Here is a 144,179-nt window from a genome sequence, read left to right on the forward strand (position 1 = left end):
GAACCCAATCCTGACGCCCCATAAATGCCGGAAGTTTCCGCCCGTTCGGGGTCGCTGGCATTTTCGTGAACTTCAGTTGGTAACACTGTTTGTAATTTGAGTTCTGGCAATCGCCACACGCCTACGGGTTAGTTTTAGTTTGTCTGTATTTAAGTTAAATTGTTTTCGGCCACCGCGCCATTGTTTATTTGTGTTTCTTTATTGTTTATTTGTTAATAAAACCCCTTCCCGACATGTCAGACCTCTGCGCTTCCTTCCCCCGTAAGTCCGTAGTCGTGACACTTATTCTTAACATTCTTAAGATAGCATTCAATGAATAAAATAAAATAAATTAAAAAACACACAAGTCACATCAACATGAAAGTTTTATATCGTTCTGCGGGCCACGAGTTTGAGACCCCTGATTTAGACCTGTCACTGCCCACAAATTATTGTCTCTGTGTCAAACAAAAGGAAACCGAAAAAAACATTACATATAAATACATTAAACACTCATATTTAATCCACCTAATTTAATCCATTCATGTCTTTGGACATTTAGAGGAAACTGGAGAACCCTTGATGGGAAAGCATGCAACCTTTGTACTTACAACCTATGTATGTTATACAAATTTGATTATTGTGTGTTTTGTAGTTATTATAACGACTTGGATTGTTTAATCTAGATTAATTAAATTCATGAGATAAAGGAATACTATTTGGGTCCATCGTTCTCAATCACAATGAAGTTATTTCATTTCTTTAATGATATTGTGAACATTCTGCTTCTGAATGACTCACATGCAGCTTCTTAGATGCTTTGATCATCCAGAGAACATTTTTGGAGATTGTGTAGTTTTCTGTTATCTTTTTTTTATATTCTGTTCTATTTGATGAGATGGAGAGATGGATGCTGAGCTGAATCAGATTGCAAAGAGCACCAACATCAGCCTTCATATCATATTTTGGGGGATTTACCTTTGCACATATCAAAGAAGCAGCTCTATGTTTCCAGACTGTCTATGGAGATTGATGAAGAGGTTGCTGCCTTTGGCCTCTCTTTCTCATAAAGCCTGTCTACATTCATTCTGAAACATCAAAAACTAATCACAAAAATATTGCTTATAATGAAAAAAAATTACATTATAATGCATGAAGCCACTATCATGGCCACTCTATGCTTGTTATGTGACATTTAAAGTGAATGAATGATAAGATATACAAGAGTTCAGAAAATGTGATATTTGCTCTTGTATTGTGTATAACAGGAACAGGACATCTATCTATCTATATTACATATACTTTGCATAAATACATCCATCCATTCACCCAATCTATGCTGTATTTTCTTTCCTTGGGATGAAAATGATGATAGGCGTATTTGCTTTGGAACAATTATTTCTTCCTTTGCCCCAAATACATCAAAATGCCACAACTGCCATTTAGTGGCAATTTAAATTTGCCCAAACTTAAATTAAGAATGATCAAGGCAATTATGATCAGTTGCACAGTCACGACTCAGCAAATCTAACTGAACGCCAAGCAGATGCTATACGTAAATCAACCATTTAAAAAGTATGAAAGAGAACAATGTGAGGAATGAAAAATGGCAATTTCTGACACTCCTGTGTTCCATTTTTCACAACTGATTTGTTTTAACTTTTAATTTCATGCATTGCAATGTACCCAAGCAACTTATATTTATGAATTAGCTTGACCAGCCTGATTAAAGATCTATACATTATGCAGCATTTTAGATTTTAGAAGAGTGCTCGTCCATCTTTTTTTTTTCACTGCCCAGATTAAGACTTATTTATTTATATATAATTCATCAATTATTACTCAGAACTGCAGGTCAAAAAATGGGAAGGGGACACTTCTCCCAAAATCCATTACTAAGTACGTGACCGCTAACTGTGAGGACTGCTTAGTGGATGTGTTACACAGGAGCAAGCCAGTTATATGCGATGATGTTCCACGGAAGAATGAATTTTACATCCTCATGAATTAACATCCCCACATTACTGTCACACAGACGGGCAGAATGCTGAACAGAGTCCTAGTTATATTGCGCCCTGTTAAACCCCGTTGGCTTAAAGAAAAAAAAAAAAGTTTCATCAGTTTCATCGGCAAGGCCATAAACATTCCACATCATGGAGGAGAAACGACCTCAGGCTCGGGGTGTGAGTCCCCTTCCCTGGCTCACCCACCTGTCCTGAGACAGTGATGGCCCTCATGATTCCTGTCACCTGATTTAACTGAGGACGCTGCAACGCTGGCAGGAACAGATTGGAGAAGACGCACAGATCAAAGGTCATCTGTAGACGAGACGGGCGTCTGTGTTAGTGGTGACAGGGGTTTGGCAGCTGCAACTGCTTTTAGAGAAAGAGGAGGAAAAAAAAAATAATAGCGAAAGTGAATTATGACGTGACAGAATATGAGGAACAGCCGTCACATGGCCATCTCTTTATCTGCCTTGTGACAAAGTCTGATTGCCTGACACATGATGACCTTGAACAACTAACTTCCCCATTTTGCTTAATCAACCCTAACATGAAAATTAGGGGTTCATTGAAGGAGATATTTCTTTTTTTCTTGTGTTTTTTTTAAATCCACCTAACCTCTGAAATCTGCAGCTCGATCCTTTTGATATGATTTGTTAAGATTATTCAAACTGTATTAGACACCTTTACATTTAGATATGAACATTTGCTGGAACCATGGGTGGGTGGGTGGTTGTGCAGTATGTTTCTGACAAACTGGGATGAAAATGACACAGACCAGCCTTTGTCCTACAAAAAACAAACAGTGAATCAGATGGTTATATCCCAATTATCTGAGACATTTTTTATGGTAGAGAGTTTCAGTGTTCATTAGTGTCAGTCAAGGGAATATGTATTTCAGGTTGAACTGCATAAACCCTGGTGTTTAAAACACACCCATCACAACATTCAGAGGACAGCTAAGCTCTGCATGATTTGAGCACAACCAGGGGAGGATCATGGGGAAAAAAACTCCTTTATTCATAATGTTTTATCATGTGTTATGTACTGTGCATAATAAAAATAATAATAATGCACATCAAAGCATTGTAATGCATTTCATTAAATTGCTGAAACTATCTTGTAACTACTGTAGGATAGATTTATAAAGAACTCATATAATGCCACAAAGCACACAGTTATTTTACCCCATATGCCAAGCATAATGAAAAGCACATAATGTATTAAATATACTGTAGCGAACGTGCTTCGCAATGGGGAGAGAAGAGACGTTGACACAGCGGAGTAGCTCAGAGAAGCCTTTTATTCTGCCAGCACAAGAGGTCAACAGCAGGGCAACAGGGGAGGCATTCACCCAAGATCATAACACGCCCCTGCCTGCTCCAGTTACTCCCCACTACCAGGCAACAGCCCACTAAATCCCCCAACACTCACCCTAACAGTGGGTAAACCTTGCCTCACTAACCCCAGAGGCAGCCCATATGTAAATTAGGTCAGCCCCATTGGCTGCCAAAGCTAACGTTGGTGTCGTATATTGTTGTTGTTTTATAATTTTGTGCTTGAGAGACACCATTGACCGGAAGCAAATGCTGATGCTGTTGAAAGGCAAAAGGCCGATATATGTTGTTTCGATTCATTTTATGTGTTCTGATGCTTTAGGGATTTAAGCATCAGGTATATAAACTGGGCCAGCTGAGGACACAAGCATAGAACAACCAGTTCCCCTGCAGTTTTGCAGAGGAAACTGCCACCAAAACCCCCAAATTATCAGGCTGCTATTATTCACTTCGAAACAAACTACATTTCAAAACTGCAATTATGCACCGAGGTGAAATGCTTTATATATATTTTGCACCCCCAGACTTTTTTTTTATATATATATATAAAAGCCTGTTAAGATTTGAACATTGCAATTTTATTTTTGAAAACCACAACATTGTGCAGAGGTCAGAGTGTACTGCTGATACTAATTGCATATTCACCCAGGAAGCACTACATTTAATCAGACCACACATTTAGTGCTTTTCTCCCTAACGGCCGGCATCTAATGGACTTGGTAATGCAATGAAACCCTTATCGTTCTTTTACTAGGGCCCACATGTATCAGGCTTAATGACTGGAAGGCAGTCCCGAGCACCCGGCTTTACCTAATGGCCTTTGTAGTGCTCTCCATTGGATTGTTAATAAGACCCCTCCATTTGGGGTCCGAAAAAGGGCAGGCTATTAGAGAAGACTTACACTTGCCTCGAGAGAATTTGCCAGGTTCATTGTCTGTCCCCTACCTGGATTCCTTCAACTCGTGACTGTAAAAGAATAAATGGGGAAGTCTTGCTGAGGCAAACTAATAGTCTAGAGTAATTGGAGCTGTCTGTTGGGCTAACGAATCTGACCCACAATCCTCGGGCTTAATCGACGAGGCTGAAAAGAGTGCATGGTCTGACCGGTTGTCTCCTCTATGCCCACACACACTGCCGAGCATCTTGCAGCCTGAGCGTCAGCAGCTCTGTCGAAAGCCACAAGCAGAGCTGCTTGCTTCAACAGTAGTCTGCTGAACGCCAGACCTGAAAACCATAGCAGTGAGCATGATTACATTGGGCGGCTCTCTCAACCCATGCCGAGGAAATGAACTTGTGCCATGTTTGTGCGAAAAACTGTATGGGCTTGCAGAATGTAAATCAAGGGGCAAATGAGGTTGTGGGAAGCGCTGTGAAAGTAAGATTCTCAGGGAGAGTGCATAGATGATGTGGCAACTTTATTAGATACACCTACTGTATTCATACAGGGCACAAAGTGGCACTGAGCCAAAAGATAAAATGAAGACACGTCATAATATCTTTATGTCCATAATAAAAAAATAAAATAAAACAGTGAATAGGGCCTAAAGCAAAAGTTTGGGCACCCTGCACTGTCGCTACCTAGTATCTCCCTTTTTGGCTAATTTAATTTCGCTTCTTAGTGGGGGGGGATTTTCACCTAGTCATTCTTGCAAGAGGCTTCCGGTCCTGCAAAATTCTTGCACGCGGCTCTTTTGAGATTTATCGACAATGATGTTTAGGTATTTAGGTATTCAGTTGTATATACTTGTATATACTTATTTTGTTGTAAGACCAATTCTCTATTGGTCTATCTTTGAACTCAAAAGTATTGAGGTGCATGGTGCTCCTGTCCTTCACTCACACACAGCCCATAACCACCTATTCCTACCAAGGGCACACTCACACATGCCACACACTAATGTTTGTGGCGTTGCCTGCTCTAGTAGTGTACATGCCTTTGGACAACCTGGAGGAGGCCCACATCATAATAAGGAGAGCGTGCAAATTCCATTTACACAAGGTCTGGGCCAGGAGTGAAATATTAGGTGCCTGCCACCATGCAGCCTGTTTTACAAATGTGCATGAAATGCTGAAAACTGCTTTAGCATACCACTGTTTATTAGCATGATTATAGATGATAATTCTGTAAAAAGAACAACTTTATAACAGCAACACATTTAGTACTTTTTTTGCTGAACACCCTGCTTATTGCTACAAAATGAAGCCTGTCTTTAACAAGAACCTAAGGGGACACAAGTTCAAAATCAATACAAGAATAAAAAAGAAAATAAATAAATGGCGCGAATCAACCAGAAGACAAATAACAGGTAGACAGCCAGAGGGGACAGTCCTTGGAGTGCCCCCCGCCAGAGGATTGCTGATAAAGGAGGCAATTTATTGCAGGGTAATTTGCCACAGATCTCTCACAGTTATCACTTGGGATAACGGCACGTCAGCGTCTCCCGCATGGAAAAAGACACGATGACCTCCTGTGGCCAGAACAACAGTAATATTCTGCCTGGCAAAGCATATTGATGTGCAAAGCATACACACAGCACTGAAAATCAATATGTAATTATTTGTTACTTTTGGAGGGCTCTCTGTAGTAAACCCTGAGATCCCAAAATGTATATCAAGTTTTTATGACTAACACCGACGTTCTGCAGGAACTTTGGAGGGCGAAAAACTGTTTCAATAAGTAGGATCACTGTAGCCTGATAGCTCACAAACTAATAAAATGGCAAAATGTAGTTAGTATTAGAAGCAAATAAAAAAACTTATATATATATATATATATAAGTTTTTTTTAGAGAATGGCTTATTGAATGTGTCTTAAAAGTGGCCACTAGATGGCAGGACATACACATATCTTTCAAAACGATCACTTAGTGAAATTAGCTAACTAATGATCATAACGAGATTCATAAGGTGATCAACCCTCAAATATGTTATAAAACTATTTTCTGAAAACTAAAATAAAGAAATAAGGTTCAGTGTTGCTTACACTTATTCTGGGCCATATAAAGGAAAATGATGGAGCGAACACAACCGGGAGAAGAGGGTTAAGACCTCTTTCTGCCATATGTTGAGAAAATTAGCACTCTCGGTCATCTCATTAACCATGTTCATCTTCCAACACAAACAGCTCCAACTCGCCTTGGGCACACAACTAATTAAATATTCATCGCTGGTCCACTTTGCATTCCCCCAGTTTCACAGATGTTATTTTTTTTTTTTTTTTTTTGCATACTAGTCTCAGTATCATTTGGGACTGTGGCCAATTCTTCCACTGCGACTCCTGATTGAGGCCCAGATTTATCCTTTAGGGACCCTGACACATGTTCATGCTGCTGACAGGCCCTCATTGAAGGCAGATTCCCTTCTTCCCACAGAAAGAAAACAAAACAGAGAAATCAAGCCTAAATACCATTTTGCACTCAAAGTTTCACTAACTTTAAACCCTATTTAATCTTTTTCATCATTTAGAGATGCAGTTAATTGATAGTAACTTACAAAGCGATTGTTTGGAGGGCCCTAGAAAAGAATTTAGTTTGAGTATTTTAATGACATCAATTAAGAAAAGGGCCACTAGAATCCACACCCACGTGAAGAATTTATACCTGATGATCAATGTGATTATATTTAACAATTTTAATCTATCAACATGTGTGTGTATGAAAGTAAGAGCAAATTAGATTTATCTTATAACTGCCGCAACAATTAATGAAAACAAAAGTGAACAAATAAGAAAAATGGCAATAATACTATCAACACTATAGAAATTTGAAGAACACTATATTGTAAGGGTTTACCTGTAAAAACAGGCAGACGAGTGTGATATTTATTCCTCTTTGTGTATATGCACCGTGTATATGGATGGAGGTTAGGTTACAGACGCGCGTGCATGCCGTCGGGAGGCGGGGCTGCAGCCTTGACGACGCTGACATGATTGCCTGGAAACCAATAACGTAAAGCGTCGGAGGCGGTCGTAAATACTAATCGCGCAGTGTTGGAAAAAGTCGAGAGTACAATCCGTTGTGCTGGGCTGGCGAGCGGCGAGCAGCCCGCCGCGGAGACCCCCGTGAAAGGAAAACGGGCGTCGCGTCCTCGCAGGGGGACGGCCGAGCGGCTCGGCATAGATAACGGAATACCGACGCGGGAGCCGCCGCACAAAGGCGGGCAGCGCCGCGTACGAGCGGAGAGAGCCGGGCGCCCAGACCCGACGCCTTATTCCACCGGCTAGGCGGCTACGGCTAGTTACCGTGCGAGTTTCCCCACAGAAGGACGCACCATGCGCGGGGCGCCTGGAAGTCGCCTCGCCCCGCTCCTCCTCGCCGCGCCGCGGGCCGCCGACAGCCGCGAACTCCGGAGCGTGAGACGAAGTGGCCGCGGTGAGGGGAGTACTTCTTAAAGACGCCGAGGGAAGGAAAGTCTCGTCGCAGGTCGGTGCGCCTCTTGCTCCTGCTGCGGCTGCTTCACGGCGTCGCCGCTTCTCCTGTTATTTCTGCCCTCAGGCGTTTTTGTCGTCAACAACGATAATTATAATTATTAATATTATTACTTCGTTAAGGTCACCTGACCAACGTCGATATGTGATTTTTTTTCGCGCCGATTCGCCGAGTGAAGTTTGCAAAGCTTTTTCTAATTTACTATTTGTATTGTCTTGTGAGTTTGATAGTGAAACTCTAGTTTCTAGACGAGCGGAAAACGCGCGGGGGGGTTCGTGTTTCTGCGCCGACCTCCGGAACAGGGAGTCCGCTGATGTTCGCCTCGACTTCGGGATCAGTTGCAGCGGCCGGACATCGATCCGCGTCGTGTAGGAAAAAAAACAAAAACGTTTTATAAACTCGCATAGCTGGTTTGGCCGCGGATTTACACTCGGGAGGATAATTCGGAGACGGAGGTCCGTCAACAAGTGCCGACCGGGAAGTGCAGCGTCCAGGAGCAGAAGCCCAGCTGCTTCAGATCGCCCCGGTTTGACTTTCATCGGTAAACGGAACGTGGCCAAGATCTTGGATCCCATTTCGGACCCCTGACTATGGTGGGGGGGGGCAACAATTAATACAATTTCTTATTAATACAATTAAAAAAGACAGGGAGCGCCCCCCCCCCCCCCCCCCCCCCCCCCCCACACACACACACCCCAGTCTAAAACTAGTCTTATTCCTAGTTGAGAATATTAGCGCTTGCATGTACATAATTTGCATTTGCATCTTGCGACCTTTCCATCCATGAAGTAATCAGTTCTGGTCCACCAGGACCCCAACTATGAACGCAGTCGTTTTTAATTCACCCCGTTGTAGTTTTCCTTGCGCTGCGTCGTAGAATTTCTGGTGGCACCGTTTCAGAAAAGTCATCCAGGTTTCTTCCGCGGCGCAGAAAAAAGGGCGACCGTTGTGGCCAGTTTATTTGATGACTTTGTGCTCTGCAGACTACACAGAACCTCCATTTTTGGTCGGGAAGCCGTACGGCTCTGTAACTGGAGCAAACGCTGCCGTGTCATAATAACAGAACGCTGCTTTTGGTAAAAGGGGGAAAACAAAGACAAAAATTCTTGGGACAAAGAATTTCAATTATGGGCTTCGGTTGGGTGGCGTCTTTAAGGGTTCGTATCTAATTTGAGATGGAGATTCCAGTTCCAGTAAGCCTGTAATGTGCTCCCCTGTCATCTATTCATTTTCCTCCTTATTTGAATTCCGAGGCTGGTTGACAGTGGGTTTTATGGTCTGGATTCATATCGGCTCCTGCAGTCGATGGCTTTCAAAACACTTGTGTTCCGGCTCTTGCCACTTGCCTCTTTGCGACTGATGTGGCAGAGTGCTAGAAATAAACCGGCTGAGCTGGTGATTTACGCCGGGTTTCATTTTTAACTCCCTTCCTCCCATCTGCACAAGTTCCTTGTCATAATTTCATACTTTTTTTTTTTTTTTTTCTTTCTCCTCATAATGTAGGTTTTTGCTTCCTAAAGTAATTATGGGGAAAGTAAAACCGTGCCAGAAAGCGATGCTAATGCGTCCCAGTGGTGGCACATCCTGACTCACTCTCTGTATTTTATTTTTTTAAAAATTCTTTCCACACTGCCTTGTTCTTTGGTGTATTGTACACTTAAGACCGTGGCCGCGTGGATATCTGCTGGTTTTTCTGGCCCGGCGTGCCCTGGCTCTGTACGTTCCGGGCTCGTACGGTTTGGGGATCGAATCCACTGGGAGAAGCTCTGTGGGCGATTCAAACTACAAGGCTTATCACCGGATGAGGTTATTTTGAGAGGAAAGACGTGGTTTAGGGTAATAAAAATATAACCCGCCTTGTTCCTGTTTGGTCTGCCTGCCCCTTTATGTCGGCATTGACAGTTTTAGGATGTTGGTCAGACGTGGGGCATGAACGAGTCCGTTCCCATGGTGATTGTTGTGCCTGTTGAAGACCTGGCAAATCGTCCTTGTCCAGTCGCTGTGTGAAAGCTGATCTACTCCCTAATGCTCGTTCCTCAGGGTGTGTTGGCCGTTGATTATCTCTTTAAAGGTCAAAGTGAAGAGATCAATTGGATTATTTTAAGATGTGAGCGCAGTTTGTGTTTTTACTCCTTTCGGACTCTCAGCTGGCCATCTGGATCATTAGACTCTTTCATGTATGTCGACATTTTGGGTATTTCTGCCAAAAAAAAAAAAAAAAAAGATTGTTACAGGTTTTGCTCAGGACTATTTTCTGAGAAGATAGCTGGACTGTAGCTTTTGACCTGATTTAGCCGGTTTTATTTACTATTAAGTTCAGTGTATGCATCAGTAACTCCAGGATTTCGCAATAAACCTTTGTGAATGTTGTGATCTAAAATGCCTGAAGTTGTGGCAAATTTAGTGAAAAGTTGCAACAAGTTTTGTCAGGGTGATTTGCATCGGCTGGTCGCTCATGTCTGCAAGTCTCCGTGGGTGCTTATTTTTTCAATCGACTTTAACATTTATCTCTTATATAGCCCATAATTACATTTTCAGTACGTCTCAATGGGCTTTGACAGCAGGAAGTGTTGTTGAAGTCAGCCAATTGGCATATAGTGGCCACCTAGTATTTTTTTATGTGTGTGTGTGTGTGAGTGTGAGTGTGTGAGACTAGTCCTGACATCAAACTTGAGTTCAGATGTTGGAGCTGGACCGTCCCATGTTCCCAAGTTGTACTGCATTCCTGTTGATGCCGACACAGCGTCGGTACGACCCGCTGATTGGCTGAATTTATAGCAAAATAATGCAGCTTACACACACATCCGAGTGCAATTGTCACGATGTGCAGATTATTATTGTGAAATGTGTCTAGTGAATATTGTGATTTGCCGTGGAGAAGCCCATGTGACCTGCTGCCTCATCTGTCTCATTGACCGGACTTGTCTGTACAAGGCTTCCACCTGTTGTTTTTTCGGTGCCAAATGAGAACATCTGTAATGACTGAGAGAGTGAGCACTTCTTTTTTTTTTTTTTTTTTTTTTTTTCTTCCTTCCCTCCCCTCTTCACTTCTCTTCCTGGTTCCATATCTCTGAAATCAGCGATCCTGCCCTCCTCATTCCGGATCCTCGCACCCTGATAGACCGTGTCATCTTGTAACTGGCTGTGCAACAGAGATCCTATCGCTTTGGGGGGGACGTTGAATTGTTCTCGCAGCAATATTCTCCAACAGGCTAATGGAAAAGGTGCTCGCGTTGGGGCTTATCGTGCTCTGCCGCCATCGCCGACCTTTCCTGTGCTGGACGCTGGAGACGGCCGCTCCACGCGGCGAGTTAGGCCACCGCGTAGTGGACTCGCTGCTCCCGCGCCTTTATTTATCAGAGGTCTGGCTGTGGGAGTTTAACAGTCGGTGGCTGAGACACCTAATTTGTTTTCTGAGTTTTCAAGATGGTGCAACAAGATGTGCTCGTGAACTTTAAAACAGGGTAAAAATGACATTTCTATAAATACCATACACACGAGCCATGAGCCTAAGCTGTAAGAAGTTACACCTGAAGTCCCTGTCTCAATTTCTCGCTCAACTTCTCACTCTCTATTTTTGACCTAGCTTTTCCGAGCGCTGCCATGCGTGTGTGTGATCGGCCTGAAGGTCTGTTAAAATGTGCAGGGGGCGGGAGAGGGGAAAGGGAAAAAAAAAAACATTTACCCACATTCAGGTTGCCCGAGCTCGCCTCTTAATGAAGGGAGTGCTTGACCGCCGGCACTTGTAATTGGCACGGTCTAATGATCTTTAATTGAAAACGGCCCATTTGCATGGTAAGGGCCGCTGTGTGGGTCCCGACTCTGTGCGTAAAGATGTGAGGCTCAGATGTTGTGTACATGAAGGGTGTTTGTTCCGGATCAGGCTGTTATCCTTTGTCTGGGCAGAACAGTTCTTGAGACAATGGGAACTGCTGAAGAATAGCCGCTGCTCTTAAAGGTGCAGTGGGTAACATTTTAGTGCTTGCAGATTATTATTCGCTGCACACCCCTCCCTCACTGGTCCCTTTATGAGTGTGCATGCATCCTGACCTTTTGGGGTGGGGCAGTTGTGTTGCAGTACTCTCACAATGCATTGTCTGAAATGCGTTGCATCACGTTGCAGTGTGATTGTCTGTCTTTTCCAAAAGCAGTCTTAACTGAAGGAGAAAATCCTTGGAATATTTAAATAGCTGAAATTAATCTTACACAAATCTTTCGTAGTTAAAGGTGACTTGTGCACTAATGATAAAATACTGTACTAATAAGAATGTTATTTCTGGGATCCTTATTTCACATGATTAATTGCAAAAGTATCGCTAATTTGCGCTCCCACTGCTGCTACGTGTTTATGAAGGTGGTAGTAGCCTAGTGGGTAACGCAATCCGAAGACACGGGTTCAAATCCTTAACCCTAAATTGTCCTTTCTAGCGACGGATTGTATGTCGCTCTGGATGAAGCCCGTCCGATAAATGCCGTAAATGTACTAGATATGCCAGTGATAATTAACACTTTGTTTGCGGCCTCCCTTGCTGCACCGCTGATTCCAGTGCTGGGTTCAGGCACGTGCGCTTTCACACGCTGCTCTATCAGCAATCCATTTCCCCCTCTCCGCTCCGACTCCATCTGCGACACCAGGATTTTTCAAAGAGGCAACTTCAAAGGCAGATTACAACTTAGTAGGCCAAGTCTGATCAAAGGTTAAACTACGCACAGTGCGAAGCTGCTCACAAAGCACCCTGGCGTTTTTCCAGTTAGAGGCCAAATTTTTATTTATTTATTTATTTATTTTTTATATGATTGCATTGGCCATGGGCGCACAGCGCAGCATTAAAGTGTTGGTGCTTTCCGTCTCGCTGCCATTTTCGTGTGATTTGACATGACTGAGGTCTTTTAAGAAACCAGCGCTGTTCAATGCTTTTATTTATTATTATATTTTATCTCGGGCCCTAAGAACTTATTTCCCAGGGAGAGTCTGAATGGGCGAGCCCATGCCAAGGCTTTCCGCGCTTTATTGTCTTGGCTGAGATCCATCTTGTTCCAGTCTGAAAAAGTAATGACTTCTCTCAAATGACCTGAGCAAGTCCAATTTGTGAGACAATTTGAAATGCCACAAAAAGTAGCTTTTGTTTTATGGAGTTGTGTGTGTTGGCGCATGAGTTTCAGAGTTCATTCCAGCAGGGTGGAAAGTGATCTCTTTCACAGTGGACAAAATTGCTGTGTCCTAGCTATAGTAATTTTTTCTCTCTCTCTCTCCCCCTTGTTCTTCTTTCAATAGGTTTTCAGGGTTCACTTGTGGTCCTGAGTTGGAGTGGAGAGCATGAGCAGCGGGGCTCTTCTGGCAGCTGGACAGGGGAATCCCTCCTGCCGGGGCCACCGACTGCAGCTTTAAACGATGAGCGGACTCATATTGACGGCGCGCCAGTGAAATCTGGCCCCCTAAAGTTGCTCATTTTCCCTTCCCTAGCCCCCACAGGCCCCAACATCTCACCCCGAACATGCTGCGCTTCCTCCCCCTCAAGCTGGGCCGTCTGTACCGCTGTCTGAAGCTTCTGTTCGTGGTGGGCCTCTTCATCGTCCTGCTGATGAACACCCACAACCTGTTCACTTCCTTCCAGAAGAACGAGCTCACAGACCGTCGCTTCATCCAGCTCAACAAGTGCCCGGCCTGCTTCGGAACCAGCTGGTGCCGCAAGTTCATGAATGGCCAGGTGACGTTCGAGTCCTGGGGCCGTTTGCGATTCTTAGACGTCTTTAACGTCAAGAACGTTTACTTTGCCCAGTATGGCGAGCCCAGGGAGGGGACGCGCAGAATTGTGCTCAAGCGCCTGGGCTCGAGTCAAGAACTGGCCGACATTGACCAGAAGATCTGCAAGAGGGCCACAGGTCGCCCTCGCTGTGACCTGATCCAGGCTATGTACAAGACAGAGTTCGCGCGGCTGAACGGCGACGTTCGGCTACTTACTCCTGAGGTGGTGGAGGGCTGGTCAGACCTGGTGCACTGCCCTTCCCAAAGGCTGCTGGACAGGATTGTCAGGAGGTATGCCGAGACAAAGGACTCTGGAAGTTTCCTCCTGAAAAACCTTAAAGACACTGAGAGGATGCAGCTCCTGATGACCCTGGCTTTCAACCCAGAGCCCCTGGTCCTTCAGGTAAGGTTCCTGCCATTTCCCCAATTTTGCTCTGCTGACACAAGACCTACTGTGCGTGATCTATTGCCTGTGGTAGGACTGGCTGATCATAAGGTTTGTGCTTGAAATGCCCTTGATTATTCAGCCAGCAAAATAGAACCTGTCAGTTTGGTTGGGGTGCAGAGTGGGAAGGAAAAATACTCCTCTAAATTACAGGGTGTGTATATATTTTTCTCTCCCTTGTCCTTCTGCTTAGTACTTAACAAAACCTGTGAGTGAGGCAGTCGTTTCTTTTGGCTGAACTGTTAAAAAAATTTAACAGTTGAATACCATATCTCGGGTATCATTACATATTTAAAATGTATTTATACTGATATTAATTATTTAACTTTTTTTTTTTTTCTTTGGGGTCTTGGGTGGGGCTTTATATTGACCAGATATTAACAAATAATTAAACTATTCTGAAACTCCTCTCCTTGAGGAAACAACTGCTTTTTTTTTTTTTTTTTTTTTTTTTTAAAAAGAGGCTATTAAAGCAATTATGACCACAGTTGAATGTACTTGTTTATTAATTTTCTATATCTGTGTTGAAATATTGATCATAATAGTGTTCAATAATTGAGTACGTGCTGTCCCAATCGCAGCTCAGGATATGCTCTAAGCGATTGTAGAATGGCATACTTGGTCGCAAAGGAAAATGAAAAGGAACACACTTATCGAGTTTTTGGACAGGCTCGCCCATTTCCTGTCATTTTTCGAGGAAACAATTTAAGCTAATTGTGATTCATTTCTGCCTCACATAGCTGAAATTCATTATTGGGTACATTTACATTTACAGCATTTATCAGACGCCCTTTTCCAGAGCGACTTACAATCAGTAGTTACAGGGACAGTCCCCCTGGAGACACTTAGGGTTAAGTGTCTTGCTCAGGGACACAATGGTAGTAAGTGGGATTTGAACCTGGGTCTTCAGATTCCTAGGCGAGTGTGTTACCCACTAGGCTACTACCTTGTTTTTTTAAAAAAAAAAAAAAAGAATTTATTGTAAGGTACATGTGAGTTCATTTTGCCTCCATAGGGCAATTTTTAAGGTGACGTTGTGTAATAGTATTTTTATACTTTCTAGGCTGTACACTTTCACGTTGTCTAACATGCTTTAAGCTGCCGTTTAAGGCTGTCCTTCATGCTGAAATGGACATAGTGGATGTTAATGCCTATTATTTGCCTCCCATTTCCGAGACTGATTTACAACTGACCAATCAATTCCAATTTCATTTGGCATTGACTGTTCCTCCTAAAGGCCCAGAACAACAAAAGGACAGCCCTGTGAAGACGTTCAACATCAGAGCTGACCTCAAATCTTTCAAAGGAGAGCCCTGACACCCTGGGGATTTTGACAGACAAAAGCAAGCCCTGGCCTTTGGTGATCCAAATCAATAAAATATCTGATTAGTTCTCTTTCCTCACTCCCTTTTTCTGGCAGCTTGTTTGGACACTCATAACAAGGCAATCTACGCAAGGCATAAGATATTCCTTTTTATTGTGTTTCTGTAGACTGCAGCTATGTTCTACCAGTGTTACTTGAGAATTCCACAAGAGGGCCGACCGAAGAAAATTCACTATTAAGTCCACTATTAAAACGCCATAGTGTTTACTTTGATCGTGCTTTTGTTAAGACAACAGGAATTTAAAATTTTCGACTTTAATGAAACCTCTACTGGAATCTTTACGTAATGTCTCTCTGCTTCCCCTACTGTTCAAGTGTGTATTGCATCATGTATGCATAATATTAATTTGCACAGCTAGGGCTTGGTGCAAAGTTGATGGATGAAAATGAAACATAGCAACTCAATGTTGTGTGTGTATATATACATATTAAATAACATTGCGTTGCTACATTTACAAAAGGCCGGGATGTAGAAAGAAATGAGTTTTCCGGACTGGTTTGCAAAAATGATCAGAGCTCTGGTGCTTTTGGGAGAGCTAGTAGTAGCACCTTTGGGGCATCTGAGTGCCTTTGGCTGTTCCAGTAAAGCCAGGGAATGGGTTGGGAGGAGGGTGGGGTGGTAGGGCTCGCACCAGGCCATAAAGAATTCATCAACCCTGTAGAGACAAAGATGGTGATGTGCCGCAGCGCTCTGTTTCATAACTGTCTAACACATTCCATCTTGCAGGCTAGGCCGTGAGGAATCCTTACAGTAGCTGTAAGGACCACATTCCCCACCGACGGATCTCAAAGCCAAAAGAACAGACGGCCCGTTCAAAGCTTGTGGCGTCAGGTTGGCACAATGGCCTATTTTTGCATATGTTTTAGGAAGGAAGTAGGCAGAGCCTTTTTTCCCCAAACGTTAGCAGCCAGAGCCTTTGTGTCTCTTCAGCCGCTGCACAATTTGTGGAAGTTGTCTATTTCCTAAAATTTTCAGAAGAAAGCCAGAGCACCCCCTTGGTATTTGGGCTTTGAAGCCTGTGGCTGTATTGTCCTCGCCCCTCTGTTTGTCAGCATGAGAAGAGCTGACAGTCTATTGTCAGGAGGGAGACTATCATTGGTGTTGTGCAGTGGTTGACCAGCAACAGGGTATCTGTAGCACTTGGAGGAAGTCTTCTCTCTTCCCCCACCCTGCTGTGCAGTTCGATTTGTCTTAAAGGCACATCCTTGTGAAATGGGAATATACTGGGCCAGTATAGTAGGGGTGTTGGAACTTAATCTCATAATCAATGCAGACGTGGACTATTCTGCACCGATGTAGTGCAGAAACATAATCAGCCATAATGATGTTGCTTGGTGAATTTCTGGCCGCGACATTAAAAAGTCTAGTCAAAAAGTGCCGTTAGTGACGCTGCTGTGCTCCAGGTAGGAGTTTGGCCTTGTCCACACAAAAAGAACTCCTTTTGAACACCACTTGTTTGGTGTTTCACTGGCCTTCGCTTGAATCGCTGTTAAACGTTCATCTGGATTTTAGCAGTAATTGATGCCAAGAAAAACGCTGCATGAAATGTTATTTGAATGCCCGTGTGGACCCTTTGATTTGCTCCAATAAGCAGAAAACGGCCTGTGTTCAGTCTGGCTCCACAAATGCCTGAAAAAAGCCTTGTTCAGCCCTCTGGGTGAATGTCCTCAACTCTCATCTCACTGACTTATCTGAAAACATATTGTGAATTAATGTAGCAAAAATGTATGTAATGCATTGTGATTCATCGATAACCGGTGCATTGATAATCGTAATTTAATTGAATCGTGGGGCCAGTGAAGGTTAGCCAACTGATTAAGAGCATCACATAGAATAAATGGCAGAACCTGGTGACAATCACATATAAGTCATTCTCATAAACCAATGCCTTAGCTATGGCCTCTTAAATACATCACTACAATGTTGTTGTCATGTTTTTTGTTGGAATTTTGGAAACTTTGAACCGCCCCCTAGTGGACTTCTGGCTTAACAGCAATGCAAGCGTAAATGGGGTACAGAAGTATGATGTCAGTGTGCATTAAGACGCCATATTTTTGTGCGTAATGGGAGCTGCTAGCATGAGACTGTGGCAGCCCTGGAGAGCTTTGGCTTGTCTCCTTGCTCGGGCTGGCAGTAGGATGTGGGGCTTGTGGGTTAAGCCAGTCAATGGCACATCATATCTGTTCTCACCAAGATGTCCCCAACCCCCACCCTGCACTAAATTTAGTGTCAGAAAATGACTGTGTGTTTAGCTCTGCAAATACAAGCTATTCCTGGTCCAGGAAGCTTGTGAATGCTGTCTTTCTTCTCGCTCTCACTCTCTCTCTCTCTGTCCATTTATTTATCCATCTTTTTAAAGGAAGTGTTTTACCACTATGTTGAGGAAAATGTCACAGTAAGTAGACCTCGTCTGTACCCTTAAAACGAACACTGCGGCTTAAGCTGTTGACTTAATGCTGTTGACTTAATGTGTTTCACGGTGTAATCAGATTTGGTCTTTCATGCTGAAGAGAGAATGGCCATGTGTTTCCCCTCCTGAAGATGATTTTTATTCAGGAACCGCTGGCTCTTCTGTTTCAAATGGGCCTAACGGGAGCTCTGAAGGTCAGCGTTCCACCAGGAGCCGGCAGTTACAGTATCAGAAAGTACCATGTTGACCAGAGAGGCTTTAGCTGCCCCTTTGGTGCCCTATTCTGCCCTTGGGCTGGGCATTTAATTTTCATGCTGAGCCAGAGGTGCATGGTACGTGGTGTTCTTGCCGCTCATTGTGCCGAACACGGCTGTAACACAAAATATTCTTGGTCGGCAGCAGTTAGTAGTTTTGTTTGGGGTGGTACTTTACCCAGCTTAGCCCTGCGTGCCCCTTCTATTATTATGGGGGGCTGGTTGTTTACAGACTGAATCCGGTTTGTTTAAACCATGGCCGTGATCTGACTGGCCGTCTTTGGCTGCATGGTTGAGCTTGTGGAAAGAGTAGGCAGACAGACACACATGCAGAGAGAGAGAGAGAGAGAGAGAGAGAAAGAGAGAGAGCAGCTGTGTTTGGTTAAGTAAATGCCCACGGCCGATCTTGCATTCGTTCACCCTCTCAGCTATTCCTGATGTTAGTTTCCTGTGCCTGACTCTCATGGCTGCGCCACACACACACACACACACATACAGGGACCTGCTCCTGCACAACACTTTCAGAAGTAACTCACTGAACATGCAGTTTCAATCACTGTCTGGCACTGGAACTGTTCACAGCAACATCCCATGTGCAAGGTCCCACCCCTAATGAATTAGTCAGGTTGGTGTGAAGGAGGCGGTCATCTTTAAGGCTGACACTTTAAAGAAAGCCCTGAAGTAACTGCAGCAAATGAATTTCAGCAGGACCGACTGGCAGAGAAAATGGCCCAGTTGAAATAAATAAAACATTTCATACCAGTTTTCATCAAACCATGGACTCACCGCTGCTAGAACAAACCAAGTATATTACAACAAATTTTTCTTGCAGTTTAAAGACTCGCCTGTCGTAAATAACTTTGCAAGAATGTGGAACATGCGTGTTAAAAGGTAGATCGTTCCTTATTCAAATGCAGCTGGCTTGTAAGGTGTAAACTGGGCTATAAGGTGTAATGAACTTTACTGGAGAGTGGAACTGGATTCAGGAGTTGCTACGTTTCAGCCAGCTCCATCCGTTTTCTTTCTTCTCTCGGTTTTCCTTCATCTGCTTTCCCTGGATAGATTCACACATGAGGTTTGGATTAGTTTGGACAGAACCTGGACAAGGGTGGGATTTTGAGGATAGTTGGGGAGGGGGGCGTCTACTAGGGAGAAGCTATCTTAAGAAGACATTCTTAAAGTGACACACAGCGAAATGTGACCTCTGCATTTAACCCATCACCTTAATGAGCATGAAAGGTGCCTGGGGAATAGTGTGTGGGGATGGTGCTTTGCTCAGTGCCACCTCAGTGGCACCAGCAACCTTCCCATCCTATTACGGACCTTTTTCCTTACCCGCTAGGCCACCATTGCCCTCTGGGCTGTGGATTATGCTGGATAGGGCTCAATTTAAAACTCCTACAATGTGGTTTCCTGGATTTGTATGTATTTATGTATTTATTATATATTCTGGCTTACAGTTGAAGTGTACCTATAATGAAAATGACCTCTCATCTTTTTAAGTTGGACAACTTGCACAATCGGTGGCTGCCAAATGTTTTTCTGCCTCACTGTGTGTGTGTGTGTGTGTGTGTGTGTGTGTGTGTATTTTATATGTACCACTCACATTAAGTTAGAGATATTGTTATTTACATGAGTGCTTTTCCTATTTGTATTTGAATTTTAATGAAATAAGTAAAAGTTGCCATTGATATTACTAAAGTATAGTATGATAATGTATGAGACGAGACGAAACACCATTTTCATTAGTTTAATATTTATTACCCCAAAAATGTAGACAATAGCAGGGATAGCCCCAAATAACAAAAAAAAAAACTGACAACGCCAGTAGCGGGTGTTTCCACCATTTGCCGCAATGACAGCTTGACAGCGACGTCTCATGCTCCTCACTACCCTCATGATGATGTTCTGAGGCAATGCGCTCCACTCTTCCACGAGTGCTACATGCAGTTCTGCCAGGTCACGTGGGGGTAGGGTACAATCATTCAGTCTCTGCTTCAACTGGTCCCAGACGTGCTCTATGGGGTTCAGGTCAGGGGACATTGATGGCGAGACCATGTGAGGCACTCCAACTTCCTGAAGTCGAGCTGTGACACTTCTGCCATGATGTGGTGGAGCATTATTATCCATGAACAGAAAGTTGGGGGTGTGCTGGTGGAATTGGGGGATGATGATGGGTTCTATTATGTCTCTGAGGTTAGAATCTGCAGTGACTGAGCCATGTACAATCACCAAATCTGTTTTGCACTGATGCTGCTGTCTTGGTGTCACCTTGGAGCCACCTGCAATGGTCATCTGGCATTCAAGTCAAAGCAGAGTCGGTTGTGAAAGGTTTGCTGGAAACCCTAGTACGCCCATCCTCCCCTCCCCTCCCCTCAATGCCATGCCTCCTCATACCAGGTCCTCTGGCCCTCTGACTCTGGATATATGTTACGGTACATTTAGCCGTCTTGGCGGCCGTGGGTAGGAAATGCCGAGAATTTCACCGCTAATGGGGGAGGTGAGGTGGCCATATTTCCTCGCTAGCTGCTAATTTGTGTTGTGTTCAGTGAGTTTCAGCTAGTTGTGGTTTCCCTGTGAGAGTCTGACCCACTTTCATCTTTCTTGAGCAGCAAAGCATCAATAAGCACATGTTTTTTTTTTTATAAACAGTGGACAGGCTGTGCCCGGGGATCACATCATGCTGATTTGGCCCTGGAACGACTCTCATCAGCCTGGTTGCAGTGTGGCCATCTCTCTTGTTCACTTTCATACGCGCACACACACACACACACACACACGCGCGCGCATGCACTCCCGTGGGCGTCTTCTCTTTTGGAAGGACATGCTTTGGCGAGCAGATGTCAGGTCGCAGGTGCATGTTCCTGTGGATTTTGCTGCACTTGTTTCATCTTCCTCCCTCCCGCCCCCCACTCCAACCCCATTCCTCAGTTTGGAAACAGGCCATTTATCTGTGTAGTGGGTGGATGTGTGTGTGTGTGTGTGTGTGTGTGGCGGGGGGGGTAAGGCATCTCAGGAGATTTGGATTAACGCTTCTCTTTGTCAGACGCTGCAGTCTGCTGCCTTTTAATACCCCCCCCCCCCCCCCGCCCCCAATTTATACCAAATAAATGTGTTTTGTCTGGAGAGCCCTCTGATATTCTGTCACTCTTCTTTCATGTGTAGGTTTGTTTTTCAAATGTGCTGCTTTTTTATTGTTTTGCTGCAGAATTGTGACATACTCAGTCGACACAAGCTTCATTTGTTAAAGTAAGCTTTGCCCCGAGGTGAAAGATTGCTGTTTGTTTCAATGAACGTTGGACAAGGATGGAAATGTTGCAGTTTTCTACTTTTTTATTTATTTATTTTTTTAATAAAATTTTCTGCAAACCATGTCTTTCTTTTTTTTTTCCCACCAAGAACTTTTCCCCCTCTCCCTCTTCAGCACTTTCAGTTAAATAAAGTGCACTAGACGGTATACGAGACTCAGGCTTCCAATTTATTTAACCACTTCAATGGCTCATTGACAGCATTAATGACTTCGGCCAAGTTCCTGTTTGAAATACGCCATGGGGAAGGTGATTGGCTGTGTGTTTGACCATTTATTCGTTCTCCGTCGGCAACGGATGGGGCACTTTGTTTCACACTCTTCTCTCATTTATTGGCCCCATCATGAAATGATCCTGCACAATTAACGTGCCCCCTTTACACACGATGAATCTTTAAGTACTCTGAATTAGCATAACGTGGAGTTGCGGGCAGTGCTCGTGGTCGAGTTAGCACCCCTATCAACTCAAGACCCTTTAACACTTGACTGACCTGTACAGAGGACACAAAGGTGTCTTCAGAGGCCCGGGTCCTTTATTAAATCTGGTTTTACTTCATATAGGGGGTTTCACTTCAGTGGACTTCATTTAAATGGGAATGACTATTTGTTTTGATTAGATTTACTAAGCCTATTCCTTTTGTAGCCTGTAATATTTTAAACATCATAATTGTTTAACCAAATTTCTTGTTTGTCATGATATGCCAGTCACTTTTCCTTTCAGGGAACGCAATTGAACAAACAGTGAGTGAATCTAAATGCAGGACTAACTCAATCTTCCTGACTCCACATGCCACAACACTTCCATCTGAATGGTCACCGTTGTCCACTGCAATCTGTTACTGTTACGCTAGTCATTGCACAATGCACTTAACCAGAATCCATAGACCTTACACAATCCTGTCTGTGTCTTATGTTCTCATCTTTGCTTGCTTCCCTTTTTTTTCCCCACTACTTTTTCTTCTTATTCTTTTTACTACTTTTTCTTTTAATCTATTTAACTTCCCCCTTTATTTTATTTTACTTATTTCTATAACTATAACAGTCAGGATGCATTTCACTGCGTGTTGTACTGTTATAACGAAGCATGTGCCAAATAAAAATCTCACTACGTATGATCTGTGGTCAAAAGGGCAAAGAGCACAGAACCACTGGTCTTATTGGTTCTGATTGATGTTGAGATTTTTTTCGGCATTATGCGGTGATGTACGTTATAAAGGGGTATAGGTGTGCTCACCTGTGGTTTGGTTTAAGAGTTCCCAAACACCCGCCTGACTCTGGATCAAACCAGCCGGAAGCCTGCGGGAAGTAAGGAGGGCCAGGGGAACGGTGGGCTCCAGCTTTGGTTGATCAGATGCTCTCAGATAGCATTGGTCCTCTCACCTGCAAATTATTTATTATTCCCTTTGCATTTTGCTTCTGGAATGTAATAAAAATATTTTAAAGGCTTTCGTCATATATAGTGACTGTGTTTGTACATGCCCATTTAGCTCTGGTATCATTACAACATAACTTGGTATTTTTTTACTGTTTCACCCATATCACATGGCTGTTTGTGCTTCCTGGGGTTGATTGAGACTAATAAAGCCGGTATGTGAAACATCAGGTCACCCAGTTCATAATCTGGCAAGGTGCTGTGAGGTAATGCTGACCATCACACGAAGGGTGCTGGTGCTTCCTCCCCTCATGGTGTAGGTTTTAAATGATCAGCCGGAGTTTAATATTCATATGCATTTACATTCATTTTTAATCACCTCCTCTAATCCTGATCATGGAGGGGAGGTATATAACACATATATAAATAACACTGTGAGGTGAAAATGTTACTCCGGTGGCAGGGGTGTGCCAGTGACGTCACTGAGGTTCATTGCTGCAGCATGCGAAGGTTGTTCACTAGTGCTAACAGTCAGCACTGTGTGGGCATGTGCACCAGGTCTGTTCACACTTTATTCAAGGTTCAACTTTCATGCTGTACACACACACACACATACACACACACTCTGCCATTTCATGGGGAAATAGTCTCTACACATAATCAGAGGTGACAACACTGATGCAGAAGTTGTCCTCTGATTAATTGTTTCAGGCTGGTGGTCAGAAAAGGCTGCTTTTGACATTGTCTGAAGACTACAGATCACATTTAAAGCACTTTTTAAAAATATGTGGCTTCTGGAAGTGTGTTGTGTACAGTAATTTTGGTTTACGATAAATTGAGCATAACACATATTTTTCAAATCATTTCATGAAACCATATATCATAGACTACTGCATGTTTGTAACACACAGGTATATGGCTGTAAAATTCATCATCATGCCACAAGATGTCCAAAACGATCCTCGCGATCAAAAGCAGGCGATCTGCACACTACGTCAGGAACACCATTGTAACACATCCACTGTTCCTCACACTTTTCCTGCAGATATGGACCGTTAGGGAATGAAGCAATGAATTCTTTGTGTAGCACTGTGTAATTCCACTCATTACTTTAATGTGGCTGAATGTCGGGGCAATTAAATAAATGAGCAGATTTGTGCCATTAGGATCAGAAGTTTAACCTGTACAGGTCTGGGCCTTCTGGAATTCACCCCAGGCATACTGAAATCAGGCTGTCTACTCACAAGGACCGCTTCAATAGCCTACTTCCTTGCTATTCCATAGGGATAGTCCTGCATATAATTTTAAACAAGCTGTTGTTTTCTCTAAAACGATGTCAGACATGACAAACACTAGATATGGACAGGTCCCGTCACAATTATGAGCAGATTTAGAAAAAAATACATTGTCTAATTATTCCCTAGCTCTGAAAATAATATTGTAAAAATGTTGCCTACAAGTGCCATTGAAATGTGCCACGGGGAAGGTGATTGGCTGTAAATTTGACGCACGGGACGTTTGGTTTCATGCTCTCGTTGCCAATGAGCGGCTTCTCTGTCTGCTTCGCTGCATAGTTCAGCGCAGGCCGAGCTCATAAGCTGTTGGCTGAACCGATGCACAGCTTTTATGTTCCAGACAATGTCTGTCCAGATTGCGTTTCCACTGCACCCCACTGTATGAATATATGACCCCCCTCTCACCTTAAAAACACAATGCTGTTTGTTTATTTAGAGAGGGGGGAAAAAAAAGTGACACTTGAGAACGATGTAACGGCGAGAGCGTGCCGTCTGTATCAGCCCTGATCTCTCATTCACCCCCCCCCTGCCCGTGTTTCGTCTCTCTCCCCACAGAGCTTTCCTTCAGATGAGGGCTGGCCGTTCGCCAAGTACCTGGGTGCGTGCGGGCGCATGGTAGCGGTCAACTACGTGGGCGAGGAACTGTGGAGCTTCTTCAACGCACCATGGGAGAAACGTGTAGACCTGGCCAAGCAGCTGATGGACATCGCGGAGCAGCTCACCAACAATGACTTTGACTTCGCCCTCTACCTCCTGGACGTCAGCTTTGACAACTTTGCTGTGGGCCCGCGGGACGGGAAGGTCATCGTGGTAGACGCGGAGAATGTGGTGGTGGCCGATAAAAGGCAGATAAAACAGAGTGAGTTCTCCTCCTCCTCCTCGTCTCTCTTCTCTTTTCTTACATGCCTTGTCTGTCATCATAGCTCTACTTTCTCCTCCTCATCTGATTAAAACCAGGACAATTTGTAAGTGTTTCTTGTTGCTGAATGTGTTCTCAGAGCGGGTATCACACTCGCCTATGAACCAGGAGACCCAGGTTCAAATCCCACTTACTACCATTGTGTCCCTGAGCAAGACTTTTAACCCTAAAGAGTCCAGGGGGGGACTGTCCCTGTAACTACTGATTGTAAGTCGCTCTGGTTAAGGGCATCTGGCCATAAAAGTAAATCAGTCTTTGTGTCAGAATTTGTGGCCATGTTTTTCTCAAAGCAGCCTTCCTGAGCTACGTTTGTCCTTCAAACCTTGCTTGCTGCAGCCACAGTCATTGTTCATTGAGTGAGACTTCTCAGTGAGAGCCATGGAACTTATATATATATATATATATATATATATATGGGGCAATGGTCAGTTGCTACACAGTTACTCACCCTTTTCTGAAACGGCCATTCCATCAAAGTGGAAACCCATGTAGAGCCAATCAGGGGGGTCTGAGAATTCTCATTCCTCTGCAGGGAAAGGGACATCTGATGCCGTTTTTGTCAGGTAAAGCAGTGTTTGTGGTCCAAGACAAGTCTGGTTGGAATATTTCCTATACTTTCTGCATGCACGTATGACCGGAGTTCAGGAGAACTGAGGGACTTCCGAACTAGGTCTGTCCTGAATGGGGAACTTGTCAGAGAGCCAAAGCCAAACAGCGCTGCTCTGTCAAACTAGCTGGATTTCTGAGATGGAGAGCATGCCCTCCCAAGGTCAAGCCTCTCCCTTTACTGAGACTCACTTCTCTGCCAGCACACATCAGACCACACTGCCAGATCACGTTGCCTCTGCCGGGCGGGGAAATTGCATGCCGTCTGAGGGACGGGAGAAGCGGTTATGATTAATATAAGGTTATTTCTGTGTCCTTGTGACAAACATGGACTCGAGTTATCTCCCGGAGTGTTTTGAGATCGTGTTTTGGGGGAAGGGGGTGTTGTGGCGCAGTAAGCTCCTACAGCATCCCATTACGAAAATGTGACCGAACCGACGGCATGCTCGGCAAGCCAAAATCAAACTCTCATAACAGGCATCTCGCGCCTTCCCTCTTATCTTCCACACTTATTCTGAGCGTGCAAGCGGATATTTAATTTGCTGGGAACAAACACGAATCCGGGGTTGCCATTACCAATGTGCAACAGCTTGGGGGCGGCCAGGCGATTTAAATTTTTTTTTTCCTTTGACAAAGTTCAAAGCAAATTCTTATGACGCGTTGGTCAGGAATCCGAAGGACATGAATTCCGCGCTTACCATAAGGTGGCTTGGAGGCTTTAAACGGGAATGTTTGCCTAGCCAAGCGATGCATGGAGCGGCTCTGGCCTTAAATGAATTTAGCGCTTAAGCAAGGTTCTGCTCTGCTGGTTCTAAGCAACAGAACTGTGTCCAAAGCCTAGATGGCAAATATCAACAAGACCTTAGGCCATTTGGCCATCTTGAGGGTGGTCTGTGTGTGTTTTGTGTGTGTGCGCGCGCACACCTTGTTCAGCATCTTGAGCGAGTCGGCCCCAATATTGGGATAATCTGCTTCTTCAAACGTTCTGTTGTCACAGAGACCGCTTTGCATTGCAAAGGCCGAGATTTGTTTAGGACATTTTTATTCTTCTGCCCGACAGGAGAGTCTGCGGAGAGGGGTGAAAGGAGGCAGGTCTCGCTTTTGTCTATCGCTCTGGAATAAATTTCGGAATGGCGTCCTCACTCTGCGGTGCGGCAGACCTTAATGAAATGGTCCACTCCGTGAAGCCTCCACCCCCTCCGCCCAGATTCTATGTGATGTGTGCGGGGTTTTCAGCCTTAGAGTAATTGGCTTCCGCGCATCCTGCCGTTTCCCAAGAGCTGGCAGATCTGTCTTTTGTTTTTTTTGGAACGGAGAGAGGATCCATCGATTGGGCTGGAGGCTTGGTCCTTCGATTCGCGAGAGAGAGAGTGCTGAAAGTTTGCAGGAGTCAGAGATGCGAAGTGCCACTTTTCTGCTGAGCCACTGGTTTTGCTTTGTATTTTTTATTTTTTTTTATTAAACTCTCTATTGCTTTGCCTGCTAATTTAGCCTCAAGATGTTTATCATTGCTGTTATTTTATTCCGCCTGATTGCAGAGGGTGCATGCAATGAACAGCGCTAGTGGTGGGGCTGGAAGTTTTGGGGGAAACCACTTGGCCATTCAGAAAGCTGCTTTGTGTAAGATTTTTTGTGTGAATTTTAAGCTTAAAGCCAAGCAGAAGAAATAAAAAAACAAAACAAAACTATTTTTGACATAATTTCATACATCCATGTCTGGGTTTCAGCAATATTTACTGAACAGCTAAGACAGTCTACCCCATGAGACGATAGTGAGACATGGCATAAGGTCCACTCTCAATCCTACCTAGGGATGAGCGGTTAATTAACAGCAAAAGAAAATTGGCTTCCAGTGATTACCAAAATGACATAATCAATAAACAAATGCATTAATTTTCTGTTGTGAAGTTGCATTTTAAGAAAATCCTTGCAGTTGACTGTGTTAAAATTGTTCAATAAAGGCTCCTAAAGGGTTAAGAAGTCATTGATGAATAATTTTGGCCTTTCCGCCTTAGTCTGTGACCTCTTGTTTCTGTTGCTCTTCTCCCGCTGGTAAGGTTTGTGCTTAAATTAATTTTGCATTTGCAGTCCAGGTGAATTCCCTTGTTTCTCATGATAGGGACCGTTTGCTTTCTGTGGGAATAACTTGCATCAATGCAAATGATGCATTTTATTGACTTCTTTTTTTCCCCTCATTTAAACAGATAAACCAGAAAACTATGATGTGTGGTACGAGAGCAAGTTTGAGGAATGTGAGAAGGAGGCCTGCCTCTCCTTCTCCAAGGACATCCTGTGCTCCCGGGTCACAGTGGACCACAACTACTACGCCATCTGCCAGAACCTGCTGTCCCGCTACGCCACGTGGCGTGGGAGCACTGGAGGCCTCCTCCACGACCCTCCGCCACACATTGCCAAAGACGGACAGCTGGATTCCTTGCTGGACGAGTGCGCCAACCCCAAAAAACGTTACGGCCGCTTCCAGGCAGGGAAGGAGCTGCGAGAGTACTTAACTCAGCTGGTTGGCCCAGCCAGGTAATGAACGCTAGCGCTTGTTAGCGCAAAAAAAACAAAAAAACAAAAGCCCATTAGCAGCAGTGATGGCCCACCCCAGACTGACTTTTGAACGCCATAGACTCCATCCACAACACAATTTCCTCTTTCTTCACACGGCAGCATTATTATTTCTATTTTCTTTGAAGTGCTGGGGAATAAAATGTAAGAATAGAGCCCAACTCAGTCCTGTTTACATTGCGCGCACTCATCGTCATGGCTTCTCATCACATTCCCGTTACTGGAGCGCGTTTCCTTGCAGGACTTTATGCTGGCCCCTCTGGCCCCTGGCCTCTCAGGGAGGTTGGGCGGGAACCAGGACTCCCTGCTGAGGAGTGATTGGGTGAAGGAGCCGTCCACAGGCTGCCACTGGAGGCCTCGATGACCCACCCAACCACCCGCACCACCTCAGGCCAAACATCTTCCAGAGAAACGTACTGGACTCTACTTGCTTTGTCATTGGAATTTTTTTTTTTTTTTTTTTTCAAAAAACTCATCTGAGCAAAACGGCAAAACTTTTATGTTGGGTTGTTTTGAATTAGCAGAACTTCAGATATGAACCCACTCTGCAAGGCAGCTTAGGAGCTCCATTCCAGACAGAAAGAGGAAACCATTTTCTTCATAGGAAAAAAAAAAAAACCATCTGTAATTAAATTAGTGCCCTGGGATTTGGCAATCAAAAATAAATACAATAACTGAGGCAGATTTTCTGAAGTGTACATAAGAAAAAGAAGAGAAAAATAAGATTTTTTTTTTTTTTTTTTTTTTTGCAGATGTTTTGCATTTTACCAAAGAGACAGGATATACAATACAGAACTCCTCTCGAAACTTATGAGGGTCTCCAGAGAGTCAGGGGTCTCCATCCCACTTTTAAACAATCAGTGTAACAATCTGTAATAGGGAGTTGAAGTTGGAAGTCTCCAGTCTCTTATTTGGCTGCATAATGGTAATTAATAATAATAATTAACAGGTGTTCTACCCTTTGCTGCACTAACACCTAGACGTTCTTGAATAAGGAAACATTAAAAAGGCAGACAGGGACAATGGGGAGCATAAAAGGAAGGATCCTCCACCCCTTAAACTTTTGCTATGATTTTTTTTTTTTTTTAATTCGACAGCTCTCAATGCGATTTAATCAAAAATTCATCAAATGTCCCTAACACTCAGCTTGAGCTCGGTTTTGAAGCTTGGAGGCACCGTGCTTTCATGCTGCCAGACCTGAACTTCGAACTGATTTTTTTTTTTTTTTTTTGGCACTCAATGAACCACTGAATTAAATAAATAAAACAAAAAGAATCTAAAGTCTGTGTGCATTTGATAATGAACTATTAGGGATTTCTTACTGAGGACAGACATCTGATATCACAGATCGTTAGAGCGTGGTGCCGTGCAGAGGTCCCTGACGGCAATCCCATAATGCCACGCGCTGCACTGCAGAACCTCCAGATAATGATAATCATTGGAGCTCAGTCCCCACCCCTCGCTCCCACACAGAGAAAACATTTCTCTTGGAAGCAAATGAAGAAATCATTGTTGCCTTTTATACCTTTATTGGGTCCAGGGCAATCAACATCTATTTGGGTTGGAAAAGCAATAAATGTAAAGAAGAAGAAGAAAAAAAAAAAGTCTCAATCTTTCCACAGGTTGTCTAACATAATGACAGTCACAGCGGTGGGGACCCACGTCCCCTTCTGGATGCAGTACGCGGAGGGGTTTGGTCTGCGCAAACAGCTGTCTGCTTTTTGTACTGTACTTTATCATTTTATCAGCAATGTCTGATTTTACTGTGCCTTTCATTCAGAAGTTGTATTTACAACTTTTAGTGGGTTTAAATATTAAAATAAATGACTATATATATAAATATACTTACCCAGTGTGTCTTGGCTCAGTTTTTTTTTTTTTTTTTTTTTTTTTTTAAGAGCAGAATGTCTCATGACTGTCTCATTTTTCCTCATGATTTTTTGGGGAAGTGGGTAATAAAGCCCAGAATATCAGTGCACTAATGTGCACTTTAATATTGCTGAAAATACTGCTGCCTTGAGCCATATAAATTTTCCAGAGACCTGTGTCCAATTTGTCATTCTTTTTTTGGGGGGTACTATTTTCAAACTGGCTCTGAGTGCAACACCAAGCATGGGCTTGTTCGCAAGTGTACGGTTTAAGTAGATGACCCAGGAAAATCGCTTGGTACTTTTCTGTATCTTGAAGAAGGAAAATACTATCCATTTTGTTTGGAAATCAGTATTTACAGTCATTAAGAACATTATCTTTAATGACTTTTTGTATAAACAGTTTAAAATTGCATTATGAGCACATGCTGCTTCCTTGTTCTAGATTATGTAATCACATGCCCATCAATACTTATCAAAAGCGATTTTTTTTTTTTTTAGTTTTCGCTATCCTGAGGAAGCTTTCGGCCTTGTAGTAGAGGGGAAAAAAAACCAGACTGATCCCCCGCATTATGCAAAGAGCACTGCTCCAGTAATTAGCATCAGTAGCTGGGTCGGCAGTTGCTTTGATAACGGTCACCTACTTTTGAAGTAGCATTAGCTAGTCGTAGTTTCATGTGCCCCTGTGTGTGCATATCATTGTGAAAGAGGTGCTTTTATCCCTCATACCTACCCAGCTCATCCTTCTTTCAGATTTCAGAAGAACCTTTTTTTGGTCTATTCCGCAGTAAAATTAGAGGTCTCCACTACACCATGTGTGTGTCTGTGTTTATTCTTTTTAAATACCCCCTCTTCTCTGTAATTGCGTTCCTTCCTGTGCACACACCCAGTGGTTTACATTGTGCATTGTCACCCAACACCCAGACTCCAGGCCTGTGTTTGTCTGAGTTGATTGATGCCCATGGCGTGTGCTGAGACGCTGAAAAATAATACAGAAAAAGAATCTGACTTCTGAGGTGTCTGCTGTTTCAATTCATTTACATAAACATTGCACCAGGCCAGGCACTGGTGCAATGCAGCCAGACAGACAGAGGCAGGCCATTCAATCTCTTGAGCACCAAGATTTTGTTGATTAGCCGTACAGAGACCTATAACTGTGTTTCTCATTCAGCTGCTGTAATATTTAACAGTGGATTAAGCATTTTGCTCAAAATAATTTAATACGCAGTGTTTCCAGCAACATTCTTAGATGTGCACTGGTCAGCATTAACATGAAAATAAACTTCTTAGGCATCTCAAGTAGGCAATTTCACACCTATGTTTAGTGCTGAGCCACATGTGGCTCAGGGACACGCAGTTAACCCCTGAATTGCATGGTGTCTTTTATAATAAACAGTCATTTTGTTGGAAGGGCCATTTATTGGATCAGTGAAATAGGGTCTGTCTGTTGACCAAAGAGAACCTATTCCAACCTTTAACCAATGTTTAATTAGGGTTACCACCGCTTCTGGATCAATCTCGCACATGAAATCCCATACCTAATCTATTCCCATATTTATCTATTCTGTTCAGTGGCATATGTAGACATGTTCACAAACTAGAGCAAAAAATATTTCTAAAGATCAGGAAACATGCAACAGCTGTAGACATGCGCTTAGGTACTTCACAATGTCATCAGTGACCTTCATGTCCATTCTGTCAGTTGAGAGTTCAGAGCCCTGTTGCACTGCAGCACCTGCACTATTTCAAGTGGATTGAAACGAACATCAGAAAAATGCAATTCTACTATTGACCATAGTCCATTATGAGCCAAATTACCCACAGCAAAAGGTTAAAGATAAGATGATTTTGGTCCCACAAATGTGAAATTTGCTCACTTTAGACAAGTCAATATTTTTAATACAAAAAGAACCAAAAAAATTAAAAATACTATGAGGTTATGAGAAGTTATGTAAAAATAAGTGTCCTGAGGATTTAAGGTGTCTGTAAGAAAACGTATGTCCTAATGAAAACGTTTTCAAAGGGTGGGGGGTTAGTTGCCAGTTAATGATTCACACAGTCATAAAAAAATCCACCAAGAGCACAGCTTACCACCGCTGTGTTCTTGCAAGAGACGATTAACCCTGATGTGCATGTACGTGAAGAGTAACCAGCCAGCCTCCAGCATTACACTGTCCTGCACTGGGATTACCAAACCGCTGCAATGATTGTCTTTGTCTGTGACAGTGTTGCGCCTGGCGTTTTTTTTTTTTTTTATCCTCCACCTGTGAAATCCTTCCCTGTTCCCTCATATATCTCTCCAGGAAGGCTGAAACAGAGAAGTGCGTGTGGGCCGCCCTACAGCAGCCCGCCGGTTCGTAATCTCAGCACGAACACAAGAGCAGGCTCGCCTGTGGACGGCGAAAACAGGGATATCTTATTCAGACTTCCCTCTGCTTCGATCACAGACGGAGGGGGGAGGCGGAAAGAAAAATGAGCATCCACCCCAACCCCACCCCCTACACACACACACACACACACACACATGCCCTGGTTCTTTTCTAACTTGATAAAAAAAAAAAAGTCTATTTCATGGTCTGTCAGGGTGTGCAAGAGTATGCTCCGTTTTTAGAACTGGAATAACTCATCTTTTCACACGGAAATAAATCTGGCCAGCGTTGCATGTGGTCAATAAATAGCCAGCTGTGGGTCTTCTGGCTCGGGTGGCTTTGCCTTGGGGTTCTCTCCGGAGCAGGGAGCATGATGAGGGGAATGAGATGGAGAATGGGGGTGGGCTATAGGAAGGCCTGAGCCTGCCAGACAATTTCGGATGGTTGATGGGGGTGACATTCCCACTGACCTGGGTGTACGTGGAAGGTAAAAAAAAAAAAAAAAAAAAAAAACTCAATTGCAGCCCTGCGAAAACAATTCCTAAACCGGGACAACCAAGGGCAAAGAAAAGGCGAGCTGCACGCTCCTAACAGCTGTGTTCAAAGGAGCGGGTGCAGCCTACTGCCAAAAAGTGACCGAGGGCCTCTCCCGTTCACGCCCTGCTAGCCTGTCGCTGAGATCTAATGAATAATGCACACGTTCTGGCCATTGCAACGCTGTGCAGTGCTGTGTGTGTGTGTGTGTATGTGCAGCCTTTGTCTGCTGTAATCCTTGCTTTCCCAGTCCGGACAACCCCCTCACATACAACAACCAAACATCCCCCTTTCCTCACAACACACAGAGGTCAAACGCGGCATCCAGCGAGCTTACCCGGCGGGCGGTGCTGCACACAATCCCATTACCCGCCCGCACCGCACTTTAAGATCGTATTATCATCCGCCTTGGGGGATGTTCTGGTGGAGCGGCAGGTGCCCTAGATGGACAGCCGATTAGGCCTCCCCTCCTCTCCCCAAGCACTCCGAGCAGGTGCCGTAAGCGCCGCTTATACACTTCCTTAATTCGCCGCATAGATAAACACAGACACGGTATACGGCACGGAGATGTCACTGCCGTGACCAAGTGGTCGGAGCAGGACTGTTCGGAGCACGAATGATCCTGGTTTAATTATTTACTCGCCCCTGCTCTACTGTCTGCTGCGTCTGCTCAGCAATATTGACCGGAGCAGCCTGCTGTGGCCGGTTGAAACAATGGAGAGCGGAACCAGCTGCACTGGTGACAGTTAGGCCGTGAATGGGGACAATGAAACCAAATTTGTTTTCTGTTGGGGAAAGCTGAAATGTCTATGTGCTAAAATATTTCCAGCTACCTATTGACCCTTTTCTCCTTCCGCCCAGTGCACCTCCATTTTTTTAACCATCAGTAAGACAGTTTTTTTTTTAAAGCATTAGTGTGTCACACTAGTTAAATGAGACAGGGGCTGTGCTGTTGGTTTAGCCCATGTTGGGTAAGTGTGGGTCTCGTGCTGAGAATAAAGTGCTGACAGCGTGTGGCGACCTCAGCACGCATCAGGGGGGCTGCGACTCGCCATTCAAATGGCTCTTTGCATTTTGAAACCACGACACACCGCCTTTTTTTCCACCTTCAGATGTTCAGTCACACTGAACAACACTCAACAGCAGTACATTTGCGGTGGCACTGCTGAAATGTTTCAAACTGTCAGCTGCCCCGGGAATGCAGCAGTCCTCTGGTAAGGGTCTTGAATGACCGCTGTGACGTGTCACGTGTCAACGGGCTGAATAACAGCCCTGGTATAAGTGTCTGCCTCTATAAGAAGTCTGATAAAAGCTTTAAAGCCAGCGCAGATGGCAGGCAACCAGGGGGGTGACTGACACATGGTGACTTGTGATTTACAACAGGGGTGGCCAAGTTCAGTCCTGAAGGTCCACCTACCAGGTGGTGTCATTGACTAACATGGCCTAAGTGTCATGTACATTTTTTTTTTGCTAACATTATGTAATTAAACCAAGCTTGGAAATGGGTGAGGATTTTAATATTTGCTCATAAGAAGTAGTGGTGAAAATGACAATATTTTGAGGATAAAGTGAAAAAACGTTGCTAAATATTAGTACAAACAATAAAGGAAATGAAAAAGATTTATTGCAAATTTTACCATTATTTACTGTTATAGGTCAGACCCCACACAGGAAGTAAACACATTTGCATTAAATGCACTAAATATTTATAAATTAATTGCAGTGATTAACACATTAATTTTGACAGCCCTAATAATACAATAAGATCTTTACAACTTTGAAACACAGCATTTATATACAGGTTGCCTTTCCTGTATTTCCTGTCATGGTGCCTTAAAAAACAGACTTTCAGTACATGGATATTGAAAACTAGTGGATTAATTATGCATCACAAGAAGAGGTATTGTGGTATATGTGGTATATAATTATTGTAATGTTCAGTTGGTGCCTTTGCTTGGAATCTGCCATGGTGGCCAATGAGGATTACACCATTACATTTACATTTACATTTACGGCATTTGGCAGACGCCCTTATCCAGAGCGACTTACAACGTGCTTTCAAGTTACCATCGATGAAGAGATCAATTCCGGTTCACTAGGACCCCCCCAACTATGAATACAATCTTTTTATTCACTCTGTTGTAGGTTCTGTACACAAGTTCGACAATAAGAAAGTTAATCTAAATATTCTCTACATGGCATTAAAATGTAAAAAAAGGTTGTTTTGTTTACCATCAGATCATTGTTTACACGACGTTGTCAATGAAGCACTTCAGTACATTCATAAACTATTTACAACGCAAAGTGGTATTGTCGCAAGTGTGGGTTACCAATCACCTCCTGGGCGTGTTACATGCCTGCTGTGTCCGCATTGGTTGTTTGTCTCATTTGTTTATCATTTTTCGTGCAGTGGGCATGATGGGAGGGTGGTTTGAGGAACTATAACATCTGGAGGCATGATTGTGGGAGCTCTTGAATAGACATCGTGCCTGGAGCATATTTGCTAATGTAAAATTGCATAGGGCTTCAAGATTTACAGAAATAAATGGACTGACTGATTATTTATATTCTGGAGAGGAGGAAGGTGAGATTTCCTCATCTCTGATCTTTAAATTCTGCTAGTTATTTCTAACAAGGCTGGATACAACAACAACAACATTTCTTTCTTATATAACACCAAGATCACACACAGTATGTCTCAATGGCCTTTATCAGACGCTGCAGTTCACACCCCCCACACTTGACCCTTTTGTACACAAGTTAAAACTATACTAAAAAACTCTAGGAGAGAGAGAAAATAGAAAGGAATAAACATTGGTAAGGAGTTATATGGAGAGGGACGCCTTCCCAGGGTAGAGTGAATCTACAATTGGTGTCAGTGCAGGGTAAGTAATCCAGGAAAGAAAAATGGCCATTAAAAATTGTCCATTAAAAATTGTCCAGATAGGGACCCCCTTCCAGGGTACAGTGAGCCTGCAGTTGGTGTCAGTGCACCAGTGGTAATGATTTATCCAGGAAAGAAAAATGGCCATTCCTTATGAAGATCCCTGGAACTGTAGCTGATATGGTCTTGGTGACCCTCTGGTACATTTCATGCTGGGTCATCTGGTCAGAAGCTCATTAACAGGAACCAGAATCTAGAGTAACTCAGACAGAGACACATTAGACTTGGATGGAAGGGAACGAGTGGTTATGCTAGATGCCTGTGTAAATGTTGAGTGCAACATTGGCCCCGGTGGACTATCTAGTACAGCCTAGGTGAGATGAGCATCATAGTATTTGTGAGTTTTAACTATTATGGAAACATGCGTATGCTTATTCTTCCTACTTTGCACACATTATTTTGAGTTCTGTACGTTCGGTCCTGCTTCCAATGTTCATCCAACTCATCCAACCTTTTTGTTGATGTGAATACAAATACAAATCACGTTTAAAAATTGAACCATTTTTAAAGTGGCCCTCGGCACAGGGCTCCACGCTAAACATGGGGCTTGTTCGCTAGTGTAAGGTCAAGGGCGTCCTTTGGATTCATATAAATATGCAGATAAAACATAAAGAACAGCTTGGTGTTGAGCAAGCCCCATGCTTAGTGCATAGACCTAAAACAGTGCCCAAAGTTAGAAATGGGAAGTAGAGTGAAAGTGATTGTTTTTGTCATTGTGAAACACTGGTGCACAGCGCACAGTCCTTTGCATTTAACCCTTTAGTGAGTAGGAAGCAGACGTGAAAGGTGCCGGGGGAGCAGTGTGTGAGCATGGTACCTTGATCATCGGGACCTCAGTTGATCCTTGATGTTTTGGGATTCTAACCTGCAACCATCCAGTTACAAGTCTGCTTCCTTACCTGTTTTGGATGATCTAAACCCCCCCTGTAAACGACACATGCACAAGTATATCACGTTATTTCCTTCAGGGGCTGTCACTGGACATCATACATACGATTTCTGCTGGTGATGTCCCAGGGCCACGTCCTACTACCAAACCAAACATGCAAACGGATGAAATTAAGAAATTCAGATAGGCAAACAACTGAATCTGACATTCTCAAACACTCCCCTGACTCCCCCCGACATTTGAGAACCCCCCCTCCCCAAGGGTTGAACAAAGTGGCACGACACGCTGTCGGTTTTGTTCTCGGCTTTGTTCTTAAAGCGGTCCCGGTGTGTTTGTGGGGTAAGGTTGAAATCCCGCGGGCCACAACCACCTGTGACAACACGTGCGTAGCACTGATGCGGCCTGAAGGCAATCTCGGCTTTTCCGTGCCCAACGTGGCTTCGGGTGTTTAATAGAGACAACCCCCCCAACCTTGTCCTTTTCCTCTTGGTTGTTTACATGGCAGGAGAAACATTTCGAAGAGACGGGATGGCATCCGCGGCTGTTATTAGCCAAGCGAACTTCATGTCATATTGTCCAACGTACCGTTGCGAGACAGAACTAGAGCAGTCACACTTAACATTTTGCCACGCGGAGTGTTTGCATGCTGAGTGGCTGCCAACTGGAGAGGAAGACAACGTCGTCTCTGTTTCCACAGCTGGCTGCCACCCCTGTGCAGCACATCAGATGAAGAGCGAGCGAGCCGCGATGTAAATGAAGTGCTAAATAGGGATGTATTCTGAATGCTGATGACACAAAAGAGCACGCGGTGGCCGGATGTAAATTTGGTCAGATGTGGTTGGTGTGTGTGAGGCTGCCGCACGTTTCACCGCTTCGCGTCTCTGTGGGCCCTCATCTTTCCGCCTTGGTGCGTCTCAGCTTCAGTCCCTGTCTTTCTCTCTCTCTTTCTCTGTTCAGGAAGCTTATTTTTAACTTCTCAGCTCAGTGTGTGCGCCTGCGGTCTTAAGCCTTCGTGGATAATCTTATCAATGCTGAGGTTGAATCCGCGTCACATTTCCTTCATATTAAATCGTAATGATTTAACATGGACGTCACTGATATTCATGCAAAATCGTCAATTAAAATATTACATTCTTTGAGTGCCTTGACATTATTATTTATTGATCGTGAGACTTTAAACTGATGAAGGACCAGACCATGTGTAACATACAAAAGGGCAGATGACTCCCATTTGGTGGCAATATGGTGTGTGTGCCCGATCTAGTACTCACATTCATTTAAAAGTGTTTACATCAGGAAACATAATAAAAAGACTAGTAATAATTTGTGAAGGCCAGAAAGCTTTTTACATTTTTTTTTACTTTTGACCTTGCAGGCTCAGGGAGGGGTTAATGGTATGTGACTTGGTTTATATTTTAAAATAAATTACAAAATGATCTTTTTCAACACAACTTCTATTTTGTGAGTTGCAATAGTACTATATTTGGTCTATACTGTATATAAAATGTGACCACAGCAGATTAGATGTGATGAGGTGCTAAGGGATCACAGAAACAAAAGGATTATATGGGGACTGGGATGTGGGTCACCCCCCACCCCCCACCAGATAGTGAAACCAGCCGGCCGAGGGGCTTCTGCCTAAATCCTCCTCCTCTTTTGGAGGTCAGGGTGCAGATGCGCGTGCTGGAGGTCTAATTGGGGGAGATGGAAGGGCTACGCCATGCCATCCCGCCTTGCTGACACCATCTGTCTGCAAGAGCCTGAACGGCCATCAATGTTGTTTTTTGTTTGGAGGAGGGGTTCGGTGAGAAAAAGACGCTCGGCAGAGGAAAGGCCCCAGAGGTGTGACTTTCTCCGGGCTTCTCACGGCAGATCGAGTTTTCCCTCGGCTGAACCCCTGAGATCCAAAGGTCATGGCTCCAACCACAATTTAAACAAACAGAGAATGATGGAAAAAAAAGTTTTTTCTGTTTGTTTTAATGCATGAAAATCTGAAATCAGGAACCAGAGGAGTGTTTTTTTTTTTTTTTATGCAAGCTGTCCGAATGCTCTAAAATCGCTGTGTAATCTCCTTAGCTATATTTACACGCCGCTGCTACACAGAAAGGCAATTCAGCGTACGTGCGCCCAGGCTCTGCCACCGCAGGGTCTCGCCCCTCGCTCTCAGGACCGCCGCGTTCCTGCCAGACCACTGGGGCGGGCATGGGAGTTGTGTTACAGCTATGATATAACCGCATTCACTGGTTAAGGGCCAGGGCAGGAAATATGCGAGCCGCCACTTAGCCTGATGGGATCAGTTCTTGACCGGCGCAACCTTCAGAGAACGCCACTCGGCGAGCCATGGATACCGCAGCCCTGGATTCTAGGCCGAATGAAACCAGCCGGTGCTTGGTGTTCCTTGCAAATCGCTGTCTCGAGCGTCTCGCAACTGTTTTTGTTGCACGTGGCCTTTAAATAAGGAACACAGAGTGCAGCACGTTCAGAGATAATTGCGATCGTTCTGTTATCAGCGCGGCATCGCCGTGTTCAATCGTGTGCTCCAAGCTGCGGGGGTCAGAGTTTACCAAAGCGGATTAGCAGTAATGCCAGGCCGGATTAAATGCCATGCACACCACTGTTTTTAAAACCCCAGCTCCGGCGAACACAGAGGACACATACGTACACTCGGAGGCTGTTCCAAGCCGACAAGAGCGAGGCGCGCGGGGCCCTGGAGCAGGGAGGAGATATAGAGTTTCAGACGAAGCCCCCCACCGCCCCCCCCAGTCCCTTTCCCGAAGCGGCTCAAGCACCGTCGTGTCCTTTAATCCGTCCTCCTAAGTAGAAGTTCCAGGCTACGAAGGGAGGGCCGGCCAGCTTAACGACATCTGATTTGTTAACTTCCGCCTCGGGCCCTTGGCTCGGCGCGTGTTCGTGGAGGCCCGAACAGCTGCTGAAGCAATAGAAATTCCTGGCCACCGTTTCCTCAAGGGGCCTGGCAGCCCGAGGAGTGCGGCAGCGGAGCAATCATGGATGCAAAGCAGCCGCCACTGGGCCCTAATCACCACCAAATTGTGCGTCCGAGGGCGGCTAAAAATGGCACGCGCCGCCGAGTTTATTTATTGCGCTGCGACGGCAACAATTTCAGCTGTGGAAATAGCCGCGTGCACGGCTAAGTGGCATTTCAAGCGCAATGTGGCGAGAGGGCTGAGCTGCTTTTTTTTTTACCTACGTATGTAAATAATTCATGATAATTTAAATATTACTTTAATGCACCTACCTGGTATGGCATTGAGGATAAAAATGCACAATTGCCACTAGACCAATGGCAAAATTTTTCACATTTTAACATTTATTCTGTAGTGTATATTTGTTATTTGACAGGGGTCGTATTTTATTTGTGCAAGATGAAGTTGAAAGGTCTTTTGAGAATTTAAAACCAAGAACCTAGGGTGTTGTGTGAGATTTTGGCACTATATAGAACCAGAAGACCACAAAGTCACAGGTTCAAACCCCACTTACTGCCATTGTGTCCCTGAGCAAGACACTTAACCCTGAGTGTCTCGGGGCGGGGACTGTCCCTGTAACTACTGATTGTAAGTCGCTCTGCATAAGAGCGTCTGATGAATGCTGTAAATGTATTTGTAATATAGAGTGTGAGGGGGCTGATAACCTAAAAATGGCAAGAGGATGGATCGTTTTAAACAGCAAATTAGTAGGTTACAACGGTGAGTGGGTAGATGAGAGGATGTGAGGTTTAGCACCTGCCTGCCTGATATAGTCAAGCTGCTTGGTAATAACAGCTTCGCGACACTGTCACACACGACAACTAAATCAGTTTAATTGGACTAAATCAGAACTTTGCTTCATTTCTTGAACCGTTTTGCTTGTTTTGCCAGACGTCGTGGGAAAAATGCTAGTTGGAGCCGTGAAATCAGCAAAGCTGTAGCTTTCATGGTTGAGCCAGAAATGCAGATTCTCCCCCCCATGTGTCTGCGTCTGCAGCAGGAAACTGTTTATTATTAAAGTGTCTGAACTCTACAAGCATATTTTGTGACGAAGAAGATCACAGCGTCCCTTGAGGCTCAAAAGAAATAAATACGCATGTCAACACACGGCCTGTATTTGAAAGCTGTTTTCTGTAATGGGAACATTTGTGTATCTCATATAAATTTCACCTACACCATCTGTATTTCAGCCAGTTTCAGCTATTTTTCTAAATAAAACATAAAACTCTTCATACTGGTATGATAATGGTTAATTTTCACACCAGTGTGACCCTTATATTTACAGAGCAGGAACCCCTCATACCGCTCAAGTAGCATTAGACATGCATCATGCACAGTTGCTTCCCAAGGAAGCTCATGTGTTGGAATGCTTCACCATCACAACAACACCGTCATGGGAGCGACGCAGAGATGCACCATGGGACTGCAGCTAGAATCTCACAGAACAGCGAGCCACAAAGACGGCATCGATCCGCCGCTCCTTATCTGCTTCCGACCAGCTTTGGGGGTGGTCTGCCGGTGTTTCCAAGGTGATTTCCGAGCCCAGACGCCGCTCATGAGCGACGCTCCCGGAAGGGCTTGGGATTCTCTCGCTCGAGACGCGCACTGTTATCAGCATGCACAGGGACAAAGCTGATGGCTGCAGCAACGCAGGCCCCCAGTGGACTGGTGTGTGTAGTTCTGATGCAGGGACCACCGGTGAAGAGTCGTGCTTCAGCCAGCGTTCTTTAGTCAAAGAGGCCTTAATGAGAAGAGAAAAGAACACCTTCCAGAAATCACAGGCAAAACCCTTTGATTGTATTCTGTAGCAATGATTTTGCACAATATATATACACACACAGACACACACACACACACACACACACACACAGTTGTGTACTTTTTGTTGGAATAAGTTTTTCTTTGTCAACTAAAAAACTGCTGTTTACTAACAACAAAGTTCTAAATTTCTAGAGGCACTGATGTGGAGAATTAATATTGGAAAAGAGAACAATAACTGTGCTTTGGGAAAGCTGAAATGGTAAAAATCAATGCATGAGCTTGAAAACCGCAGGCAACTGTGTGTGTTTCTGTGCATAGTTAATGCAAGTACGTATTTATGTGTATGAATACTCACTGAATCACTTACTCACTGAATCCTATGCAGGGTTGTGACCTCCGGAAACCAGGGCAGGACTATGCCATACTGCAGAGCACACACAATTTGCACACCACGCTACACACACTCACTCCAATTCAACTAGTCTAAACGCCTTTGGACGACAGGAGGAAACCAGAGAACAGAGGAAATTCGCACCAACATGCCAGGGTCTATATTCAAACTCCATGCACCTTTATTAACTGGATTAAATTGTTACTACATAGATATTAATAGCTGCAATTTTGCATTTGTCATTCTGCTACATTGTGTTCAAGGATAACCAGGGGCTGCTTAACCAAGGATATGTAAGATTGAAGAGGCTCTCGAGTTAAAAACAGGTTAAGATTCAGACAGCAGTTTGTTCAAATAAATCTTGAATGACTTCTCTCATGTGGTATTGGGCCTGAAAATCAGGAGGGGGGGAGCAATTTCAAAGCTCCACAAAATTGAATAGCCCTAGGTGCTGGCTCCACAAGCCGCTCTAATTCTCTCAGTAGTACATATTCTCTTACTGATATGCGAGGATGTAATTGGAAGCGGTACAAGCGCATGCCATTTTCGCTTGCGATTTCGCACTTGTTCTAGGTGATGATTTGTGACTTGTTCTTGAGAGGGGAATTATATCAGTATTATAGTGGAAGCCCACATGCAGCAGTCATTAAACACCAGCGTAGCGGCTGCCACCGTGGGAGTCGGCGACTTCAGTCAGCGAGCTCCCTTAGACAAAATCTGTAGTGTGCATGCATTAAACCGACTCAGAACGCCTACAGATACCTTGCCGCTTTCATCATTAAAGTGATGGAAATGCAACGGCTTTTCTGCCTGTGTACTTCGTAGGCAAAATTTTCCAAGCCAAAAGGCGAGAAAAAATATTCAATTAGACTTTGTAATCGAACGTTTCCTTGTGTGCGTTGTTCAGAGTTTAATTAACTGCTGCTCATAGAATAAGGCACAATTTGCACTTCCTGTGGCATGTGACCCTGGGTTGTAAATTTGTTTTGTGTAGAGATAGCGGATCATGTTAATTTCAACTTGTGGAGTTAATAACCATGCACACTTCCAGGAAGCCACTAAGGTATGGGGTTGAAAAAATAAAGCTTTGGGAAAGACCTGAAATAATAAAACTTTATGCCCTTGTACAAGCTTGGAAACTAATAGTGACAGTGTGTGTGCATATATGGAAACAAAAACTAGCCTGCTGTATATTTAGTAGATGAATGCTAACAGGTATGTCGAATAATTATGTTAAAACCTTAGGGGGAATTTAAAAGTTAACTATTGAGTAGACCAAAGCCATTTGCACTATATCTTGCATTCATTTTATTATGAATAAAAAGAGACCAGGCAGTCTCATAGTTTTTCATATCTGAGCCTCTTTCTCATACATGTTTCTGTTATAGATACATGCAATATTTCAAACATCAGCCTTGATGAATTGTGATTTCTTTGATGCAAAATCTTCAATTATTTAGTTAATAATTTTTAATCCATTGGTAGTCCTAGTATAAATACTTATAGCTACCATATAAAAACATTGTGAAAAAGCGGATACTCATTATAGTTACATAGATAATTTGGATGCCTTTCAGATAAGACATGAAAAAATAGGAAGTGAGTTGAGCGTGGGAGGATTCTTCCTCTTCATCCCACTGGTGTTTTCCAATCCAGGTTAGACATAATGGAAATGAATCAATTCTTATATCAACTCAAAATTGGATTCCTGTGAGTTAATTATAACTCCCCTGGCTCCGGTGTTGGGACGAGACGACGGGGCTCCGCCTTTCGTTTGCCTCTTTGATGGATCGACTAATGAGCGATCGATGGTGGGGACTGGCGTCTCAAAAGACGTTAATTTGCTGCTCTGTTCCAATCAGTAATGACAGAGACACGGGTTTAATGACTCAGATTATGTTGTCCCCTTCATACTGTAAAACCACAGTATGATAAACAACCCTTCGCTTTTCTTTAAAGCAGCCTTTCAATTGTCTTTTAGAATAACACAGATCTGGTGTCCTGATAATATTAAAATATTCCAGAAAATGCTGTATTCAAAATGTCTTTGGTCAAATTTTACAGATTTACTGAATATAATTATTTTTATCATTATTTGTTTGGTTTTGTTTTCCTGGATGGTGTGGTTAGGTATGTCTGAACAATGAACCAGATTTCAGAATTTAGGTCTCAGGATTTACTCATTTTTATTATTATTTATTTGGTTGGTTTTGTTTTCCTGGTTGGTGGGTATGTCTGAACAAGCAGGTGAGAGGCTGGCCAGCAGGAGCCATTTCTGCTCTTCAAGACTGTTTTGAGTGCACAGACTGGCAAATGTTCTAGGAAGCTGCAACCAATGGCAACAACACCATCAACTTGGAGGAGAACACGACATCAGTAAACAGCTACATCAGTAAATGCACTGAGGACATTACAGTCTCCAAGTCCATCACAACAAGATCAAATCAGAAGATGTGGATGACTGTAGAGGTACTCGAATGGCTCAAAACTGAAGACTCCACATTCAGAAAGGGTGACAAGGTGGCATGAACAGTGAGGACAAAACCTTCTCGAGCCATTGGAGTAAAGCATACGCACGGGCAGAAAATTCTCAGCCACTTCTAGGACAGCGGAGACACACGGCGCATGTGGCAAACTACAGAACTACAACCTCTGCCTGTGACAGTGACCCCTCTCTACCGGATGCACGTAGAATGACTTCTACGCACGATTTGACAAACAGAACAACGTGACTGCGAGGAAATCCAACCCTCCTTCCAGTGATCAGGTGCTGTGTTTAACCACGTTGGACTTGAGGAAAACTCTTCGCAGGGTTAACTCACGAAAGGCTGCTGGACCAGACAACATCCCTGGAAGATGCTCAGAGAATGTGCAGACCAGCTGGCAGATGTTCTCACCAACATCTTTAACATCTCACTGAGCATCGCGTTGTTCCAACATGTCTCATTTACAGCATTTACCAGAGGCCTTATCCAGAGCGACTTACAATCAGTAGTTACAGGGACAGTCCCTCTGGAGCAACTTAGGGTTAAGTGTCTTGCTCAGGGACACAATGGTAGTAAGTGGGGTTTGAACCTGGGTCTTCTGGTTCATAGGCGAGTGTGTTACCCACTAGGCCACTACCACCCCCTACCATCACGCCCGTGGTGAAGAAATCTTCAGTGTCGTGTCTTAATGACTACCGTCCCGTTGCACTTACAATCATCATGATGAAGTGGAGACCACCACACTGAGCAGTGGAGTTCCTCAGGCCTGTGTGCTCAGTCTAATTCACCCTCGTGGTTGAATCGCTGTTCACCCTCGTTGATGAATCTTTAATGGAGATCATCAAGAACACAAAGTTTCTTGGTGTTAGAACCTCTCTTGGGCACTCAACACTAGCTCAACAGCCAATAAAGTGCCCCCTGTTTGCACATTATGTAGCCCAGTTTGTCGGTGTCATATATGTGCACTTTATGTCACTACGTAACTTTGTTTAGTTGTCTAAATGTTACGCGTAGCACCAGGTTCTGGAGAAACATTGTTTCGTTTCACCATGTAATGTCTAACATATATAAAGCTGAAATGACAATAAAGTCAACTTCAAACTGGAAACACAACAATGACCCAGATTTGTTTGACACTGCCGGCGGAGGCATGGGTTAAGTGTCGATGGCAGCTCTGTGCACAAGCAGCCGTCCAGCCAAAAGCCCTGAAGCAGGCGACGGGAGCGAGGTGGTGGGCGCACAGCCCACCATGGCTGCCTGCAACGAGTGGCTGCAGGCCGGGCACTGCCAGCCGGTGAAGGGCTGCTGACAGGTCCAGAAAGGGTGGCAGATGGATGGCACTGTAAGTCATTATAAACTTCCCTCTCTAATCACTGGAGCAGAAGGGGAAATGGGGCAGGGGGGGTAAGAAGCTTAGGTGGGTGGGCTGCCTGAAAGACTTCTGAAAGAGGGGCAAAGCAAGAATGGAGCAGAGAAAAGTAAGAAAAGAAAAATGTGGCAGTGTGATGCCAGATTTTACTGTTTTAAAGGTTAAAGGTATCAATAATGTACCCCGACCCTATTTATCTTGAGTTCTGTCTTTAAATAAATAAAATATCGTGTTGCTATGCATTATATTGGTATGAATATAAAAAAAAAAATCTAAAAAAGTAGTGTTGTCTTACATTCATGGTCTAGAGAGAAACATTTTAATTAGTCTTAATTAGATTCAACAAAATCTTATTTGACATCTTATATTCTACAACATGGTACTAACATAACCCAGGTAAGAACTAACATCAATACATACTAACAAATAATGAAGACCCACTACAGTAAAGTGCACCATCCATATCAGATGAGTAGACCCAAACTTTCATATCCTACAGAGTAGGAGTAGTAGATGAGCAACCACTTTTACGATGTGAACATTGTATACATTGGGCACCCAGCAACAGAATTCTAAAATCAGAACAGAGAACTCACAGGTCTTTGTCTCTGTTTCAGAACATTCACAAAAATTCACATAATTACATTAGAATTTAACTTAACAAAATACAGTGGATTCGCAAATAGTTAATTGTGCATTACTTTTTCCAGATTTTGTCATGTTGCAACCTTATTCCAAAATGTTTTTTTCTCAGAATTCTACACACAACACTTTCACAACGTGAAAAAAGGGTTTCGACAAAATTATTAAGAATAAAAAAACTGAGAAAGCATATGTACATAAGTATTCACAGCCTTTGCCATGAAGATTGAGCTCAGGTCCATCATGTTTCCCCTGATCATCCTTGAGATGTATCTGCAGCTTAATTGAACCTTCCAGAAGGACAACCATCACTGCAGCAATCCACCATTCAGGCCTGTATGGTAGAATGGCCAGACGAAAGCCACTCCTTAGTAAAAGGCACATGGCAGCCAACCATGAGAAACAAAATTCTCTGGTCTGAAGAGACAAAGATTGAACTATTTGGTGTGAATGCCAGACGTCATGTTTGGAGGAAACAATACAATCCCTACAGTGAAGCATGGTGTTGGCAGCATAGGCCAAACTGACAAAAAATAGGTGTGCCAAGCATTCAAAAAGACTTGAGGCTGTAATTGTTTCCAAAGGTACATCGACAAATTGAGAATATTAAATAATTTTTTATTTTTAACACATTTGCAAAAACCTCAAATAAACGTTTTGTTAAATAAATTGTTTTTATGGAGTGTTGTATGTAGAATTGAAAAAAATGCATTTAATCTTTTTTGGAATAAGGCTGTCACATAACAAGATGTGGAAGAAGGGATGTACTGTGAATACTTTCCAGATGCGCTGTACAAGGCCTTTTAAATCACACTTTGTTGTTATTATGCCATGTAGGGCAGACATTTTCAAAGGTTAGGACTGTTACCAGATTTTATGTGTCTAGTGTTGATATGTTGTTGGTATGTGATGGTAAATTATATATATTTTGGTAGATTAAATATAGTATTTATTTATTGTGATTGCAGTGTTAAATGTTGCACTGTTGGTAAAGCGTCATTTGCTGATTATCTTGGCCTTAGAGATTAATTCAAGTCAGAATTTTAATGTACCTTGTACATGATGTGCTTGGGTTGGGCAGACGCATTCATCATTCCAGAGAGCTTCTGATGGTTTAAAATCTGTGTTTTTCAGTCATTATGAACATTGCATTCTGTTATATCCAGACTGCAAGGATCAATCCAAATGATCTTCATTCCATTTCTCTCACTCTCAATGTTCTGTTTTGCACAGTAGTCACATACCGCAATCAATAGTGCTACTAAATTCAGAACACACAAAATGAAGGAACAGTAGCAATAACTGGCCTATCAGAGTTTTGCAGTAAACGCACATGCTCTGAAATATTCAGCACCCAAATAATTCAGAGGTGTGAGCGTAACAGATCATCCTGAGCTACTTTCTGGCCCTTAGGCAATGGCTCACCACAATAAATTCAGCAGCAGTAGCTGCAGCACATCTTCCCAGAATAAATTCTTCGTTTGCTGTGTAAGTGGCAGAAATTTCAGATTGTCAAAACACATGTGACACCCCCACTGCTATTCGCTCTTCCTCTGCATCTCCCTGAATCTGCACAAACTGTCAGAAGCGCACCAAGAGAATAATCAACTTCGCCCGGTGCGTACAGTACCACACCGCCAAGACTGACAAAGAGCTGCAGGATTTTCTGGGTCCGCTGGCCCACCGTACCGGTGTTTAAGGTTTAGGATTTCTGAGTCAAGCGTTCGGTGCTCAGCGTGGGCGCTAATGAAACCTGCTGAGGCGAGACAGGATGTGAGCATGTTGAGATGGATAGCATTTTTTTTCCCCCACTGCCGCTGCTGCTTGGTGCCAAACACACAAAGCACTTTCGTCATAACAGAGCAGGGTACGTTGTGTAGTAATAAAACCTAGCAGACACGTATAGATTAAGAAATAACCCTTACCTTGCATCCTTCAAATTGCCACCTGCCTGCTGCAAGGTGGATTTTTTTTTTTTTTTCATTTTGGCTGCTTAAAATAGGCTGGAAATACACTGAATCAAAACTTAAGAGATCAGCAGATGTGCCAAGTGTATAATTCCCAGACATCTGCTACTAAAAAACTGTCAGAGAAGTGATAAAGACACAAATAAGGCTAATTTGCATTTGAATGCATATGGAGTTACTAAAATGAAATTAATAAAATAAAATTAGTGCCATAGTACAGTTCAGTGTAGTGTAATGTAGTGTAGTTTGATACACTATGGGCCAATTTTGTACTGTACTGTGTTTTTGTGTGTTTTTTTTAGTTTAGTTTTAGTTTAGTTTCTGAAAGGGGCAGTGGTGGCCTAGCGGTTAAGGATGTAATCAGAAGGTTGCAGGTTTGAATCCCAAGCCGCCAAGGTGCCACCTAGGTGCCACTGAGTAAAAGCACCGTCCCCACACACTGCAATGTTACAAGGCAGTATTAAGAACACAATTTAAAATACAAATAAATACAACTGAATGAAAATAAAATATAATACACCCAATGGGGTTGGGTGTACAGTCCCTGACAAAAGTCTTGTAGCTTGTGTACAAACTGACCCCAAGTGCCACTGAAAAAGATTTTTTTTTTATTCACAACAGCTTTTGTAATAATGTTTCAGTGCAAAACTAAACTGTCAAGAAGTATTCTAATGTTCAAAGCTTGGTAAAGCCCACTGAGTCCATTTGTGCGAAGACATAAGTGTTGTTGTCTTGTCATTTGAGCTTCATCTGTGACTAATAATGGATCAATTAGGTCTCGGGTGTGTATAAAAAGAAGCCCAGTACACTAGACCTTCACATCAACTGCAACTAGACCTCTGCAAACTTGATTCTGCACACAAGATTCACCCTGAGACTAAAGTGTTGATTATCAAGAGGCTGAAGACCAGATCCACTGCTGATGTGGTAGACACCTTCAATGTGTCTCAGCGTCGAGTACAGAGCATAAAAAAACATTTGAAGAGACTGGAGACGTTTTTGACAAGCCCAGGTCAGGCAGACCCCACAAGACAACTGCTTGAGAGGACCATTTGTTGGCTCGAACATCCAAGGCCAGCCCATTTTCCACAGCAGCAGAGCTCCACGAGACCTGGTCACCTGAAGTCCCTGTGTCAACCAGAACAGTTTGTTGGATTCTGTCTCAAAATGGCCTCCATGGTGGAATCAGTGCCCAGAAGCCAGCACTACACAAAAGACAATTATTAAATTACACCATAGTCGCCGCAAATATTTCAGGAGACCTACTGGAGCCCACATGGATCCGAGATTCACACAGAAAACCATGAAGTTTGGTGGCGGAAAAATCATGGTGTGGGGTTACATCCAGTATGGGGGTGCAAGAGATCTGCAGGGTGGAAGGCAACATCAGGCAAAATCTTAGCTACCTTTTATATTCCCAACCATAAAAGAGGCCAAATTCTGCAGCAGGATGGTGCTCCATCCCATACTTCCATCTCCACATCAAAGTTCCTCAAGGTGAAGAAGATCAAGATGCTTCAGGATTGGCCAACCCAGTCACCAGACATGAACATCATTGAGCATGTGTGGGGTAGGTTGAAAGAGGAAGCATGGAAGATGAAACCAGAGAATATAGATGATTATTGAATATTGATGGGAGGCATGCAAGACTGCCATTGCTCTTCCTGATGACTTCATCAATAAATTGTATGAATCTTTGCCAAACCGCAGTCCTTCAAGCTCATGGGAGTCATACAAGATATTACATTTGGATCTCATAGCACCACTACTTGTTTGCTGACATGTATTTGTTCAATTTCTGTATAGGCGACAAAAGTTTTGTCTTGCCAAAATTTTACCTTTCTGTCTTGATTAAATGATAAATCTTTTTTCAGTGAAACAAATTAATTTCAATGCATTAAACATAATTTGGTAGGGTTTTAGCTTTTCATATGAGCTTTTTCTAACTCCAATTGATTAATTAAAAGTCAGTTTAATAGCAGGTGTTTCTACAAAATAGATAAACGACAAGACTTTTGTCAGAGACTGTAGGTGACAAATAAGTAACCTTATTCATGTTGATGAGGTGATTACACTAACCAAGTGTAGTGTATTAGCCCCGTATTTTGGGTTAATAGTCCCACACACATTGTCGTCATTGTGTCTAACTGGTCATAAAACCCACATGCATGAAGGTGAACACCTACAAGGGTGCATTTATGCTTTGTGTTGAAACGATATATGATTGACAGTAAAAATTATATTTAAACAATTAAATATTCAGCGGTGCTGTTTTTTAATCTAAATGCATTGAAAATGCATGACTTCTTGTATGCGGTTACTAAATACATTACAACAATGTATGCAGAATTCAATATTTTGCCCAACCCTGGGTTCTGTGCTGTAATATGTTATAATATTCAATACACAGGAAAAGACTGAACAAAAAGAGAGTCAAGAAAATCACATGGTGCACTTGTGTGGCAGGGGGAGCACATAACTATTCTTGGCTTGTAAAAAGATGAAGTGCGTGGCTCATTCACACATAGCCTGGAGAACTGTCTGTTTATTCCTGATAAATCTACCAACTACCTTCTAGCAACATTTCATATTAATAACCAAAGGGATGGGGGTGGGGGGTGAGGAATTCACAAATTAAGTTGCTGAATATTTTATTTCATTCTCTGGGTCTATACGGAGTAATCCAATTTATTACGATTAAGCATGAGCCCGCTGAACATTTTCTTCTGCCACTAAACTGAAATACCTCCCCCCCCATTACCAAGTGCTCAATTATGGTGTTATGGTGAAGGTGCACTCTGTCTGATCCCATCTATATTTTGAAATGCTATGATCAAAAAAAAAAAAAAGATTTGTTAAGAAACTTGACTGATGTAACAATTACTTTTCATGTGAAAAGCCAGGTGATTGAAACATACATGGGAGAGAGAGGTTTCTTGTGAAGGAAAGAAAGGGCGGAATGAAAGTGGGAGGAGGAGGAAAAGAGACAGGCGGCCTCCATCTTTATTGACCAGGCAGTGGCAGCGATTGAACCGAAAAGTGAGACGTCAGTGTTGACCCAGCTGGTCCTTGGAAGGTTACCGGCTTACTTATTCATCCGTGGAGACACTCCACCCTGCATTCGCACCTCTCCCCCTCTTCCTGTCTCTCTTTGTATCCCTTAAGCACGATGAAATGTGAAATAAATGTTAGCCGAACTACACCTCTCGCACCTCCAGTACAACCTGGTGCATGTCTTTATTTATTGATTTCTGAAGGCCTCACTCCTTACTCATTCACTGCGGTAGATGGAAACGAGCAGCCACATTCCTCTAGGATCTTATTAGGAGACAAATGCATGTGCTCATTTCTGTGTGCATGAATAATGTCAAAATAGGAGTGGTACCTTGCACAAAGAGTTTCGGATGCGGTCTTTGCTCACTGTCAGTCATCAGGCTCAGACAACATGGCTTTCAGAGTTTTTTGGATCTGAGTACAGTTCATGCTACACAACATTCTTGTGTGCGGTGTCATAAGGGTAATGACCTGGGGGGTCACTGTTCTGTCACAAAAACATTGGAAGGTACACAGTAAATGAAACAGGAGCTATACTAAGGTAATCCACACAAATAAGCACTAACAACTATGAGTTTTTTGTGCAATGATTAGAAGAACAAATCACTATGGGCCAAGAAATTGATTGGTTTGCTATGAAGGACACACCCCTCCTATGGTCTCATTATATTGAGATTTGTACAGTGAGCTGTGTCCATTTTAAGACATAAAAAGTGTACAGATGGGTAAAAAAACAAGAAAAAAAAGACATGCAAAGAGCTGACTTTAGGTGTAAGAGTTAATGCAAATTAGTACAAGATGATTGTGAGTGATCACCTTTACCTTATGAAGAAAGATCCTCCATCCTGATGCCATCGCTGTCTATCAGGATATCAGAGGCCTATAGGACAAAACCAGTACATGAAGAATCTTATTTATAAAAGACAACATATATATATATATATATATATATATATATATATATATATATATGTCTGCATATCAACTAATGTAATCCACCAAACTCTAGACACTGTAAAGTACAGTATATATCTTTGATTGTGCCTTCACCTCCAGTAAGTGAGGGAATGTCTATAAGTGAGGGTAGAATGGTGTCAATCTTCCAACAGGGGAACAGTCACTGCAGTGTCTGTGACAAGGAGTCTCTCCTGTTAGCTCCAGACAATTTTGTCACCCATCTAAGTGTGATGTGGCAGTGAACATTACTTAGGGCAATGGTTTTGACAAAGTGGTGATCCAAAAGTAGCTACAGAAAGTAGCTACTTTCTCAGGCTGAGATTTTTTAATATTCTTGTGGGTCGCATGAGGTGACGCTCTTCAGTTTCACAAGGTCATCATTAATTTGCCAATTTACTGGATTTTTTTTCAAATGTGCACCCAAGTATTTCATTCAACTAATTAATATCATTCTTAAGTACCAAACTCAAACTTTTCTTCCCAAACCCTTTTGATTGACCTTTTCCCCAGGCTTCATTATCTTTTCTTAACCTTTTCTACCCTTATCTTTAATTTATGCTATATTAATTTACTCTGTCTTTGGTCCTTCAGCGCCAGCGGAGATTGGCTCAGGCTTCAGTTCCTTGGTGTCACAGAACGTCTGGGGCTGCCTAATATTTTCCCATCAAAGGAGAGCATGTTTGTCACCGTAAACACGACCTTAGCGATGCAATTACCACAGCCTTCTCATCTTCTCATCAGCTAATGCTTCAAACGCGTAATTTATCATTCCCACTGATGCTCCGGGAGGGAGAAGACTGCTGACATTCATCTCCAAATCAACAGTTTCACTCATGTAGGGACTTTTTTCCAGCCTTTTTTTCTGCAATCCATTAAAACTGTAACTCATTATGATGGGAAAAAAGGAGTGAAATGTTTAAAATTGTCATGACACAAAAGGAAAGAAGCACAATAGGCCTGTCATTCATCATCGCATGCAGATGCAGAAGTGTGGAAGACTCATTAATAATTTGGAGAATAATGCTCATCGGAGGGTTTATTACTGATTAATTTCACCATCTGTCTGCCTCCTGAGCCTGAGCAGGAAGCAAAAAAAAAAAAAAAAAAGAACAGGTGACATGAATTATGAGAATGACGCAGTGGAAGTGAGAGTGCTTGACAAACATGGATTCACACACACACACACACACACATACACACAGCAGCTCAATCAACTGCCTATTTTACCACCAGGCACCTGGCACCATCCTCAGTGGCTGCTGACGATAGCCAGGACATGTCCTGTTCTCTGTCAGAACCCCTTTCCCATTACCACCTTACCCACAAGCCTCCAGAAAGGTCCAGTCTAGCTGGATCCGGGGCCCCCTGTCATCTCGGACCACTGCAATCGCTCCCAGGCCTTTAAAGAAGGAGGGCAGTGAGTGAGTGAGTGAGTTATATCGGCACCCATAATTAGCCCGTACGGAGCTTCCAGTGGTAGTGTCTGCACGGTGGCAGCAAGGGGAGGGCTGACGCCGCTACCCTTCATGTCTCCAGGTGCTGATGAGAGACGACAGGGCAGAAAGCAGGAAGTCTCTGCCATTCTCTTTGTACTGCTACGCCCTCACTGCACTGCACTGAGCGACAACACATCCCCTCTGAAATGCTAATGCGACCGCCATTAAAAGCATCAACCTGCTGCAGATCTGCACTTTTATTAATGGTAACATATACATATGGAAATATTGCTTAAGGAGGGGGAGCAGGAAATGAAGAGAAGAAGGAACCAGGAGAGAGCCAAAAAAAATGTTGTAATGAAAAATGAATGTTTTTAGTACAAGTTATGTGCATATAAAGAAAAGTTTAGAGAATGCACTCGAGAAGCTGATAGGGTGGAGAAAAAAACTCAGCTGGGAGACAATTACCTCCACCATTTGCCTACTCACCCAAACAAAAGAGATTAGCATACTTCAATTTTCTCGCTTGTCGAGGACAACCCTGCATTACGGCGAGGAGCGAGAGGCGATCATTACTGCTAATACATTGCGATATTATAATGAGGCGAACGCATATGTACAGATTTATTCATCCCACCCCTATAGGATCAGACTGCTGGTGTCTAAAGAGCTGGGCATATAAATGGACTTTCAATCACTTAACAATTAAATCTAATGAGCCTTTGGTACACAAGTGGTTCATTAAATGAGGTCTGGAAATGAGGGCCTCTTTGCTAATCTGCTGGGGTGAGGAGACAATGGCCCCTATGCCCTCCGCGGAGAGCGTAGGTAATGATATACCGCAATCAAATCCCATCCCAGACGGGGGGCCCTGCCTCCCCTATCCCCTTTAATGGTGCAAGGGAGACGGTGAAGAGCCCTTTTGATCCATGCCGGTGAATACTGAACACATCCCAAATTAAAAAGTAGGCCTGGGACACCTGCTCGGAGGATTGCCACCAACAGTGTGGAGTGTCTCTTTCATTCTTCCATATTAAGTGTGTGGCAATCGCTCACATCTGTCACACCAAATTGAGTTTGTGTGTCTAGCGTGAGATCAGGGAATTAAATAGTGTCTGACTGTTTTTAAAAATTTAATTTCAAAGCGTCTGCAGGGGAAGAGACCTGCCGGGCAACTGTCGGGCTGGTGGGACCAGACAAGGTACATATGTGACGTACTGTGTATTTAGTCATTGCAGTCATACATATATCAAAGATCATTGAAAATTTCCTGTTCAGGATGCCATTATTCTGAAATAAATAAATAATTAAATATATAAACACACACACACACACACACACACACACACACACACACACACACACACACACACATATACATAGAACTTATTGAAAAAAGTAACATGCTGTGATTAATCTTAAAATATTGTTTTATTCTAAATTTTCTGAAATAAAGGCCTTGAACAAAACCAAAGGACCCATTAATATACATTTTCAATTAAAGGAAGTGGATTTACCAATTAATTTAGATATTCCATGCATACATCACCATAATCCTTAATGAGATATAACAATACAGGATTTATTTTCCTTGTGTATAATGCTTTCCCAAAAAATTTCATATTGCTTGTTTTGTATTCTGACCTGTTAACCCGTTTGTTACTTCCTTTAATTGAAATGTGAGGGACCTCATATTTACCAATGAAGGCTTTCATTTTTACAGTATGCAGTGGTTTTGTTACCGCTTTGACCTTTGCTGCCTGCCTGTGTTTGCTTTCTCACGGTTGATTAAACTGGAATAAAATAAAAAAACTCAACTTTCGCACCCCTCCCTTTCAATAAGCCACCAAGGTCACCACACTCTGGTAATCAATCATTCAACCTGCATGTCGGTGAGCCTACTCAGCCTCTCCATAGCTTTCAGTAGCTCATTTCACTCCGCTCTACTTTTTATGCAGTGTCAGTGTCAGCAAATGTCAGTCAGAGACATTTGCATTTACCAGAGAAAGGCATGAATTTACACAGCATGTAAGCCACCCAGCTGACAAGACTACTGCATTCAGTCTATGCAACCATTAAACCAAGTCAGTCAGTCAGTCAATCAATCAAATAAAGTCCCATCATATATAGTACATAACAGTATATATTTACACACACACTGCGCAAACGTTACTCAAAGCTACAAGCAATTTTGGTAATATAACACAAAAACATAACACAAAACCCCTGTGTTAAACATTGATCAAATCAAACCCTTTTTATACAGAATTATACAGAAAGAGACAGATTGTCTCAAATCTAATACAATTATTGCCACTTGCTGTATAATTACTGTTGGGAAGATGAACCTTTAAACAGCTAAAATGCTTCTTGAACACCAGTAAAACACAGCAGCCACAATTTCCAGTTGAAGTGTGTCCACTGAGTCGTCGCATGGGTAGCTGCTGCCACTGTGCAGAGCCATTACTTGCTCTTTTGAATGTGAGAACGTTTTATGAAAACAGGCGTAGCATTACAAAGCATGGCAAAATCCAAGAAAGCAAGAAATAAAAAAGTACACTCAAGCTGTAACCTTATCCAAAAAATAAAAAATATATAATATATTTTCATATATAGACAGGTGCCATAGCTAGATTTAGTTTAGTTTTAATGAGAAAAACAATAATTATTTGGCATGTTTAATTGATTAAGGTTTTGAGCAAACTATGACTTGATATTTTTAATATGAATTATCATATGGTAAATTTTTAGAAGAAGTAACTTCTCAAATTAATAAAATGAATCATTTGATCGCACGACTAATGTCTGCTATAATGCGTATTTCAAACTTTAACAGAGACAAGTGTGGGAACAAGAGTTGATGAAGTCTATTCTAAAATAAAATAAATGTGCCTTCAGAAGATCATCTAGGCCCTAAAACTCCTTCAGGGTCCGTTTCCATCCTTATGTAGGGTTTGTCTCTTGCATTTATGTCATAGGTCAGATCATACACAGGAAGCTAACAAAACAGACATCCGTGAAAGTGATTGTTCTTGTCATTGCGATAAATAGCACAGCACATGGTGCACGCAATTAAATCTGTCCTCTTCATTTAACTCATCACCCTTCATAAGCAGTAGGCAGCCATGAAAGTCACTCGGGGAGCCGTGTGGTGACGGTACCTTGCTCAGTGGTACCCCTGTGGTTTGGGATTTGTCCACTTTCCACAAATCCACTTTCTTACCTGCTAGGCCACCATTGCCCCATAGATTATTAGTGATAGATCCATGCTTTTGGCCCTATTTATTGTGTCTACTGTTGAGTCCTCTCCATGCTTTATAGACTACCTTGAACTTTTTATTGGATATTATAGTGTGTGTCTGTAGGGAGTATTACTTTTACCCCTTCGACAGGCAGGCAGATATGGATGCCAGAACAGGCAGCAGTCATGTGATTTGGCATCACCGTGTCAGTCAGGGCTCCTGCTAAGCGCCAGGCATCACCAGAACCCTTTTTTCCAATGAAAGTGAGCTGACAGCCTGCTCCTCACCTGTGTGTAATGCAGCCCAGTCACAGCACCGCAATAATGACACTGTTATTTTTATTACCAGCTAGACCTCTCAATTCTGAGTCTTTCTTTTTTTTTCATCTGCCATCCACTGAAACTGAGGCATGTTTTATGAGACAGACATCTTGATACAGTGTTAACTATAAAAGGGAGGGTTACCATGACTACGGCGGAGCTCTAACAGGATTAAGTGGAGCCGTTTGCCGTGAGGTTATTATCATTTTGCATTGTTTGCTTCTTTTGCCTCTGGTCTCCCTCTCACTGCAAGTACGCAGACTTTAATCTCGACCATAGCAGATTATCCTCATTAAGGGCAACCATAAATATAAAAAATAACTAGATCAGAAGACCATAATATTATTTTTCTTTTAACTTTCTGCAGTTGACTGTTCAGGATCCTGGATAAAATTGATGGCTAGCAGATAATTTAATTTGCAGTGTGTGCAGCATTCCTCAGCCATGGTTTCGGCGGCCCCCAATGCCTTTCCAATCTGCTTTGTTTAGCACAGAAGAGAACAATGTTTTCCATTTGTAAGATCAGCCACAAAACAGCTCGCCCAGCGAATCGGCCAAGCGCAGTATTAATTATTGTCAATGTCAAGATTTAAGTGAGTTTTAGAAATAGAGCAGCGAGGAAAAGGGAATTAGTTTCTTTTTCCCATTTTCTGACAGCTAATTACAAATAGAAATGTTAATGCTGAAAGGCCTCGCACTCAGGATGGCTGCTTAACTTTCAGTAATTTGACATTTCTTATCATAATTCTGAAATGTAACTTAAATAGAACTTTGCGGGGTAGAGCCTGCACCATTGCTTGTGAAGAAACAGTGCTCCAGCTCACCAGGTGCCACAACTACACTGCTTGGTGGTCCTTAAGACCCACAAGTGTACAACAGGTGTATTCTGTTAGGTTTGTTAACCTTCCTTCGGCTGCCCCCATTAGGTGTCACAAAAGCGAATCATCTGGTCTGGTTGTCCACGCAATCGACATGGCAAACGTTTTACAGTTGTTGCTTGTCAGAATTGTTACACTCTTCTTTTTCCATATATATTATAAATAACTACAGTAACAACAACTACAGTCAAGTTCTCTTTTTATTTAATTTGAATAGGTAATCCTTTAAGCCTTCATTGAGTAGGCCCCCATTTTGCTGCCAAAAGATTCCTGGCCCATTAAGGCTGGAACTCCATTAGACCTCTGAATGTATTCTTTACTCTCTGTTCCAAGCTGTCAGTAGCAGATCCTTTTAATAAGTTTTGATGTGGTGCCTCCTTTGACGATAATTGTTTTTTTCATTGGTTTGAGATCTGGAGAGGAAATGCCAAAACCTTGAACTCGTTGCTGTGTTCTTTAAACCATTTTTAAACCACTTGTTGCAGTGTAGCAGGAGTTCTCATTTGTTCTCTAGGTAGATGATGCGGCCATCCACATGATTCCTCAGCCCTGGACACTTCCACTGCTCTGTGGTCTTGTTCTGATGCTGGCTGCATCTACTGCCTGATGCCATTGTAACAGGACAATCTCTGTTGTTCACTTCACCTGTAATCATATCACTTATAATAATTGTATCGATATGAAGTTTGCCATTTTTGACAATTTACAAAAAAAATCTTAATATTTCTAACCACTTTGTCTCAAAATTGCCAACTCTCACGTCAACTACAGCATAGTAGTTAAAGCAGCAGGTTTTAAGTTGTCTGGATGTGTTAAAGCAGTGTTTTATACTAAGAAAGGCTTTAGGTCTCTTGTGAGAGTCAAACGTAAAAAGATATGAGCACAAAAATATTATTCAGGGTATACAACCTTGTATAACAGGGCCCTTGTAAGGTCGTCCAATTTTTCCAAGCAAATTGATCTCGGAATGCGGCCACCCACTTCCAACTGTTGTGTCACGGCTGCTGGTGCAGCGGCGGATGAGTGCCAGCCCGTATGGTGAGTGGCGGCAGCACCTCTGTGCATCTGTCCCTCTGTTTTCTGCTCACTTCCCAGCCTGGCACTGCACTCCTGCGCTCTGTCCCCACAGGCTCTACCCCAGTGGCCATCAAATGCCCGTCAAGTGTCCGCTGCTGCTGCCCGTCAAGTGTCCGCAGCTGTGCAACGGAGCCGGGGCCCAGCTGCAGAACGTCTCTGAGCTCGGTTCTGGCACCAACAAATGATGGAGCAGATCTGCAGCACTCGCCTATGTCAACCCGACGAAAGGATCAGAGCCGAGTGTCACCTCAGTGATGGCAGCATGTGATGAGAAACCATCTGGGTTGGTGACAGGCCGAGTCAGCGGCTTGACAGCCGGCTTGATAATGTGTTTAATTATTCATAAAAGTATAATTTTGTAAATGACGCATCACTAGCTTTTCTGCTGTGATTAGTGTAGACTCTGCATGCTGTGGATGGTTTTGGCCAAAGCCACCTTCGCATTGTGTGACAAGCACAATCCAACAAAGTCCCCTGCCAGTGTAACTCTGTACATAAAGACTTTTTTTGCGCTGGCGTGGTGACGGTTGCAGGCGCAAGGCAAAGGCCAAGAGCCAGATGAACACAGTTTCTGCATGACATAAGTGAGGTTATTGTTGCTAAGCAACAGCATTCAGTCAGGTTGGTTGCAGGTGCTCATCACTTTATGTTATGGCCAAACATATGGACATATGATATGCCCACTCGTAGGCCATAACTTACTCTAATAAACATAGATACAGAATGGCAGGCATTTGTTTTATTTAGTTATTTATTGGTTGCACAATTACATTTACATATCATACTTGCCTTACACCAAAAAAGAACATTTTGGGAATGCAAGTGGAAAAACAAGCCCTAGGTTCCATGCAGTGATTCCCACAAAGCTTGACTATTCCCTTTTTTGTACCACGATTCCTAGATCATGCAAACATTTTTCCGAATACCCTTGGACTGAACTAATATAATAAAAGTTGGCCTAGTTTCAGACTGCAGATATGAATTTCAGACAATTGCTGATTGTGCCAAAACCCTACAGTCTATATAGAGTCTGTAGCCATCACACCTCAATAGGCAAAGCAAGCAGCTGCCTAGGGTCTTTTACAGCAAGAATGGATTATTGTGCACTTACACAACCAGTGAATTAGAGTTTTCGTGCTTTTTAATAAAATGAGAAAATTCCAGGTCCACTCCATTTTACGCTTTATCGTTAACCCAGACCGTGTATCTTTATCAAGCTGTGGCCTGATAAAGAGGTGTCAACAGGGTGCCAAAAGGCCAGCAAATGGCCTGAGGTGCCATGACGAAAAAGGACAAGCCAGAAACATCAAAATAAAATCTGATTGGTCTGTGGACCTGATTGGTCCTTTTTTGGGAGTTAAATGCAGAGTATAAAAGAGGCTGCACTCTCTTCTTTTCCTTCTCCATTGGGGGCCTTCCCCCTGGTAGGTTTCTTCCCTGTCTTTCTCCTTCTGTCACGCCTGAGGCCGGAGAAACGATGGACAACGAAGATGAAGCTGAGTTTATTTTACAATAAAGGAACAGGGAACGCAAACAAAGGAGGAAACAATCCACAACGCCTCGCGCTGAAACTGGGGGGGTAGGGTTCGTCTAGCTGCAACCATTGATCGGTCCAAAGCGACTTACAATGGTGTCTTCCCATTGTAAGTCGCTTTGGATAAAAGCGTCTGCCAAATAAAGTAAAGTAAAGTAAAGTAAAGTAAAGTGATCGTGGTTGCAAGGTCCAACCCATCCTGAGCTGGGTTGTTAGGGCATCCAACGTTACACATACACACATGAACGTCATTCTTTCTAGTACGAAGGGGACAACAGGTTTCGTGTTGGAGATTCGCTCTGCAGACTCCGGATCACACGGGACTTAAATGGGGAAGTGGATTAGAGTGGAAAATGAGCCACACCTGACGCCCGTTACACCAGTGAGGATAACTATCCGTGCCAAGGGACCCTGGGGAGGGACCGTGATGAGGAACCCACAATCCGGAAATGTGAGCGCGGACACGAAAAGTGCACACAATTGGATTGGGACTTAGCAGGGCACCTACGACTGCATACACGACACCCTAGTACTCCCTACAGCCATGAAGGTGGGCGTATCAGGGTGGGTGGAGAGTTCCTCCAGGTCCAGGCTTACATTTACATTTACATTTACGGCATTTATCAGACGCCCTTATCCAGAGCGACTTACAATCAGTAGTTACAGGGGACAGTCCCCTTGGAGCAATTTAGGGTTAAGTGTCTTACTCAGGGACACAATGGTAGTAAGCGGGATTTGAACCTGGGTCTTCTGGTTCATAGGCGAGTGTGTTATCCACTAGGTTACTAACACCCCACCAGGCTTCCTCCAGAGCTCCCTGCTTTGCTCTCTCTTTTACTATATCTATCACTTTTCCTTTTATTCAGGTTTTTCTGGAATATTTATACAATTTTCTAATAATCAATTAATAAATAATAATAATTAAACTATGAAGCAGTGAGAGACTTGCATTAGAGAAAACAGCATTTCACCAGAACTCAACACTAATTGTTGCTAATAATTTGTCTTTACATAAAGTGAAGTGATTGTTACATGTCATTTACAGGACAATAAAAATGATTATGTATAATACAATAATTAATGTAAAAAAATATTCATTCATTGTAACAGAAAAAAGATGTTGGTGGAAGCACACCCACCATCAGAATATGTGTCTTGGTTAGCGCTACCAAATAAGAGACCATCTACAGACTTCTGCAAACTTATCCAATTAAGGATACTCATACAGCAAAATAAAACTCATAAAAGCAAATATTGATGCACTTTTTGTTAAAATTATGCTACCAAATAATTAAAATACATCTTTTTAACCGTGACATGTTGGTGTCGAGCCACAGATGTCCATATAAATCATTTAACTTCTTAGGCAGTAGAAATGTGCATAAAACTTTGTGGTGGTGGCTTCAAATGAACTAAAATATACAGGAATATTATAAAACAATATAAAATATCTTAAAAAGCAAGCCCTGGTTTGGTTCGATGAAATGCCTTCTAGCTCCCTTTTGCCTAGGACCCTTAAAGTTCCTTGAAATGACCCCGTAATTACCTGCTATCTTAAATTTCAGACCAATTTGTTGGAATTGATGTTGATACTTTTCCTTTATTGAACATGCTTTCTTTTCAGTTCTTCAAAAATGACTCTGCAAAATGCACAGAATTATATAGCACAGTTACAGTGCAGACTCTGCCCTTCTTCTGCCAAAATGAAAAAGCTCATATCTCCGGGAACATGGAGGCCTCTATTCTGAGGCTGTAATCCATCCTATTATTGTCCTCTTCCATGGATCACCAGCAGCACCTGTACCTGAAGATATGATATCGGGAAGGAATAATTTCCACGATGACGGCAGTTTGCCAGCGATCTGCTTCCAGAAGCCAATTACAGACACAATAACAGCTGGTCAATGGTCTTATGATACTGTTGTAAAATTTGCTAAATTTGCAAAAAAGTGCAAAATGTGCTACTTTTTAAAGATTCTGTGAAGAAAAGTTTTTTTGGTAATGGAAGAAACAAGTTTTAATTTAATAATATACATTATTAATCATGATGGTCAGAGAGGGAGTCATTCATTTTTGCGGACATGAGAAAACTAATTGGGTTAAAAGCTTTTTACACAAGCTCAGGGCTGATGCATGGGATAGATAGATGGATTCGAAATGTACGCACAAAAGAAAGGAGGGAACAGTAGAAGATAAAGAGAGAGAATCAAAGATACAGCAGCACTGACTAACCTAATCACCAAATGCATCCATCCCACTGCAAGAGTTTCAGCAGTTTTCACTTAATCAAATCCACCGAGGTGCTTATTATTTGCATGCATCATCGATCATTTCCTCTATTGAGAGTAATAATGTGGTGAGAACATGTACAATGGATTAATCATTTCCCCTATCATTTTCTTTTCATTTAGTGTTTTTTTTTTTCTTTTGTATTTTTCCCAGGCATGATATGAAGTTGTATATTGTGCACACCTCCATGTGCCTAATGATCTACATAATGGCTCTTAAGCAAGCTTGTCCGCCAGTTAAACTCCAGCCTCCTTATGAATCAGCCCGGGTTATTGCTGAGAATTTACATTATTGATCACTGGGGTGCTGAGCGAAGACAACAGTAATGAGGCAGTAAAAAAGATAAACATCAGGACAGCGGCTCCAATCAATCACTTCCACCTTCTCCGCCGTCATTTTCTCACGGACGCTGGAGATGCTAATGAAGGAATATGGGCATTAACCTCTTACGGAGCAGCCCCGAGATAACAGGAAAGCTGAAGAAAGAGATGAAGTATAAGAGATGAACTTCCTGCTCACCGCTGGTGTAGGACGTGTAGGACGTGTCGGACGTGATCGATAGCAAGTGATGGAGGTTTGGATGGTGAAGGCGGAGCTGGGGGGTTGGCTAGGCTAACCTGTAAGCCGGGTAAATGTTTAGGGATGAAGCCGTGCTGCGTTTGCCCAGCAGGGCCCCAGAGCTCACATCCAGGGCCCCACGCAGGGAGCCAAGGATGGGCCGGCAATTGGCTGGAGGGCTGCTGCTGCTTTTCATCTGCCCAATTTGTTGTTCCTGCTCGAGGAAGAAAAAGGGAGAGACCAAGATAGAGAGACGGATAAACCGGGGTGGGTGATTCACCTTCCGCTTACCTCCCCACAAAAGACACACATTTCCTGCAGCTTTACATGCACTTTCCTCCTCCCCTCATCAATTTCTCAGAAAAAGGTGGGTAGTGGTGAAGGGGGGGAGGCAGGGAGCAGTCAGACCCCTCGCTGAGATGACAGATCTGGCTCTTCCACGTGGCTTAGGATGCACTTAAGCCATTACTCCGCTGTTGATCCCCAAAAAGGTTCGCTATCAGCCACAGTCAGAGGGCATCAGAAGTGCAGATCTTCTTATTGCACTCTTCACCCCTACAGAGGAAGTCAAGTAGGGGGGAAAGTTACTAAATAAAGACAAGGACACCATGTTTTGCACCTTCTAACCACACCATTAAAAATAGCGATGTGGCTGCACATCAGTTTATTCAAGCTATAATATAACAAATGGAGGCTAGTTCCAGATCAAGGCCTGATGAGGCAATTGAGGTTCATTTGCCTAGTGTTTAGTCAGACTAACCTGTACATGCATTTTTACTCAGGCAGAGGTGGCTTTGTGGGTAAGGAAGCTATGCTCAAAATAGGAAGGTTGTCGGTTCAAATCCCAAAAGCGCCAAGGTGCCGCTGAACACTGCAAAACAGGCGCCTGTCGTGGCTGCCCACTGTTCAACAAGGTGATTGGTTAAAAGAGGACACATTTTGTTGTGTGCGTTTCACTTCACTTCAATTTTTTGTAACATTGCATAAACATGTCCAGAAGAGGACATGTCCATGTAAGGCCAAGGGGTCCTGTAGTCTATTCTGATGGAACATTTTCAAAAGTGTTTTAATTAATGACTGACAAGATGCAAACTGTGATGCTACACTATAACCTCAACACACAGCTCATAGGTTTTAATGGATATTTGATAACAACCACTTTCAGAGGTCTCAAGGCCATGCTTCCATGCGTTCCTGTGTTGTCTCGAGTTTAAAAGGAGCGCCCAACTTCAGGTGGCAGGAATGAAAAATGAAGATCCGTGACCACACGAAGGAGCCAATTAATCCAGACCCACATCTGAGTGGGCCATTGAGGCGGGTCAGGTCCACTGGGCTCCTAATTAAAAAGCTGCAAAGCTTGTCTCTGCCTCTGACATGCAAACACACACACACGCACACATCCCATTTTTGTACCTCATTAAAATAGCATTTCTTTGCACTGGGATCATCAACATGTGTGTGAATTTTCTGCATATGCGAGGTGTCAGGCCAAAATGAATGGCATCAGGGACAAACAACACCAGAGGCTTAACTCACACACCCACTTTCACATTCATTACACACCATTTACATGTGTCATGCAGCACTGGTGCGATAATAGTCACTCTGCATGTTTTAATGGCTTTCTAACATTTTTTCATGCTGTTGCTGAAAGATTTTACGTCGTTCCGTATACAGTACAAGCCAAAAGTTTGGACGCACCTTCTCATTCAATGTGTTTTCTTTAATTTTGACCATTTACATTGGCAGATTCTCACAAAATCTTATACTTAACAAAAAAAAGGTGAAATAACGGAAAACAGGTTTTATATTCTAGTTTCTTTGCTCTGGTTACTGCTTTGCACACTCTTGGCATTCTCTCGATGAGCTTCAAGAGGTCATCACATGAAATGGTTTTCCAACCGTCTTGAAGGAGTTTCCAGAGGTGTTTAGCACTTGTTGGCCCCTTTGCCTTCACTCCAGTTCACCCTAAACCATCTCGATTGGGTTCAGGTCCAGTGACTGTGGAGTCCAGGTCTCCACTTTTTGTTAAGAACATAACACCACATGTGTTCATTCATAGTTTTGATGCCTTCAGTGAGAATCTACCAATAAAAATGGTCATGAAAATAGAAGGTGTGTCCAAACTTTTGGCCTGTACAGATTTTAACTCTTAAGCTAGAATGTTTCACATCACCTGAGCTGAAGGAGAAATACAGAGGGAGATGCCAAAGCTGCTGACAACATTTGTTTTGCTTCTTCATTTAAAACATTAAGCATTTTTACTTTAATTCTTAACCCGGATATAAGATGTTTAAGACTCACGGATGATCCAGGTGATGAACATGTGTGCCTTCCACCTTCAGGGCTGCTAGTTTCAGAATCAGAATCCCAAAACTGTATTAATCCTGAAGGAAATTGCTTATGCTACAATGCACAGAGAGAAAGACATACAATGTACAGACAATGTATGTACAAGACATACAACAAGTACACAGAGAGACTGAGAGACTGACATACATTTATGAGAATAAATAAAAATAAAATAAAAATAAGCACTAAAAATAAGCATGTAGTAATGGCTAAAGCAGCATTGCACATTATGTAGTTTCTGTGCTGCTGAATAATGAAGGTACTACTGGTTATGGAGGGTGAGTCAGGACTGCATTTGGAGGTGATCTAAGTGGACTTTAAACATTAAAGTTGATGGATTTTCTTTACAACCTCGGCTTCTTTCTGTGGTTCAGCACCAACTGCACCGCATCTTCTCCTCAGTATCGAGGGCCATGGAGGCTTCTGGAAGAATTTACCCACCACTGCGCTGGATCTGCATGACCCTGTGTTTATGTGTCGCCTGCTTGGTTGGCCAGCCAAGTGATGTGCCCCCAATCTTACACATGTAGACGAGCAACGAATTCAAATGAACAGACAGCATATGTCGCTTTCACATACGAGTGGCTTGGCTCAGTTCAGGCCATTAACCAAGTGCACACAAATGTGCTTTTCCATATAACCTCAGATAGCTTCTTGTACATCAGGAAATGCAATTTTTTTTTTGTTTCATCAGAATCAAAGATGCAATTCTCCTCGGACCAGATTCTAACAGCCCACATTTTGCAGGGTTAAACCAAACGTAGCACTTGGGCCATGTTCACTAATGTCACATAAAATGCATCTTTGGGATTTACAGAAATAAACAGACAAAAACAAGAAAGGACTGTTTGCTAGTTACAGTGCATATACCTTGGAGAGGATGAACTAAATACTGTTGGTGTGTAATTATTTCACCCCAAGAATTTAGATAATGGGATTTTATGGCTGTCAAATTCCCTTTAAATACATTTGCAAGTGTAGTGCATGGACCTATCAAATTCTGGCCCTGGCGGCCTTCATCAATTAGGTGGCTGCAACAACATACAAGACTGAGGACAGCCTTAATTTCTTTGTGTAAGTGATTGTTTGTAACCTGTCTCACCTGAGTCCTGTTCTCATCCATTTTTATATCGCCTGCGGCATCTCATCCTGTGTATATGACTTCTGTAGTGGGCACAGACATTTAATTTCATTTGATTTTAATTTACGGCATTTATCTGATGCACTTATCCATGGTGACTGACAATCAACATTTACAGAGACAGTCCCCCTGGAGACTTGTGTCTTGATCAGGGACACAAATGGTAGTAAGTGGGGGTCTGAACCTGGGTGTTCTGGTTTATAGGTAAGTGTCTTACCCACTAGACATCACAAATGCACTCTTTCCAATCCAAGATGATCTGTCCATTTATCCATCTATCCATCTATTACTCAGGAATAGTGTCTCTCCCAGCAGACCATGGACAGTCTGGCGCCAGTCTCCAGCAGACCGCATGCTAGAGTGCACAAGCACATTTTCTGGGGCGCTGCAAGAGAGGAAAGGTGATCATTCCCTCCTGAGAGGCTGGTTACTGTGGAGTGCCTCTCTCTCCTCTCACCTACTCTCTCTCCCTCCCTTGCAACAAATTCACTTCTCTGTCATCCCATCCTTTGTGAGCAACACTCCTCAGTCGGATCTAATCTGAGCCTCAGGTTATCTACTTGATGGCATGTAAACTAGCTCATGGGCCTGATCTATATAGCTTGAAGATCAAGCATGGCTTTGAGGTGCATTTAATGCTTAATTATATCGTTGCTCTTCCCATGCTTTTGAAAACACAACCCTGATTATTCTACTCAACTAATTGCCACCCATTCTTGATCAACTTGTCAAAACAGGAAGTAAACGATTACCAGGGGAACCATAGGAGAGAGTGACAGCCACTATAAACAGTTCAATCGAACAAATTAACCATCAAGAAAACAAGAACTATGGAAGGCGAGATATTAAAAGAAAAATCTAATATTAAATAGGATAAACTCAACATGATAAAACAATATAATAAAAAAATATATATATATTATTTATTAAATAGAAAATATATTAAAAAAATAAAATGTTATTAAGATGACAGAATGCACTCTCAGTTACCTGCATGGGGCGTATTAGCAGCTGGCAGAACTTGTGGACGGCAGGCCTGGAAGTTATCGGGGTTGGATACAATGTCAGATGCTGGGCTGGAATCGTGGTCGTGGACGGAAGAATGGATCGGCAACATTGAAGGCAAACACGAGACAAGAGGGCAATCCAAAAAGGCGAGGTCAGGACAAAATGAACAAATGAGTTTGTGGCAACCTGCTCTCGTTCTCACCCTTTTAAATCCCCCACACCTAACTTTCCCCAGTATGCAGGTTTGCCTGCATCAGTGCTCTTGGTTCTCGTGTTGAACCACAAACTGTGCAAACACAGAGACGTCTGTTATGCTCCTCAGTGTGGGTTTCATTTCTTGTCTTGATCAGAGTCAGTGTGACTCTGAGTCCTTAACCATATCATGTCTTGTGTCTTCAGGTCTAGTTCCTGAATGTAGGAGAGCGGTGTGTCCGATCCTTCCTTTTCCCCATTTCCCAATCTTTATCCTATATATTTGTTTGTCCATTGTGAAAAATAGACAAAGTGACACTTATCTGCACTTGGGTCCTTCCCTTATTACAGTATTTTAATATTTCACGTTAGTGAAAGGCTTGTTACATAAACCTTCAGTCGTCTTTAATGCCTCCCCTCATGCTAATAGCAATATATATGGGACTGAGACAGCGGCTGAATACCACTGGCAATATTCATCACGTTTAAAAAAAATCACATATCAGCATCTGTTCTCCGAGTGTGAACACAGGGGGACCCAACCTAATGACACTTCTAATGAGCATAATCAATTAATAACCCCTATCACCCCATACTTTGGTAATGTGTTCAAGGTCCTAATGCATGCATACTGATTAAGTGAGCACCGAGGGTGAGAGGTGAATCTGATATATTGTGTGGGTTGAATGTTCAATTGCAGTAAGGAGCTTGGCGATAGAATGAGATTCAGTTTAAGAATTATAAGGTTTCTCATAGAACTGTTTAAATTGTAGTTTAAATGGGTAGTTTTGTTCTCAAATCAGATTGGCTGAGCCTTCAAATATGGCTGCGAATCACTTGTTATCAGCATGTCACCAGTCATAGACTTAATTGTTACATTTCATTATTTTTATCAATTTAATTATTGTATGTAAGTGTATTTTTAATTATGTTGTTAATGAAGTCTATTAGCTATTTAAAGACGTGAGCTTCAGTAATGCCACAGGATGAGGCACAGGCCCTATGACATAATGAAAATGTGAGGGCTCTAACAAATGAAAATAAACACTTAACATAAGTTTCATGAGCCAAACATTACCCAACACTCCAGGCCAGGTTTTCCTGGTGTTTGTCTGCCTAATTTCCTTGTTCCTTATAACCTGTAATATGTTATAATAATAATAATATAATAATATAATATGTTCCTGTGTGTTTCTGGACCATGTGCGTGCATTATTTCTATCACCCGTTTCTGTTCTTTTGCCATGTGCAATGTGTTATTAAATCCCTGAGTTGAGTCCTCTCTGCCCTGTGCGGTGCGGTTGCAATAAGGTTGGTGGTAATAAGAAATTCTAAAACAACCTCACATTATTCTTGGTTGCCTAAGTGACAAACTGTGTCAAACTCTGTTAAAATACATTTTATCCTTAGTGCAGATAGCAGGCGCATTAGGCTTAATTTTGTAGAAACAATGCATTGTCCCAGATTTTACAGTCAAGGTATGTTTTAAAACAACTTAACGTACAAGTAGCTGCATTTCTCAGTGTTGTCTCAGAAACAAGATTTAAATTAGTGCTATTAATGCAGTATTAATCAGTATGTAAAGAATATTTAATGCTCTTTGGATTATTATTTTCTTGACATTATAATAGTGCTCTCCAGAGTGTGTATGAAAAGAATTCAGCCCACAGAACGAAACACCCGACCGCTGCTTACTTATTTAAACCATTAAGTGGTACATGCATGAAAACCTACATGAAACATTAACAACTGCATGTGTACGTTACAGGACATTGCAAGCTAGCATTAATATGAATGTGTGCTGATTCCATATTTGGAAACATACCATCATGAAGAATTAATTTGTCTTTCTTCCTGCTAATAACTTATATACTGAACTCCACTGTCACAAACCTAATAAATTACACTGTCGTGTGTTTCAACACTGGCAGAATGACGAGCAGTGGCTTTCAGTGGGGAGGTGAATGGAATTCCAAATGGAAATTTCCAGCATACTCAGCTCCTCCAGGTATCGGGGAACAAATAGTTGGTGGATTAGATTCTGTGTGAAGAAGTTGTCATTTGAACAGTCCAGGCCCATGCCATCCCAATTCTCATCATGCCTCAGAAACAAAGGAGCCAGACCACCATGTTTGGAACCATTGTGAACCACTGCTCTATATTTGTCGGGTTGATGAGGTTTTAACTCTTTGTGTATTTGCCAGTGACTCAATATGTATGTATCCCTGCATCGTCTGGAGTGCTGTCTTGCTGGACCAGCACGCGGTCCACTTGTTCTGCAGAAAATACTGGCGGTGAACCGAGCAAAGATAAGCTGTGCCTCATGGGAGGTCAAGTTCACATAGCTGTGCTGAATGGCTATGATTATTGGGCAGTGATACACATCCTCTGGGAGAATAAATGTATCTCTGCGACAGATGGAAAAGGTGTAGCGCTACTGCAAGACTGTAATACTGTATGTAGCACACTGGCAAGAACAGGTGACCTTGAACACACACACACACACACACACACACACACACACTCAGCCTGGTTGCCTCATGCCAAACGATCCATTCTGGTATATGGGGCTCCTCTTTTATTCCTCCAAGTTGCCCTGTTCTCTGATGGATGGTCTACACCCCAAGATGGATTACGCTTCGTCTATCAGCCCTTTCATGATGGCTCAACTCCGGCCTGCAAGGCATTCGTTGTTTTCACAGGCAATCTGTCTTAGTCTAATAGACACTGTTTACATATGGATATTCAAAGAACCCAGACATAAACTCCTGCACAAACCTTCAGAATAGTATGTGCAAACAATTTTCAGTACCTCAGCAAGAACCCCAGCAAGACCTCCTAATTCAATTTCAGTTGACTACAGTAGGGTTGTTTTCACGATATATCTTCATATATTAACATTTATGAGATTACTGAAATGTGAATGCTGGTCATGTGATCATAACTCTAACATGCAATGTTGACAAATAAAAACGACACTAAATGTGGTTCACAAAATAAAAACTACTCTAAAACGTCTCTTAATTTTTGTTGATGAAATCAAGAAGATATATTATTTCCTCACGTTTGATATTTTGCAGTATTTCTGTTTCTTGTGGCTCCAATCCAGTCACACAGTAATTTTATTACATCGGCCATTCAGCGGGGCCGGCCAGGGACTGACTGGAGCGGGGATCCGGACCGGAGTTTCATGTTTGTCCTGTGTAATGTTTCCTGACCGTATTCACCTGTGTCTGATTGTATAAAGATGCCCGGTACGAGGCGATGCGACTCCTATTGCTCAGATTGCTCAGTCATTATTTGCTGTTTTCCTGCAAAAGACTCGACCGATCCTCGTCCTACCAGCCAAAGTAAGACCGATCCTTTTAGTTCTTCTCCTGCCTGTTTTTTTCTGTTCAGTCCTGTTTTTTTCTTGTCTTGTCTTGTTATTTTTGTCAACATCCGTGGATGTTGCTGCTCACGTCATTTCCACGTTCGTAGATCAAAGCAGTGTAAATTCGCTGACCTCCTTGCGCCTCTCTGCACTGGGGTTATCGTTTCTTCCTACACACGCTCATTTCCCTGTTCCGCCTTATTGTCGTGACAATGAAAAAAAAAATGCCAACACTGCAAATATTGACTCTTTGCATTAACTTGATGTAATTGTCAATAAAAGCCTTTGGAACTTATAAAATACACCATAGAAACAAAAAGATTTAAAAACACTGAATCAGCAATCTTTGTTAAAACCAGTATTTGTGTCATCCTCAAAACTTTAGGCCACGACTGTAGACTAAAATAGTCATGGATGAATCTGACTAAAAGACGACTAAATGTTCAGACTTGTAGTCGACTGAAACGTGACTAGACTAAAATGAGTCTGGATGTGCCTAATTCTAGTAAAAATTAAAATGACAGTGTGAGGCAAAGACTAGACAAAAACTAAAATTAAGACAGGACACCAGAATTGGTCTTTCAAATTAGCAAGCATCTGCAATTACTGTTAACCCTTTCATTTTAACAAATTATCTATTAATTAAATATCAATTAGCAGGCACTTCATCCATTCTTAAGTATCTATGATCACTATTATATTAGCTAATGATAAGCCAAAATATTACATGTTAGTGCATTTAGTGAAAGTGAAGTGATTGTCATACACAGCACAGCACATGGTGACACCACGAAATGTGGTGTTTTAACCATCACCCTTTGTGAGCATTGGGCAGCCATGACAGGCGCCCGGGGGAGCAGTGTGTGGGGACGGTGGCGCCTTGGCGGATTGGGAATCGAAACGGCAACCTTCTGATTACCTTAACCGCTAGGCCACCACTGCCCCAAAAAAAGGGCAAGAAACTGGCATCTATGGTGTAAAATATCACAGTTTCTCATTAAATCTGACACAAAATTTACACAGTGCCTTTCTCCATCCTGAAGTAATGTGACAGCAGAAATGTTTATGGCATATTCTGCATCTTTCTGCTCTGCTGAGGATTCTGTGGCCTGATAAGACCCTGTATTTCCTTTTTGGCCTGAATGGGAGACCTGACTCCACACAGCATCATGCGAACATGATCCCTGCTGCAAAACATCATGTAGGCAGCATAATGTTATTGGCATGCTTTCAAGCTTCAGTGAGCTGTAATATATCGATACATACATGTATTTACTTACTTCAAGAGGGAAAGGAAAGGATAAACTGGAGTATACATGATATTTTGACATCTTCTATAAGGACAATGACTGAAAATATGCAGCCTTAGTTCTTTTGAAGGGCGAGTTAACTTCAGATTTCACCCCATTAAGAAGGTTGGTCTACAATTTATCATACTATAAAGAAATGTGTTACTAAATATTCAGCCAAACTTAAATGGTTAAACACTTTGGACCTAATCTAATAGGAATTGTATTCTAAGGCATTAATTACAGCTACATAGCAGCTTTATTAAACCATTTTACCTTTTTAAACTTTCAGATTCAGAAGTGGATTTGGGACAAGGAGACAATTATCCACTTTTTCTTGGCCCGTCTGATGGTATACAAATGACTGAAAAATAGTTTGAAACATTTCAAATCATGATATACAATACATACCTGGTACAACCATATTTATTGCCTCCAACATATTTATTGCCTCAGCTGGAAAAAACATCTCCGGTAGGAGGAACAATCCTTGACTGGACTTTATGACACACTGTCATGTGTCAGAGCTCCTCTGCAGCCTCCACCACAAAATCTGGAAAAGCAAACAAACAAACACGGGTGTTCAAAGTGGCGAAGCACATTTGCCCTAAAGTTGCACCCATTTCTGCCCTTGAGTTGTGGAAATAAGATTGTAATCCCCATTTTCTTTCCTTTGAGTAAAAAGTGGGAGATACTGCACAGATTTATGAAACTGCGGGATGCATGTTGGTTCCTTGCCGTATGAGCAGGTGGCAGAGGGGGAGCTCTGTTACCTATTAGAGAAATCGAGAGACTTGAGAGGGCGCGGCCCCGCAGGAGTATATGAAACACCCAGCAGGGGTTGATGAAAAACGTGTAGCGGTGTTTACCGAACGCCTCCCCAGATTTTCTCATTTTACGGGTCGGTCGGGTCAGTTTGACTTGGTAAATCCACCCATTTTCCTTCCGGGCAAATTATTGGATTTTGCAGCACAAAAACAACAAAAAAAAAAAAGAATCACAGGGCAGAATTGCTTAAGGGTGGCTCTCTTCTTAAGCCTCTGTAAGCATGCTGGGTCGGATTTCTTCTTGAGCGTGGAACCGAACCCTCCACGCACTTTACTTTTTCTTATTGAGGAAAAGAAGTTCTGTCTTCACCATCCATTTCAATCCCCTCTCTTGACCAGGGAGCACCAATCACAGGCAGACAGCATTAATCAATGGCTGCGGAGGTTGGCCAGGCGTCCCAATCCCAGTGGCTCGGAGGACAGACCTTGAAATCGGGCCGTCGGCGATCAATCACACACACGTCCTGGTGTGTGCCACAGGTGATAAGCAACTTCGGGAAGAGAAGAAAGCACCAGGCTCGTCGTGGGAAACTCATTTACATGTTTAATGAATGATATCAGCTTGTGGCATGTACTCACACAGACACGCAAACACACACACACACGCACACACGCAGCAGAATTCACCAAGCCTGTCCTCTTTACACAGCAGCATGACAGCCTAATTAAACTTCTCACCGAATTCGTGACAATGAGATGTAAATTATACACTGACATGTCTCACCACTGAAATACATGGCCAACCACGCATTTGTTTTTGGGGTGGGCCGAACTCATCTCAATAATACATTATCTAACATTTCAGAATTGATTCGGAACTGTCTGAGGAAAAGATGATAACTGCATTTCCCCCCCTGCTTTAAAATGTAGCTGACATTACATTTAATTGACATCCAACCAGCCTTTTTTTTTTTTCAGCCCGCCAAAAAGATGACCTGACATCTTAAATCGAACCACTGAACGAGCCATTAATTGAAAAGCGAGGGGATTATGAGCACAATTCCGACGTTGCCGCGCCGCACTGCCTCGTCTTCTCTCTTTTTTTCCCTTCTCTCCCCCCGCTTTCATTCTGTCCCTTCAGAATCGCCTCTCTTTGCCAGATTCCTGCCTTTAATCCTTGACCCTGTGGCCCTGCAGTATCAGCAGGCTGGTCACACTCCTGCCAGAGAGCACACACACACCCACACACACACACTGAGACTGAGAAGCTAAAGTAGCCAAGGACACGTGGGCAAACTTGGATCCATCTCTCTGTCTGTCTGTTTATGTGTGTGTGTGGATTTATGATTGGTCGCGTGATGCCAAAGTGGGAAAAATATATTGCGACTGATGAGCTGATTGCTTCTGTGGTGGTGATAACAAAGAAGATAAGAGAGATAACATAAATACACCTCCACACACACACACACACACACACACACACACACAGCACTAGGGGGAACGTCACTCTTCCGCACGGCCATTGATCAAAAGCAGCCGGTGATGAATTTCCCAGCTTGTGGGGAGGCCGGTGTGTTTACATCAGCAGTAATGTCGCCGCGGAAACATAAAACGCCTGTGGTCAGTTGTTCCTCCCCGGGTGTCAAGTGACAAACATCTCCTCCCACCTCCAGACCTGGCTGTGGCCTCTCAGCCCCCCCCGAGCCCCGGCTCCTTGGGCGACTCCAAATGGTGAAAAATCGCTATTGATTCATGGCCCTGTCAAGTCTCGGGCCTCCAGAGATGGAGAAAAGAGAATCTTCCTCTCTTTTTTATATTATTCTCTCTTTTTGTTACTGTTCCTGAGATGTTTTTAGTTGCAGGAATTTGTTCTGTATCTCTTTCTCCTTCTCGCTCTGAAAGAAAGTTGTAAGTGCTGAAGAACAAATATCACTGTGATTTCCTCTCCTCCATTTGGGGCTCTGCGGGGAGCAGGGTTTCCAGCTCCAGCCTCAGTTGTCTCATATCACAGCGAGCTGTCACAGTTTAAAAGGCATCAAAATCCTGCTGCTGCCATGACTGACAGGTGCATGTTTTCAATCTGTGTCTGTGGAGAAAAGGAATAAGAAGTTGGAGTTGGGGGTGGAAGGAGAGGTAAAAAGAGACAAAAAAGTAAAGACCAAAAAAAAAAAACAAGAAACAAAAGGGATTTGGCGAGAGTGAGAGGAAAATGCAGATCCTGGAAGTATAAGATGGAACAGGGTTGGGGGGGTGAGGACGTGAGGAGAGCGAAGGAGGACTTCTCTGTGTTTTCATCGTTAATCATGGTGCTCTACCTCACACACTTTCTGGCAGAAGAGGGCGGGTGTCTAATGCAGATGTTACTTCATATTTAAACATGCCCCCCTCCATTCTCCATCTCTCCATTCTCCATTCCCTTTGGCCCCCATCGGCTGACATAAGATGGAAGGCTTGGGAAGCAGAGAAGGAGAGAAGGGAAGAGAAGACCAGATCAAGAAATGAGATGCAGATGAGAATTTGAAAATGTGTCAAACGTTCCAAAACAAAACTCAGCAATTAGGCAGATTAGGTGAACTGCCGCATTTCTGAAACGCAGCAGACATGCTGCAGCTTGTCAAGTTCAACTTACACCAATTCAACATGTTTTGACACATTCAACGAGTTAAGAAAACGAAACAATGTTTTTAACTGTTATTCTGAAAAAATCCGTTTATTTACGAACATACTTCTTGGTTCGTTCTGCTGTCAAGTAAGTCAAGAATTTGTAAGTCAATAAGCAAATAAGTCCTTGTGAGAGAAGAGAAAATTAGAAAAACAAGAAAAGCACCTTTAAAAGAGACTCCAAGGCATTCCTCTTTATGTTAGCATTATTGTATTTCCAGGAATACTTCATTTTAAAATGTATTACATTAAAGTTAATATACATATAATTCTACAAAATAGTAAATAAGTGGCAAATACAATATCACTATATTTTTTTCTTATCATTTACATTTACAGCATTTATCAGACGCCCTTATCCGGAGCGACTTACAACCAGTAGTTACAGGGGACAGTCCCCCTGGAGCAACTTAGGGTTAAGTGTCTTGCTCAGGGACACAATGGTAGTAAGTGGGATTTGAACCTGGGTCTTCTGGTTCATAGGCATGTTATCCACTACTACCACCCTATCAACATATAATTTTGTATATTTTGAGTCCCTGAACAATAAAACTAATTAGCATTATTTATTTTCACAGCATTACATAACTTTATAAGACAATTGATTTTTGTCTTATTCACTTGCCTTCCAAAACTGCTTATTTATATTGACCCAGATCAGGGCTATGGCCCACCATATAATAATTGGAGCAGTTGGAATATACTTATACATACTGTATATCTTTATTTTATGTATTTGTTCATTAATCAGATAGATTATGTGAATAATTTTTTTTATTTGCGGTTCACTGTTTTCGATCAGTTATTTTTGCAAAATGGGATGCAAAGCAAACATGCAACTAAAGCATATTGCATTGAGATAGAGGGGGGGGGGGGTCAAAACAGAGCCATGAAGAGTAAAGGTTAAATAAAGAAAAGGTTGAGAAAGAAGAGAGTGAGACACACAGAGATGGAGAGAGAGAGAGAGAGAGAGAGAGAGAGAGGTTCGATTTTCCTCAGCTTTGCTCCATAAAATCCACACAGAAGGCAACTGCTGCGGCCAGCACTGCTCTGGGTTGTGTGATAGGCCCTCACTGAGCGCACACTTCCACTGATTGCCAAGTGTGTGGACTCCATATGGGGCCGGGGAGCGAAAGTCTGCAGAGCCGAAGGTAAAAATAACTCCCTTTCCCTCACAAATGCTCTAATTCCCGCCGCGCATCTTCCAGCTGCTGTGTGACGGCAGGCCATTTTGTGTTTCAAAAAATCCCTGGATGCCTTCCATTTATAATTCCACCAGAGACAATAACAATTTAGCCAAGTCCGTTGGAAAAGATGAGCTTCGCAGTGATGAGAGCTGAACAGAGGCAGCAATAGAACAGCGAGAGAGAGGCAAGGAAAGAGGACACATGGAGCCAAAGTGTGCCTCTTGAAGGCAGGTTGGCTATTATTAATTTAACTCACACAATTTGTCCACACTTTCTTGTCCAGTTCAGATTAGCTGTGTCCTTGGCTGGCATTTGGAGAGATGTGGCATATAAATGATGCAACCTCTCCCCCGCTGGTGCAGGCTTTTCATGCATTCATGAGGATGGAGGGATGAATGAATGATAGAAGACTCTCCAGCCCACTTTTCATTCCAACACCTCCATGCGACTGATTCTCATATCAAGGGAAGGGTGCACAAGCCATTTCTTTGAGAGTTCTGTGACAGCATGAAATTGGGGCAGTGACTTTGTTTCCATCTTAATTCTGTTAGGAGCAGCCATATGCTGAGTTGCTGTTGCAGAAAGGGGATCAGTCGATATATATATTGTGAAACTGTTCCAGCGATTACTGTGCTGTGCAAATCAAAAGGAATAAGATGTTCCTTTCTGCAGAAGCCCCTCTCCACTACACTTTCACCCAAGAAAATGTCAGATGCATAAAATGCTGTTACTGTTGTAGGTCTTTTTTTTCTCTTCTTCACACATATCTTTAAAACTAATTGCTTCTCGACGCAGTGTGCACGGCAGCACAAAGGTTGGCTTCGTCTGAACCCGGCAGCTATTACTTTCAGATCCAGACCTTGGACGTTGTTAACTTTTTAAACAAAGAGCCACATTAGGAGTTTCTCAGAAAAAATCCTGAAATGGAGGGTTCCTTCACCTGGGGTTACGGCACATTTCTGGTGCTTCAAGTTGACAAGTGGGCTAGATTGTAATTCAAGGGCTTATTACCTTCATTACAAAAAAAAAAAAAAAAAGCTGCATTTTCATCACTGCAGTGAAAGCCTTAATCCTCGAACGTGCCCGCATGCTAGTGATGTATTGTTAGGAAAATGAAAGGTATGACAAAGATGTTCCATCTGGATTAATTTCACGTCTGTTCTGCAGTTAATCACTGTGAAATATCCATGTTACCCTTTTAACTTTGTTGTTGGCAAATTCTGCATGAGTGCTCATTTGCTGGAAGAGAGGAGAAGAAGAGGTGGTTTCTTCTCATCACAGGTCTGTCCTGAAATGTTAACTTGGTAACCATGTTGCAAATTTGTTGTTCCACAATATGCCACATCATGAATGCATTTCAAGTAGAAAATGAAAAAAAAATGGAGAAATAAATTAATATGTACCTAGCAGATTGCACAGCTGGCCCCCTGGCCACCACTACCCTGCCCGCTTCCACTTGTCCCGCCCTGTCCGCATCCCTGTTATGGGGCACCAAGCGGGTGTCGGCCATGGCATTCATCGTCTTCAGGGACCTTGACTCTCACCGTGGTTGGGGGGGGTCACGGAGGAAGCACTGTCCCTGGCAATTGGCATTACCTCTGTTGACGACTGGCCTCAGGTCTCATAACCCTCCAAACCACTCTGCATTAATAATCATCATGAGGACATTCAATTCCTTTTCACCAAAATTACCACCTCACACCTCCGTCAGGACACTCCTGATCACAGCTACACAAATCCCTGGGCTTCAGGGGCCACACTCCAATGGGGCACTTATAGTCACTGCACCAGTCTGCAACCCTAACCTGGCCCACACTCACCTGACTGTGCAACACATCTGCTGTCTTCCCGCAGGTCATCAACGATGGGGCAAAGGCCGTATGCTTAAGCTGGGGATACACAGTGCGATTTTACAAGTTGTTTGGAACTGTATGACTAATTTGCATGCAGAAAAAGAAGCGCTCATTATTTATGTGCACACACTGTACAGTAAAGTACTCGGATAAGACCTGACAGCTCACACTACCAGAATAATATTAAAACGTTAGAAGCAGAAGAAGAAAACAGCTGAACAAACTGAAACATGTTGCTTTGGCCAATTTTGTGTGCAGAAAGATCCCCAAAAGAGTTGTGGTGCATATGGCGACACTTAAGATAAAAAAAAATAATTTGATTTATAACTACAAATATCCCGTCTCAACTTTTCTCCACGTTGTTCTGGTCATGATAAGTAGGCGCGGCAATGTTAAAGATGCTTGTGTTGCTGCCACAGCTCAATGTGCTGATGATTGTACTTCAGTTCTGTGTTCGTACACGCACAGTAAGAACAAACTTCACACCAGGTGACAAATTTCAAACAGGTTGCCAGTTGTGGTCTGGTAAGGAGGGATGATTAGGTCGTAGATCATGTAAAATGTAGGAAAAATACAGGAATTATCACACAGTGTACTCTCATCTTTACTTGAATGATATTCTGATCTACTCCCCATGACTGGAAACTCATTTTCAGCATGTGAGAGCAGTGCTCAAGAAACTGCTCACCCACCAACTGTGCTGCAAGATGGAAAAGTAAACATTTCTCCTGGGTTTTACCGTCATGCTCCATGGTGTGGCCATGGGTGCCAGGAAACTCCACGCAGTTGTGTTGTGGCTTGTTTCAGTGTGTTTCATGTTCCTGATTACTAATTTTTGCACCTGTATTTAGTTATATATGTTTCTGTATGTCATTTGACTCCCGAAGCCATCCACGCCTTCACCACCCCCTCCCCATCACTCAAATTCTACTCTGCCCTTCATTGTGGAGGTGGACGTGTCAGATGTGTGCGTTGGCATGATCCTGTCACAACATGGCCCAGTCTAGAAACTCCATCCATGGAGGAAGTTCAGCCCGACTCAGCAGCATTATGGGGTTGGGGACTGTGAGCTGTTGGCTGTCAAACAGGTACTGGAGGAGTGGCAGCACTGGCTTCAGGGCAGTGACAATACTTATAATGATCAATCAAAACCTAATTTCCATTCATCAGTCCAAACAACTCAACCCCTGTGGGCAAGAACACTATTATCACCCCTGTGTACGGGTTTTCCAAAGCTATCCATCTCATCACCCTGTCTGGCTTACTCTCGGCTGCCGTACCTTGTCCTCCAACAAGTCGCCTTAATGCATAGGTTCCCCAAAGATGTTGTCTTCAACCATGTGCAGAATTTCACCTCAGTCATCTGGAAAGCCTTCAGTCGACTCATTGGTTCCACCTACAGCCTCTCCTTGGGATACCACCTGCAATCCAACGGCCAGGCAGAGCAGGCCAACCAGCAACAGGTTTTTATTTTTGCATTTGTTATTTTTAAGTTGTTTTGGAAATGGGTCATTTTACTTTTAAACATTTTTACGCAAGTATTTTTCTTCGCTACTAATTTTGAATGAAATGCGGAAAAAAAAGAATCCACCCGAACTAAAAGGAAATTTGCTCAAGGCATATTTCTCAGACCGCTGCAAATTAGCGCCTCACTAGGAAATCCGCTGGGTCATAGAGCCGATGAATTACCAGCCAATTAAAAAAAAAAAGAAAAAGCCTAATCAAAAGTCAATCAGAAAATAGTAGTATTTTTTGTTCAGAATTCTACTCACAACACCCCAGCAATGTCAACATGAAACATTTTACTTGAGGTTTTGGCAAATCGGTTTTTGGCAAATCAGTGTACAAATTGAACAAGAGCTTTACAGTCTAATGCTGTAGTATTCTATGGGGCAGGATGCTTTATTTAATTTCTCAGCAGTCAATGGGCTCATTTGTCAGTAAAGACAACTGATATATTTATGTTTGCTATAGAAAGAACAAAAAGGAGTTTGTTAATAAGGAATTGTTGAACATTTTTAACAGTTTGATTTTGTTAACACTTTTTTGGCTTTATTTTCTATTTTTTATTGAAATGTTTGAGATGGACCGTACAATTCAGAATTTGTTACTTTTTTATCCAAGTGTGCTTAAAATGTTCTATGGGGTGGTCTGTATGAAGTATGTACATTATATCGCCTAAAAGTTTTATAAAGACAGCTAGTGTTGAATTGGATTTATGACTAGTCCTTTTATTACATCAAGTAATTGAAAGTGTCATTATCCAGGTCTGGAGTTCGGACCGGAGTTTCATGTTAGTCACGTGTAATGTTCCCTGATTGTTATCACCTGTCTATCATTGTATGAAGCTATCCTGTTCGTGTCTGTTCACGGTCAGGTCATTAGTTGGTGATGCTCCCCTGTCCTGTTTATTATGTATTAAACCCCTGTCCTGTGTCGTCGTGTGTATGTGTCCTCCTTCCTCGTCATGTCCAGCCATCGTGACAGAAAGTAAAATTTACTTTAAGTACATTTTTAGATGGGTACATTTACAGTACATTTTTGCAGCAATAGCTTCCGTATCTCCGCCACTAAGGGCCTCAGCCTATTCAAGGTTTGTTATGAGTACCAACTGCCCATCTTCTCCCTTCCTGGAACCGGATGTGGCTCAAAGTCCATGCAGCAATTGCCTTAACCAGCCAGCGGTCATTCCGACCACAACCATCCTTGGCATCTGCCATGTTGGCTCTTCCATGCCAAGGATTAGGTCTGACTATCTGAGCATCCATGATGAAATGAAAGAAGTTTGCCCCTGTTCTTCAGCCCCTACAATGTCCTCCACTGGGTCAACCCGGTCACCTACCCTTTCCACCCCCCCCACCCACCCAGTCTTTCACTGTTTCTCACTTTAAACCATTTATCACCTCCTCCTTGCACCCTCTGGTACCCAGGTTCATCCGAGCTGCAGAGCAGATTGTGGATTCTTGCTGCTGGAGCCTTGGCATCCAGTACCTGGTGAATTGGGAGGGCTTGGGCCTCAAAGACCAGTTTTGGGTCCCTGTCCTGATCATGGTGTATTATCAGAGGGCTTGCTCCATTCAGGGCCCATACAGGGCTAGCCCTAAAGGGTGTTCCTGTCACATAATGTGCATCACGTGTTGCAATGTGAATACATTGCAACTCGTGATTCCCACAGCACAAATGGCCCCTGCCCTCAGCTCTGTGGTCACTCATTGAGTTCACGTCACCTTTTGACTCACATTCAGTCAAGTCTACCAAGTAAACTTATTTATACTTTCTGGCCACTTGCCTCTCCTATGTGTTGTGTGCCAACTGGAACGTAAACCCCGGTGGGTGTTTCAGTTTCAACTGTATACGCATTTATAGATTAAAAGCGAGACTCACCCCTTCATTTGTGTCTCCACAATTAGGTTCCCCATTTCACAACAATTGTGTTCTGCATTCAGCTCTGCCACAGGCATCTTGTCAAAGCTGGTTAGAACATGGATGGAAAACCTCTTGAAAGACCAGTAACTATGGATATTTGCTTTTAATATGAAAAACAACTCATGTGAATGTGATTTTTTGTCTTTGTGAAATACAGCACAGCACATGGTGCACACAAAAAATTCTTGAGCAGTTGGAAACCTTGAAAGGCGTCCAGGGATCAATGAGTCTACTTCTTTACCAATTAAGCCACTGCTATCCCTATCTAAACCATCTGTTTGATGTAGTAAGTTAATGTCAATAAAATTGTATATATTTAATCTGTACACTACAGACCAGAAATATGGGACAGCACTTTGATAAAAACATAAAGAAATGCTTCTTTTTCAAAAAAGTGTTCCAGGAACATTTTGGAAATCCCATGTATTGGTATGTCACTGACTGCTGTTGAAGTGTAACACAGCATTTTATGGATGTGAAAGTTTATGTATGACTTTCATCATAATAAACACCCATTGCCTTTATCACAGCAGCACAGATTCCCTACATCCTTTCCCACATTTCTTTTTTGGAAACAACTTGTGTCCAATCCCTCAGAGCACCTTTTCAAGCATACAGAGTGAATACCAATGCAATAAACACAGCAGATATGCCTCGTTCCTGTAGTTTATTTAAATAGTTTGAGTTACCACAGATTATAAAACACTGACAAGCAGTTACAATTGTCATAAGTATATCTAATGTTTTTTTTCTTTGTTTTTCCTTTTTCCCAATCATGGGTTGGTTCTGCAGACCTGTGTTACAGTACAGTTACAACTCTTAGAAGAATGTTGCTTTATTTTTCTGTGCCCATGATGCACTGTTATAAAAAAAGTCATGGCCAGTTTCTCCCTAAACCACATGGGAAACTAGCTAAACGTTATTTTTCAGAGGAATTTCTGGGAATATGAATTTTTTTGTTTGATTGTTTGACTAGGCACATTTCTTGTCCAGACTCGGTCCAGTGCATATGATTTAGTTGTACCTTCCACAGAACGGCCATGCTGTTACTTTGATGAATCCACTGTGTGTTGAAAAGAAGGGTTAACAAAAAGCACTTACTGTTTTAACTAGACTTTTTAAAGAAATGAAATTATGTTCCTATGGAGCAGAGGAGTTTTATGCACAAAATAATTTCAAACAGAAATCAGAGAATATATAATGTGTGTTTATTCTCAATTAGACATGCTGAGAAGTTTTGGCTTCCTGAACTGGGCCAATGACGTAAATAAGGCAAACTTTTTGGGGAAAAAGTGTGACATTTTCAGGCAGCCCTTTATGAGTTCTCTCTGAGAGTTTCCTGAACTGAAGACAGTGTGAAGATGTAAATGAAACAGGAAGATATGGGGCCGGAGGCCTTGGATTTTACAGTGTTCCTCTAAAACAGTCTGAATTTGGGCCAAACTTCCGCTCCCACTCTAAACAGAGGGCCCCTGTTATAATACCAGCCTCTGAAGGAACACCAAGACCCTGCCAGAAGCTAGAGGAACATTGAGGGGGTGGGTCAACCTGGCAAACGATTGAGAGGTCTAGGTCAGAAATAGAGTCAACACGCTGGTTCTATCTTTCTGTGTCCCTATGTTTCAATGCATTTCCCCATGGGATTTTCCTTGGAGTAGTCAACCCATAGCAAGAAGGACAACATTTTCAGCAATTTAATTGATGATTATATGATTCTGTGCAGCATGTGTGTGAAACTGAGTCGTTAAACATACTTACTAACGTTGCTCAAATTATGAGAAGCTTTTAAAAACAGTGCATGTATTCTTTGTGCTGTAGCTTACATTAATAATAGCATGCTAGTATAATAGTAATATAAAGAGTATAGTAATTTTTCCCAAAATTCTAATATAGGCATGTTACATTGCATTTGCAGTTTACTTGCAAACATGATATTTGATAATGCTATTTGAATTAGTCTTGAAAAACTTGTGTATCTTGTGTATTTGATCATTATGCAGCATTTTCCAATCAACCTACTTCACAAACAACCACAGTTCTGTGCCTGTTCCTGTTGTGCCATCCTACATTCTGGCTCTGCATTCAAATTCAAATTCTTGTGAGATTGTTATGCCATACGATTATATGCTATGCTATTAGCACTGTCTTCAGTAGAAATAGTTGAAAGTTTTTAATGTGAAAAATTGTCTTTTGAACTATGCTTTAAAAGTCTAGATATAACTGTATTACATTAAATGTGCTGATTTCTTCTTAGGCTCTTCCTGATCAAGAATGCTATTTCAGTAGGTTAAAGTTGTTAAATAAATTATTTTGCCACCCTTTGCCTTCTGTAATAGCCCTGAACAATACAGCTTTAATGCATGCCTGCCAGCAAATCAGAATTAAAGACATTTACACATTTTAATCACAATTTAATATATGCTTAGTATTTATGCAAATGCTGTACATGTAATATCCTGCAAATGAATTAGCCCTCAGCGTAACAGTCTAGAGCCACCAGCAAGAATCCATTCATCTTCCTCATACAACAAGAATTCTGGGTTTTGGCTGGGAATCTGCTCAGTCGGCAGCAGGCTGGAGATGCTGAGATGTTCAGGTCCGTAATGGATTTTTTTTAAACTATATGTCTCATGAGCTTGTAGCGTACCCTTTAGGGTTAGGGCTCTTGTGAAAGCGGGGATGGATGTGTGAAGAGAACTCGCTCACCGTTGTGCTCTCCTGCGAGCAGCTAAGCCTGGGGGAGGGTGGAGGGCAAGTAGCTGATAGCTGTTATTAAAAAGTGCCAATCTGAACACCACTCTGGCTCTCACCTTTTGGGGGAGACCCTTGGCACCTGCTCCCTGTTAAGAAAAGGTAATTCAATGTTGCTGCCATAAGTGGAAAACGAAATAAATAAATGTAAAGAAAAAAAAAACTGCAACAACCCTCCATGCCGGGGTTAATATTTCAAAATGCTGGGTCAACGTGACACTAATGTTTCCTTTCCTTTCAGCAAGGCCGGTCACAGTCGGATTAAATGCTACACACCAGCGCACCAAGAGATACAGGTTTATGACTTCACTCCACAGGATTTGCTGAGGGCCAGGGTGTGTTTTTTTTTTTATGTGTATCCAATGTAGCTTTGCCCGAGGCACAGCGGGCCGGTGAGTGGGGTACCTTGTTAGAAAGGAAAGAAATTCCTGTGTCCCACAAACCCTTTTAATTTTCCACTTCATTAACGGTCCAAATGTGAACGCTGTCAGCCCTGTGGCAGTGGATTTGCTGCCATACAGATTTTAATAGCATGTTTATAACCGGACGAGGAAACAGGGACAGAGGAGGAGTTGGGGGGGCAACTTAATGGTCTCTGTGATAAGAACCTGCCTTTGTATTCTCTGAGATGTCCTTAAGGGACATACAGTCCCTCTATTATATTTTAATACACTAAAGCAATGTGAATACATTGCAATACTTGGTAAGGACAGTACATGCCAACAGCACATTTTTAATTAGGCATATCTTAAGTATATCTAACGCTTCATTAGCCAATTGCAATTATGAGGAATAATCAGTTGAGTATATCAGAAGAGATAAGTATATTGGGGTTCATCGTGGTGTACAGGGCACATTGAGTAAGATTTGCTAGTCAGATTTGTTGAATCAAAGTGGTGATAATCGGTCTGTATGTCTAGTGTGGCAGGTGTCATGGTCTTGAGATGACTATAAGAGTTCACGTTTGTGATGTCCGTTGCTGATGGGGTAGTGGTGGCCTAGCGGGTGAGGAAACGGACCCATAATCAGAAGGAACCGCCGAGGTGCCACTGAGCAAAGCACCGTCCCCACACACTGCTCCCCGGCCTCTGCCTGTCATGGCTGCCCTCTGCTCACCAAGGTAATGGATTAAATGAAGAGGACATATTTCATTGTGTGCACCATGTGTATCACAATTACAATCACCTCACTTCAAAAAAGAAGTGGTATTAGGATAAGGAGGGGTGAGGGCTGAACCTTGCACTCAGTGTTGCCTGATTGGTTGTTTTTTGAAGTTTTGAGATTCTTAGTCAATTATGTTAATTAAAGCTTGGGAGCATCTGCACTACTTTGCACATTCTACTTAAATCCACTTATTTACATGCAATCCTAAAGACGTATTTGACCTGACATTACTGCAACAAGCCCCGCCTGTTATGTTTATTATAGTGCCTTGAAAATAGGGCCTTGTATTTTTTCCAGCTAATACTTTACATTTACCGGTAGAGACATCTGTAAATGGATGACGGTAAATGCACCGCAACATTCATCATTAATGAGAATTTCACAATCCATTTTCAGGTCTTATTACACTAAGAGAAATTAGAAGGAGGAGAAACAAATGAGCCATTTACAGGACACGGAAAAGCAAGAGAGAGAAAGGCGGCAGATGAAAACCGTGTCTTTTAACGGGTATCGTTTAGAACTCACACGTTCATCCTTGGATTTCTCTGATGTCGCGTGCCTCGCGTCACAGCACTAATGACACAGAAATGCCAGAGGACGCACAAGCAGGGCATCTGCCTCATTGCGCATGCCTTTTTGCCAGTGGCATTTGGATGAGACTTGACCTTTGTCCGTTTCATCTTTGTGCAGAATTGCGCTGATGATCTGCTGATAGTGGAATGCTAACAATGCCAACATTCTGCCCGATCCCACTTCACCCACGTTGGCCGGACTGGAGATCACGACACCATGATCTTGCTTATCTTTCCCAGAAACGTCTCGCGGCTTTCATGGTGGATTTAGCACTGGGCCACTGCTAAATCTCAACAAAATCAGAGCCTGCTGCAAGAGCTGCTTATAAGTGAAAAAGAAATGCTTAGCCCCGACAAACAGAAATGCCGTAACGCGTGGAGCAGTGAGGCGTTGGACGCTGCTGAGCTCAAGTGTGATGCAGTGTCAATCTGGGCAAAGCACCCGTGGCTGATTGGGCACCGCAAACGGTGAAGCGTGTATGAACGCGTTTGTGTTCTCAGGGTTAGGGGCTGAATAAGCAGCACGAGAGGTGTGCACGGATCTTATATCTTAGCAGTGCAGCTGTCTTTTCATTACACCATGTACATTGAAAAAGTTTTTACCCTTTTTAAAAACATCTTGTTGATATGAACCATGGTAAAACACTGGGATGGGAAGTCATGGGAAGATGATACATGATACATTTGTTGACTTTCAGTAAGGCTTTCATGTCTAAGCTGGAGAGGGAATTTTAGGATTTGTATACCTAGGCCATTTTGGGTTGAGGTGAACATATACATGCTGGAGAAGCCTTCCATCTGCATTTCTTTGCAATTAAATTAGACTACTGTGATTATGTATATAACTAAGACTAACACATTAATTAGATATTCTAATATCACATAAATGCACTTACTAGGAGACCAAATCAAAAGTAAATCTGACCTTAGTTCCTTTGATTATGGTTGGTAGGTAGGTAGGTAGGTAGAATACCATAGCCAACATGTTTTCTATTGAGTTTCACAGATTATTCTAAATATGCAGATTATTCCGAATCTGTCCAAAAGTGCACTCATGATTCAACATTCATGTACAGGAGCCTGGTCTTGTTGGCCCAGAAATAATTGCCTGAGTGTGTTACCAAGATTGCAGCTGAGTCCAGTGAGTACTCAAAAACACTCAAAATCGTAGTTTTCTCACAATTCAATATTTATAGATTAATCTCACTCTGATGATGTTTCAGTGCATCACAACATTCTAATCAGCAAGTACATTTTGTACGGTTTCATGTTGAACTGTGCACTTTAGGTTATATGTCTGAAGCCAATTAGCTATCTCCTGATGGAAAGACAACCTTTACATCTAACTAGGTGGCTGAACGCTTTATTGCTGTTGTTTTTAATTATTTTTGTACAGCCATTTTAAATGTCTATGAACTGTCCTATCCAAAGTTTTGCATCCAGAAACTTTTTAAAAGCTCACGCTGAGTGTAATGGAAATCTCCCTGGTAGAACGAAACCTCATGGAGAATCTTGAAGGCAATATCTCATAGGATGAGCCTGTCCTTCAGAGACTGGTAACAAAAAGTCCATTAGTCACTGGACACATTCGACATAAGACTGCATATTTATATGGATTTCATATAGCATGATCAAACAGTTCAAATTATATATATAGGAATATTGAAAAAAAATATTGATTTTGAGTGTGTGTATATAAATATTATACACACACACACACCTTATATATATAATATATATATATATAAGGTGTATATAAAAATATATCATATATAAGGTGCTTAAATCAATATTCTCTACATAAGAATATTGATTTAAGCACCTTTGATAAATCATAATATAGAAATGCCCTAAAAAACAGCTCAGGCCCTTTCTCTGTTTCTCTTTATTTCCATATCTGCTGCATTTTCTACTCATCTGCAGAATTTGCTCAGTAGAGCTCACCAAGCTTTTCAAGCACTTCCAGGTCATCGTCTGCGGCAGGATCCCCAGAGACCCTTCCAAACGCCACTGGGTGACCTTGACAGCGCTGCCCTGGCCTATCTTTTCCGCCTGTGTGGAGCAGAGGCTACAAGTCAAGAAAGCACTAAACCGGAAGCACTGAGGGCCTGGCGAAGAGTGTGTGGGAGGAGTCTCTAGGGAGCTGGGGACTGGCCCAATATATTGTGTGAGACAGGAGGAGTGCAAAAAGACATCAAATGAGGATCATGGCATGAAAGATGCATTGGTTTTGGCAGTAAGTGGCCCTGGTGGTGAGTATTAGCATAACTCAGCGCGGGAGATTCAACTTGCAGGACTGAAATTATTCGGTCCAGAAATGTATTTCTGAAATAAACTCAAGCATAAACTCTCTGTTGGTCTCTGAAGCAGAAGAGAGTTGTGGGAGGCATGTGGCCCTGACCTTGGCTATTTTCCCTGTGGGGTCAGCCCCTTTATTTCCATAGCATAGAATAGAATCTCTATTTCCATAGCATAGTGAGGTTGCAGGCCTCCCCCGGGAAGCAGGGCTTCCAACATGAAAAGTCTTTTGCACACCCCCCCCCCACAGCCATACTGGATTTCACTTTCACAAAATGTGTAAAAAATATATATAATAAATGACTGGTGTCTACCATGTAATAGAACATTTGGAGAACAAAATTGTGCAATTAATAGATTCATGGTAAGTGAATGAAAACCAGACCAGAAGTATTATTAAACCACACTTTCTGTCGCAATATCAATAATAATGAATGATACAAAATTAATGTCACTCTGATAGATTTATTCAAATGTCCGGTATGGCCAATTTAGAGTCAGCAATTCACCCATTGTGCATGCCTTTATGTTAGTATAATAAACCCAGCCAGGCTGGTACAACTGGATAGCGAGCAGCTTTAAACAAATGCATCCTAAAAGAAAAGTAAATGACAGATTTTTCATATGTAATGTAACAGCATATGCTGTAAATGTAAACGTTTATGGCCACCACTTCTTGCTTTTGTCCGCACAGTTTCATGGCATTTTTTCATTTACATGTTGTTACATAGTCAGTCTTTGTTACATAGGGTTTTCTTGCTCAGTAGTCAATGCATGGAAGTCAGTGGGGTCTGAACCTGTGACTTTGGTGGTGTGACGTGGTTCATAGGCGAGTGTGTTGTCCACTGGGTTACTATCACCCTTTTGTGTGCAATGTTTGGAAATAACTTGTGTCCAAATCCTCCCAGCACATTTTCAAGCATGCAAATTTAATGTCAGTGCTCCGGAAGTCCATGGAGGAAAATCTCAAAATAACAAATAGTTTTATGAATTGGTGTTGATCAATATCTTTTAAAATCGCCTGTACCATTGCCAGAGTTGTTAGAACGCACCTGGTGCATTCGGTAATGTTGACAACGTTGGTTTCACATGAAATGGTGAGAAAATTAAGTTGTGATCTCGACTTAATTTTGCTAACGTGAAATTGCATGTCCTCTATGGACTCTGTACAATGCACTAAATACACACCTGATACTTCTTGTTCAACAGCCAAACATTTAGGCCTATATGGACAAACAACATGTTACTACTCATACAGATTAAAAACCTGGCTAAAACATTTGTTAATTTGGAATGTTCTATTATCATAAAAATTGGAAATAGCAGCATATTGTATATCAGTTTCTAAAGAAATCTGACACTGGGCTCATAAATCTGGCCTAAAGTCTTTGAGTACATAAAAGCACATTTTGCACATTACAGCATCACTGTCTCATTAACAGGCTCTTTGGCTTTATGGTCAAGGCTTAGTACGCCATAGACCTAGGTTGGATGGCTGCTTTCTCCCTTTCCTACAAAGAAACTGAATTTCAGTCTGGATGGCAAGATCAATAATGACCATGTCTTTAGCATGACATTCTATGTGTTGTATTATGAAAGGTCACTTCATCCAATTTTCTTTATTTCCTTGCTGTGCTGCTGGAAAATATCTTCATTTAATGTGCGCTGTGTCCACCTTTAATCCAGAATCTATTCACACATTTATTATTATTATTCTTAATATTCTTTTGTGGACCTTGCAATGTGTTGTTTGTAACCTTGTTTCAGTTCTGGCAATCGGCATACGCCTGCGGGCTAGTTTCTGTTGATCCCCTTTATTTCCCCTGTTTTCGGCTATCGTGTCTGGTTTTGTTTCTGTATTTAATAAATCATTGTTTTCATTATGTCCTGCCTCTTACTCCCGCCGTCAGCTCGCCGACGTGACCGCTACTCACACTTCGTCACAACCTTTCTTTCATTCATATGCCCATGCCAAATGCTAGTTCCTCTAAATGTACCTCCAGTTCAGCATTACATCTCTCACCCACACTTACAAATACCTCTTTACATCTAATTCGATCTGGGCCTGTCTCGTTCAATAAAACATTGATTTTCTTAATTTACACACCGCACGCTCACAGTTCATATTTATACAGCTAAGTATTTAGTCATCAGTAAAGATCAGAGAATCCATAGCAGAATGCGAAACATTGATCGAAAAAATTACCAGGAAATTGTTCATTGAAATGTCTAATGTTAATTATCAGCCTTGAGGGAAATCTTTTTATTTCTTCTACAAATAAATGTCACATTATGGTGCTTTGACGTAATTTTATGACTCCACATGAAAGAAAACAATTTCTCAATCATTTATGTGTGTACAATGTTTATGTGAAACCTTAGTTTTTTGCTTTTTCTCTGTATTTCAAAAATAAAAAATTGTGAGTGATTTTTTTATTATTCTGATGGAACTGTAACCAGTGATGTAATATATTTAACACATTTAAAAACAGAGCAATTAAAAAATAACAAGGCGCCTTGGCAAACATTGATTATTTGTGTACCTGCATGTGGGGGATAAGGGCGAACTGGCACTCCTGCAAGGTTGCATTTAGTATTTATCAGTCTGGGGGGAATGGCACAAGCACAAAAACAAATAAATAAGTAAGCCACCATGTCACTCTTCATCATCTCCCTGGCTCTTTATTGTGGTTCCACAGTTTGAACACTTTTCAACACGATACAATCATGTAGGAACCAGGAGCAGATTTTTCACTGCTACATTGGCCTTCAGAAATAAGACTTTATGTGGAAATCTTTCATTACCAATGACGGACAGTAGTACAGGAAACCCATTTGGTCAAAATCTTCTCTTTTAAGTTGTATAAAATACACACAGTATCCTTCAACATCTCGACAGCCCAGGAACTTATGCCAGGATCCTGTTTGTGGGCTTTAGTTTGACTTTCAACACCAATGTGCCTAATCTCCTCTCCTCCAAACTCTCAGCTCAACATGTCACCTGCTACCTTGGTGCAGTCAACACAACCTGGAGCTGAACATATTCAAGACTGTAGAGACGGCAGAGGACTTCAGGAGACCTCCCTCAACACTGCCCCCCTCACCATATCAGGAAGCCCAGTGTCTCCCATGGAAACCTTCAAGTTCCTGGGTTCCAGTTCTACACTGCAGTCATTGAGTCTGTCCTTTGCTCCTGCACCACAGTCTGGTATGGAGCAGCCACTAAACAGGACAGGAACAGACTGTGCACTGTGCGGACAGCAGAAAAGCTCATCAGTGTCCCATTGCCCTCTATCCTGGCACTGTCCCTTTCAAGAACAAGGAAAAGGGAAGATCATCACAGAACCCTCTTATCCTGGACACAGACATTTTGACCAGCTGCCCTCTGGCAGATGATATAGAAGCTTGCAGACTAGGACAGGCAGACACAAGAAGAATTTCTTTCCCCTCGCCATCACAACAGCCGAACTATCACACACATTGCAACTGCACTTTATGTACACGTGGGGTATTATTTCTGTAATATTTGTATTTTCTGTATTCTGTATATTAGCCTATAGTATATTGTTGTAGTTTTATACTGTTGTGCTTGAGAGACACCATCAACCAAATTCCTTGTATGTTCTCTCACATACTCGGTCAATAAACGCGATTCTGTTTCGGATCAGAAAAGAAAACAATTTAATAAAAATCTGTCAGGTTGCAGGCCAAGGACTCAACACCAACATGTACTGGCAATGGTACAAAGAAAAAGGGCAGAGTATGCTGAAATCAGAATCAGAAACACATGTCTTTGCATGAAGACACATCTTTTTCAAGCTGATAAATGGTTATCATTGCTTATACATCTAATACAATTACATTTTATGTTGATTTTTTTCAGTGTTAAAGATTTTTTATTTCTGAGCTTTTTGATGTGTATAATTTTCCTTCTTATTATTTTACTTTGCCCCATTATAGTGCTGCTCCTATGAAAAATGATGTATTTGACCCTGAACGTGGGCAGATATATATGGTACAGTGAGCATTTTGATGGCTTTCCTTTGTGCCATTGTGTGAGTCATATCAATTAATTGGCAAAGCATTTAGCCTTAAAACGGGTTCTACCACATATAGGTCCAGGAAAATTGGTTTTGGGTTCCGTGTGACAAAGCGTATCCTTGACAACAGACTGCACTCTTCAAGGTCTGCCTGGCAGAGGAGCTTTTCCGCTGCTCATGTCTCAGGAAAGACGCAGCATTTGATTGATGGCTGTCCAGCTACCACAGCACAGCATCAAGTGTGCAATCCATCTTATGCGTACTTAACACCGGCAACAGGGTTGAACAGATCAGATGGATGAGATGTGTAGGAAGAAACATGACTGAAGTTTACCTGAAGATTTCCCTGCATTGCTGTGCTCTTGAAATACTTTTTTGAGGCCTTAAAATAAAAAGACACTGTGAACACTTGATGCCATAAATTTCTGTAGTATTCGTAAAAGAAAAATGGTTCCTGATTTAAAACTCCCTAATATGGAAACATTGGCAGGGAGCACAAGATTGGAATTTGAATTAACATCCAGACAATGCTCCCTTGTATCATGAAAGTCCAACATTAATAGTTTGTTAATTAAGACAGTGAATATTAAATAATTTGAAAGGTATTTAAATAAAGATTGCTGTCTAGTTATGAGTAATAGTTGAAATATACTGTCAACTTTCAAGAAGATGCGATCAGTTCTTTTTTGCTCTATGTCTCACTAGGGGACACATCACTTGCCATGCAAGTCCAATTCAATCATGCCTTTAGGCTTGGCTAGATAGTGCAGATGTCTCTCATCTCTGTCAGAGATCCAGGGTTACAATCATAACCTTTCATTCTGCCTTGTGGAAAATTCAAACAGATGATTTCCAAGACAACCTTTTTTTTGTTTTGCACCAAGGGAATTGTCATTGTGCTACACAGCACAGCACACTGTGCACACCATGAAATGTGTCCTCTGCTTTTAACCATCACCCTTAGTGAACAGTGGGCAGCCATGACAGGCGCCCGGGGACCAGTGTGTGGGGATGGGGCTTTGCTCAGTAGCCCCTCAGTGGCACCTTGGTGGATCGGGATTCGGACAGGCAACCTTCTGATTTCCTTAACCCCTAGGCCATCCAGAGTCCTGAAATAAATGTGATATACACTGTGTTTTATCCTACATACACGACAGCAGAAGAACAGTTTGTATTACACTTGAATACAATCATACGGATACAGTCTGTCTTTTCTTCTTCTCAGGGGGGCATCTTTCAACTGACAGATCAAATCAAACATTCAGGACCCTACCTGATCCTCAAAATGCAGAAGCAGCCTAGACTTGGCAACCCAGACATAACCTGTCTGAGGAGTGTGTTTGCTCTAAGCTAGTGGTAACCTTATGGATTCTTGCCATTGATCTCTTTTTTCACAATCAAATTCAGCTTGTGGGGGAGAGCAAATACCACAAGAGGCTTTCTATAGAATCACTAGCATTTTCAATAAATAAAAACAGAACAGTTCATAATGGCTTTTCTTACATTGTTCCTTTTTATATAATTTTATATATTGCATCTTGTCCTGTCTGCTTGTTCTTATGTTCACTAATCATAATAGTTTCTGTCATTGCACTTTTTTATGCTGCACATCGTATTTCATATTTTGTAATTTTATGGCCAAAGACACAACTCAGAATTATCCATGTCTACTCATTAACCTAGTAAAAGTCATACATTTACATACAAAGAAAATCTATTTGGGTGACAGCACCTATTTTACTTGACCATAGCATCCAGTGGATGCATAAAAAATGTCCATGAACTACACTGTGCTAACACTACATCCTACCTTAACTACTAGACACAGTGCTGCCAAACCAGCTGTTTTCAGACCACAGGACAAAGGTAGGCAACCTTTGGTAAGCTGTGTTAAAGCTTTTTGTGCAATATTTCATGATACTGTGCTGCTCCCAGGTTAGAAGACTTTTGAAAAAGTACATTTGAAATCACTGATTATGAGAATTCCACTAAATTCAATATGATGCTTTGTGTGTGCAGTTCCATTAAAAAAATATTCACTTATGCTAATGGTGATTACAAGGCAAACTGATTCAAGATTAGAGCCCAAATTAATTCTAAAGGATATAACAGAACATAGCCAGACAACATTGTTGTAAGTGGATTTTCGTATTTAGCTGGAAGCCTGCTTATGTGCAAATGATTTTTTTAGCTGAACTGACAAAGTACACAGAGCTGAATGCCTCTTGATTTATAGACAAAAGGACAAAATGTGAGCAAATGCATTGGTTGCTCGAATAAATGTTAGTCTACTAGGACCAACTTTATCCAGATGGTCCACAATCATGTTGATGCAAAGATGCAGGTTTTTATTCTTTACTTTACTTAGCAGACGCTTTTATCCAAAGCAACTTACAAGAGGAAGACACCAGCATGTCTCATTCGCTATAGATTCTATTGTTTTACAAAATTAACATTGCAGCAAATCTAATCTAAAAATTCAGAATCTAGTGTCTGACTTCTTGGAGAAGAGTGTGACTGACTACGTTTTTCATGGACAGAATGCATCTAACAACGGCGCCATGTCACCACCAAAACTATCCCTTGTCACCATGTCAGCATCAGCGACGTCACAAGTTTCTGAAAAACTGGCAAACAAGTGATTTAGTGTGGTTAGTTGTGGCTTTGTTGAGTATTTGTATTGTCTCTCCTTTTATGGTGTGTTGTCCTCCTGTGGATTGTTGTGTTGTTGTATATAGCACTTTTGGTTTGGTTTGTTGTTCACTGCTCACTGTAAATAAAAGCACAATATTTCACTTGGGCCTGGTACCTGTGTCTTCCCACCACACACATTCCCCTCATTTGTTGTCATGTTTCCTGACCCCTAGACAGGGATGTGACCAGGACAATCGAGGAGCTTGGGTTGGATGGAAGGGCATCTTGGGTGGCACAGTGGACACCGTTGCTTGGCTGTGTGTGGCAGGAAGGTGGGGTAGCATATACGTATTGTCGTAGTAAAAAGGGGGCAGGCAAACTCAAGATCAAGGACAGTCAAAGGTCATAGACCGGATCAATCAGGCGTTTGTAAAGAAGGCTAGCGTCTCTGGGAATTTAATTCAACAAAGAGCGATGATGGAGCACCGTGCCAACGTACCACCTACAGCCTACCAGAGGGAGCAAGATCAGCCGGGGAGACAGCGACCCAGAAGCGGAAGTGAGAGCAGGCAGCGTCCAGTATAAAAATCATGGCACCAGGGGGGTCGCTGTCTCCCCAGCTGATCTTGCTCCCTCTGGTAGGCTGTAGGTGGTACATTGGCACGGTGCTCCATCATGCTGGAAAAGGCATTTGTTCTTCACCAAAGCTGTTCCTGGATGGTTGGGAGAAGTTGCTGTCGGGGGATGTTTTGGTACCGTTCTTTCATGGCCGTGTTCAGAATTGTGAGTGATCCCATCTCCTTGGACGAGAAGCAGCCCCACATGCGACTGGTCTCAGGATGCTTTACCATTGGCACGGGACAAAACTGATGGTATCGCTCACACAGGGTAAGTCTCTCAAGTGTACGTTAACGCAGGCGCCTCATGCTAACAGAGGTAGAAAAGAGCAACCATTCTGCAATTTGAGCTCAGTCAGCATGACAGAAGGATGTCCAGCCTTGTAATCGTCAACACTCTCACTTGTGTTATAATGAGAGGGTCCTTGAAATGATCTCCGCCAGTCCTTTTGTGAAAGACAGAAATTACAATTTTTCCAAATTATTTTCATGGCAAAGAGGGACTTTGCAATTCATCTGATTACTCTTCATAACATAACAAATTGCCATAATAAAAACATAAGCAGCAAGGTTTATGAAAACCTGTATTTGTGTCCTTCTCAAAACTTTTGGCCACGACTGTGCTATCAATGATTTTCATTCATACAGACAACCCACTATCACACATTATATAAAAATCACAAAAATTCTCCTCACCTTCTCTACTTTTTCGTCTGGTAAACAAAAACTTAGAGCTACAGGCTGGGACTGAGACCCTGGGTGCTTGAATATGCCTTTGCCAATCACATCACAGGGCCAAAGCCTTGCTCAGAGTGAACAAAGAGCAGCCGCTAGTCATAAATTCACCCTGGGTGTTTATGCTGGGATGCTAAATTCTTCAGTTCTGCTCGACTAATCTCTTTATCTTTAATGAAAATGTAAATGGTTTCGGAAGGGTGGAATCGGTGGGGTCACAGGGATTAGCGCCTCCCTCTTTCCACAACCGTAATGCTTAATTAGCAGCGCTTTTTTTTTTTAAAGCGTGCATTATTTGAAGTCGCTCTGTGTTTATTGCCTTGGCCTCTGATGGGGGCCCAGCGGAGGGCTGAAGGCATGGAGAGAGGGCAACCTTTCCACTTGCTTGATGCAGACCACCTCATTATTGAAGTTGCTTCCCAGTCCCTCCCCCCTTTTCCTTTCTTTCCCTTCGCTTAAACAAGTAGGAAATTCTGGGATTAATCTGCTACCAGACAAATGGCTTTTCTCTTTAAATGTCGGGGGGAAATCAAAACATCAGAACGAATTGACTGCGTCACCAAAGACTAATTGGCTTGTCGTTCATCCTCAGGTGGTGTATAACAGATAAGCCTGATATTTTTTTATGATTCTTTTCTCTTTGGCACAATGTCACATTCGAAGAAGCGACAAAAAAAAAAAAAAAAAGTTTGTTGGGTTTTTTTATAGGACCTGAGATTTATGAAAAAGGTGAGGACACTGGTGCCTTGACAGAGTGCTACTTTTGGAGAGAAATAAGGCCTCACTGCTGCCTGAAAGGGCATGATGAGCAAGAGGATGAGATAAAACAACATGCCGGAGGGGGAAAAAATCAATCTTGACACTTTACACCCCTGCTGCAAGACCATCTTTGAGAAAATCACACATATTTATTTGTGATGGACCCCAGTATATGTCTGAGCGTGTCTGTGCATAAACTTTTTGGGGGGTGTTTTCATTCTTTGCGAGAGACAACTAAACACACACCCACACACACATTTTCTACACTAACCTATATATAAATTCTGAAGTTAATTTATGCTTTTCTTATAGTGGTGTTTGAGATGCTGTCTCCATGTCAAATACTGTATCTTATTAATTTCTGAGCTCATTGCCATCACGCAAGGCGCCTATCAGAGTAGAAAGTTTTCACTCGCTCAGTCTCATTCAGTTTCTATGACCACTTAGTCCTGTTACTCAGTCACGTCTGCTAACCTCTGCGCTACAGTGCTGTAAATATTTTTATCACAGGATAAATATAATCACTCACCGTCACTTTTTCCCTGATTTTTAAGAAAATCAATTGCTGTGAATATTTGAGAAACCGAAGGGTGAACTGATAACTGAAAGGCATAAAGATCCAAACTGAAATGTTGTTTGCCAGGTGCAAAACAAGTCCAAAGCATGATCCATCCACCGCCATGCTTAACAAGTAGGGGCACGTTTTATTCACATTTTATTGAACACCTTCACACACACCACTTTTGGTGTTGTGTACAGGACTCGTTTCCAAAATGCATCAGGCTTGTGTAGAAAGGAAGCTGCTTAAAGAAGTTAGTAGCTGTTGAATTTAGAAACAATTTGCAGAAGAATTTCCACATCTTTGAAATCACCCGGCATTTTTTGTTAATGATTGTAAAAAGCCACAGCTCTACTTCAGTTCACCAGAGGCACGAAGCAAGCAAAGTTACCCAAACTTTTCCGTGCATGTTATTTATTAAAATCTCTGACCACCGCTACGCTTTAGAAACCTCTTGGAATAAAAGCATCTGGAAAATGAGCAAATGCATTGAAAATGTACAATGCTTTTTTCCCTAGCAATAAGCTAATGAGCTAATCTAATCTGTTTGCTGATTAAATCAGTCCAGGTTCTATGTGATCTCTCTACTCTGCGTGGGAGTGCTTGATGTGACATCCTGCTTGCTATTCATCTGGGAAGCTGGAGAGGGTTCGGTACAAATAATTTACTGCCCTACGGACACAGCACTTTTTTGAAGACCTGATCAGCCGAAGCTTGCAGAGTTACCGGTGTCAGCAAGTGTGCTGGCGTGGGTGGATTTAATGCAGAAAATCAAAACATCACATACATCACGTTGGCTCTGATGCATGTGTGCTTGTAGAGTAGCCAGCTGAGACGCACCAGACTGAATATTGATTTACAGGCACAAAAGATGGTGTCAGCCTCATCATATTAATAAGCCATGTGGTGGCATGGTCCTTTCTTTCCCACTCTGCCTCTCTCTCTCTCTCTCTCTCTCTCTCTCTATGAGTTATGCTTTTGCCTTCAAGGACAATCAACATGGACTTCTAATCAAATGCTCTTTAACACAGATGCTGTATAACAAAATCTGACAGCATGCATACGGCAGTAGTTACTGGACATGATTTTTCAAGAATGTTTACAGCCCTCCACTCCAGCATGTGCTGTTCCCAGACTGCTTGAGACTCTCATTAAGCATTTAAAATGGGGCTGCCAATCAGGGCCGATTGTTTTTTTGAGAGCTGCCGCCACAGGACTCAGCCAGTGCTTTTGGGCTGAAGCCAGAGTCAAAAAGCCTAGACAGTCAGCAGGAAAAATATTTAAATATATTAAATGTGTACTTGTCCTGCATCTCATGCTTATCTCGTCTTGTGTGTTTTGTTTAGTGAAGTTACCATGACCGTAGACACAGATATATTTAGACATGTACCCATATACAGGACACTCAAGATTCATCCAAATTCTGAAGCAAGACTACAGCTGTTACATTTAATGTTAAGTGATATTACATCTCATCAACAGACTATTACATTAACTAGACTACTGGACTAAAGGGTTCCAGAATAACCTTTGACTTGTTTGTTTATTAATAGCAAAATATTTGTTTTTCTGTAGCAGTGTTGTAAGTGTTACATACTTTAATTACAAAAAAAATCCATTATGTTACCATTATGTTACAACTTCTATGACATAGGAGCAAGGTGAGGGATCACAGGTGATCAGTAGCCGTGACAGAGTTGATGCGGACTAGTCAAGTGTCCAAACCTGTAACCAACAAATGACACTGATATTGTTTATATGTCAAGCCAGGTTCAGATTGAATGGCATCCAGTCAGTTCTGTACTTCAGCATAGAAAAAGTGAACCTTCACTGATGTCGCGATTCGATTATAATTATTCATCATCTTTGTTGTAGAGACAAAACACAATGACGCAGACGAGAGACGAAATAATGAGGGAAGGCAAGGCCTACATAAAGGGGTACACTCATTATACATGAAATGGCAAGTGCACATGGGTAATTAGGGAAGACAAGACTGTGTTAAGTGGCACCTGTTATGCCAGGTGCACCTGACCGTTACTGTATATATGAAACATATGATAAATTCAGACCTATTTCTCTGTTTGTTAACTCAAATAAAGGTATAGTTACAAAATATCTAATAACTAATAAGCCTAGCCGTGGAAGCCTAGGAGGTAACACACCTGGGGCAGTGTTGGCTGAGCCGCCAAGGTGCCACTGAGTAAAGCACTGTCCCCACACACTGCTCCCTGGGTGCCTGTCATGGTTACCCACTATTCCCTGAGGGAATGGGTTAAATACAGAGACCACATTTCACTGTGTGCACTGGGTGCTGTGCTGTGACACATGTGACAATTAATCACGTTCACTTCACTTTTCACCTGCCTGTGAACCCCAAACCAAAAATAAAATTACTCACATTTTTTCAATATTTTAGAACATTAAATCTAATCATGTTAATCAATGTATTGAAAGGAGTTTGACATTAATCAGTGTTTGGTACTGCCATATAAAGTAAACACAGCCAGGTTATATGATTTCAAAGTGGTTAAAAGTTAAGAATATTCATTAATAATTTACAAAAGTAATTAAATGTAGTCAAATGTTATTATTATTATTATGTTATTATTAATTACTGTTATAGAGTAATTGAAAAAGTTACACCATAGTTACTCCCATCTGCTATGTTAAATAATCTTCCAAAGGAATCTTCTCAATGCTTTTCTATACTAACCCAGCAACTGTGCCAGTCCCAAGCCAGGGTAAATGGGGAGGGTTGCGTCAGGAAGTGCTTCTGGTATAAAACTAAAATTGCCATGATAATGTGTGGACATCCTGACCAGCTGATCCACTTTGGTGAACACCTAATAGGAGGAGTTGAAGGAAGAAAAAGATGACTGTTTCTTCTGTAGTTACTCTGTGACAAAAGGCTTGAATATGACATATTTAAAAAATATATATATTTAGTAACTACATGAAAATCAGGTAGATTAGAATTAATTGCAATTCAACAGTTGGTTTTAGTAGTTTATTTGAACCAAATGAAACTAGTACTAGTGCTGCTGAACTGCTAAATTTACCATGTGCAGCTGAGGACAATATTCAATTTAAATTAAAGGTTTAACAGGTTAAAACTCTGCTGCTGTTTGTACTAATGTGACATGTTGTATGATGATGTGTCAAATGATTTTCTCTACAAATGAATGTCTTTTTTTTTTTTTTTTTACATATTAACCCTGCAGGAAGAGAAATTTTCAGAATGTCCACACAATGTCATGGCAATTTTAGTTTTATAATATCGGTAGTTTTTTATTAGTCCATATGCTACCTGTCTACAGGTTTTTGGATGCTCTTTCTCTCTTAACTCAGCGTTAATATAAACATCTTAAGCTGCTTAAGATAACAATATATGTTGTCTATGTGAAACATGCAGACTTTGCACAAAGTCTGTAGCTTTACGTGTGCTGTGTCGTGCTTGTTGAACGTGTAGTGATCAATAACCAGTGTTAATGCATTAAAAACACTGAATGCCTCTCTGCTCTGCTCTGCTCTGCACCTCACAGCGCACTCTGGGTGCGAGCAGCAGTAGCCCCTCCCATTGTCACGTGATTCCAACCATGTGGCTGGAAGTAACACGGAAACAAGATAACATGACTCCTATAAATTGGCAAGATGGCCACTGCCAGCCCCTCCGTCATTGATTGACACCCGTCAAACTAGACTCGGCTCCTCTTCTTCGTCCCAAAGTAAGACCGTTCCTGACCTTCTCCTCTCCTCTCTGCTCAACTACTTCCGATCGTCCTGCCCCGTCCTAAATTGTACTTACTCGCGTTCGCATAGTAAGTTGGTGGGAACTTACCGGCCTCCTTGCGTCACACCTCGTCTCCTCCTACACGCACTGATGTTCTGGTTCCGTGGACCGTGACACCATCAGACAAACGTTGGACTGAACCACTGACGATTAGGCGGGGTGTGTGTGTCTGTGTAAACCTTTCACTTGTTATAACTCTCAAACTGTGTGTCTTTGAGTAGCACAACTAGTATTGTGCGTTCAACAAACATGAATACATTGTTCAAATCAAAAATATTTTGTGTTTTATGGGGTTTGGGGATTTTTGCATATGTTTTCACAATGACAATCACTTCACTTTCAGCAATAAATGTATAAAAGGACATATTCTTGACAAAGTAAAAGAGCTGTGTGCACGCACGCATTTGAATAGTGCGGTGAGCTTTCGTCCGGCGCTCACTCTGGCTGAAGTATGAGCTTTTTATTTGTACAAGCTGGTAGCCTAAGTCAACAGTACAACATGCCCATTTTTTTTTTTACTTCATCACTAGAGAGATCACGACTGCTCTTACTCTCAGGCACCACACAATGGCCACCTACAGTAAACTACAGTTTAACCCCCATGTAACACACATCTCAACATGCAACATTAAACTATTTACATCCATCCCGATCATTTCCTTTTCTTTAGTTTAGCAAGCCTTTCTCTGAAGTAGAGTTCCCAATAAAAGTGAATGTAAATAATAACACTCAATGTTAACATGGAATGCATTTAGTTTCTGCCAATGCCAGACTTTGCCTGTGATTAGTGAAATTGTTGCTGTACATGCCACATTGCGAACTGTACGCTTTAATTACCTTTTTCTAACTTTTAATGAACCGTCTCTGGACGAAACACCAATTTGTACCCCGAAGTCAGGTTTAACTGGATAGAATACAGCCAAGCGCATTCGAGTACTGTAAATAAGCAACATCATTCAGACAGCTGCAACTCAGTGTAATATGGTGGAAAAATGATTAAGGAGATGCATCTGAGTCACATATATAATACCTCTTAAGTCTCCCAAATGATACTGAAGCTAGAGAAGCCAGCTGAGGCTACATGCCAATAAGCAGGGCCCATCTCTTCACAAATCTGCTGCAAGAGCCTATTGATTGTCGTGCCTTGGGAATTTCAGTTTGCAACCAACAAGAAAATCTTGCTGCAGGCCCTTCTGAGCGCCTCTAAATAATTTTACTGTCTTGATCATGGCTGCTTACGGGGGGGCCCTGGAGGAGACAGGAATCGATCAGCCGCTGCGGAGGTCTACTTATTATATGTCAATACCACAGCCAGAGAGGGAGAGAAAGATAGCGTGATGCAGCATGGTGCAGTGACGTAATCGAATGTTGGCCAGGTGCTCAGGAGTCAGGGTTCATAAAATTCTAATCCACACAGAGCTGAGACACTTACTAGACTGAGCATCCTGCTCAGCATGTTCTCAGCGTGAAATGTACATAGTTTTAATAAGTGATCTCTGTTGGGCTTCAGAAGACAGAGGAAACCTGAGCCTGCAGTGTTGTGGCAGCAGCCTCACTTTGTGTGTGTGTGTGTGTGTGTGTGTGTGTGTGTGTGCGTGTTTGTTTTGTTCTTTGCTATTTTTTTCCCCTTTTGCTGCAAGGGTGCAAATGCTTTTAAAAAAACATACAACTGTCTTTTTACATCAGGCCTGAGAAAAGGGCTGCACATCCAGTCCCTGAGTCATTTCTCCCTACTCACCTCACAGGCTCTGGGGTCCTGCGCTTGCCATGTGACGCAGAGCTAACGTTCGGGTCAGGGCGCGTGACTCAGTCGTCTCCAAGGCATGGCGCAGGAAGTGGGAGGTGAAAATGCTCCATCTCTCGCGCCTTCGCTTGCGTTCATCTCTTGCGCCCATCCTCACCACCCCCTGCATGCCATCTCAACAGTGATCCTCACACCAACGGTGATGCTTGTTCCAGGCGCCGCAGCCACTGAGGGTGGTGCTGGCTGCACGAGGACGATGACGTCTGATCAGCTCCTCAAAGAAAGGAACTTTTTATTATATGAGTTTTTGAGCCTGAGAGCATATTAACATTGAATCAAATCCGACTGCACTGCCCTCTATTATTGCAAAGGACAAGTAATGGTGTTGAACAAATTACAAATTGAGGACCACTCAAGAGGACCTCATTGGCACCTTGGCAGTTCGGGATTTGAACGTGCAACCTCCCAATAATGATTGTTCCTCCTCATGTTAGACCACCACTTCCTGTAACGTATGGAAATCATTAACTATTCCTGTCATTGCCACATGGAAAGTGCGAGAGCACTGTTTAAGAAGGAGTTGGCAGGTGTCAAGCACAAATTTCTAAAAAAAATTTTTTTTACAAAAGCAGTTCTCTCATTTTTTTTGTTTACAGAAATAAAAATGACTGATTTATTACGACCACTACATTGACATCAGCACCTTCTGTTCTGTAAGTGTATCTGTATTTCATGAAAGACAGAAAAGTATTTTGTTGACAAAAAGAATCCTGTAAGTAAAAAATAACTTTGTGTGAAATAACTTTAGATTTCTGAATAAATGCACTTTGTGAACACAATGAACGTCAATTACAAAATTATTTTTGTATGACAGAAACAAAAAAAGCTTTAATATATGAAACACATGCAACTATTTGCAAACTACATTTCTTTTGCGCTTTTTGTGACTAAATGCATTTCCTGAACAAAATTATTTCAGATCACCGTCACCTGCCTACTAATAGGCAGGTGACGACCCTTTGGTAGATGTTCCTCCAGGACCAGGGTTGGGAGATGCAGCACTAGAACCACTGAACACCAAGAAGAATAGTTTTCATTTCTGGGCAAGTTCAATAGTTTGTGTTTTTTTTATTGTTCTGTTAAATAAAACTTCAGTTGCTTGCGCTCGGGTCCTCGCCTTGCCTCCTTCTACGTGGTGTTACAGTTCCTTTTGATTTAAATGAAGGAAACAAATTGAGGACATCTTGTTTGGTGAACGAAATGGAGGAGACAGCTGGCCTTTGTGAAGTCTCAGTGGATGGAGCGCTGAAAGGTATTAGTAAAATTTTGGAATAAAATAATACACTTTGTGCATGCAAATAAGCACTTGACACTTGCTGTCCCATATTCAATAGGCAGTGATTTACTAGACCCACATCTCCTAAATGGTGATGTCAAAACATGCATTTTACTGGAGATTTATCTACAGCAGGGAGTCACACATCAGGTTTAAAACCATTTCCCAAAGCATTAAACCCTTGTTTAAATCTGTCCTTTTGATATATTTTCTGCATTTTCTTTTAACTTATTCAAGCTTTTCTCTGTGTATTTATTCACCCCCCCTTTGACATTTGCAACTGAATTACTACCAAAGATGTGGGTGTGTCGTGTTGGGAGTGTGGGGTGCAGGCATGCTCTCCTCCTTGCCAAGCGGCCACAGTCCTCTCAGCTTCCCCTGACAAGAGCAGCTCTCCAGCTGACTTAGCAGGGGACCGTGATTCAGGCACTTTCGGCTCTCGCCCAATCAACATTCTTTCTTCCTTTCAGTGAGTCACCTTCTGCAGGCTACAGAGAGGAACTGTGAGGAGCCGCTGTGGGATGCTGGGTAGATTTGATATGTGGCGGCCTCAGACGTCTCCACATTTACTTTCACTCTCGTGTCCCACTATGAGACTTAATTACTCATTATGTTTTTTTTTTATAGTATGCCGATTTTGTGGGGGGTCTAATAAAAAAAACATTTTTATTCCTGTTTGAAGGCCGTTCTTGCAGAAGGATACGGGGGTAAGATAAAAGCTGTACTTGCTAATCTGCACTGTTCACACTTTTATCAGGACCAGCCTGCCTGTACCATGTTTCCTCAACATATGGAAGATGTGTGAATCACGGTAAGCGGTTTTCATGCCACTCAACGTTTACTACATTAAATGTGGGGGGAAAAAATTACCTTCTCATCTTATCTTGATATAATTTATATGCATGTTTCATGAACACAGACGCTTGGATGAAAATCTAGCAGAGGGCTGGCTACCTGGTGCATTGGCCAATATACCCCTGTGATGGCAGGTATATGGATGGGGGATGCATGATGCACATGGGCACACTTCCCAAAGGGGAGGGCTGAATGAAAGAGTGCTATCAAAGTGTTTGATTATGTGCTGTGTCTGCCAAATGAGCCTGGCTCTTTGGCATTTCCCTCAGTGATTAGGTGCTCTGGAACCATTTGGAACAGTATATAAGCTTTTCATTTAGATTTGAAACAATATAGAAATGCAAATAAATCATTTGTAACATGGCACACATACACACAAACATATCATAATGACAAAACTGATTGTTCTGTTCAGGACTAACCTGTAGTACTCTCTTTCTACCTGTAGTACTAGCTATCTATATCCAGTTCTGTATGTGTTGCAGTGGAAACCTTAAAACATTAACATTTTAAAATGTTATAAAATTTTAACTCCAAGCTGGCTGGCTTTGACAGCTGCAAGAAGACGTTCTGCATTATTCCTATTCCGACAGTGACGCTTGTGATTTTGCTGGTGTGAGCACAGCAGCTATGGTGGTAAGGTTGCCATCCTGTCATCTGCCTCCAAAAACTTTTCTAGTGTTTAATTACACAGCACGAGTGTGGGGAAATGGGGGCAACCAGGGGTACAAGTAACCCCATCAAGTGTACGAACGTCTCATTGTTTAATATGCAATTAACACATATCCCACCAGGAGATTTTTATGCTGAATAACAATGAGCAAGTAATTATGTACAGGTCACAATATCCTGACATCTGTCAGTCAAATTGTGCGGTGTTGCATGCAATTATGGCTATTTGCTTCCCCGAGCATGCCAGAAGAGAGCAGGTTTAATTTATGCCTGTTTCAGTTTTTTTGTTGTTGTTGTGGATGTTTTTTTGTGCAGGCAGGCCCTGTTCATGTATCCCATTGAAACCCCATGAAAACAAGAGACGGGCGGGAGTACAACAAAAGACGGGGTGCCGGATGCATTATGGCACTGTCCAGTCTCTCTCTCTCTCTCTCTCTCTCTCTCTCACACACGTTCCGCACGACCACCGACCTGGTGAGTGTGTGCACAGGGCCGTGGACGTGCCACCTCCTTTCAGCAGCAGCTACGCGCCGGGGGTATATGCCCAGCATAAATATTGACACCCGCATCAAAAGAATACAACGGTGCCGACAGAAGGGCCTAGTCTGACTCTTTTGTACTGTCTGAAGAAGGGGGAAAAAACACCACAATGCAGACCTTATCACAGATGTACATTTCCGTGCGGCATAATGCAGCCATTGTCTCCTCCTTTAATTGCCTGTGACTGGACAGGATGGCGGCGTCGGCGGCGGTGGTGACTGCAGCAAACCATTCGTCTCCAAGAGCAGCTGCGACTGAAAGGGCGCATTTGTTCTTTCAGTTTTTTTGTTTTATTATTTACTTTTAATACTATTGTTCACGTAAGGGGCTGACACGCATGATCAGCGGCCTGCTTTTCATCACTCATCACCGATGAAAGGTGTGATGATAGGTGTGAGCCTATTACTTTTCCATCCCTGGGCATTATTTATGTAGATCAAGTAGAAGTGGAGGCAGTGTCCTTTTTATTAAGGCCTCTTGAGTCATATCAATTCACAGAAGCTCTATTAAAACTGAAAATGATTGCGCCCATTTATACTCTGGCCGGTTATCTCCCGTACACACATTCTTACAGTAATTGTTATCTGGGAAACAGATTAGCTTAACTGTAAAGCTAATGTTATCTCCAGGTCAACGCCATTGAGTGATAGATGCTGGGGTGTGCAAAATAAGCATCAGCGCTCTGTCAGTCCTCGCCTGGCGTTTCAGTGCAAAGGCAATTCCCTTAATTGCTCTTGGCAAAATCATGATTATAGTGGATAATCTCTGTGGCGAATATGCTGAAGGGCTATAATGACTGCATATCAACGTGCATATTAATTGTGTTGAGCATAAAGAGCCAGACAGACAAATGCATAACACAACTAGCACACTATTTTTAAAAAAAGTATAAAATATAAGTGTATTTGTGTGTGTGCTTAATTTTACCATATAGACAGAATATTTATTTAATTTACCCCAACATAATAATGTATACACATAAGTAATTTTTTGTCCCTACCCAGAATGCACTGCACAAGGGCACCAATATTTTTTTCTGGCAGGGATTTCGGGCCTTAATGTTGGTGTGATTCCACGATGCACCTGGATCACCAGGTGGCACCTATTATCATGTGTGTTGGTTCCGAATTACATTCAGCTGCTTCGGGGTTAGAAGCAGGGTGATAAGAATTGATTGTTGTTTGGCATTTATAGAGGTATGTTCTAAATTGAATGTTACCAGCTTCCTCTCCTCTCCTTTCCTGTAAGGACTCTTCAGACCAATTGAGCAGGATAGCCCCTACAGCCAACCTCAAATTGGAATAGCCAAGCTTGCCACCCTTTTGTCTTTACACTGCTGGACCAAATCATGATATTTAGTGGTCTTTCGTTCAGAGGCCTTGATGGATACCTCCTTCCAAAGAAGTGTTAATTCTATCGGATTATATTATCTGCTGCCTTAGTTCATATAACATGTCCGACCTCAATGAATTTGGGACATCCTGAGGGAAAATGTATTTTTTCCAGAGGTCCACCTTCAAGATATCTTTTGCCATGAGTTTGAAGCTTCTTCCGTCTCTCCTGCTCCAAGATTTTGTAAGGACCTTGTCATGTCGCTATCGATATCTTCCTTGGCTGAGAGCAGTTTTACACCTGGCCAATATGTGCTCCATTGTTCCTCTTTTTCCGCATAACCTGCACAGTGGGTCCTCACTTAACCCCCACCTGTGTAGGTTTGCTGGTGTTGGAAGGCTCTCGTACACTGAGAAGGAAAGACATCTCCAGTCTCCAGAGTTCTGGCCAAATGATCTTACATTTTGACAAATCCTACTTCATCCAGGCCCCCTGTGATCCAAGCTCAATGTGACAGCTTGTGACATTCGTTTCTCCTTTTTTAACTGTAGGATTTCCTCTCCCTTTTGTCTGCATTCCTCCATAACTAAAAATGGGTTGTTCCAAGTTCCTGGTGCCCAATGCACAGGTTCCTAGTGATGTCCATTAACTTCAAGATGTCCTCTCCCTGAGCCACTGATGTTTCAGCTCCCCATTTGTGTCCATATCATGTAGTGACACCTGCGCCATGGACCTCATCATCAGTGGAGTCCCTCACCATCATCACTGCCCTGCACTTTGCCACCTTGATATCTTCAGTGACTTATTTAGGTGGTTGTTGATGACCTGATCTAATGTAAAGCCCCACTGACGTGAAGCTTTGTGGAATACTAGGGTGGTAGTAGCCTAATGTGTAACACATTCGCCTATGACCCAGAAGACCCGGGTTCAAATCCCACTTACTACCATTGTGTCCGTGAGCAAGACACTTAACCCTAAGTTGCTCCAGGGAGACTGTCCCTGTAATACTGATTGTAAGTCGCTCTGGATAAGGGCATCTGATAAATAATGTAAATGTAAGTGTAAATGAATACTGAATACGCCATTTACGGAGGTGCTCATTGGCTTGCTGCTCTATTCCTTCTGCCATTGTCAATGATTATTTTTAATTTGTCAGAAGCCACAAAAGTTGTGATAAAAACCCAAATAAACTTAGTGATTTAATGCAGATAATTAGTCATCATTTATCATTGCATATGAAAAATATATTTTCAGGTTTAGGTATTCTTTGTCATCAGTTTTTTTTACTTCTATTAGTTCTATTTGAATTTGCTCCAATGTATGTTGGTAACAGGTCTAATTTAATTGATATCATTGATAATTGATATATTATTACATTAAATTAACAATACTGCTGAGATGCCCAGGTGCCACTGGACTTAGCAAGAACCTTAAGAGCAAGAGTGCCCACACTCCCCTGACTAGTTTGCAGTATGGGTTAGGGGCTCCAGCCATAACAGGTACAAGGGACAAGAGCCTGGAGGACCGCCTTGCTGTCTAGGAGAGCAGGGTGGCTGATGGTGTTGGTAAAGGCAGAGGCAGGGACTCCAAGGTTTCCAGACTGCCTCTGTTTCTGCCTGCAGCAAAAAGAGAAGCCGCCTGAGGGACTCACTAGAGGGGGGGGGGATCTGTGATGCCCCTGATGACCACACTCCCCTGTCAATCTTTACACGAGTGTGATGCTGCATGTTGTTTATTTCAGTTTATGTGTGTTTTTTGGCTATTGTGCCATATTTCAGTTTCATTGTCTGTGAAAATTCTCAGTCATTCAGGTGAAGTTGTCTAAATATGAATCATGGCAACTGGACATCTTTCTTTAAGGTCGAACCGTTCCATCCTGCATCCACAGAGGTACAGGCCTTCACAGATCACATTAACTCCATGAACACCAACATACAATTCATAAAGACAACGGCTATCATTTCTGGACTGTGCATTTATGATCGTGATGAATAGAAAGTTGAACACAGAAGTGTACCGAGAACTTACCCATACCGATCAGTACATATTGTTTGACTCACATCACCCACTACAGCACAAACTAGGAGTAATCAGGACTCTGAACCATAGAGCAGAGTATATTCCCGACACCACAGAAAATAAAAATAAGGGAGACAGACATGTGAAGACAGCTCTTAAAACCTGTGGATATCCCAAGTGGGCCTTTAACAAGGCAGTACCTTTTTCCAAAAAAAAGGACCCATATATGGCTGGTGTGTCGGAAAGACTACAAAGGTTTTTTTGAAAAACACAACATACCTTTCCATTTCAAACCCACTAACACCCTGAGACAGAGACTTGTTCATCCCTGAAGAACGGATACCTAAACAAAAGAAAAGTAATCTAGTATGTGCTGTCCAGTGCAGTGAAGAAAGCTCCGAACTGTACACTGGAGAGGACAGCACAGGAGGAACAACACCTCAGGACCAAAATCAGCTGTATACCTTCTCATTTACTGACCAAAATGTACAAATACTAGATAGAAAAGAAAAATGGTTTAAGAGAGGAGTAAGGTTTGCATGTGCAAATAAACAACCCCTTGCTCAACAGAGGTGAAGGCCTCATCCCACCATGCTGGCCTTTCATCCACCCTCAGGAAGATCAGGCCCATTTATAAAATGAAGTGATTGTCATTGTGATACACAGCACAGCACACGGTGCACACAACAAAATGTGTCCTCTGCTTTTAACCCTTCACCCTTAGTGAGGGGTGGGCAGCCATGACAGGCGCCCGGGGAGCAGTGTGTGGGGATGGTGCTTTGGTGGATCGGGATTAGAACCGGCAACTTTCTAATTATGGGTACGCTTCCTTACCCGCTATGCCACCACTTTCACACATCCACCAGGTTAGCCACATAATATGGGCAGGAGCTGCCAGGGGTGGGGTTGTCACATCTACCCATAATCCCTGACTTCACTTAACTAACTGACTTGACTGACCTGGAGGATCAATTTGTGGTCACCAGCCAACTTCCCTCAGTTCGGTTTCATTATTAAAACCCTTTTTTGTTAAACATGTTGAGCGTCTGTGTCTTTCTCATTCCCGACATGGCATGACAACTGCATGCAATCTCTTGCTTTAATTTTATCGAGCAGAAAAAATGGCACACATAAACAGAAACAGTCTGTTACATGACCCACATGTTCTACAAAAAAAAGTGAACTTATGTTTCTTTTTTTTATTACTTCAATTTTTTTCCACTTGGATGAACTTGATAAAAGATTCATGGTCACAGTTTAGGACATATTAATGTTTAACTTCGCTCCCCTCAGTTAAACTTTCTCCTGAGATATTCCAAGTAAGTCGATGATTAATCGTACCCGTGGCCCACCACTCCCGCCACCACTCTATCTCCCGCCGATACAACATCTCGCCTGCGCCTCATGAAGTAAATGAGGATGTGTGTTCTATCCGTGCACTGACACAAGTAAACACGAGTCCCTTTCTTCTCACTGAAAAACACCACTTAATGTGCAGTAAACATTTTTGTTGCTCTCGCTTATTTGCCTTAGTTATCTGTGTGCCTCACCTCTCATTCTCCTTGAATGGGCCTTTAACAAGGCACAACACCCTGTACAGCAGTCCTCTACCGCTTTCTGGGCAGCTGTGTGTGCTGGGCTGCCAGGAAATAGTTTGGAATAAGATATGTGGCTCTTTGATGACTGCTAAAAAAGCTTGCAGCGTAAGATAATTGGGTGAGGTCAGACAAAAGTGAAATAACCTTTAAATGCAGGTTATGTACTTCTTGGTACAAAAGCAAAAAAGATAAATAAAAAAGTGGATCGATCAATGTGACTAGCACACATTTCAAATGACATTTCTTAAAAAGAGATGGTGACAGAAATTTTAACCTAGTGTACATATTTTTTATTCTATTTATTTTTCTCTGTTTTAGGTGTATTATTATCTTATGTATTTTAATGTGCATTGGTTGGCTCAATTGACATTCTGCTGTACGTGTATGAAACTTGAACTGATTTGATTTTGACAATCCACAGATCATGGCAATGCACATATTTGCTAATCTGGAATATTGGTCTCAAGGAGAGAAACATGAATTTCATGAAATAAGGTCACAACATGTACAACACAACATAAACCACGGCCACGATAAGGCACAAAATTAAAATTTCATTTGCATAATACACAAAAAATGTATTTAATATGTGCACAGTGTGTGTGTGTGTGTGTGTGTGTGTGTGTGTGTGTGTGTGTGTGAGAGAGAGACAGAAATATACACATCTGCTTGCTAAGATATGACCAGGACTGCATGCTTATATTCGTCCTCCACAGCCTCTCGGTCGAGAATTAATAGGTGAAATTAAGTCTCTACCTCAGGCAGTGAAGACAAAGCATTAGGGAGCTCTGGGTGCCTTCAAATGCAATTAAACACCTCAGGAATATGCTGATGACACCTGGGCAAGTCACTCTATCAGCGCAACCCGGAGAGAACTGGCGCATTCGAACATTCATCACCACCGTGCTCTGCGGTGCACTCAGCAAGGTTATGGAAATGGGTAGCTTTTCTCCCGATTATTTAACTTTGACCTCTTTTTCCAAAGAGCAACGGAAATGAATTGCATATTTTGAGCAATAGTTACTTCATCATTACTGCTGCAGTAAGAAGACAGAGGGAGTTTGGTAAAGTTCATTTTCTGAGTCAGTGTATGGCAGCTACAAACATTTATCATAGCATAAAGAAGCTGCAGCATAAAAGCATTTTTAAAGAGTAAAACATTTCTGCTCTGCCCTGAATCGATTGAAGGCAACATTGAGGGGGAGTGGTGGCCTAGCGGTTAAGGAAGCAGCCCCGTAATCAGGAAGTTGCCGGTTCGAATCCTGATCCGCCAAGGTGCTACTGAGGTGCCACTGAGAAAGCACCTTCCCCACACACTGCTCCCCGGGCGCCTGTCATGGCTGCCCACTGCTCACTCAGGGTGATGGGATAAATGCAGAGGACAAATGTCACTGTGTGCACAGTGTGCTGTGTATGGAGATGGTTGGTGTGGTTCAACTATCTCACCGGTCACAGCACATTATCTCTGAATCCTAGCAGTCCCTGATGAAAGTTTTTCCAATTGTCTCGGTGCTGTTGGTAATCTTCAAGCCCTTCGGTGGTTCCAGACCAAAACAATCCACCTCATCTTCATTTCATCATCCTGGAGAATTTCAAATGAGGAGACAGAGCTGTTGTGTGAATGAGGAAATCCAGGGAAGAATCACTTCGTTGGATGTAGGGATATATTGCACACTGTCTAATGTAATAAGGGGTGTAATAACTAATGAAATCTATACTTTATAGTGATATGCTGTCATCACTTTATGCAACATTGAGCTATGACTCAACAAAGATGTCCCACAGAGTGCACAGAATTAACACACATTTTAGCAGTCATTTTCTTACTTGTGTAAGGGGTTTAGAAACAAACATAATACATTTTCTTTGCCCTTTACCTGGGTGGACATTATGCCAACGTGACCTGTGTCTCCTAAACACTGGACTTGCTCACCCTGGCTTATTCCGTACATGAACAAGATCTTCTGCTACCTCAACCAGTCACTTCTCCCTGATTGATTAACACTTCAGTGTGAGAAAAAAAGAAGAAGATATAGGAACAAAAGCTCTTCTCAGTAGAACAGTGCTGATGTTGCTGAAGGAAGCCATTAAAAATCACTCACTTCAGGAAAAAAGTTAAACAGACAGCAAACCTATCAAACTTAAAAAGAACATAATGGACCCGATTTGTCTATTCATAGAGTTTTCTCAGATGTGTACGCTGGCGATCTCAGCAGACGTCTTTGAGTTCTTGGGTTTGAAATCTTGCTTCTGGCTCATGCTCTGTCAGTCTGGTGAGATATCGGTTGATCAAACGCTGTCATCCTCTGGCCTTTACAAACATCACTGATCCAAACATTACTGATGTTCACTGAGCTTCACATCAGCTCAAGAAGCAAATAGAGAAGGTCATTTTTTTCCCCCCATGCTTCTTAGTGGAAATTTTGCTGAACGACGCGAGTGTATCCATTTAAATTTAGAATAATAAAATAAACAACTTCCAGTAGTTCTCGAATATCAATCACAGGACACTTTTTAAAAAGTACAATTGCATTTCTGTGCCCTCAACAAACAAAAAGTCTCTTTTTCTGTCTGCCGAGTCCCTCATATTAAATTATACAAAGTAACCCACTCATGGCATGCCTGGCAATCCAAGGGCACGTCGCCGAGCCACAAAGGCCTCATTACCACAAAGAAGGGAAAAAAAAGAAGAAGCAAAATGTCAGCCTATCAGAGCCACCAATAAATGTCTGACATTCAAACGGATGGCAACGAGATACAAGTGAGAGGCCACAGTGAGTTCACTCAGCAAATGAGGGTCAGCAGCAATGATGAAGGCAGCTTCACTAAGACTGTTTTTTTTTTTTTTATTATTTCATTTTTAGCCCAGTCACATTGTCTTGCAGTTTGATAACACCCCTAGCACCCCGGGAGAAAAGCCTAAATTGAAAAAAGTGCACCAAAGCATGCACAAAAATATTTGATGAGTATTGAAATATTACTTAGAAACGAGAAAGTATCCCTCACTATTTATTCTCAACGTGTGACCTTTCATGAAAAATCACATTTAAAACTGCCCATTCTGGCATCACAGGCAGGGCTGTGATGCCATTCCTTTTGTGTGACAACAATAAAGATCCATGCTGTATTCCAAGCACTGGGAAACGCTTAAAAAGGTTGATTACTATTTATTACTATTAAAATACTACAAAAGTGTGTTTGAAATGGTGCTTGCTATCTGTTTAGGAGTAATGGTATGTACTGCCTGCTGAAAAATTCATATTGGTGGAGTGTGCATGGCGGGATTAGAAAAAAAACATACTACTGACAAGAAGTATGTCTTATGGATGCCAAAATATAGAATAGTGCATTGGGCCAAATTCACTTAAAAACAGGATTAGTGAGTAAAAATGAGTAAAAATTGATGTTTTTTTTTTTACTTAGTGAGTAAAAATGTTCTGTCCTGACGACTGTGTGGAGATGAGGCCTAACTGAACATTGGATCATCATTGCAGAAAATTTCAGTAGTGTTAGGGTGTATATGTTACCATAAGAAATGGAAATGTTATGCTGTGTGGGTGGGTTTTCTTTTTTTAGAAAAGCAGGCAGTGAGAAGTACTGTTTCTGTACACTGGAGAGCAGAACTAATCTAATGGCAGGTTAGCATTAATATAATGCATGTGGTTACAACTAGTTTGAGTTGTGATTTAAGCACCTCAAAGCATATATCAAATGTGTCAAAGCAAGTGTGATTTAGCCATTTCAACCTTGTACTGATGCAGACCAGTTGCCTGACATTTGAACAGAAAACATGTGCTTTAATAACTGAAACAAAAGAGGCAGTACAGCAGGGTGGTTAAAAGAAACTTCCGAGCAGCCGGTCGGGGCTGCAACATTTTTATGTGGACCCTGTTACTTACCTTGCGTGTGTTTTTTGGTTCCTGGCAATTGGCAACCCAACGCCTGTTGGGTTGTTTTTGTCCTCCCCCTTTGTTTCCACTGTTTTTGACCCTCGCGCCGTTTTCCGTTGTGCTTAATAAATGTTTCCCAGGATGTCCCGCCTCTGCGCTTCCTTCCCCCTGTCAGCTCGCGGACGTGACACATGCCAAACTAGCATCAGCCTTGTGTGCATGTGACTAGCATCACAGTTGCTGGCCTTGCTGATACAGCAATTCATTTTGGACATGGATTTGTACTGTTGCAACTGGTAAACCAGGTTTTGCATTTAGTGCAAAAGAATCTGACAGGAACCATGCAAACAGTATGGCAACTGTAATCATATAGTAATCATATAATCTTTAAACACAAAAATAAACCACCTCAACCAAAATATGCTACAGTGCTGGTGTCTATTCAAAACCCTTTCTTATTATAGTATTCCTATCTAAAAAGGAAAGCATGGTCGGGCAAGCAGTTGTTACAGAGTCCATTATTTAGTGAGCCAAAGGTCTGTGGTCTGTGATGGGCACTGAAGCACTTGCAGCGACTCAGATCTACAGTGAGCAACGGTGAGACAATCTTCCCTCTTCAGTGGACATTTACCTTTTTCTAGTGCAATATGTATGTAAAATGCTGCATCTGTTAACACGCTCTAGAAAGCAATCTCATATTGCGTCGGCTGACCTTACTTTTCTTTTTTTTCCAATTTATTTTTGTAAAAATAGGTGAAGAAGACATATATGTTTGTTGAGAAAAAAACAAAGAGAACCCTACACCTACAACCTGCTTCTCTCTCATTACTGTCTATTTCAGTGCTTCCAAAATGCTTGAAAGGCAAATGACTTCTCAACAGAATTTGCTAGAGCTACAACCCCTGGGCTTTCAGTGGATGATTTGGATTTCTGATTTTGTTCAGTTGTCAACTCGGTTGAAACACTCTGTAAATAATCGAGAAGTAGCTGTCATTTTTATGGAGTCATCCTATTTCACACAGTAAACAAGGATATGGTTGTCTTCATGATGTCATGCTGTTCGAGTGGCTGTCATGTGCCAACGAAACTCCCCTGGCAGAAAGATGTCCGCGAGATTCGGAAATCCCTCTGGAGTGCCACGGAATGTTCCTGCTTGTCCATCTGTGATGTGCACGGTGAATAAAAATGATTCTGATGGACACTGTCGACATGGTAACTTCAGCCGGATGTGGTCTAGCTGCTGCCAAGTCATGTGGCTGGCGTGTGTGGAATGACCATTAAGAAATCACATCGATTTTGGCTGCTTGCTTTGTTCTTCATCTGAAATCAATTCTAACAAACAGAACCCTTAACCCTCAATCTAATGTACAAATGGCCCACTTGTACAGTTAAGAACAATGCTCCAATTTGAAAACCATGTAAAATGAAGATATTACATATAATTTACTTTCTTCAAAAATTCATCCAATTTGAGCCAAATTTCTTAATTACAATGGCTGGATCAATTTATTCAGCTTGTACACAGGCTCTAAAGAACAGTTTTAAGTACAGTGTGCATGGATATATCACGACTAACAATGCCATCTTTGCGTGATATAAATAGAGATCATTCTCTGTTTCTGGATTTTTTTTTTCTGGCCGCATGACATCTTTTGTGTACCTGGGCACTGGTACAGCAAGAAGCACTCCATCTGTCTGTGTCACCTGCTTCAACAGTGACGTTGCTCCGCTCGTCACGTCGGCAGTGGCTGGGGGCAACCTGCCTAATTAGATGCCTAACACCAGCTCACAGCCAAATGTGAACAGGCACCACAGTCTTAATGAGACTTCAGCTGGAAAGCCACTCATTCAGAATGAGCTGCGGCAATCAATAAAGTTGCCAGCCCAGCTATTATATCTGTAGTGCTCTTCATGATGTTTTCAGATAACCTGATCAATTCAAATCACAACCCACTCAGTTAATGATGTTCATGTTGGAAACAGTGAGTGTTTTTAAAGTGAAAGTGAATGGCTCTAGTCAGTCACCAACCCGCAAATTAACATATAAATATAATGTCTATATACAGCTGCATTTCCACCACAGAACAGGGTAAAATGTATAAATGTTGATAAAACACGAATACAAAATAACACGACCTGTTCAAAGTGTCTTAAATACCACCTGAGAGTGTAATTATTTTTTTTTTAAATCATTGAACGTTCTACATTTTCTTTTTTTAAATTTCCATTAGTGTAGTTTGAGGGTCAATGGAAACACAACTAATGGTAAACCAATGTTAAACTAATGGAATCACAATGGAAATATCAATACGATGGCTTTTTTGCATTCAGTTTCAGTCCAATCACAGCTATTGTTCATTGGCTTATAACATGTTTTTTCAGATTCATTTAAATGTTTTTTTTTTTTAGAAATTATAGTGATTGTCCACATTTTGTTGTCAGGTAAAACACTGGATTTCCAATTCTCACTAACCCAAATCAGCCCTCTACACCTTCAATTCAAAAGGCAAACGGGAGCAGATATTTTGAATCGGCAGGACTATTTCGGGTGTAAGTCAAGTTAAGCCAGTAACCTGGGTGGGGAGAGACCTTTTGATCATAGCAGGAGGCCACTGGAATCAAAGGGATGTGGGAAGGGTTTGAAGCGGGATCGCAAAGCCAGTCCCCGCTCACTGACTGCACATAACGAGCAGAATTTGCTCTTTATATTTACTTGAAGGACTGACACCTCACCACAGGGGCATCGTATGATCATAAACACCTCAGCTATGCAAGAGAGCGTCCTGTTAAAAAGCAGACATTTTGGTACCTTGGCTGTAAGACCACACCAATTTTATTGTAAACAAGACTTGCGGAGGTCAATTTTTTTTTTCAAATAAGCCAAGAATTTTGCATTTTTAAAAATATAAATCCTAGTATTTTTTTAGGACAAAAGATGATATCTCTGGATCTTATCAGTTGATGATGAGAGTAGTCTTATGGTGGATTTGTGTGGATTGGTTGTAGATTCTCTCCCTCTGGGGTGAAGAGAGACAGGAGAATGATGAGCAGTACTCAAGACACATTCACTTAATTATCTATTTCAAAGCCATTTCCAGCACAGCCGCAGGGTACGCATTCATTATTTCAAAGTCAAAGCTGAAGAGTTTTTTAAACATGAAAAAAAATGTAAATTTCCTAAAACAAATAAAACCAGCAGGAGCAGTGTATATATATATATATATATATATATATATATACACACATTGACTGCTGAATGTCCGAGATGGATGGATGCCATGATTGGCTTTGATGGCGTCAAACCATCAAACAATTTGTGTGTCATTACAGGAAATATTAGATGCGACCTGGAAGAACTTGCACCGTGCACACAGCAGTCAGGCATTAGGGGTCATGTGCTCTGGTTTAAAAAAAAATAATAATAATAAGATGAGGTTATAGGAAGCGGGTGTGTGGGTGTTGGCGGAGATTGGCATATGCTGATAAAACGCACAGCCTCCGCATGCCGAGGTTTACTGTATTAGAATGTGTGAGGGGCGGCGGAAACAGCTGGCAATGGTATTGGAAGTAATTACCCCAGTTCCCCAGCGGCCACAGGACATCAGACTTGTCAATTTCTCTGTCATATCTGGGACAGGGGCACATCTCATTCCAGGCTGCGCCGGCACACGGAAAGGCATTAACTCACTCCAGCAAGGAAGGGGCCGCAAGGTGATAAGAACATCACAGGCGGCAAAACCCCATCTAATGCTGGGAGAGCGAGAGATGGATGGTTTTTTTTTTTTGTATGTGTGTGTATACATGCCAAGTTGTAAGACCATGCCACAGTTTCCGCATTCTTTCTTTCTTTGATGTGCAGGACTTCAAGCCGTTAAGCACTACTGGGAATGCAGACACTAAATCAGAAATAATTCACATATTTATTCATTTATTTTTAAAGATGAATGACAGAAGGATGCCTTAATTAGCAAAGTAATCCAGGATTAAGTATTGCTGGAATGTGTTTTGTGCTTCTGTAAGGCCACAGCAATTCCAACAGGCCTCAGCCCCAGGAGCAGCTGCTTCACCTGGCAACCTTGACCCCTGCAAACAAACCAGAGACCGGCAGGAAGGCGGTGCGTCTGATAATTGCCAAAAGCAAATGTGAGGCTTCACTCAATAACCGGGACACTAGACAACAAGTGCTGACGACTACCCGACTTTCCCATCCACACCCTATAATTCTCCATAGTGCCATAATAGAAAGACGAGAGATGCTATATTTGAACAACCACCCAGCCTGATCAATATAAGATTACGATATAAGAGCCAGGAGAAGGAGACGTCTCAGAGCAAAGCGTACATTGAGTGGAGGCTGCCAGCAAATCGATAGATCGAATCCATGTTGAGATATTTCCACAGTCGGCCACAATCATCATCCTGTTCACCCAGACGTCGTGCGTCAGAACAGCTTCCAACCAGACAGAGGAAAAACACAGAGACCAAAAAAACCCAGACTGAACTAAAAAAAAAATATTAATAGTAAAAAGTGAGTGAGAGATAATGAACCGATAGGAGCAATGGAAGTAAGTGGAGGAATCGAGAAAAGAAATAAAAGGAGGCAAAAAAGGAAGAGATGTAGAGCTGTGGGACACACTTAAAACATCAACTGAGGAGACATTCCTACAAAACACCCTAAATGGTGAGATAACGAGCTTATTTGCATATTACTGACCAAACAGTGGGGAAATCTGGGAAAAGTCCCTCTTGTTCTGTTGGTCCAAAAAACATAATTACAAGAAGCTATTACCAGCAGGATAATATCCTGCTTTTGAGATGGAAGAATCACTGTAAACATTTATAGGACACTCAAACCATGTACTTCAGTTAAAGTAGAGGTACCCAAACTTAAAATGGATTCCAGTCATAGTCCTCTCTTTAAACTTGCACTTTTTACAAACCTTTAAATGTATGCAACTAGTAAAAAGTAGTATGACGTATTGTCATGCCTCGTTCCCCCATCAGCTCGTGGATGTGACGTTGCCAAAATGTATGATTTTACCATAGAGGCGTTGGTAGTATATGATCGGTCAGACGCGCAAGTATGGTGTTTATCTTCTCTGCGTCTGAGACTGAGGGAAGAGCAGCAAAGTACACGCCACAGGATGTTAAGAGGAGTTGGCATGTACCTGCTGCTCCTGAGAAGGGTCCAGGCACAATGGGCACTTCCCACAGGGGGCTTGGCGCTTTGCTGGAGATGTTGTTGGGTGTGTAGCGTGGAGGGTGGTGGCCATTCTCTGCAGCAGGCGGGGGCTCACTGATTCTCCTGGCGAACCTCCAGGCAGAGGGTAGGCGTGTCCGTGACCGGAGCTGGATTGCCCACGAGGTAGTCCCGGCAGCGCAGTCGCTGGCTGGCGACCTCGGGTCGCCCTCTTCCACCAGCTTACCCCCGCGTCTTCCTCCTTGCTGTCCGGCTCTCTTGTCATCCTCACACCACCGGAAGTCACCTGGGTCCCCACAGTCATGTGCCCCCCCTCCTTCCCCCTGGCACCGACTGCCCACCAACTTGCGTCATCATCGCTTTCGTCATCGTCCGTGTCATCCCAGTCTACGGGGATGACAGAGTTCCTGGCCCGACATGGCGAAGATAGTGGGGGTCGCATCCTCTACGCTCGCTGCCCACGTCACTTCCTCGTTGCTGTCAACGCCGTCGTCCTCGCTCCGCCCACTCACCCGCAGACCTTGCCACTTCTGGGTTTTTAGGATCAGCCAGGGATCGCAGTCACACCGCGTCGCTGCCCACCACACGCCGACCCCCGTCCCACCGGGATGAAACCACTCAACCAGGACACGTGGGGGGCGTATCCCTGGTCCTGGTGCATCTGGCAGCGGAACTCCCCGACCCCACGGGCGGTCCTCCAGCGCTCCCCGCTGCCGCCCGTACTCACCACGACTGTATGAGTTCTTCTCCGTGGTTCTCCTCTGCCTTTTTGCTCTGCGCTTTAGGTAGGGGCTGCGACATTCTGTCACATCGGGGGAATGAAGCACAGAGATGGGACATGATGGAAACAATGATTTATTAAACACAAAGGAAAAATGGCATGAGGGCTGAAACAGGGGGAAACGGGGGAGAACAAAAACAAACCCGATTGCCAGAACTGAAAACAACATAAACTCGTAAGTTGCACAGTCCACATAAAATGATGCAGCCTCCGAATGGCTGCTCATAAGCACCTTATAACCGCCCTGCTGTCATGCAGATTGGTGCCAGGTGAGTCTCCCGGCAAATAGGAGAACATCTATATTTATGAACAAAGGAGGTGAACATACAGAACAGATGAACCTAAAGGAGTTGAAGGAATGAAGAAAAGTTAACAGCCCACAACTAAAATATGTCACCTTCCTGGTGTCGTCTGTTTCTAAAGCAGTCTCATCTTGTGATGGCCACAGGGTTAGTAAAAGCGTGTGGTGTTACAATGACAGCCCCATGTGTGAGATGAATCACCACTCTTGACACTACAAGAGCGTCCGATGTCTGTTTAGGCGAATTATCACAGAACAATTGTGTGCTTGTCTGCAATGTACTGCGTGCTGCATGCTCTTCTCCTGGACCTTTCAGAATAACATTGAAATGTCATCATTGGCCTGGACCTGTTAACTATAGCAACTTCCTGTTTTTCATTGTGCTTCATCAGACACTTGTTTTTTTTTTTCTCCTTTCGAATATGGAAAAGTATTCACAATAAAGACAAAGCTTATCCTTGCAGATGATAGAAACATGGACATGCATCTCTGTTCCCGTACAGTCATGCAGCGTGTGGATGATGTTACACTCCTACTCAGAGTGCATTGAGTGTCGAGGAGCAGGATACAGCTGTTGGACTGTGACCAAGGCACACAAAGACCAGCAAAATCAAAGGTTGTAGAGTTGTAAAGCACCAGCCTTTAATCTTCAGCTCCACCGTTGGGTATGTCAATTATGGTATTGCAAGCATAAGCTGCTCTTTCAGTACAAGAACGGCTCTCAGAGTACGGCTTGGAGACATTCTTTGAACAGACTGACAAGCTGTGTTGAGCCATAAGCGGATCTTTATCAAATAGGGACGCAGACACAAAACAACACATTAAAAAATACTGCATGAATTTTCTATACATTATATATATACACACACACACACTCATTACAACATTTCTGTTTACAGTTGTTTGAATACATTTGAACATACGTACCCCATTGTACTTGTACTGGTTTTATACTGTTTTGTACTACACATCTACATCATTACGCTGTCACTGTTTGTACCACCCTGTGCCTAGTGTCCCTGGACTGACTCTGGCAGCTGACTCTGGCAGACCCTGAACAACAGAACTAAGCAGTTAAGGATAGTGAGTGAGAGGGAGAGTGCATTTCTTTAAAGACTATAGATCTAGAATCGCAAATGTCAATCAATAACAAAATAACAGATTATATAAATGAATGTCATCTTGACTACTGTAAAACCTTTCAAGTAATTAAAATTTTTCTGTTGGTAACAGATACAAAGCGAAAGTAATATCACTGGTACGTACTTTTCAGAATATAAGCGAATACATACAAAGCACAACACTTTTAAAACTATTTTTTATATAAAACAATACAAAGATTACAGTAACATAAAGTGCAGTTACAATGCTGTAAGCACGATATTTCAGTGGTTTAGGAGGGCGATGGCGAGGGGAAAGAAACTGTTCCTTTTACACTACTGTATGCATGTTGAATGTGGTTTTTATATACACGCAGATCCCTTTGTTAAATTCTTAAAACTCTACGGTCACCTCTGATAATACTTTTGATAAGTATGGACAATGAGATCATTTCAGAGAGCAGGAAAATCCAAAATTTAAGTGAAAAGGGAAAAAGAGGCAAATATTAAGGTATTAAACGTGTCACTAATTATAATTTTTTTTAAATCCAATTATGCAAAGAACTGGAACTTCAAAATCTAAAATCTGTTTCACCATTAATGATCACCTCTCAGCATCGAGACATCGAACTGATAGTGAAAGTCATTTAATTCTGAATCTCAGACAATGCAGCCATTCTGCCTTAAACCCATTTGTACACACATACTCTCCCACACATATGCATAAAAACACACCTAAATAAATATTGCCTTGCTACTGCCCTATTATTTTTGAATGACATCTTTTAAACTAATGCTGCATCCTTGCGTATTTGTAAAAAACCCACTTCCTGCACATTCTTCTTGTAACCATGGCATCGCAACTGTTTTTTTTTCCCGTGGATCTGGGTCTGTTGTTGTGGAGTTGTGCACCTCTCTCAGAATCCTCTTGCTGAGCAGCTTTGGCAACATTATTGGCCTGTTCCTTAGGATAATAATGATGGTGCGGGTAAAGTCCTCCATTCCTTCTCTGACCCGCAAGATGCACAGAATGGGCTTGTCTACATTCTCTTGGACTGATAATGAAATGGATGGCATATAATAAGAAAACACTGGACAGCATATGTGTTGAAAGGTGTGTAACAATGAAAGGTGTGTGTCGAATTTGGCATGGACTGTGTCAATTTTTATGGAAAAAAACTCCCTAATGAAAACCGTGATAATAGGCATAATTGTTAATTAATTGAGGGTAAACTACTTCTACGTGGTTAAGATGCCATTCTGGTTCTAATCAATCCAAGGTAATTTGCTAAATGGGCTTTGTTTTACGGATAGTTGAAACTCTGTGTGATGTGTGATGAGGACACTTTGCTCTCTCCCAGTGAGGAGTTTGAATTTCTTCTTAAACAGTCCTAGGTAGTTTTGATTTTAATAATTTATGTCTCTTAAAATGATGGTGCACAGTATTCAGTGCTTGGACTGAAAAAGGCTGTCAAGCACATTCATTGTCAGTAGAGGATTCTCCCATATATAATTTTGTTTCCTGCCTTGGAAGCGATGATGTTTAATGAGATCTGTGCAAAGGTTTCTCCATCCTAAGTGATTATTTGAATTAAATATGTATTTATTATTATTGACAAGGCTGGAAGTCTGAAGGAAAACCACAGAAAATACTTCCTACACATGGCATGACCATATACTACAATTACATTATATGCATTAAAATATCTTTATTGTGTTAATTTATTAACAGTACTTTAGAATGTATATAGCATGCTACATTGTAATGTAATGTAACAAAAGGCAAACACAATTTTTCTTGATATTATAGCAGGTGATGTGTTGTGATGTGCATGTGTGCATGTTGATGACTGAGGGGTTAAATCAACCCCTCAGCATGAGTGCTGTCAATCATCAAGCTCATAAAAACATCGTTAAAGATCACGTTCTGGGTGACAGAAATAATTAAACATAAAGTAAAAGGTTAGTTTCTCTACTTCAAGATGCAGAGACCTACCAAACGGTAGTTTAATCTATTTTCACCTCCTTATGTAAAGTGCCAGTTTAACAATGCCCAGTGTGACAATGTACACAGCTTGAAACTCTGTTCCATCTCACTTTTGTGGAGCCTCATCAGCTTATACTGGCTGCACAGACTGTTGGCTGCTTACAATCTGCCTTTTGACATCCTTGTCCTTTCTTTTGCATTGGCGTTCTGTCCTTACCTTGCGGCCCTTTGTGAAGCCATGCAAAACACGTGCTAGTCAATCATCTCTATGGACACCTCACATTTTATACAAGAAAAATATCATATTTGTGAACACTTTTTATATAACAGTGTGAAAATTGGACATCAGACAGCAGCTGCTCTGAGTCAGTTGTTGGTAAATGGGTGCAGTGTAAGTGAGTGAGATCTCCATGAAAGCCAGGAAAAATGGGCCGAAACTGGAGTAGTCCAACAGTTCTCCACATAAAGTGAAGATTCGCATGCCTCTCGGGGTGGCTGGAGATGTGAAAGCAGCCATCTAGGAAGATTTTGGCCAGACATGCGGGTGTGAATGTGAACGTTCTGCACATCATTCCTGCCCTTGATCCGCACGCCGCGTCTTCTTCTACTCAGCGGTGAGAGGCAGGATGTCCGAGCTCGGTTGACAGGAAAAGCAACAGATCTTTTAATCCCCCCCCCATCTCTCATCTCAGTATTCTAACCCTGTTCGCAGAACCCAGAGCAGCGCCGCTCTGTTTATTGGAAAAATGAACGTTTCTATGAGCGATTAGCAGAAAGACTATGCTAATGCAAAACCATCAGAACAATTACTCCTGAGGCCACTGCTCCACGTTCTTGTTAAAAAGTAATTAGGGGCCGACAGCTTTGCAGAGGACATTGCTTTAAAGGTTGTTGTGTCTGGTAAAAAAAAAAAAAAAAAAAAAAAAAGTTTGCTTTTGTGTGTCAGCAGAAAGTGATGGAAGTCTTTGCTGCGTCATGCTTGCCAGCTGTTCTTCCTCATCCGGGGTCGGTTCAATAATGCACCAGGGGGAATTTTGTAACAGCTTGTTTCCTGGTCTAGTAATGCGTGGCTCCCCAAGAACCTACCAGGGGGGCACAAAGGACAAATGCGTTCACATTTAATTAAAGGACCCCACGCTGGCGCTCTGGTGGGGCCACCACCACTCTTCAATCCAGTTATGTTTACACAAATTGCCACCAAGCTCAAATAAAAGTGTGTGGACGGGCAGACTGAGCTACTTTAGCAGCATTCTTTCGTTTAAACATTTTGTCTGGAGTGCACTGAAGCAAAAGTTCTTCAAATTGCTTCAGTTTAATGGTTTCATTTTGTAATACCCCCGTAGTTCCATTCGTTGCAAAATGTACAGACGCATCCATATGCCAAAGTCTTGGGACATTGTTCTGTTGATGTATTAGTGAAGTAATATCCTCAAGGCTGTTCCATCCACAAAATGCACTTGTTCGATTTTTGTTTGCGAAAACAACTTTCATCTGTTTGCGGTCGTCTTTCTGATTGCTTGTGGCAGTTGCTGCAGAGATCCTCTCCATTGAAATGAAGCACTGTCTCGGAGGGAATCAATATCTCCGCTGTCCTAAAGATGAGGGGTCTCTTCTTCAGCAGGTTCAACAACAACAACAGGAAAAACAACTAGTTTTTTTAAGAGCGTTTGGAACGTAATTTAATCCCAGCCTTTTACAAATGTTATATCTATATCTACTGGGAGCAAGTCCTGGATTGATGACGGGTCCATGTATCATTGTGCTGTGGTATTACTGAGGGTAATGAACTGCAATCCCCAGCAGCATTTGTTTAGCCATAAGGAGTAAATGGAGGATTCAGAGGATTCAGTCTCTCAAATTGTCGATATGGGAAAAGAAGGTAGAAGGCAGAGAGAATCAATCTAAACTTTCTCAGTTTTGGTTTAGTAAGTATATTTGTGAGTGATAAAGGTATTTTTTCTAATGCTCTCTCTCTCTCTATCCTGCTATATATTGGAGATTATTCCCATCTGAGCCTCTTTCCCACACCTGCTTTTATCTTAGGAATTAATCACAGTTAAATCAGGGGGCAGCGGTAGACTAGCAGTCAAGGAGGTGTGTGCTTGACCGTGAGGTCAAAGGTTCAAATGCATGTGCTATTGATCGTCTCCCCAGACTGCGTCTTTGCCGCCGTTCAAGGCTTCCCACTAGTCCTTCACGATTAAGTTAGGTAGGAGCTGGTTCTTGGTAGCAATTTTGTTGAAAGTGTTTGTAGTCATCTCTGTTGTGCTGATATCCTGCCTGGGTGAGTGTCCCAGTATTGCTCTGGAAAAAGGACAGGGACTAGGACAAAGCGGTTTAGTGAGTATTTCTAGTCATTTTAGCTTGGACATCATACTCACACCTCAGCATTGTTTATCAGATTTAATTCAGTCAGATTTCGTTCATCTCCTGACCATTGTTCCAGATGGTGGCCTAGCGGGGGGCAGTGGTGGTCTAGGGGTTAAGGAAGTGGCGCCGTAATCAGAAGGTTGCCGGTTCGACTCCCGATCTGCCAAAGTGCCACTGAGGTGCCACTGAGCAAAAGCACTGTTCCCACACACTGATATCCGTGCACCTGTCATGGCTGCCCACTGGTGATGGGTTAAATGCAGAGGACACATTTCACTGTGCGCCCTATGTGCTGTGCTGCTGTGAATCACAATGACAATCACTTTACTTTAGAAGCAATGTCTAACATTCATTTGATCTTTCAACAAAATCCACTCTTGTTTGTATATCTCTGTATGTGGGTGTGTGTGTTTGATAGTCATCATGTGGAAGACACTGACCTGAAAGGGACATCGAACCTTCATTGTTTGCATTATGCTTTCTGATGCTTTCTGCGGTAACTGTACATCTGCTTTAACTGTGTGCTTGATTTTTGTCACGTCCATGCGGGCATGACGCGGCGGGTGAACGTAGAGGAGGACGAGGAGTGACGAGGAACGAAGAATGAAGGACGCTTTCACCTGACTTCACGGAACCGGGGTTTAATTGGTGAATCACAGGACAGGGGAGACATCCGAGACGAAGACACTGGTGAACATAGAACATAACTTCAAAGACCTGACAGCGGACAGAAACGAACAGGGCAGCTTTATACAATTAACACAGGTGAAAACGATTAGGGAACATTTCACAGGACAACAATGAAACTCCGGTCCGGATCCTTATCCTGACCCGGACCGGAGTAACCCCCATTTCGGACCGGATCCTGACAGAATCCCCCCTTTTATGGCACGACACCTGGCGGGCCAGACGGAGCAGTCCATGAAGGAGGGGGGAAAAGTCCATACACAGTCTTAAATGGTCCGAGTGGACAGGAGGAATCGAACGGAATCGATTCGTAAACCAGAAAGGATGAGATAAACAGGGAGGAGTGATAAATGACTGAATGAATGAATGAATGAATGAATGAGTGGTCCAGTATTTCAGATGGACGAGCGGCGGATGTCCAGCGCAGACGGCTTCGGGCCAGTGTGGTACCGGCACCTCGTCCGCCGTCCGCATGCGTCCGCCGCTCCCGGTCAGTCTCCGGCTCGCCCCGCTGAATGGCCGCTCCTCACCTTCAACGCCGCCAGACATGGGACTGAGAGGCAGGGGTCGGGACCCTGCTGAAAATGAAGCCATGGAAGGCCAGGGACAAGGAAGCTGGCGGCGTCCTCCCGGCAAGTCGCGGCTCCTCCGATCAGCGGGGCTGCGTCAGGTGGCGTCCAAATGTGGGTCAGGTCTTTCTGTCACGTCCATGCGGGCATGACGCGGCGGGTGAACGTAGAGGAGGACGAGGAGTGACGAGGAACGAAGAATGAAGGACGCTTTCACCTGACTTCACGGAACCGGGGTTTAATTGGTGAATCACAGGACAGGGGAGACATCCGAGACGAAGACACTGGTGAACATAGAACATAACTTCAAAGACCTGACAGCGGACAGAAACGAACAGGGCAGCTTTATACAATTAACACAGGTGAAAACGATTAGGGAACATTACACAGGACAACAATGAAACTCCGGTCCGGATCCTTATCCTGACCCGGACCGGAGTAACCCCCATTTCGGACCGGATCCTGACAATTTTGAACCGATGGAGCACTCAGTCATCAGAAATTTCTTTTGTTATCCTGACTGACCTCATGAGTTCCTTCGGCAGTTTTCTGAATTCTCTTTGATCATACAGTGTTCTGTTTGAAAAAAAATCTGTGAAGAACAGGTAGCAATTTTTATTTTTAAAACCATATGGTATGGCAGAGCACACCAAATGAGTAACACTGAGTAAAGCACCTCATGCCAATTAAGCTTTGTAACTTTGTTCCTATAGAGGAAAAATATGGTTTTTAAATCCCTTTTAATCACCTACAATGTTATTATAATTACATCTTATATGAATCGCTAAAATTATCCCATAAATATTTAGCATGTTACAATAATTGACCCAGTTTACGACCCCAATTCCAATGAAGCCGGGACGTTGTGTAAAACGTAAAATATAAAAAGAATACAGCGATTTCGAAATCCTTTTAAACCTAAATTCAAATAAATACACTACAAAGACAAGACATCTAATGTTCATACTGATTAACTTTTATTTATTTTTTTATTGTCATTTTGCAATGCCTGCAACACATTCTAAAAAGCTGGGACTGGGGCATATTTACTACTATATCACCTATATCACCTTCCCTTTTAACATCCCTCCATAAGCGTTTGGGAACAGAGGACATTAATTGTTACATTTATCCAGAGCGACTGACAACCTTCTTCCATGTTACCATCAATGAAGTTCTGGTTCACTAGGACCCCCCCAACTACGAATACGATCTTTTTATTCACTATGTTGTAGTTTCTATACACAAGTTCGACGATAAGAAGGTTACAAGTTAATGATAGAGGGACCAGACGAGCAGTACTGGAGGCTCAGAGTATACGAGGTGCAGTGCGAGGTGTAATAAGGGCTGTGAGGCAGGATGGTGCTACTCCATGTTTGGCTTTGTAGGCCAGCATCAGTATTTTGAATCTGATGCGTGCAGCTACTGGGAGCCAGCTGAATAGCTGGAATTCTGTCCCATTCTTGCTTGATGTTGAACTTCAGTTGCTCAATAGGTCTGTACTTCAAGCAGGCCAGTACTTGCACTTTTACTACAAATTACCACACTGTCTTAACATGCAGAATATTGCATTGTTTAAGCAGCGACGTCTCTGAAAAAGACGTTGCATAGATGGCAGCATTTTTTTCTCCAAAAGCTGTAAGTACCGTTTAGCATTAATGCTGCCTTCACAGATGTACTCATGCCATGGGCACAAACACACCCGATGAAGATTTTTTGAAGTAAATGTCATTGTTATACACAGCACAGCACACGGTGACACAACAAAATGTTGTGCTTTTAACCATCACCCTTACTGAGCAGTGGGCAGCCATGACAGGCGCCCGGGGATCAGTGTGTGGGAACGGTACTTTGCTCAGCGGCACCTCAGTTGCACACTGCCGGATCGGGATTTGAACCAGCAACCTTCTGATTACGGTGGGTCGCTTCCTTAACTGCTAGTCAACCATGAGGTGCCACTGAGCAAAGCACCATCCCCACACACTGCTCCCCTGTCATGGCTGCCCACTGCTCACTGAGGGTGATGGGTTAAAAGCAGAGGAAACATTTTGTTGTGTGCACCATGTGCTGTGCTGTGTATCACAATGACAATCACTTCACTTTCACTACGGGATTTAGCAAAAAACAATAAGGTTTCAGTTTGAACATTAGATACCTTGTCTTTGCATTCAATTGAATGTAGGTTGAAAAGGATTTGCAGATCTTTGTATTCATTTTTTACGTTTTACAGACTCTCCCAACTTTATTGGAATTGGGGGTGTAATTTGTGAAATTCATCAAAGCAAGTCATAGTCAGTGATAGGAGTTTTAATTGTGCTGTATAGTTTCACAACAAATCTTCAAAATCACTCACAATGAATCATAATTAATCCATTGCAAAATGTGTGATTAAAAATTTGCAACTGATAGTCGTGTATGATGTGACTCATACAGCACATCGCACAGATGACAGCACAATTCTCTTTTAATTCGGTCAGCTTCTCCATGTGCGTGTGATATGTTCGGGGTTTATTTGTCTCTCCACACTTCCTCCTTCTATGAGCTGATTAGTGTTTGCTGCTTGGCATTTAAGCTCTGATTCATCGGATATGCTCAGGAGCTGTTGGGGAGACTCGTGTTTGCAGTCCAGGGGGTGGTTTGGAGATGATCTCTTTATGCAAAGCTTTTCAGTAGGTGTTGCTCTGCAGCTGGAAACATGCTGCAGAGCACTGGATCTTGCGTTATCGGAGTCTTCAGTGAATCGAAGGACTGACGTGCAAGATTTGTACTCCCTGTGTAGAATTTGTCTCACCACAGGGCCAGATAAGTTAATTATTTGAATATTTTGGGGGGTTTACTAAGTCCTGCATAGATCAGCAATTTCATCCTAATCTTCAGAATTAACATAAAGCGAGAAGAAACACGGATCAAAAATTCTTTTTTTTTTTTTTTTATCTTTTGACAGCACTGTGTTGCCCCCCCGGTACACTTACATTTTCCTCCCAGTGGGTGACTTAGACTGGCTGGTGTGAAATGTTTCACTGCTCCACAAATTCTGTGCATGTGTGGAGGAAATTTGTCACCGAGGTACGAGGAGGCAATGTACCTTAGCGTGAGAATGTAACATAGGAGCAAGGTTACACATGGAAATATGAACAGAGGGAGGCTATTGAAGCAAGGCACAGGAGAAAATAATGTTTAATTAAATGCGTGCAACACAGTTCCATGGCACAACATTGAAATCACTGCACTGTGTAAAAAGAAAAGTTCCTTATACGCAACGTCTGGCCCTTTCTAACAGCTGCAGGGCTTCACACACCATACTGAGCCTTATTAGGTCTTCCCACACGAAGTAGAAAATGGCGTCACACAGACGTCAGACTTAACGTAGGCATAGCTCTTTTATTTTTGGTCATGCAAACAACAAAAAAGCATAATCTTTCATCTTTTCCCCCTGCAAGATACTGCGGTGGATGAGTGGCAGCTGGAGGATATTGAGTGTGTGTGTTCAGTTTGAAAAAAAAAAAAGGAAACTATACACTTCAAAAAGTAGCATGTAATATTTAAAAAAGAAACAATATTTTTTTATACTTTTATGACATAGATAATTAAATTCTGCCTGTTGTTTCTACGCCTTTCATTTTCAATAAAATAAAATTGTTACTCCTTCAATTCCAATTTCAACCAAACAGGATCCGGCTTAAAATATGAAAGACAAAACCATTGGTGTATCTATGACACAACATGACAATAACCATATCATTATCAGAGAGAAAAATAATAATTGTAATAATAATTCATATTATTATATAATTCACAAGAATTATCTGAAAGTTTTTGAAAGTTTTTGAGTAACAATACTTTTTATAATTCTGCCAACTTTTATTACAGTAGGCAGCCATGAAGGTTGCCTGGGGAGCAGTGTGTGAGGACATTATCTTGCTCAAGGGGACCTCCGTGGCACCTTGGTGGTTCGGGATTTGAAGACACAGCCTTTCCATTTACAGGTCCGCTTCCTTTCCTGCCACCACTGTCCATTTTGCCCATATTACATCATCATGCCCCAAGAATGATATTTTCCTGGAGCTGAAGACAAGGCATAAGATGAAGGAAACCGACAACTTGGCACAAAATAATAATAACATGATGGTGGCAGTATTATGGCAGTCCGTACAGGACTTAGATGCTATGGCACGGTGGATGAGAAGCAGCCCCACACATGAATCTCAGCATCTCAGGATGCTTTACTGTTGGCATGAGACAGGACTGATGGTAGCGTCACCTTTTCTTCTCCGGACAATAGTTTTTCCAGATGCCCCAAACAATCTGAAAGGGGCTTCATCAGAGAAAATTACTGCACTAAAAATTATTATCCTGGCCTGTGAAGCCTTTTTTTATGCAACACAATGATGATGGCACGTGTTTCCTTGCAGGTAGCCATACAGAGGAAGAACAATGACTTCAAGCATCACCTTCTTTTTAAAGCATCCAGTTTGCTAATCTAACTAAGTAAGCAGGACAGAATGATCTCCAGTCTTGTGCTCCTCAGCACTCTCACCTGTGCTAAGGAGAGGATCACTGAAATGATCTCAGCAGGCTTTTTCATGGCAGTGCTGAAATGCAGTAGGAATTGGTTTTTTTTTGGGGGGGTTAAGTTCATTTTCATGGCAAAGAAGGACTTTGCAATTCATCTGATCACTCTTCATAACATTCTGGAGCATTTACAAATGGCCATAATAAAGATTGTAAAACTATGTATATGTGTCTCTTTGGCCACGACTGTAAACATTCTGGAAACAGAAGTTCTTAACATTGATTTCTGATGAAGTCCATCTGTTACTTTCAGGGTTTTAAGGGTTAAGCAGAACAAGCGCAGCCTTTAAGGTTGTGACAGACACCAGGGGGAGGGACGTGTTTTTTAAGGTTGCAGAATATGTTGCAGTCTTAATCACTCATTTGTAAAAGAGCTCTGGAGACATTTTGTTTTTGTTTTGGGTTTTTTTTTGTTCATTTTTGTTGCATTATTTATATATTCGTCTCTACTGCTGGTAGGATAAACTAATGAGATCTTGTGGCCTGACCTCGCCAGAGCAAATCACTATTTTCTGTAATAGTTGGAGGGGTTCATCTGTCACTGCGAGGCAAGGACACAGTTCTCAGTAGAGGCGGGACACCCTCTCTTTCCCATCACCCCCTCCCTTCTTGTACCTTGGTTGTTAAAGAGACACCAAGAACTAAAGGTCAAGCGGTTTTTGTGTTGTAATTTTTTTTTTTTAATTGGGATGTTGCTGCTCGTTTGTGACTCATTCTGGTGCTTCACCAAGGCGCTCTTCGTCGCTGCTCTGCAGCCTAGAGGAGAGTCATTCTCATTTGAAGCGGTTGTTCAAGGGAAAATAATTTGCAGAATATTATGCGTCTGTTGTATTTAAATTTAGATGCTTTTTTTTCTTGTGGTCGGAATTGTGACATTTGTGGAACCAGATCAGCCGCGTGACAGTAGAGAAAAGTCATTTCAATTGCATTTTGGCCGCTTTTATTCTTGCAGATGTTCAATATTGCCCAACCCTGTAAATGCAATTCTGCAGGTAAATTTCTGGGAGCTTTGGTGATTGCTTTCAAAGCATCTGACCGTGAAATAGTCCTTTGCAACTTTGTCAGTCTAGCTCTCAGTCTGCTTATTACGAGATTTTCAATCACAGGTTCATTGGCAAACAGTGTGATTGTCCCCACAAAGGCAAGCATGTCGAAGCTGCGCTGTAAGACGCAACGTCCCCTCTACGTCTGTAGAGGCCGAACAGCTACCAAACGTGGATTTATTAATAACAGGCATTTCATTGCTCACATCTGCAAAGGCCAATGCTTTTATTTGTATTATTTTTTTTATTTGTTAACCACCCTTTAATTAAAGCTGTGCATAAACTCAGCTGCCAGCTGACATTTTAGTAAGCAAGCAAGCGCTCGCACATTGGCAACATTATTCGCACCGAATGTGTGCTCCGCAAGTCTGAACATGCCACTTTATCTGAAATTCATTCATATTTCATTTGAAGGCCTGTTCTGTTAAATGGCTACATACGTAGAACTGTTCTAACCAACCAGAACATTAATACCACTTATGGGTGAAGTGAATAATGCTGATTATCTTGTTTAAATAACATTTATAATAGGTAGTAAATGAAGAGTGGATTCCTGAAATGTGTGTGTTAGAAGCTAGAGAAAAGGATAAACATGAGGATCTAAGTGAAGGACCTAATTGGAACTTGTGGGACATTTCTAGTGGTGGTAAGTACATACTGAATGTGGTATGAGGAACGTCAAGAGAAAGCTGTTCATGACGGGATCATGGGTTGTTGTAAGGAGGACATGAAGATCTCCCCTGTGCAGGACAGCTGAGCAGTGATGGTGGCAGGGATGAAGACAGAAAATGGTTGCCATTCAGAGGGAGACTCAGTTTATTAAATTACTGAAGGATGAAAGCTTGGGTTAGTCTTTATATACCTGGACCCACCCATTTATCAGACAAACAATAAATCAATTATATTCACCAAAAACGTAAACACATAAGACATAAATCCTTAATACATTTCATATAATTAAAAAATACAATTTAAAAAAGCTACTGTTGTAAAGACTTTGGGAGTGAAACTACAGAGCAGTCAGAGTAACCGAGCTGACGCCATCCCTCTGCTACAGTGGGTACAGAGAAATGAAAAGGAAGTCCTCTCCTTTTAGATCTACTTTGATTCCATTAAGACCAGGCACACATGACAACATTTCCCCTGTCATCCTCCCTATTTAAGCTTGCATGCATCAGTGATCTGGGTTCCAGTCTTAAATTGTGAACTGAGTGTAGGGTAATGTTGTACTCCTCGAGTCCGGTCTTGAGGCATATTTTTTTTGTGGTCTTGGTCTCGACTAAAGTACATGAAGTATTTTATTTTGCTACACTGGGAAAATACCCATCCATTTGCTCAATACTTTGTCGATGCACCTCTCAAGCTGCATCAGGTTGGATGGGAAGCATCGGTGCACAGCCATTTTAAGATCCCTCCAGATACTGTATGTTCAGTCTGATTCAAGTCTGGGCTCTGGCTGGCCGCTCATGGACATTCACAGAGTTTTCCTGAAGCCACTCCTTTGATATCTTGGCTGTGTGCTTAGGGACGTTGTCCTGCAGAAAGATGAACCATCAAGAGTCTTACTAATTTTAATTTGACTAATTTGCTAGAATATGTATTTAAGAGTCAGCGAATATTTGAGAGCCAAATGTCCATTGTCTTCAATTCAGAGGAAGGGGTCATTACATACCTTACTCAAGGCCCCTGTCCCTGGTATAAGAAATTTAATATGAACATATTTATGGTATTGGAATTTGATTTAACGAGTAATGACACATTTTCTCTACAGTTGATCTGGGTAATGTCACGTCGATTCTAGTCCTAGTCTGTTTTCGGTCTTGGTCTTGTCCTAGGTATGTCTTGGTCTTGGTACCCTCTGGTCTTGGCAATGTCTTGGTTTAGGCGGTCTTGACAACAACACTAGTGTGTTTTGTTTTTCAGGTGGTGTACAAACGTGGATTGATCCCTGAGTGATTGACCCCTTTCCCGTCTCTGTTTCCAAATCGCCTGTCCCAAAGTAGAGCCATATATGTTTGCCCAGTTTAAAACAAAGTGGGTTCTTTTCGTTTCTTAACCCCCCCCAAAAAAAAGTCAAGTGCCTGTGCCTCCCTCACTTCCTCACGTGGCATGACAAGTTGTCCAATAATGGTATGAGGACCATGGCAAATTGCCTCCAAATTCCCGGAATATAAACTCTGTTGAACATTGGTGAGATGTTAGAAATAGATGCACCAGCTCATAATATCTTCAGCCAGGTTCCACAAGACACCTTCAGAGGTCTCTTTGGGTCCAAGCTGTTATTGGCAGAACAAAATATTGGGCAGGTGTTTTATTATTTTGTGTAAAATAAAACTACAATTTTAGATGTCTCAAACATGGACAGCATGCTGAGTCTAAATAGCTTTAGCCAAGGAACCTCGGCAAACAGAGTGTGCTGGATGTGTTTGTTGCAGTTAGAGGAAAAGTAAGACCATTGCAAGACCAACAGAGTCCAATTATGGAAAAGTCCTGAACTCTGCGTGCTAAATTATTCAAAGCAAAGACAAAGCAATATTTTGCAATTATGTGAATCCCTTTAAATATTTGATGCCTAAATATATTTGTAAAGGCTTAAGGAATAAAAGGTCCTTGAATTTAATCAATAATAGAGAAAACAGGCTCCTCGGAAGGAGGGAAATGTACCGAATGTCCTTGCTCAGGCGCCTGCAGTTGTCTCCTCCTTAATTGTTCAGTTACGCATGAATACAACTGAACTGCGTTTTACCTTTTGAGGATCCTTAAAATAGAGTTAGCTCGAGTTCGTATTCCCAGAGGACAGCGATTATCTCTGCTGCAACTTCTTCACCAGGCAGTGCTCTCCTACGTTTTATTTATTTCCAGCGCATCTCCGTTTCAGCGGAGGATCACTGTAGGCTGTTTTTAATGCCATTAAATGCAAAGCAATTTTTTTATTTTTATACATATTTTTCTCATATCAAAGTGACAGTCGAGATATCCCCACACCCCCTCTCGCATTACGAACCATTACTCCTACTTCCTCTGTAAGATCTACACCCAGAGGAGCCATCATATTCAGCTCCATACAGCCCAATCAATTCCACAGTCACGCCATATTTACGCCATCAGAAACAGATTACTAACGTGTGCTTTTGTGAGGCATCTCCTGGATGCAGTGAATTTTCACAGTTTGGTGCAGACCGGGCAACTCAATACTGTTTGCGTTGAGGCGTCGTTTTTGTTGCGCGACCAAGGCTCGGTGTGCACGTACCAGTTTGTCAGACAGGGAGGCCAATGCAAATGCAAATTGTCATTGTAATGCGGGAACGCAATTTAGTTTTTAGCCAGCGATAAGGCAGCCAAATTCCAAGACTTGTTTAACCTGCTGCTTGCAGCAGCCCTTGTGAGGGCTGGAAAAAAGGAGAGCTGTGATGTACAGGCAAAGCTGCAGTTATAATGATGAAATAATGAGATTTGAAGAGCCCTTCACATATTTTACAGCTTTGAAAGTCTTGTATTGACTTGTTTGTCAGGTGGCTGGCTAGAATAAAGACATGTTTTTTTTTTTTATCTTTTTTTTTTGGAACGGGGTCCGTTACTGCATCAAGAAAGCGGTTTAAATCCAACGCCCTTTCAAAATAAGTCACAAAAGTCAATACGACAAACTTTTTGCGACACAAGATTTACTGATTTTTTTTTTCTTAGAAAAAAGCATCAGCAATTTTGCAACAAATTTTTTTTTTATGAGCTCAGACTGCTGGTGAATGTGCTGGAATGAATCCCCCCACCCCCCCACCCTTTGAAATGCCACATCCAGATGGCCTTTTTTCCTCACAAAAGACCTCCATCAAGAGCCACCAGTGTGGCGTCTCTGTTGCAATCATGCAACAAAAACAACAAACAATGAAATAAATAATGTATTCCCAAATTTCATCTGATAGCATCTTTAATTATCATCAAAGAACACAGTAGAGTGGATCCTCTTTGGTCCGTGTCTGAAATTGAAATATTGCTCATAATTGCCTGCATTATGCCCAAAATGCATACAAACACTTGTTTATACAAGCCTGTCCAGAACAATAAAGGGCTGCAAGCAAACCTTTAAGTATAAATTATTTCACATAGCACAAATAACACTTGATACGTGATTCAATATGTTTTCTGTCCCTTTGCCAAATGGTCAATAGAACCCTCATCTGGCTCTTCAGAGAACGTTTCATTCACATTTCCCCAGAAAGGAGGTTTCGAACAAAACAAAAGCACTCTTCGTTAATGCACTCTATCCCATTGTTTCTCCTCGATATCTCAGTAGCCCCTCTTCATTATTTATTGGGTTGTTCAGCAGAGAGCGGAGCAAAAGTCTTTCATGGTTGTGGACGAGTGAAGTGTGTAATGTTATCAGGGGAATCATACTGTGTGTTGTCAGCGTTTTTCACGCAACCCAGAGAAAAGGAACAAAAGATGTCCACTTTTTTTGTTGCCCAGTTTGTATTAAGGCACTCCTTAACAATAGGCAGAGGACACATAAGCCATGTTATCCCTCAGGAAACAAACAATGTAATTGCACACAAATTTGTGATACAGGTATGCATTCATGAAGACTCTGCAATGCCAGTTGCCTGTTGTAGACTGTGAAACTGTACGGTTGCTCAGCATGTATTTTTAGCAAACAAATCAAACAGTTCCCTATTCTATCATTTATAATGTGCCTTTCACTTCTTCACTGTCCTGATGAACATTCTTTCTGGCATTTTCATATACCTCCATACTGAGGATTCCACAAGGATGTTTACACAATACACATAATAAAAAGAAAATTGACAGTTGCTGATATAAAGTAAACAGATATGATGCCGAATGAGAACTGGTTGCAGTGTGAAGTCATTACATATAATCTGAAGCCCATCCACTGTGTACTTTCTCTCATATTCTATTGTATAGAGAAATTAACTTTTCAAGTTTCAATGCCAGCAGTGAACCAGATGACACAAAAAAAAAAAGTCGATGAACATTTCATTTTGGTCAGATACGTTAGAAATGTCATCCTTGACACCTGCACAATGACGGGCAGCTTGCCAAATCAGGAGCCTCCATTCTGCAAGATAAATGCCATTCTTTTAGGAGGGGATCTGCTAATATCTTCAGCCTCCGTGACTCCTAAAGGCCACAGCAGTCCAGCGCATAGCTCTATCATGGCTGGACATGCTGGGCAAGAAGATTATTTTTCTTCTGGGCCTCTGCGAGAACTGAACACGAGGCAGCGTGACCCAGATCGGCAATATTTATCTTGGTCCTGGTAGGAAGCTGAGCACAAACCCTGGATGTAATTGTAGCCTCTGAAAGAGTGTGTAGGGAATCATCAATGGATTGACACACTAAAGAGGTATCCAGATCTGAACCTGCACCCATGATGCACCAGGATCAGAAGAACAGAAATCTCTGAAGACCCAGGCCACACCAAACAGCTCTGTTGCCTTAGTTTTGTCAGCTGCATCTGTCTGGTCTTGCACTGATGTAATTGTTCACATTTGTAGTCTGTTCTGACTTTTATGCTCCGGGTATAGTTCTGTCAGCACTTTGGCAGCCCCCTGCTGTTTTTGGGATAGTTTTTGTGTTGCACAATGGACTTACATGAACGCAGTCTGGTGTCGCTTCGAACTCTGTAGACATTTAGCTGCTTTCACTGTGGAAAAACAGACATTTTGTGCCAGCGAAAAGCAGAGATAGGTCGTCCTGACTCTCTTCCTCATTCAAAGGTGTATTTGGGGTGTGACATAAGATAATCAGACGTCTATCAGAATGACACATCACCCTCAATGGCAGTGGAGAAAGATTTATGGAACAGGAGGGTGGGCCATTTATATGGATACACCTGGACAATCCAACACAATGGGCTGCACATTGAACACATTTTATAAGTGGTCAGAAAGTTGTAAATAACTCATGAAACAATAAAGTTAAAACCAAGCACACCATTTTTTTTCTTGTGAAATTACCAATACATTTGATGTGTCACATGACCCTCTTCCTATTGAAAAAACAAAAGTTGGATCCAAGATGACCACTATGGTCACCACCCATCTTGAAAAGTTTGCCCCCTCACATATACTAATGTGCCACAAACAGGACGTTAATATCACCAACCATTCCCATTTTATTAAGGTGTATCCATATAAATGGCCCACCCTGTACATTATCAGAACCATGAATTGTATACATGTGTAGATAATATTACCCTTTTTTGTAGCAACATTGTAAATAAATTAGTCAATTGTGTGATAATTGTTATACAGTAATATTTACAACCTGGCCTGAGGGACACTTGACACATGGCATCCATTTAATAAAAAATTGCGCCTTGGATAAACAACAATTATTTTTAACAGTGCACAGACAAAGTGACTTACAACCCCAACCCAGATCAGTGCTGCTTGACTAGAAATCCTCTCCAACTGGATTGCTTTACTGTTGACTATACTTCAAAGAACCATTCAGTAGTTGGTTCCTGCTGTTGAACATGTAGTGGGGAACGTACCCAATGCATTTTAAATTCCTAATCAAACTAAAGCAATAATTTGGTAATTATTACATTTAAAGGTACACGACAGAATCCAGAATTTCTCGCAGCGAAGCAGAATTAAACACAACACCGAGTTATAATCTATGCTGTGTCAGTCAGAAGCGTGAAACAAAATCCTTGAGGGAAATGTTTTGTTTACCCCTGCTGACTGACTGCCAATCAATATGCTTCCCAAAACCTATTAGCAGTGCTGAACTATTTAACACCTACTGGCCCCCATTACCCTCAGCAGTCAATGATATTTGTCACCGTAATACGATTAGCCCGTGTTTTCTATTAGAACTATTGTGGTTATCAACCTGTGCCTAAACCCTGAAAGTGATGGGCTCCCTCCTCTACGCCTCCTTAGGTGCTGCTGATCTGACTGTTTTCCGATGCAGTTTGGACTTTTTGTGAAGTAGCTGCTTACTTTGTCAGTTTGTTTAGTCCAGCGCCCCAGGAAAACTCACTTTTTTTTTTCGTTTTGTGATTGGCACGTAGAATTTTTGTACTGGTAGGCAAAATACGACTTCCAAAACGTCCAATTTGGAGGTCCCAGCACAAAAAGGGATCAGATGAATCATCATGTATGCATTTGTTGGCTGTGCTGTTGATGGAGGCGAGACTGATAATAATATTCCCTGAGGCCACCGTGCTGTTGCAGAAACAGCTCAATTCCAGACAGGCAGGTCGACATATAATCTGAGGATGATTTCCACAGTGGAAACACCATGCACAGGAACAAGAGAGAAAGAGAGATAAGTTGGCAAAAAATAAGGCCCGCTGGCCTTCAGCCACTTCTGCCTGGAGAACCGGTGTGGACCTGGGCTGAAAATTAAACACTTTATAGCATCCAAGGACCGTGGGGGCATCTGGAAAATCTTGTCAGGGCAAAAAAAAAAATGCAGGATGTAAGGAGATTGCTGAGGAAGAGTGTCTTGGGATGGATTGATGGAGTCCAGTGTTTCTGCTCTCTCCTTTTACAAGCATCCATTTTCAGCCGCGGGAACAAGAGCCAGCTGCTGATGGCTATGAAGCTGGGATGGAGCAGACGAACCAATCTGTTAGAGAGCAGGGCAGCGACAGTGATATTATACTCTCTCTCTCTCTCTCTCTCTCTGTTTATTATCAAACTACTGCCCAGTGCCAAGGGAACACAGATAGCGGCGAGAGTGTTCCAATGCGGGACATCCTGGCGAGCGTTGGCTGGAACCGGAGTTGGAAGGTGCATTTTCTAAAGGAAATTGAGAAACATCCAATTTGCCTCAGCGCTGAGTGCCCGGATGGTAATGAAATGGGCTATAGTGTCAGAGCGCCTCTTATCTGATCATTTCAAAAACCTCGCCAGCTTTTTCTTTAATTCAATTCTGCTGGGCCTTTGCTGCGATAGCAATACCTACAACCTGATTCACTAAGCAGGAAAAGATAGCGTGAGGTGGCAATAAAATGAAAACTCTCCTAACAATGAGCAAATCAATGAACACAGATAGAGTCAGGCCATTTCATCAATCAGTCCCAGGAAAGTCACTGGCTTATTTTGCTGCAAACTTGTCGGGAAATCTGTAGTACATGTTCTAATATTTCTGTGAAATTGCAAAAGAGAGTGGAACCTGATCCATTGGAGCTGCCGGTGCTATTCAGTTTATAATGGTGTGTGATTTAGATTTTACTATTGACAAATAAACACATAAACATGTACAAGGTCACGTGATTTTTATAGATTTTCTTGTTTCTGCTCCGTGTTGCAGCAGACGCCACATTTTCAGCAGAATGGTGGTAGTGACAGCAGTATCTATCTGCTACGATTAGTGAAAGCCATGAGATGCTATGCATCTTGGTTGCAGTGAATGGATAGAAAATTGTAAGGTTGCACAGAGAGTTTGGTTGCATTGCTTTAACTGTTGAGGGACTGAAATATGGCCACAAGGGGGCAAATTTGTAGTGCTGTGGTTTTCAAACTGTGTTGCAGGACATCCAGAGTATCATGGGTCAAAGGCATTGGCATGTGGGTCATGTGTAAGTGGAAGAAGGCACAGAACATTTCACAAGTGAAAATCATCTTGGCAAGTTTCAAAGGAAAAATGGGCAACAGAGACATTGTAAGCTTTGGGAAGCTTAGATAGATGTTATTAAGGACAGTACGAATTATCTACAAGGTTTATTGCATGTCTTATAATAGAAAAATGTTAGTATGTTTAATAAAGTCTTTCTGTAGCAAATAACTAAAAATAAACAGAGAAACAATTCCCTTTTTCCATGTGTTCTCTGA

At 42.3% G+C, this 144,179-nt stretch overlaps 1 protein-coding gene and 2 long non-coding RNA genes across 4 annotated transcripts; 1 reads left to right on the forward strand and 2 right to left on the reverse strand.

The window, feature by feature from the left end:
• Positions 1-7,280: 7,280 nt before the first annotated feature.
• Positions 7,281-29,900, forward strand: dipk2ab (divergent protein kinase domain 2Ab). Of its 2 annotated transcripts, none has more exons than XM_028970713.1 (4): positions 7,281-7,740; positions 13,022-13,895; positions 24,516-24,819; positions 27,690-29,900. In XM_028970713.1, the coding sequence occupies exons 2-4, from the start codon at positions 13,242-13,244 to the stop codon at positions 28,019-28,021; spliced, it is 1,290 nt and encodes a 429-aa protein (XP_028826546.1). In that variant the 5' UTR covers positions 7,281-7,740; positions 13,022-13,241; the 3' UTR covers positions 28,022-29,900. The 2 variants fall into 2 exon arrangements, with proteins under 2 accessions (XP_028826546.1, XP_028826547.1); XM_028970714.1 differs by lacking the exon at positions 7,281-7,740 and adding an exon at positions 7,839-8,287.
• An 11,411-nt stretch (positions 29,901-41,311) lies between these two features.
• On the reverse strand, positions 41,312-64,120 carry LOC114784423 (uncharacterized). Its single transcript, XR_003748859.1, has 3 exons — positions 63,567-64,120; positions 52,137-52,194; positions 41,312-41,385 (listed from the first exon to the last, which is right to left on the reverse strand). It is a non-coding gene; the product is annotated as an uncharacterized LOC114784423 (long non-coding RNA).
• Positions 64,121-64,124: 4 nt separating this feature from the next.
• Positions 64,125-67,076, reverse strand: LOC114784424 (uncharacterized). The gene is made up of 3 exons (XR_003748860.1): positions 67,060-67,076; positions 65,910-66,011; positions 64,125-64,160 (listed from the first exon to the last, which is right to left on the reverse strand). It is a non-coding gene; the product is annotated as an uncharacterized LOC114784424 (long non-coding RNA).
• Between the last annotated feature and the right edge of the window lie 77,103 nt (positions 67,077-144,179).

This window comes from Denticeps clupeoides, chromosome 2 (assembly GCF_900700375.1).
Source record: "Denticeps clupeoides chromosome 2, fDenClu1.1, whole genome shotgun sequence".
NCBI lineage: Eukaryota > Metazoa > Chordata > Actinopteri > Clupeiformes > Denticipitidae > Denticeps > Denticeps clupeoides.

Coding starts and splice junctions, on each gene's coding strand:
- dipk2ab (XM_028970713.1), top strand. CDS start 13,242: ATGCTGCGCTTCCTCCCCCTCAAGCTGGGCCGTCTGTACCGCTGTCTG. Junction 13,896..24,515: donor CAGAGCCCCTGGTCCTTCAG/GTAAGGTTCCTG, acceptor CTCTCCCCACAG/AGCTTTCCTTCAGATGAGGG. Junction 24,820..27,689: donor TAAAAGGCAGATAAAACAGA/GTGAGTTCTCCT, acceptor TCATTTAAACAG/ATAAACCAGAAAACTATGAT.